The 127,734-nt window shown below is 39.5% G+C and overlaps 2 long non-coding RNA genes across 2 annotated transcripts; both read left to right on the top strand.

Annotated features, from left to right (window-relative positions):
• The first annotated feature begins 14,263 nt into the window (after window positions 1-14,263).
• LOC146439429 (uncharacterized) lies at window positions 14,264-120,674 on the top strand. Its single transcript, XR_014851251.1, has 4 exons — window positions 14,264-14,344; window positions 94,042-94,143; window positions 95,284-95,340; window positions 120,500-120,674. It is a non-coding gene; the product is annotated as an uncharacterized LOC146439429 (long non-coding RNA).
• LOC146439430 (uncharacterized) lies at window positions 62,530-64,968 on the top strand. Its single transcript, XR_014851250.1, has 2 exons — window positions 62,530-62,631; window positions 63,029-64,968. It is a non-coding gene; the product is annotated as an uncharacterized LOC146439430 (long non-coding RNA).
• Window positions 120,675-127,734: the final 7,060 nt, after the last annotated feature.

Genomic DNA, 127,734 nt, shown 5'->3' with positions numbered 1-127,734 from the left:
TCTAACTGACAGCTGAAGAAAAGCACACCTGATATTTAGAGATAAACATGTATCATTTTCAGTGTCATAAAAAGGTAGGCTAGACCTAACCTTCAGCCTGGATTCAGAATGTCATGATACAAAGGGAAATGCAGTTTCTTTTCAATGTATCTTGGTCATTATCACACTGGCTAAGTCAGGAGCTGTCTCTAAGTCTTAAAAATGGGAGCAAAAAGGCAATTTAATAGCATCCTAATTGCAAATATACCACAGTAGTCTTCATACTTCCCAACTAATCCTAAGCAGCCTGAAAAGACAGGCCACACAGAAAGCGTATCAGTGGGACTACTCTTATTCTTAAAATCATGGATCTTTTAAATTTGTTCATGAACTATGGTTCTTACTGTATAATTAGTGAAAGGTCTTGATTCTAATTGCGTAAAACCCCAGTAATGCACAAAGGTGGAGACAAAGAGATGAGCTACTTTTTTTTCCATTTTACAAAGGGTAAATTTAGGTGCAAGAAGATTGGGAATCCTGTCCAAAACTGGGCAGCAAAACTTTGGCCAAGCCCTGAACTCTTACATTTCATCTGGGTACATTAACCGGACAGCTGTTACTTTAGTTTCAATGAAAAAGCTAATTATTTACTAATTTGATGCAATGACAGTTGACTGAAGGATAATCTTCAAGTAATTTGAAAAGAGGATTTTTTTCTGCTGTCCACCTTAAAAAAAAGAGTAAATTCAACAACTAGAACTGGTTAAAAAGGTAAGCTAAAATCTAAACATAATAAGACACTGTTTTCAGCATTTCAAAAGAACCAAATACAACACATCAGCAGCTTCAAAATCCTTTTGAATAAGTGCACTCAGAAACAACTAACTAGCAAACAAAGCTATTATGAAGACAGTGTGGTCAGTGAACTTTTGGCATGTCAATTCTATAAAATGTAGGCCTGTAGAAATATTTCTCACATTTGGGTAAGTAGAAAAGAGCCAAATTTAGCAACAGATGCTCTGGATGGGATATGATGATTTGCCGCTTTTTACAAAGTTTGACAGGCAAGAATTTCTGTAAAAAGAGAAGTATATTTCTTATGTATTGTTGAAAGGATGTAATTTTTCTTGCATTTTGGAGGATTGAGAATAATGAAGTGATCAGAATCTCAGAGACTAGTGAGATAATTTTATCAGATTACTTTATATTTAGGTGAACTTCTATTCTTTTCAAGTAATACAGACACTGATCAAACAACATCGTGTATCATGGAATAGCTACTCTATATCCTACCATTTATCATAGTTTCTAGGTGATAAATCTAATTCTACTGATAGATCATCTTAGTCTAATAGAGAGGGTCAAGTATTACAACATCACAGAATATTCTGATTTCGAAGAGACACATTAGGATCATTGAAGTCCAACTACTGGCCCTGCACAGAAAAGCCCCAAGAATAACATAATGAGCATTACATAGAAATGAATGTCCTTTGAAAATAAAAAAGTGTTGGTTTGTTGTTTTATTTTTCAGCTGTTGATTTCATGTAAATATGCACATGAAGGTTTATAGGAGGCAAATGTACTTCAACCTCAATAATAAGAAAAGTTATAAGAAATAAGTAGGTAACTGTATCTCATCATCTTTGGTGAATGTCAAAGCAGAATCAGCATAGTTTCAGGAAACATACTGCTGGGGTGTTTCCCTCCCCACATCTTTCAAGAAGGGCTATTTTATACTTCCAATAGGAAATCTTTGTGCTTAATGTAGGATTGTAAAAATGCCAAATGAGAATATAAATTATTAAAAAGGATAAGGGCATCAAGGTGGATTGATTCTACTAATATGATAAAAATTGTTCTGCCAAAAAAATCTATTAAGAATTGTACTAACAAAGTTGATTTTTCTAGGTTTTGATTCAAGAAAGTGATTAAACACATGCTTAAAGTTAACTTTCCTGAACTGGAGGGCTTTAAGGATTAATATGGGCCTCTGGAAATGGGATACAGGATATTCTGAAGTATGCTAGACTCCCAACGAAAACAGGGTGGAAGTTATGAGCTGATATCCAACAGTCTCTCTTTTACCACCACAACCACTAAAAGAATCACAACAGCAAAAGCAAAGCCAGAGATGGATCTACACCTAGTTTCAGCTTATGACAAGTATAATCCTGCCTTTTTGGTTTTGCTCTTTAATAGTTCTCACTCTGCACAGAATTCAAAACAATGTTGCTTATACTGTCTGAATATATTAATTTTTTAAAATAAATTTTGTTTTAAGTTTGAATGGTTTCAGCACTTTTCTTTCATCTTCCCTTGTAATTGCATACTTTAGAGTTACATAAGCTGTTTGATTTCTGAACATCTTGTGAGGATTCCTAAAATAGGAAAGATATTGTGTACGCTTGTGTCATTAGAATATTGTTCAGCATACTATTTAATTAAGAATAGATGTGTTGCAAACTTTTCATGGCAATTACTTCAATAGAATCCCTTGTTTACTTTTCTCAAGTTTTTTCCCCACTTGAATTCCTATTATAAAATTTAGATAACATTTTATACGATGTCATGGTTCTCATGAAAACTTCACAGGGTTAAGACAAGATAAGAAAGATACAAAAAATAACATATTGATATAAAATCAAAATGCAAACTAGGGGCAACATACTTCAGATGCCAATAGTTAGAAATGTAGCAGTAAATGAGGGGGGTGGGGGGAAGAAGAGGAAAAGAAATTAAGATTAGACAGCAAATCAAAGCTGATAAAATATGTTTAAAAGGACAATGCTGTTCCACTCTGGTATCTATGGATATAACTAAAATCAGCTCAGTTTAATTTTGAAGGAGATAAACATTTACTTCAAATGACAAATGTAATTTTTTTCTTGAGATTTATTAAGAAAAAAAATAAAGGAGTACCCTTCCCAAATTATCCACTATGGGAACGCATTCAATGCATTTTTAAATTCAATTATAATTTACTCAAGTATCATTATTAGGTATTTAAACTGTGAACTGGTATGCTTAATTGAGTAAGCATGGTAAGTCACGCATTATTCATGTTACCTGATCGGATGAGCATGCAAGCAGGTATTATTAAAATAACAAATGGTCTAAAATCTACTTCTATAAGCTCAAGCCTGCAGTTTTAAAGTTCAGCAAACATGAATGTCCTAAATTTTAATTGCTAAACATTCCCAGAACATATACGCTGGAGCTGTATTAATTTAATTTTTTTACATGGGTGATTGAAGGATTGCTGAGTTGTTACAACAATATCCTGACAGGCTTTTTTTTTTCGTTGGTTTGTTTTTGTCTCTTGTATTTTGCATGATCACTGTATTAGGCACAAGCTCAAAGCTATTTATGGGTAAAAACACCAATGATGAAACAAGAACCAGAATACAGAAGATATAAACAACTTCTTAAATATTTTATGATACTTTGAAAAAACAGAAAGCAAATTCAATTGTTCAGACTAAGATACTGTATTTTGCTAAATCTGCAAATACATTAATTATAGAGAAATAACTCAAAAGTGAAAATTTGCTACAGCCTTTGAATCACCAACAATCTGAACTATGTCATTGATGCAAAATAAGTATGCATTTCTGTGGAATGTAAGAACTGAATGTGTGAAATGAATGAAAAATGTGGAAGAAAATATATGGCAAAGAAAATTTCCATGAAAAATGGTCATTTATGGCACATGTAATTTTTTAATCATTGGTCTTTTACATAGAGTTTTTTCCCTTTATTGTAAAACTGTTGAAGAGAGGAGAGAAATGCATAAAGCCTAGGAAATATAAATATTCCTAATCATCATTCAGTGCATCTAAATTTGACACCAGCTTTGACTTTGGTATTGCTGTTTTAAAGCTGATCTAATACTGTTGCCCTGGAAAAGAGCAGTCCTGTCTTTCCCCTTCTCTATCCCACCCAGAACTGATCATTTCTGCCCACTCCCTTACACCAGCTACAGTGACTTGTTCAGTCTTGGGGACATCAGGTCAATTCCCTCATATTGCTTAAAACTTGTGATATTCTTCCAGGGTTAACTTTAAATTGATTTACCTTGGCAATAGAAAAGAAGCAGTAGAAATGTGGTGAAAGCTGGACCATGCATCTCAGCATCGGGCTGTTTTTAGATCAGCTTAAATTCATCATGAAACTGATCTGCAGCAAGATGTCTGAAAAATATGATATGAACAGGCTTTGGTTTCCTCACTTCAATAAAAAATGCTGATGATGTGAAATTTCTCAGCCAACTCAGACTTGGGCTTTTATTCACTTTTGTTGCTTGTTTAATGACAAGAGACATATAGAACATTTTTTCACTATAGTTTCTGCTACATCTGTTGAACACAAGTTCCAGAATCATATTTACCTTCTCTTACTTCCTCAGCTATAGTCCCTGTTTTCAATCATTCACTTTACCATGGTGCTGCTCTTTATATCAGTGGTAGATATTACTGTCAAAACTTACACTGATACATATATTTTCCTATTTGTATCAGAACTCATAGTTCATTGCTGAATAGAAAAAGAGATTCTGCTGATCATGTTCCAAATAAAACCTCTTAAAATCTTCTCATATTCAGGCTCAGAAGTAGCTCTCCATCCTTACCCAAAATGTCTTTCCTAGACAGTCAGTAACACCATTTTCTTCAACATCACACATGCCTCAGATATAACTCAGGCTTCTCTGTAACTGTGCTGTAGTGCTGTGCTTAAACATCACAAACGTTTCCATTATAGAGTCTCAGAAATATGCCGTTTCTTTTTACCCTGTGAGATACCTGCTACATCTCAAAACTATTCTTGTTTTTAATATTTACTAATATTTACTTCTTCTTTTTTCTCCTCTAAGGTTGACAAAGGGATGGAGATTCATTGAAAATTCTGCTGCAAAGACTGGTTTTCTCTTTCTTGTCTTTGACAGACTCATCCATTCCTGTGCATCAACACATGGCCTCCCTGTTCTGCAACCCTACAGAGCAGTGTCCTGCTCTTCCCACTCAGGCTTTCTCCCATATCATTTCTCCCACTCATCTTTTTAGATCAGGTTTAAAATCTTGCCTCCGCTTCCTGTCACGTTAAGATTCTAGCATCTATCATCCACCTGTTAACATTTGGGAATATGCCTTTCCGAGTTTGTTTTTCACACAGTGAGAAGGCCATGGGTTCTCCCTGTGAACCTGTGCAAAGTTACCATATCATCTGCCTGTAAACATTTTCTTACAAGTCTCCTGGTGAAATTTTCTGCAAATCTCTTGAGAGCAGCCTGATTCTGTCAATGGCTGTCAATCCATCATACTAATAAAACTGGCTTTACTGTTTCTCAAACTTCTCTGTTTTTAACCCCTGTATTACAAGGGACTTGCTATATGTACCCTTAAATTTAAAGGCTTTGGAGATTGGGTTATTTTTTCCCCCTTTTTTATCTGGTACCGTACTTAGTAGAAATTTTAGCTGTGACAGAGGTTGTGGCTGCTACGGTAAGAATAACCAATTATTATAATAGATTAACAATTATTAATTTGAGCATATAAAAATAATATACCACAACCAAACTCTATGTCTTTTTATTATTACTCTAGCATTACATGTGCAACCAGACAAATGTGTTTTCTCAAATTAAAAATTGTTTTATCTATTTAAAAATCCTTTAATCCTCGCAATTAAAATATTACAGTGATACAAAAATGTTGGTAGAGTTTCTGTACTTGAAAACTGTGAACGATGGAAAATGCACTTTGGGATGAAAGTCACTGGATGGCACATAAAGAAGTGGCTTTCTTTCACTTCTCGGTACAGCCCTTAGTCAAAGAAAAGGACCATGAATGGCTCTGGAAGTTGCTGCTGGCATTATTATGGTGGGAATTCTAATAACATCTTATAGTTTTAAAGAAGAGGTCAACTTATCTAATTATCTGAGAACAAAAATGAAACTAATTGCAGATTTTAAGTGAATGTATGAATAGAGAAGCAACACTGTTTTCCGATTGGATTATTTTTTTCTTATACCTCACCCTAAACATGCTTCTTAAGTTGTGTAACCCTCTGTATGCATACAGACAGTAGGCTGATATTTTACATAGAAGCCCCTTGCTCAACACCCACCTTTAGGATAATCCAGAAGCAGCAGCAGCAGCAATCTAACAGGATGTTCCTTCATCAGTGATGCCATCAGAAAGAGCTGCTGTGTGACCTCAACATTTGAGAAAAATGCCCTCATGTATAAAGTAAATGATTAAATAATTTGTGTTTATCCTACTACAGTTCTACTGCTTCCCCAGTCCAGGTAAGAAATGTTGATGGCTCCTCACAGAAGGAAAGCCAGGTCTGGGGAAGATGTAGAGATCCCTTATTTTCATTAGCTTCACTTTAGCAGCTCACAGAGATCCAGAGTACAGAGAATGTCTCAGCTGGATCCATTACCACACGTATGTTATTCATAGGGTTAGACCTGATTATGCCTTCTGGGATCAAAATCTAGTAGTAATCCATGAGGACAGCCTTCAGTCAGAGAGAAATAACTTTTTAAAGGCCTTCTGCTTTTCCATGTCCTTTCAGCTGCTGGGGATGAAGACATACTGCTCCAGGGAACCCACTCTGAGCTCTCTCAGGGCTCCAGTCTCTTTGTGCTGGAGGGGTCAGGGATGGCCTGTGACAGCTTGGTGATGAATTGGTCAACACTTACGACTTTATATATTGAAGGGAAGCATGAAGGAATGAGTTAACTGATGTATTTGTGCCTGCAGAAATTTATGGGCATGTGGATATTCTGTGCCAGTACTTTTGAGCTGCTGGCAAATATCCTTGCCAAAAGTCATGGAGCTCAGATTTACACAGAGTATATTTGTCATTAGGGTTGGTATTCATCAAATGTAACCTTGGTATCTTGTATTACTAAATGTCTCGATGCGAGTTGTTTTAATATTTTCCAGAGATAACCCTGGAATTATCTTTAAAGCACTCAACATTCAATCCCCGTCTCCAGTTTTGCCTTTGCTCAACTCCCAGCTCTCTGTGTTGAGTGTGATTGGTGACATTTCTAAAGAAAGGCATCATAACTGAAAGTTGCCTCACTGTTGATGTCCATACTGTTACGGTTTGGAGGCGATGGATTTTTTTTTTTTTTACCATCTGAAATACCATCAAAGCTTTGGCTTCAGAGAAGATCTCACACCGCTATAACATGATGACTGCAACTTGAGGGGGTGGCCTCTACAAGCCGCTGGCATATGGGTTTTATGCATTAGGGTCTGTAAAGGAGATACCACTTGCAAAGATTTACAGTGTGCCAGGACTGTGTGCCAGATGGTAAAAGCCATATGAGTTGCAGAGTTCTTAAGAGATTTTTTTTTAGTTTGTTTTTGTTTATCATAGAGAATACGCTTCTGGGTTCATAAAGTTTCAGCATGTTCTGCTTACTGCGTCATGGAGAAAAATATTAACTCCATCCTGAATCCAGGCCACCAGGAGTATAAAAATAGTATTTAAAAAAGGAGGTAGGCAGGCCGTTTCCTGGGGCAGAAAAAATAGTTGGTTTAAAATACATTCTTGCTATTTTGATACTAAAATGAATAGATTGTTACTGCTGTTATTCTCTGAAATGACTTATTCAGATTAACCAGAGTTCTCCGAAACAAGAATATTGAAACACTCTGCTTATCCTGTTCACCAGGAAATGCAAAGCTTTTCTTGCTATGAAGAATTACTCACATTTGAGCATATGTTCACACAGTATCATGGCGGGGCTTCCCCTACCACAAAGACAAACAGTTGCTGTAAGACAGTAAGCCCCTGTGACTTGAGGCCACAGGCCAGACAAGCCAGTGTAACCCATGGGACACTGGGCTAGCAGGAGCCCCAAGTCCAGCCCACATGGGCGTGAAGGCACAGAGTGCATGGGCTGCAGTGGGGCTGCAAACCCACAGCATTTAGTACAGTAGATCTACCGCCATAAAAAGGACACAGCATCAAGGTATTTAACCGGATTGCCCATTTCTTTGAAGTCTGCCAACTACTCTGCTCGTGAAAATTCATCTAAACCCACCACTTCTTCACGTGAGAACTGCGGAGACACCAGACTGAGGGGAGCCTGAGGGCAGGAGGCCTCCGCGGGCTCACGCTCAGGCTGCTGGCGGGCGCTGAGCAGGTCTCGTCAGCGCTTCAGCCCTGCAAGATGGGAGCTCTCCCTCCCGGCCCGCCGCGGCTCCCCGGGTCGGTTCTGGGCTCGGGTTCGGGTACGGTTCTGGGTTCGGGCCCGGGCCGGTGCCGCCAGGTGGCGGAGCGGGCCCGGCGGGCAGCGCTAGGCGGGGGCAGTGCCCGGCCGCGGCCGCGTGTTGCTGTTATTGTCCCTAAATAGCTGACCTTGGAGAGCCGCGGCCCCGCTCTGAGCTCCGCGCTGCCGCCCGCCCCGCTTATCAGAGGTTTGTTTAGCTGGGTGGGAAGCCGGGCCCCGCCTGCTCCGCCCGCCAGCAACTTCGGGATTTTTCCACCAGGGTTTTTCTAGGCTCTTGGTAGCGAAGTGTCGTGAAGCACGGGGTATGCCGTGGTTTTAAAACTTGTGTCCCGCGGGGTGCGTTAGGGAGCGATCTGATCCGATCAGAGCTGGCTCCGAGCTGCACCCAGAATGCGGCAACTTTATGGGAAAATGAAGTAATCGTAGCTCCAGTATAAATTCCTGTGTTAAACCCCCCACTTCATGCTTTGAATCTGAGTCACTTCAGCTAGACTACAGCTACCATTGACATGCAGGCTGTGGATGCGATCCAGGAAAACAAGATATTTTGGGACCGGTGAAGGGCATCTCAAGTTTGTATTGCTTACCAGTAAAATTATTCATTTTTGTTGAAACCTGCAATTCCTGGCTGAACCATGCTGGGATAAATAGGGGTAAAACATGGATTGCCTGCCTATTGATAGTAAGCTGCGTGCTGCTTTGTGTGAGTGAGAGATCAGTGCTGCTTGCGGAGGCGTCCCAGTCTAATCCCTGCCGTAGACAAAATTGACAGCACAGCCACATGGTGTACATGGCAGATGAAACTGCATGAATGCTTTATGTTAGTAAATTTGAAGTGTAAATGGGTAGTGGGAATTCTGTTGTAACCACCAAAAATAATCCCCCTTGTGCCAAGTCTCCTCCATGTTTCCTGATACATCTCTGTTTTCATTTCCTTTTTGTCTACTGCAAAATGTTGATGCTTTTAGTCAGTCTCTCAGCCATTCCAGGGAAATTTTCTTTTGGTTAATTGGGCTAACATGGTCTTGTTTTCAGGCACCTGGACCTAAATTCAATGGATATGGGCGTCTATGCTCAGAATGCAGTGACCACCGTCATTATACCCTCAGTTATTTGGAGCCAGTTTGCTAACTTAAATGTGCCCTTTTACATACTTAAGTGATTGCTTTTTCCTTTTCCTGCTCCTTTTTTTCTGTAGTAGTTCAAATATATACTTTCAAACAACAAAAATCACAACACAAGCCAAAGTATAAAATGTTGAGAATCTCCTAGTCAGACCCAAGTTTGAAGCTGCTGATCCAAAGTGTTAAGCCAATTTTTGATGCAACTCTGCAAGGCAGTTCATATGTGGGACAGGCATTTATGTGAATGATTCATCACACAGAAGCCCTTTACAACCAAGCAAGCATATGCAATCTATATTTCCAGAAGGGAACAGATCCATAAACAGAGACAAGAAGTTTGTACAGAATAATTCTTACCAAACAGATCAGGTTGGGATTTTTTTTTTGTTCGGTAGAAAAAGACTTTGGAGCTGTTTTTCAGAAGTTTGTGCAGCTGTTAATTTAGTTGGGTAGAAGGAAGTTTTGGCTTTCAGTGTAAAGTAAATACTTTCAGGGATCAAAGAGCTGGAAAATGGGGGTGAGGGGAGTGTACATGTTGAGAGGTAACTATTCAACTCTAAGCAGGCTATTACACAAACAGGTATTGTATCTATATTTTTGTCTACCACACAACTAATACCCTGCCAGTGAAGGAAAATATATATTGACTTATGTTTTGGATAACATGAATAAAACGCATCCAGAAAGCAAACCTGAGAAGTTCTGGTTTTTATGGTCTCCTTTCTTCCTCATGACTCCAAGAGGTATGGTGTCTAGCTTTATATCTTGCCACACTTTTCTCCACTGACAGAAAAGCTTTGAGTCTCATTTGAAGGGATTTGGGTTAACCACTATCTAGAGGTCCAGAAATTTTCCATTCATGTGGAGGTGAGCCCTCAGTCCAAGTGTTCTTAATCTAGCTACTACACCAGGAGATTTGTCTTAAAAGAAGGTAGAAGGATCTATTGGGTGCTTTAGCTGTCTTCAGTTTTGAGAAGAGGATTTTGCGATCTAGGCACGAACATTCATTAAACAGAGCCACCTCCAAAACAACAACCAGAAGCAAGGGCCTAAGCCTGAAGACATCTTGCAAGGAGAGGGATGGAGGCCCCAAGGAGGCCTCTTACTGCTCTTTCCCAACAGTCTGACCAAAATGACACCACTGCACCAAAATACAGCTGGTCCTTAGGTACAGGCAGTCAAACCCCAGGGATGGAGCAGGGGACAGGTTGCAGAGCCCCTGAGTGCATTCAGGGCCCTGACAGACTTCAGCCATCATGAACACGAGAATCAAAATAACAGCTCTGAGATTTTTACACCATTCCTCAACATTTTCTTTATACACAGCAAAGAGGAGGAGATGTAACTTGTCTGTGTCACAGAAGAGGCAGAGAAAGCACAGCACTCTCATCAGGCCTGAAGGGCTGCACAGGAGGCTTTCAGCCTGAAATCTAATGGTTCAGTAACAATCAGGTTTCAAGGACCACCTCAGCTTCCTGCCTGAACTAAATACTTCCTCTGGTTCCCCATGCTTTTTGTCCTTACATTCACAGGTCCTTGAGATTTCCTGTTTTCCTTAGACAGTCCCTAGAGCACCCACCTTTTCTCCCCACAGAGTTTGCATTTGTCAGTCTCTGGTGCAGAAGTCACCAAGCTTCATTCTTGTGCTGCTCTGTGTTTATGCAGAGCCTCTCTTGAAATTATTTGGAGAGCCATTCATGCTCTACCCCTTCAGATCATCTGCCTTAAGGTTCCCCCTAAGGAGGATGCATTTAGGAAATCAGCCAATTACACTGATGATGGCTAACCAGAGGGGTGGGAGGGAAGAGGGCGAGGGTTTTAGGTATGGTAGTATTTAAATGATAATTATCTATTAGCATGTGTTTCCAAAATGGTTAAAAATTTAGATACATGTTTTTCACCAATTATTCAATTTCATAATTTGTACTAGTTCTTTAGATACAGTCTCCAGTTGATTTGGTTTTAAAATAATTTTCTTTCACTAAATAAAAGACGTAATTAAGAACATTTTAATTATGACTCTGATTCAGAAAACCAGACAAATTAAGTATGTCCTAAAGGGCTATGCCAAATGGGAACCAAAATTATTAGTGCTACTTGTAGTATAATTTTGGTCTGTATGTTTTTGTTACCTTTTTCTTAATTGTAAAAGATTCTTTCTCTGTTGGGGATTTGAGCAGTGAGAATATTTGATTCATCAGGTTAAGCTATGGGACAGTCTTTTAGCACTTCCATGGAAATTTTATTTTTCTTGTTTGCCTTAATTTAAACATCATCTCTGATTTGTCATGAGCAAGGAAAAAGGTCATTGACAAGGATGACAATAGTTAGTAGGTTCCACCTAGTGTTAACATGCCCAACCTGCTGGCAGCATAATATTCCTTTTAACAAATATGCCAGAGTTCTTATGTCCAGAACTGGAAGAGTTCAAGTACTCCTAAAATATGGAAGAGAGGGCACTGAAAGAATGTTATGGGTTAGTATGCAGAATTATTTTGAATAAGTGGGCTTTTGAAAGGGCAGCCTCAGAAAACATGCTGCTTCCTGAGAATGCAGTTTGTAGCTTTAATAACTGCTCTGAATGGTAAAGTGACAGAAAATGAATGGGGTTGAAATCCTTCATTCTGTTGCAGGACACATAAATGAGATAAAAATTACCTAGATTTCACAGAGATTAATAATCAGTCATGTAGGTAGCTACAGCTACTTGTTCCGGCACATAGCTTTGTTGACTGGCCAGAATATCAAAAACTTGTGGAGTTTATTGATTGTTTCTGGATTATCTGAAGAAATTGTTTGATAACAGTCCACAATTGTTTTGAAACAATTTCAGACACATTCACTAAAGCATGTTAGAACTGCTGCTTATCTTCCAGGATCAAATGGATAAACAAGGCTTTTGTACATACATTTGAAAAAGCTCTGGGGAAAATTAAGCAGAATTTTATTTGCAAATACAAACCCTGTCTCAAAGTCCACCATACCGGTAACTTTAATCAAAGGCATTCTAGACTTTATGATTTGTTACAGATATCATTTCTTTTGCACAGGAACTGAATAAATATGCTGGAGGAAATAGAATCTATAATATATGCCTCCCAGACATTCTGCATCCATCAGTAGGATATGCATAAGATCACAAAGAATGAAACAATTAGGACAAAGGTGTTGTCAAGAAGGTATATTACTAGGAGCATGGCATAGCTGTTTTTGGAGAAAGGGGCATAATGAAGAAATATATTGACCAGCTGTTACCAGACAAAAAGGTTTAGGAAGAGTAAAGTGTGCTGAAATTAAAACTGATGTCCATGCAGTTACTGGGAGGAAAATGATTATGCTTTTTATTGGCCTGAAGGGGTTGTAAATGAAAATGTTACAGTAGGATGTGAATCTTTTAATACAGATGAAGGGCTGAGAATGAACAAATGCCAATTCCCTTCCTAACAAGCTACCTTCAGCTGTAGGGCAAATATGGAATAAAACTTAGGTTTAAACATGTCGTGGGAACCATGTTGGATATATCTTACACGTGGCTCTCTTATTTGTGATCCATTACAATAAACAGTGATTAATAAATATATGTGCTATATATGTGTGTATATATAAAAACCCCTCCTGATTTATGAAGACTTTTAGTTATGAGCTTAAACAAAGTCTGTATTTAAGTCCCATTGGATTTAGAGCTGTGCTTGAATCCTTTCCTGATCTGGGACCTTAGGCAGTTACTTTCCTTTTCTGGGCATCATGACATTTCTTGAAACTCACATTTTGTAAGACAGAGTCAATGTGATATGCTACAAAAAAGTATTTTCTCATGAAGACTTTGTTATTGTTCCCATTTTCTTTCATCTCAAATAAAAATAACTCATGCTGAAAATGCAGTCTGTGTATACTGGCAATTAAAAACAAATCAGGAAATCTCTCTGCTATATTAAATCACACATGCCTAGTTATGATTTAACATGCTGGGGAATGAAACCAAATTCCACCCTGAAGTATCAAACACGGCTTTTGTAAACACTAGGTTTCTCATTCAGAATAACATTTTTCCCCTGTGCTTATACCATTAATGTATGCATCCCAAAATTCCTGTGGAGAATGAAATTATTGGGTTGCCTACTAGTAAATACATGTGGTTCCTGTTTAAAACAATGTTCCAGGTAACTGAAAATGTGAAATTTTGGAAAGCAGCCAGGTTTGCTTTTTCAAGCAGGCAAGTAAGCTATCTTGCAGTTGGCTATGCTTCTTCAGTAAAAAGGCAGCAAGAGGAGACATTAAAAATAGAGAAGAAACAAGAGAGAGAAAGAGCATGTGGAAACCTAACACAGCACACTAGGTGCAAGTTCTGCCTTTGTTTCCACTGAAGCAACCCTACTGAAATAACTACTGCTGGAAATAAATGTTGGTTTATCAAAATATTCAATAAACAAAAAATAACTGATGTCATACTACCTCAAAGTGGAGGAAATATGCCAAAGATACTGATGTAGGACATCCAGCCAAGCTTCTTGGTTGGTCTCATCAAAACAAGTTAATTCTCTTGTTTTTCACGGTTCTGTTTCAACTGCTGTCTCTGTCTAAGCAGTGAGACAGTATACTGAGTTTATGTAAAATATTTTCTATGAATAAGCACAGTCACGAGGTTGGGATCCAAAGCACATGTAGGCAGTTAGTGAAATCTTTTATGGAGAATTAATATTGAAAAGGATGGTGATGATTATTATTAATATTGACTTCTGAGGGAATATTGAAACAGGCCTAAATGTAGACAGAGAATTCGTATGGCTGCAATACAACATGGCAGTAGAAAAATGACATTGTAATTTGATGCTGCACACAGAGAAGCTATATCACAGGGGAAAGAGAGAGCTGCAGTATAGTGCCAGTGTAAACACTACCTGGAATTCCCTTTTTAGATTGCTGGCCAGGATGCATTGCCAACTAAGTGACACCCAAAGAGCAGCAAAATACCAGGGAAATGTTGAAGGTAAGACTGCAGCCTTGAGAACATGTTTTTTTGCTGAGAATGGCTGAACAGAAATGTAGTGTAAGTGCATAGATTTAAATGCCAAAGAAATCCAAGGATAACAATTAAAAAACTTATGGAACTTCTTAATCTGAGAATAAGAGCCTGGTATCAGGGGTACTTGGTGTGCTTGTTGACCTTGCATACATTTTTCTCTGCCTCCATCATTTAGACTAGCTGATAGATATGATCTAATCACAGTGAACTATCTCAGGACACTTGTAATTTGTTGTACTTACAATTAGCCTTGTAAAATTGTTAAAACTATAGGCTGTTGATGATATGGCTGCAGGCAGAGGGGAGTCCTAACAGGCACCATTGGAGCCTGTCTTGGTCAGGTAAGTTGCCAAGGCAGTTTGTAAGCTGGTGCACCTGAGAAGACCCTTGTTCTTTGGGTGTATCATTCAAGACAGACAGGGCCAGCTTGCTGCTCAGGCAGGGTTGGAAGTAGCCAGCAGAAGCAGAGCCAACAGCTTTGCCTATGCCAAAGGGCACAAGGGCTGTTTGTAAGAGGAGAGCTTGCTGCATAAACAGCAAATTCCTGCCTGCTCTTCCTTCTCCTCTTCTGCTCTGTGGCTGAGAAACAGGTGAGAGTTTGCCAAAAGACAAGCCGCACTAAATCCCTGTTTTATAGACACCTGAAAAACAGGTCCACTGCTCTATCGCAGTTTGACCCTCATACCCCAGGGTCTCTCCAAATTCCTTCAGCCCTACCATCTGCCCCAGTGCCCATTAGCTGCCTTTTAAGTCCTTTCACTCCACTGGTGTGCTGATCCACCTTAATCTTTTCCCATCACCAGCTTCCTTACAGTACATTCCCTGAGACAAGTCAGTTCTCCCTGTAGAGTAAGTGGCTTTGAGGGATTTAGTTTTACCGCCCAAAAGTGATAGCCACATGATTAGTCACATAAGGATGTTTTTTTACTGCCCCAAAGGGATGTCCTAATTTAGGATAGGCAAGTTGATATAGTTACTTTCACAGGATGAATGTGAGCCCCAGACTATGTCTGCATCAGGCAGCAGAACATCTCAGGGTAAGCAAGTCTGTGGACCAAAGCAGTTGGGAGTCCCTTATGTACATGCTCCATTCATTTGTGGAGTTTGTACTCAGCTAGATTTCTTCTGATACAGTCTGGAGTTTAAGTATACAGTAGCATTTAAAATGTCCCGGGTCTGCTTTATGCCTGCATCTCCTGGTCTAGCTCTGTGTGGAAGGAAACCTTCTTGTGCATTCTGAGCCAGCTCCACTTGGTAACCCAAACCACAGACAGTGGGGAAGATTTGAATTAAAACTCTCCTGTAGATACACTCTCAAATGATTTCCAAATATTCTTAAGAGCCACTTGTAGGAGACTTGGTTTTCAAAAGTCTTTGCAAAGAACAAATTAATTGTATCCATCGGTTTACTCTTATCTATCATTGTATTAATTCTTTCTAAGGATTTTAATAGGACAGACATGTTTACTATTACAGAAGCTGAATTGTTGTTATCATTTTATATTTATCTGTGGTGCTTTTCAATTCTCTATTCAATTATGTTCTCATCTGTTTTTCTTTGCACTGAAATAATACCATAAACAGAGCCCACAAAATTACTTGTAATATTGACTGTGTAAAACATCTCATCTCAATCTATAAAGTGAATGGAGGTTGTTTTCTGAGAGGAATTTTGAAAGATCTCTGCCAGATTTTCTGCCTTTCAAATGTTTGTACCAGTTGGAACAGTGAACATGTTGCTGAATAGACAGTGAGTAAAAACTTCCCATTCAATGATGCTAGGAGATCAGATACTGGATCAGACACCATGTCTGGGAGATTATCTTAGAGTCCTTTCTTGGTCTAAGTGTAATTGTCATGGCTCAGTGGAACAACAGGGAGCATAAGCAGAGGAAAACAGAGGATTTCCAGTGAATGTGTAAGAGGTAGAGGTGGGCATTGATAGGAGTCAATAGAGGAATGAGCCAGGGTCTGCTGCTGAGAAATGCACTGTTTCCATATCTGTTGTATGGGCTCAAACTAAGGAAGGAGAAGGGTCCTAGGAACTGTACTGTGAGAAAAGAAAGACTAAAACTCTGAAGAAAGGACTTCTCTTGAATCTTAGGTTCACACATTCTGATCAGCTTTGCAGCTTGTTGTTTTTCACCCTTTCTTTGACTCCTAGCGATCATGTTCAGGTAAACAATGCTGCTTCTCAGAAAGTTGAGAGTTCCCAGGATATCCCTTTTCAGCAGCTAGATGCTGGCAGTGCAGGGCCCTTCTGTGTGTGCACGAAGACTGCAGGTCTGTGAACTCTTGCCGGGGCAGCGAGTCGCCTCTCTGCCCTACTGCAGTGGGGTACCCTGGCTGTAGAACAGCTCAAAGGCATCTGGAGAAATGATAATTTCAGTATGAAGGAAGTTATAGTTGTTAACATGAGAGTAATACAGGAAAAAACCACCTTGTCCTTTCCATGTAGAGATGCCATGCAGTACAACAAAGGAGCATTGGCACTGAGTTAAATCTGAACTACTGAGCTCTAAGTGGATGTGCAGGAAAAGATAGCACACAATAGGCCAGAGAAAGAAACATAGTTAATTCAATAGCACCATCTTTCACATGCATTTGTCATGGGGACAGCTAATGAATTTTGATTTTTTTAGGTCTGATGCAGCCAAATTTTGAAGGAAGTCAGGATCATTCATACTTTCTCTCCATCAGCAGAAATATTCATCTGATAGGATATGATCTCTATTTGTCATCTGCAATGCATGATGGAATCCTTTTGAGCTGTGTTTTAAAAAATATTAATGAAAGCAAGAAGACAACTGGAAAAATGCAAAGAGAAAGTGCCAAAACAAATGAAGTAACTTTCTTTAGAAGAATTATGAAGCAAGGCTTCAAGTGCAATTTAGGACATCACATAGAGGAAATAAGATACAGGACAGAAGATAAGCTTTCTTCTGGAGCTTGAAATTAAATTGTGAATCAGCAAGGTACAGAAATATAATGTAAATATTTCAGACAGGAGGTGCTGCAACTAAGTCCCTGTGAATATTATATAGCTAATTACTTTTATGTTTTCTGGATGAACCTAATTTTAGGTCTTTTTTAATAGATTCACAAATAATCTTCTGGTAACAGTATTAGTGGTTTAAAGCTTCTTCCGTTATTAAAATTGGGAATCAATTGCTGCTTACCAAGCAAGTTTTGATTTCTGAAAGACATATCTTATTTATTTATAAAATTCTGTCTTAATTAAGATATAAGGTGGTATTTTTTTCTCAGATAAAAATGTCGGACAAGGAAAGGTAAGATATAGATGCCTTTTTTTTTTCTGCAGCATAAGCCTTTGATTTTTCTGAAATGTACTGGTCTGTGAGGATGCAGAATATCTCAGGTCAGAAAAGAGGCTGGAACTAAGATGAAGTTGGGGATTGATTGAAGCACATTGATAAAATGTAACCACTTCTGTGACACAGAGTTCAAATGATTTTATGTTACTGGTAGTATGAAACAAGAAATATACGCAAACTAAGAAGGGGATTGAGAATGCAAGCACACTAAGGTTTGCCAAAACCAAAGCGAGCTCACTGAATTAGTCTATTAATTTCTTAGCCTATGAAAAATATATCAGGCTTCATTCCAAAATACTCCATTGTCATTCTGAGAAAAACAACTCCCAACAACCTTGGAATGTCAAAAACAGTTTGAAATAGATCAGTTAGTATTCACATTTTGGAACAGTTCACAAAAATGTTGACAAGCACTATATTCTTCTAACAAGTTTCAGATTTGACGGATTTGGGTCTTTATGCAGAGTTTTAGGGTTATAGATTGAAGCCTTTTTGCCTTTTTTTTTTTTTTTTTTTTTAATCTATCCAAACTGGCTGTTGCCATTGCCCTTGCAGCTCTTACATTTCACAGGGAGAAGGGTACAAAATGCAAAACTGCAAATTGAGGAAAAATCAGACAAGATAGCTTCTGTAGGCTGCAGAGGAGGTATTCATGACCTGATAGCCTAAGCATCAGTCTGTTGTAGTAATTCATGTGTTATCAATGCTGAATAAAGGAATAGTCAAATGAAAACATGTGTGAATATTGAAATTCTTTATATTTTTTTCTATAGATATAACTTTAAGAAATTAAGAAATTTATGTAGAAAACCTTTGAAGGAAAATACAATACCGTGATGTTTTTACATTAAGTGAAATTGTGAAAGTTATGATTAGATAGGCAAAATAGCAACCCTTATTAAATAAGTGGGCTCTTGCATTCACATATACTTAAAAACATAATGTCAAACTGTCAGTAAACTTAAGTATTGCTGGAAGAAGTTGGTTCACCATGACTTTTGGCACGTTTTGTTCCTTGTCTGATACTTTCTTGAGTTGAGCACTCTTTTTCCTTTACCAGTTTTATGAAAAGTTTGTTAGCTTTTATAGCTCTTCCTTTCCTATCATAAATTAAAAGGCTTAGGGAGGAGTTGCTCCCTTGAGTTACTTCTAAGTTCCGAAAGTTTTAATGCTCAATAACTTTCTAAAGAATACGAGCTTTCTGAGAGACCTGCAACAGCTTCATCCTGTAACTTTGGGATTGCATTTACTGTTCCAAAGAGGAGTGGCCTTTCAATTTGGCACAGGGACTGTGTGGTCTGATCAGTGTTGTCAAGTGTTTGCTGCTCACAAGTTATTGGAATGAAGAGGTAGCCAAGAAAAGTTGCTATGGTAAAGGATTGTTTTGATTTAAAAAAATAATAGGGAGGAGGGCAGCACAGACCTACCACCAAGAATGACTCTGTTGTGATGATGTATTATGAATTGCAAGCATGTAAATACTGTGTTAGTAAAATGGCAGTTCTGAAGGCAGTGGTGATGTAGGGCTGAAAATAGATTAAGGTAGAAAGGAGTAAAAGGAGTTACCTTGGGAATTAATAAAGGTGTGATGGAAGATTTCATTTTTAGATCAGACCTATAATTAATTTTCAATTGGTAGTGACTAAGCTGTATTGTGTGAATGGTAATAGTCGAAAAGTAAGACCAAATTTTGGGAAAAAACCTAATGAAACTGTGTCAAATTATTACATAGGTTTTGAGACCCCCAGAATATTTTCTATGGCAATTTAATTTTTTTTTCAGGTATAATATATTGGCTTCATCCTAACATTTCAAATTTCTCACATGCTTAATGAAGCCATTGTCTTTGGGATGGCTGGTCCCCTCCCCTCCAGTCAAACCCATATAACAATGGTCAGATATGCAAACCATGTTGTCATCCCTTTTTAATTCGGTGATGCTTGTGAACCTTACTGGATTGGAGAGTGCTCCTTGTTTTGAAAATCTTTCCTCATGGGGTGGGGAATCAAGTTTGATAGAGTGACTGCTTGCCTGGAGGTCTGTGCAAACCTGCATTCATCCGATTTGCTGTCAGCAGCTTATAGTCATGCACATCCTTATCAGATGCTGTGCTACCAGGCAAGAAAATACATCGATGCTTTGTTATTTTCTTTCTTTTTTCCTTTTTTTTTTTTTATACAAAAAGGCTGTGCCAGCCCTCAACAGAGAGAGTGCGGAAGTGGGAGGAAGAGGTTTTTACTTTGGCTGACGCAGAGCAGGTGGTGCAGTGAGCATCACTGCCCAGGGGACACTACAAGGGATGGATGTGGTGAGACACTCATGTCACATAATGGAGTGTGGGAATGGGAAAGGAAGAGTCCAAGCAACAGGAGGTTGGGCGCTGGGGCACACAGGACTTAGGAAGGCAGATCCAGCTCCAGAATGGGCCAGAACCTGTGATGGATCTTCCACCTGTCAGCTGCAGGAGATGGGGGAACTGGAACAAGATTTTGGGCAGTGAACACAAGAGAAGTACTTTAACTGCCAAGAGTGTAATGTTTGTTGTAATCTCTGCTGTACGGCAGCTTAGACCAGTATCTACACAGCTGATTAAAACATAAATAAACTACCCGTAATACCCTGTTCTTACACAATGCTCTCCACCCATAGATTTTAAAGTTCTTTCCAAAGAAGGCTGACATTATTATTCATACTTTTTTGAGGGGGAAGCTGTGGTAGAAGACAAGGGAATGACTTCTCCATGGTTACCCAGCAAAGCAGTGATACCCCTGGGACAAGGACACAGTTCTCCCAAATGCCAGTCTGCAGCTATGCACATTAGAAACCCTGCCTTTCCGTATTTGCTGGTGTCCTATTCTTTATAAAGGATTTTCATGGTACTAAGAATGTGTCTCTTAGTATTTCAAGGTAAATAATAAAAAATCCTGCTAGTCTAATAACTAGCATAGGAAGATTTTATGCTTGAACATAAAATTAAACCAACCATCTTCACAGAACATGACCAATAAAGAGGAATCTATTTTGCCTTTTCCTTCTGTGTATCCATGTGACTCTCCAACAACATCTATAGGAGATCATTGGTAGCCTGTGATCTGTCCTTTCACCTTTGCAGATAATTTACTGTTTTGTTTTTTACCTAAATTGTTTGATGAGTGATACAGGATTGTTTCCTTCAGGAAATAATTAATGGTGATGTTGGAGGCACAAAAACTCAAACCTATCCTCTTTCAATGGAACAGCAAAACTTGTGACTAACAAGTAGGTTTCAGTCTTTATTTTTCCAGTGGGTTAAAACCACATCCACAAAGAATACTCTTTCTGAATGTGAAGTGATTCAAAATGCCTCTGTCTGTATCTACTGGCCATAAAGAAAAGTATAAGTATAGAGCCATGCACCAAGGCAACCAAAGATGAAAAAGCTATGGAAAATCTACAATTAAACATTCCTGGAGTCATCCTTCTAGCAGACATTATGTGCAACAAAAGGACAATTGATGTTAATAATTCACTCAGCTCTAGAAAGGAGTTACTATGTTTTCCTTGATTGAAATGATTGCTAAATGATGTTTGTCCAAGATTTTTTGTGCCCAGTGGGGAACCTTGAGCCTTGATCTGCCTAGAACCTCTAGTAAATCCATGACTGCCTTAACACATCATTAACAGAACAGTTTAATACATGCAGTATTAAAATGATCAGATCCTTTGAAAGTCAGCCAAACGACACAGAAACTCATTTCCAGAACTGAGTTCTACCTCTTTATAGTTACCCTCTGAGTTCTTTCCAGAAACTACGTGGTGAGAGAAAGTCCTGAATTTTTACCTTTTTTCCTGAAATCAGGAGCAAATTCCTCAGCTACTCTGCATGTCTTAATTTTAAACCGATACAGTCTGTTCTTTTTTCTCTAATCTAGATGGTTTTTTGGCATGTTTATGCACTTTGTCACACATGCAATCCAAGGTGTGGACAAAAATCTTCTTGTACTCTTGGGCTGTGCCTCCACTGTTCTGTTTGGAGCTTTCCTTGGGCTCAGCACTGATCACTTGTAGAAGAGAGTACAGGGCTAAAAACTGGGGGAGGCCTGGAGGAAGTATTCCCTAAGAGCCTCAGAAACATGAGCAGGCAGGGCATAGCCTACATTCCTGGGGCAGGGAAGAGTCACAGATGCTGTCAGTGATGAGTCTGGGGAGCAACCCCACCATTAGGTGTGGAAATGGAGTGAATGGATTATTGCTGCCCCTGGCCAGTGCTGGGCCAGGGCTGGTGCTTCTGGAGCCTTCTCTCCTTCAGCATCCCTGACTCCTCCAGTCTCTTTTGTAGTTTCTGTCAGCAGCTGTGCCAACATGCACGAAGCCAGGCAGGGATGGGGCTGAATGCAGCTGGTGCCAGCAGCTGAGTGGGAATAAATTATACCTGTGTGAGAAGCCTATGAGTTGCTGTCAGATCACTGGTTCTGTTTTCCTTGTCTGTCCTCATTTTGCAAGAATGGTAGGTGATGACCTGAACTGAAAAGCTATTAAGAATTTGGTTCTGTATGCTTTTTGGCCACACATTTAGAGAGAGAGAAAACTATTTACTGAGGAATTTCATCTGAAACCTGGAAAACTTCTTGCCAAAACACAAATGAAATGAGCACTCTATGTCACAGTCTTTAGAAAACACTGCATTTAATTTTATTTTAGAAGCAGCTGGTTATTGCTGGATGGTGACAAGGCAGAGGGTGGCAGTGGAGGGGTCACCCTTCCACAGAACCAAGTTCTGATCTAAAGGCAATCTTTAAAAATAAATAACAGGAGGATGCAGTCTGTATGAATTCAGAGATGACATAGCACACAGTTTACAGCTGCTTAAAAGAGGAGAATTCAGTGTGTGTGTGGGATGCTGGAGAGCTGCCCTGTGTTTGGATATGCAAAATAAAGATCTGTTTTGTAAAGGAGCCGAGCACCTGGAACTTTCTTCTGGCATTAGCCTACTAGTCAGATAAAACAGATAAATGCTAATCTAATCAATCTATTAAATAATTATTTTTAAATGAAATAGAGACTAAAAAAAAATCTTAGTAACAAAGCTCTCTCGTCAATACCTTTGCATAAGTAATGTGTGGGTACAGAATGCTAAATACAGGCTACACTGATATTTGTGTATATACAGAATATACACACACATATGCCTTCTCCCACCTATATCTATACTAGAAAAGACAGGATAGCTGATGAATGAGCCAAGAAAAACATTTATTTTGGACGATACCTTTTTAGAACTGACTTCTCTGCAGAATTCAGAAAATGTGTTTGAAATTAGAGAGGACTGTTTATAGAGGATATAAAAAAGTAGATGGGAGAAAAAATCACTTAGAGAAATGCTAGTCTCCTCCTCCACAAACTGCCCTTTGCTATGACCCTGACCTTTACTTCTGTTGGTTGAAAAGATCCTTAAATATTTGTTGTGATATTTTGGGAATAGACAGGTACAGATAGAGCTATATGCTGGCTACTCTGACTCATTCCTTCCCCACAGATGAAGGTGTAAGGAAAAATATATGTAAACATGCATATAGACACATTAGTTTTCATGCACTAAGGCATTCATGTTTAAATTAAAACAGTCCCTCAAAGTTATTAATTTTTATTAGTGCAACACTGAGCTCTGCAACATGAAATAAATAAGTAGTGATTTCAGTAATCATCATACTTGCATATTTTCTTACTGCGGAATTACTTAACTTTGACACTGTCTGTGCTCACGTGGACACACTCTTTGCTGAGCACGTTTGTTCTGTCACAATCCACAGTCATCCATGCTGTAGACGTCCTGTTTGTCTTCACCAAGTGTGGTATGTTTCACACATGAGATTGTGAGACATGCAACTGTGAAAACAGTTTCTACTTTTATTAATGCTAACTGTTACCATGCCTGCCACTGCCAAGTGCTCTGCAGCAATTACAGTGAGCTACTTAATATAGTGGCCAGTGGGAGAGGAGGAGACTCCTTCTCTCTTCGTGGCACAGTCAAATGCAGCAGCTGTTTTAGGGATAAAAACATGTACACAGCTGGCTTCTGGGCAGTTCCTTTTGTTCGCTAAAACACTCGCTGTAACTATATACATAAGCAAGGCATGAATTTCACATTCTTGGCATTATAGTTGAAGATCTCTTGTTGATTTTTTGGAGAGTGAGTTTCTGTCATGCACTCCAAGTTTTTATTATATGAACATCAAACAATGTATGTGTTGATTGTGTTCCTTAAGCTCACTGTTTCTGAAAGATGTTGGAATCGTTCCCTCTTTCCTTTGTGATAATCTCAGGATGTAACCAAAATTCTTTTGAAAAAGAAGGTAACTTGGAAAGGATATATTGACCTAGTCCAGTGCATACTGGCTGCTACCCCTTTGCGAATAAGGCTCCTTTCAGATGTGTTGCTGTTTGTGCACCTGAAACTGCTGCTTATCTGTGCAAAAGTAAGCCAGTCTGTTTAAATGAATGACGGAAAGCATAAAATCAATTGGATATCCTGTACAGAAAATTGGGGGATTTTTTTAGTGTTATCAAGTTTATGTCGTATCAGTAATTTGAAATTACTGGTGAACTAATAGCTCTTATTTAAGGAATAATGAGTCCTGCTCCATTCTGTGATAATTTTTGATACGATTATTTGGTTTACTGTACAGGCATGTTATACTTTGTTTAACTGTTTCTTTCCTTGAATTCAGGGTTAGGTTGCAGTATTTCATACCTGCTTTGCATGACCAGAAATGACCCATCACATGTATGACACGTGTGACACATGTGACAAAATAACCAAAAGCCCAGATCATACTTGCAATTTCATAACCTCTTAAGAAGTGATTGTAGCCTCCTCTGCTAATTCCTTGTGTTTCTGCAGTTAAAAAATCTTACTCATTATGACTAAAAGATAGGTTTTGTTAGCTAATTTAAAGCTGAAATGTGACTTGTCTTCCTCTTGACACAGAGGAATGTGCTATCTCTTAAAAATTAATTTATCTTGCTTCTTGGAATTGCTTTGCAGCTATGCTGCAGAGATAACACAACAGTGTCAAACATGCTTTCTGTCTTCAAAAGAAAACAAGCAAACAGCTGAGAGTGATTCCCCAAACCGTCATTCATTGTGCAGTGTTCGGAAAGTCACAAGTGGAGATGCTAATGTATCTCTCACGTCTAGGGCTGCCCTACATATGTAGGACAATTGACTTCCTTGCAATAGCAATTGGAAAACTGGAGCTTCTGCAGTTGTAGGCTTATTTGTAATCAGTTAGTGCAAACTCAGAATCTCAGAACCAGCCTGGTAGCACACAAATACAGCAAAAAAGTGGATTTATGATGCACGTTATCAGTTTTTGTCTTTTTTACATGGAAAACTCCCCCCTGTTTCTTCCATCTCTATATTCTCCTTGAGCCAAGCTGACCAGAATCAGCCTCCACTAGTATCTTAGAACACACACTCTCTCTCATGTGATAAGATCTTGGTCAGAGAGACTGACTATTGATTAATTGGTGCTCTTAAGGTCTCATTTTTAAAGGACAGATGTTGATATTTTGAACATTTTCCCCCCAGATTATGGTGTCTTATAAATGAAACTGACAATTTAAAAGTCTGAGGTTCAGTAATATAACATATACCACACTGAAAAATCCACATGCTATGATTTTACCAGGAGTGAAAACTTACTTTTACTCTAGAGAGTACAGAGACTTCTAACAGTTCAAATAATAGAGAAAAGAAGAGTGCTTTACTGGCATTTTTAGGTCATGTTTCAGTACATACTGAAATATTCTCTTTTATTCCAGAGTTGTTCCAGATTGAATTATTTTCATATTTCTTCCAGCAAATTCTCTAATGAAGTTTTGAACTCTCATTAGAATGATGATTTATTTTCTCCTTTCAGTTGTGTAAAGCTGCTGGAGCTGTGTGGCTATATTGGGAGCTAACTGGGTGGCAGATGTACAGGGGTATAATTAATACAAACCAAATGCACATCCGCTGTAAAAATTATATTTGCACTTAATCTAATATGCATTCATAGCACGAGTGAGGAGATAACTTCTTACTCTTTCACCTTCAGAGTTTATTCATAATTCAGGGAAAAGAAAACAGTGAATGTAGAACTCAGTAACATAAATGAAGAAGAATCTGCTTTCTTTTTTGCACGTAAAATGTTGGGGTTTTCTTCCAAAAAAAAAAGGTGGCCGGTATTATAAGTGCAGCTATGTGTGGCTGTAGCAGCTTTCCAAGTGAGTCATCAGCTGTGTTTGGATCCAGACTTTCAATTTCACTGCACAGACACCATTGACTTAAAGAAAAGGATTTCCTACATTAGCTGGCAGAAAGAGTAGGTTTTTATAGTCTAAGGATCATCTACTTGAGAAGAGCTAACACTGAGCTGCAACTTCAGGAATTGCTTCACGGCTGCCTTTGACAGAGCCTGTCCTGAGGTGCTTTGGCTGCTTTTTTCAAGGGAGAAATGGACAGATTGGTTTCACCTATCATTCTGCAAAGTAGCCTCTGGCTCTCCATTTGCTCCTTGATAATAAATGCTGCAAAGTGCATGGCATCACCACAGGGAGCTGAAATACCTCAAACGATTCGGGATCCCCTGTGTCAGGGCCAGTATCAAGTGCTAGCTGGACCTGAAACACAGAATAAAAGGATCTTTCCCCAGTCCATAGAATTGTGTATCTGGCTGTCATTGGGCATGCCATTAGATGCTTATCTGCATTTTTCAACACCTGTTAGTTTAAACAAGTCTGTATTTCAACATCTGCTTTGCCTGTGAAGAGAATGTAGGATAAACATAAACCAAGTCTAGCCATTACAGAAGGAATTTAGTACTTCTGTACAGATCCTGAAAAAGAGGAGAATTTGGTTACAGTTTCTTTTGACAGATATTGTAAAGAATGATCCTTATTTAATTAAAAATAATATCAAACCTATGTTTTGAAAAAGAAGCCTTTTTTTTTTCTCCCATTTATACTGATTTTTGTGTAAATGATTTTCTGTATGAAAAATCAAAATGGAACAAAAGATTGACATAAGCAAAGATGTCAGTATTTAAATATGAAGATGTCAGATGGCAAAAAACCTAAGCCACTTTCCGAACAACTTTATTGAGCTTGGAAATATTCTGTTCATCTCAGTGGAGTTTTAGTAATTCCATGTTAATTTTGTTCTTTTATTTTCCCCTGTAAGAAAGGGGAGGATTGAAGATCTGCACAATTTGTTGTGACTGATATCTCATTTTGGCTGTCAGTCAGCAGTGGGGTTTGTTCCCTCTGGAGGTCAGCTGTGAGGAGGCAGAATGCCCACGGGTACACCCTCATCCTGGGCAGAGCTTGGCTGTCATTTCCAAGCCTGGGGGCTCTCGGGTGTCTCCTGAGATAACTGTAATGAAATCTGCTCCCACATATTCAGTAGATGGACTCAAAAATGAACTGTAGCAGCTAGTTACAATATTTTTTGTTCATTGGTCCTAGCTATATTCCTTGCTGATAGCCAGTGTCAGTGCATGCTCTCCTGAAATGTACTATGCAAACATCAAATGATGCAGTTAAGTAGTCAAAAGGCAGGGTGTGCAAACAGAGTGATACCTTCTGTCAAATAGCATTAGCCCAGAGTTTTAGCCATTCCTTCATCGTTCTTAATCATACTTGGCTCTGATGGATTAGAGCTCTAAATGCACATTTCCTTTTGCATGGAAGTCTCATTGAGCTTTTTGTGAAACACGCTGATTAATCTCATTTAATTTATTCCTGTTCCCTTTGGGGACACACATCAGTGTCTGGGAGGGGAGAGTCCATCTGTGCCTATGGGGATCAATCGCATGGGTGCAATTAGTTTATAACAGTTCGTAGCCTCAGATCTGTTCTGTACAAGAGTGTTTTTCACAGCTGCCTCTGACTTGCTTATATGAATTCAGAGCCACAAAAGTTATTAAAAATTTCCTTGCAAAATACAAGTTTTAACTGCAGGACAGAAATAAATGTTCACATGTCAATTTCTGGGATATTCCTCCTGAAGGATTTGTGTGGTGACAAGAACAGTTTTTCTCAACTGCAAATGTAGTAAATTTTTTAATTTACAAGGCTTTTATAATCCTGGGCTAGGAACAAATTCATCAGAAAGCTAGATTTATTTTCAATTCTTATTATTACCATTTTACATATTGTAACTATGTTGATCTTTCTTTTCTTTTGAGAGGCTGAAAAAATAGCAAAAGCCCACTCTTCACTTCTCAGTAGTGTTTGAATGGATAGATACTTCAGGCTTTAACTGTGCTATTATTGCAATGTATCACAGACTATTTTTATTCAAAGTAAAACATTACTTACGCAAGCAGAATTTTCCCACACTGTCACAGCTTTAGAGGGTGATTTGATGAATTTAAAGGGACCATTTTGGGCTACTGGAATAGGTGAATATGTGGTCTGACAGTTTGATCATTTTGATGTCCATATATAAACAACTAAAATGATTAAGGGCACAAGTCCACCCTTAACCTTAAAATACAGACCTTTTTCATTCTCCATGCTGAAAAGTGTCAGATCTATGGTATCAACCCACACTGATTTATTTGATGCATGCTCTGCTCTGTGTTGTCAGCATACCCAACACCAAGGAAATTGCGATGTGTACCAGTCCTGTACATATTCTGTACAGTGCCCATTTACACCAGGTGCTGCAATCTTGCATCTTTACTCTCTTGCATTGAAATAGAGGTATTCCATGTAAGCTTGTTTTCAGGAAAAATTAAGCTATATGTCATACACAGATAAGACTTTTCCACATGGTTGTGAATGAAAGTGCTGTTCTGCTTCCTTGTCACAGAATTTAATTAACTTCCACATCTGAGTCCAGAGCACCAGTTTGGCCACTCACTGGGTTAGTCACTAGTTAAAAACCCACGCAGAGGCTTGCAACCCAAGGCAGGCTTGCCATAAGCCAGTATCTCTAGCATGCAGAGAGTCCAAGTCGTTTGAAGAAAAATGGGTTTTTTTTCAACAAAAAGATATGTTACTGAGGTGAAAACTCAAAGTTATACACACCATGCAGCAATTTTGCTATGAAAAAGTTCTTAGATGAGCATTGTGTGTTCTACATATGCCTACAAAGGGGTATGTTAATGGAAAATATATTAGCAATGCAAGGAAAATACCTGCAAACAAAATTAACTCGAAGAAAAACATTAGGAAAATAAAAAAACAGAATACATTAAAAGAATTGAAAGTGTCTCCTAGTGCTTCTTCCAAACAGTGAAATAAAATTATTAAGGAAAACACGGGAAGGGGGTTTTATTGTTATTATTACTTTTTCTTTGCTTTTATTTCAGTAAACTGTCAAACCCCCCCCACCCCCACATATATGGAAAACATCCGGCTGTAGCCTTGAGTTATGAGAGCTGCAGGAAGGCAGGCCAGGGGTGTGAATGTCAGTGATGATGAGAAATAAGAGGGAATAGGGCTGCTGTTGCTCCTTTAGAACCCCACTGAAGGGCTGCATGTCCCTGTGAGGGCATCTCCTCCACTGCTGCTCACCCAGACTGGAAATCATGGGGCTGAAAGGCTGAGGGAGAACCTTGATCTCTTTCGCAGCAGAGGTAGTTTTTCTGTGGCCTGTTTGTCTAACGAATTAGTTATTTGAATTACTCCACAATGGTCGGAAGTATCACTGCACTGGCAAAAATTTCTTTGACTTTGCTTTTGGTTCTCACTTGAACTGCTCTTCTTTTTTTGTCTCTAGAAGGCTTTATTGGGCTCATCATGCAAAGGCTGCAACAAAAGGCTGAGAATCATCAGTGAAAATGAATGGTTGGAAGCAAACTTTTCCGTGTATTTTGCCCCTGCCCAGCACTTCTGGGAGGTGAGGTGTACTTCACTCTCAGCCTGGAGTGACTTCCTCTATTTCCTGAGACTTCCTGAAAAAGTCCTGCATTTTAATTTTTGAGAAGTCTCAGATTTACCAGGGGTGTTCTGGTCTTGAGGTTTAAAATCTAAAATACTGGAAAATAACAAAAACACTGTTTTGACAAAAAACTCTGCCTTTCCTATTTTCTCCTAGCTATGTATTTTTAACTTTTATTTTACTGAAATCTCAATTATGAAACTTATTCTATCTAACAATAGTTTTAGCAAGTAGGTCACTCCTTTTTCACATCTTATTGCTTACTACCATATTCTAGGCAATTGTGTAGATATTTTTGTCTGTTCAACTGGACATAAATTATTTTGGAGGACATTCATGGTTGTTTTGGGGTGTGGACTGGAGCCAAAGCAGTATTGCTATGGAAAATCATTGAAACAGTGATGCCTCAAACTTGTAAGTCTCCATAGCAACTTAAAAAAATAATGACAGCTGTACCAAGAAATTTGCTAATATAAGACCTTAACACATTTGTCTAGACTCAGTTGTACTTCATACTCATTATAACCTGTAGAAGGATTGTAAGAAAATGAAACATAGCGAAATAAATAGGGAATATCTACTTTTCCTGGCATTTCACACTGCCTTCATTTAAGTTCTCTGACCTTGTCTATGGCAAATATAACCATAACAGTGAAATTTAAAAATATTTAATAACATAGATTAATTGCAACTTGTTTCTAATATATACAGCATTTCGTTTATTACGTGCTATATACACAGTGGAAATTTCTCAATAATTAGCATAAAACTAGATGTTCTGAAAATAAATAGGAAGACTCACATGCTGATAATGTTAAAATTATTGGCTGTAACAGACTATGTTGAAAAGACTGAATGAAAAATGCAGCAGTATGAGAGAGATTCTGTTTTAAAATGGCCTCACTCAAGTTCAAATTACAGGCAACAGATAAAAAAAGAGAAGGATTCTGTAGGATCAAAGCACAAGACAGTTTGCTAGTTTTGGTCTGCTAGAAATGCACAGACATACTAGAGAATAAAACAGTTGGCTGTGAAACCACTGAGCTACAATATGTAGCAAGAACAAATATTTTTATAGGTTAGCATCAGTTCGAAAGCTGTGATATAAGTTGCTGATTTTAAGGCAGTCTTTGATTTTTAAAAAAAATTATATATAACAATTTTCTATATAAACAAAAATTGCTTCTAATGGGGCAGAACTCTATGCAAGACCTCACAAAGTGAAGAGTTAATCACAGAACTGAAAAATAGATGAAACTGATTTTATCTTGATTACATTTTTATTGTGAGTTCTGCCAAGAATACATATTCTCAGGGGGTTGAAAAGGACAATTTAATAAAGCTGAAAATAATATTGAAACAATCAACTGGAGAAAATGTAAACAGAAACATGAGAAAGATAATTGTCCATTGTTGAATAACATTTTACTGGATGCCCAAATTGCACATTTCAGAATTATGTTGTTGCAGTGACTTAAGGAAAGAACAGTATGGGTCAAAGTAAAATGAAAAACATCCCTAGATCATAGTGAAACATGAAAAAAAAAGCTGGAACAATCATAATAACAACTCTCTTGGATTTTAGGAAGTATATAGTGGAAGCAAAATGTTAAAGACAAAATCTATGGCTAGCAGATCTAAGAATGAAAAGGCAGAAGAAGGAGTTCCCAGTTGTACTGGGAATCCTGATAATATTATTGCTCTGTAATGTATGATGATAGCAGAACTAACAAGAATTCATGAAAAGCAGAACCTCAGCCACTTGGAGTCTGCCTTTGGGGAAAGCCAGATGGCAGAGTCACATGACATGATGGTGCAGTCCTTTTAATTCTAACCAGTTACACAGCAGTTTATTTAAGACATTTTAAAATCAGCATGTCTGTTAACTTGCATCTGATAGTTTTAAAAGAACTTGCAGAAGACCCCCACAGGCATTTTATTTTGGTGTTTACAGTGCTGAAATATGGGAATTTTCAACTTGAGAAAAATTTGTTTTGTACCAATATTAAAAAATGAAAACAGGAATAACTCAGAAAATTAAGGGCCTATCAAAATGAGATTGCTTAAACAGAATTAATGTCCATCAACATTAGTTTCACAAAAATAATTTTTGTCAGACTAATTTGATCCCATCCTTTGGTGAGATTACAAGTTCTTTTCAATCAGGGCAGTATTGTTGCTGTAATAAACTTTTTGAAATACACGCACTCACTCACACCAAAAGAAATTTTGTTAAGAAAATGCAGGAATAGAAAATCAACCTAACATCTATGAATTTTATTAAAATTTAATAGATATATTTTTAAGTATAACTTCAAATGAGGAACCATAATGGTGAGGATTTGGTCCTCATGAGGTTCATTTCACTCACACATTATCTTTCTCAATGATACAAGAAAACATGACATTTTGTTCATGAAGTTTTCTTTTACCACTAAAACTAGTGGAGGATTAAATGATAAATAAGTCTGGTGAATGACAGAGCATTCTGACTTTCTTTACAAAATGGAACAAGTTATTTTTTTGGAAGCCTGTGCAGTGAGGAACAGTGTGAGACACACTTGTAGGATGGAAAAGACTCCATGCTGGGAAATAGGGACTGAAAGGGATTTGATTTTATGATGGATAATCAGATACACGTGGAGATCCTGCAGTGCACCATGGCCAAAGTGCTAAAATGATCATTGGAGTATAATGAGGAGAATATGAATAAAAGCAGAGAGAGCTTGCAGTATTCAGGCACAGATTTACTGTGAGGGAGAAGGGAAAGTGCTGCACAGACTGAACCTCTTGGCAAGGGAAGCTTGGGGCTTTGTGCCTCTGATGGAGGAGAAAGGGAGGCACTGCACAGCTCCTCCCATGTGCCACTGTGTTTCATCACTGCTCATCCTACCCTGTGTAAAAGGATTTTGGTCTTCTTTCTATTTTTTTTTAACATTATTATTTGGTTTTCTCTAGAAAGAAAGGTTTGATAGCAACTCTGGATGAGCTTAAAGGACTGGAAAATATGCTGACAATGAGGGACTGCAGTTCAAACTCTTGACTTACTAAAGAATAGAAAAATGGTACAAAAGCAACTCTAATTTCTCCAGAAAAGACTAGCAAAATCCATTGCCTGGAATTAGAGAAATTTAGTCTTGAAGTAATTTACCACAGAGAAGGGAGCTGACCACTGGAAAAACTTACTGTAGCCTGCAGTGGACTTTTTCTGAAGAGAAAATTTGAAACCATGATCAGTTTTTATTCTGGCTTAGCTGTCCTATTGATCTTGGTACAGAAATTCATTCTGGGGAGTCCTGTAGATGTGTGATGTAAAAAGTCACATTAAATAATCAACATATCCCATCTAATATTAATGTATTTCAGTCAAAAATATGAAATGGTCATGTTATTCTGTTGAGATTATCTGCGATAAGACCTTAGTGATGTTTTTAAAAAATGTGCTCTAATTTATAAGCTAAATATTAGGCATGTAAGACATGAAATCTTCATGTTCTCCACTGAGTGATAAAAGACTGGTTTTTCTTATTGACATAAAGAACAGAAGTTCACCTAGCTCACAAAATCTGGTCTTTTGTCTTCAGATAAGCGTGTTCAGAAATTTCTGTCCATGTAGCAAGAGGAAAGCACACAGCACTGCAGCTCTAGCAATTAACTCTGCAAGTCAGAAGGCCTGTCTTGCTGTGGGAATGGAGCCCACAGCTCCAGCCTGCCCGTGGGCCACCCTTGTCCCATGGTGTCATGGGGTCATGCAGGAGTTGTGTTGGGGATGGGCTTGGGGACAAGGGGAGGAGGTAACAGAGGGGCTGGAGTAAGAGCACAGATAGAGACTCCTGCCACTGCTATGATATTGGAAAATATTCCCCTTTATGCTTTCAAATGTCTTTATTTGTAAAGATCGCAAAGTTTTGGTTTTTTAATTTTTGGCCAGTTCTATTTAAAATTTTATAGTAACTCAAGCCATTTTGTTTCTCCTTTCTTGTTGCACCTGGTGGCAACAGTTTCACCTCATTCTACCCACTGGCATAATGTCACTTGCCTTTGAGTCATAGAGCTGATTCAGCCATCCATTCCTCTGCCACCCTGTCCTTCCTGCTTGAAGTGATTCAGAGCCAGGTGATGTGAACGCCACATCTGCTAAAAGAAAGAAAGGCTGAAGCGACTGGGGAAAAGCATGGAATGGGTTTCAGTGGGCTGGGGAATGGTGCTGTGTTCCTTGGGAGAGAGAACTGCTGCGGGTTGCCCCTAGAAAGACCAAACATCCCAAAAGACAAGCATTTTGCAGAGGTAAACAGGGAAGGGCAGGTTTCCTGTCTTCTTCAGCCAACTGATAGCATTCATGGTAACCCGAAGACCCAAATTCATTCCAAGGTTTCCTCAGAAAATATGCTGTATCTTTGTTTCATTATCCAGGTTTTAATACTTTTCCTTTTTTTTTTTTTTTTTTTGAGATTAGTACTCACTGGCCCTCAGAAATATCTGTAGAGTTCTCTTGGATTACCCTCTGCCTCAAACACATTTCTAAAAAGGTGCAGCCTCAGCATTACTTTGCTTATACGTGTGTTTGAGTGTGTGTATGTACTATCTACATCTGGAATGAGGGGCTGTATTAAAAATAAAATAATTATAAAAATAAAATGAAATGGCCTCACATGGAAAGCATTTGGAAAGGAAAATACCAGAGTAAAAATGGAAAAATAACTACGTGTTAGGCCAGCTGCAGGTTAGGAGCAGCTCTCTGGGAAGCCAGTGGGATTTGCTGGTGCCCTGCATGGGAAGGCAGAGACCAAGCAAGCACAGCTGTCCCGCAGTGCTCTGATGACCAGAACTTCAGCTATGCCTGCAGGAAGACTTTAACCTTGCTGGCCTCAGGAGTATTTCTCAGAAGCTAAAGACGTCAACTTTAGCAAGACTGTGCCCATAGATAGTAATGACCAAAAGGGAGATCCCTGGGGCAGGCTGCAGGAAGCTTTTGAAGGTACTTGTGCCAGCAGATATCTGGGGCATGGGGCATAAGAAAGGGAAGTTCCCCTACCAGTCAAATTCATATATTAAACCCTTCTCAATTCACTCCTGCACAAGGATGAAGAGACCTTATGCTGCAAACAAAGACATCATACACTGAGTTGTCAGCCACTAAATTGAGAAAGGATTTTAATACTTCGCTTCAAGAGATTTATTCACATGATTAAAGTTAGGCATGATTTTAGGAACCTCAGAAAATCAGCCACCTGATAAACTCCCTGCTTCAGGTTAAAATAAATTACATTAAAAAAGTGTGTTTCTTAAAAAACAACACAAGGAAGAGATATTATAGCAACAAAAGTTGGTCTTAAAAATTATTAAATTGTTTGGTCTTTCAATAATTGAAAAGGCTTCATTACCATGCAAACAAAAAACAGGTTGGCTATTCACCTTTTGGAAGATGGCATTTGCATTCCTATAATAGGAGAGAAGAACCTTAGAAAACTAATGAAGGAGCATAAAAATGCAAATTACTGCAGCTAATTGGCTGTGCCTTCTTACACCTTCTGAATTATTAATTTATGACCGAGTAAATCTGCCCCTTTTAAATAATATAATAAAGAACAACATTGTGTTCTATGCTGTTGAGTGGATAGTGTTTGTTCCCTTAATATTATGGTGAGTTGCTCTTGTTTGCACAAGGAAGATGCTTGCAGTGCTGTGTATAACTGCAGGTCCAGCATTCTTCTTATGCAGACTGGCACTGTTTTATTTCCTTTTCCTAATTCCTGACTGGGAAAAAACAAGACAAAAGACGATGCCATTATTACAATAATGCTAATTACATCTTTATTGCCACTGGCAGTAAAGTTTAATCATAAAGCAGTTTCAGAATTCTGCAGACACTTATTTACATGCCAGTATGTGAGTAATTCCATCTAGTTCAGTGTGGTAACTTAGAGTTGTTTGCTGCCCAGGGGGCTGAAGAAATCAAAATAAAATATTTGATAACAGGGTTGATATATGAGCATTTTCCCCATAATATTATTTCTTCTCCCATTTTAAATTTGGGAAGACTCTGAGGATCTGCTTATTTTACCTGGGATTTCCAGCCCTGTGGTAGAGCCCTTTGGCAAACATGAGCATAATTTTGCAAGTGCCAGATATTCTACGGCAGACCTGTACATTCACAGCATACACTTTTTCCCAGTAAGGCTCTCACATTCCTTGTGGACATTTGCTGAGACTGTGCAAGGCATGAGCAGTGTGTCCAGTACCTTCTGAACTTGCCTTGCACTGCTCAAATGCTCCACAGTTATCTGAAAAACCTTGGAGTCATGTGTTTAAGTAATTCTGTGGGACAAAGGCTTAGAAATTAAACTCAGCTTGTACAACTTTCCTTTTTCCTGATAGCTTCACGTATATCCCTGTAGCATGCTTGAATGAACAATTTTTCATTTAAAAAAGATATGTTGCAGCACTGGGCACTTTTGTGTAGGTGATGCCTGCAAGACCAAGATTGGAAGAATTTGGCCTGTGGGATGGATCTTTTCTTTAGAGGACACAGGCAGCAAACATAAGCAGCAGGTGGGAATGCCTCTCCTTCTGTCCTCCTGTAAAGCAGAATGGTTTTTATTACAAACATCAGCCTGTTGAGATGAAGTTGCTCGTTCTCCATTTTAGCCTCCAAATAATTTCTTCTTTAAAATGTAGCCAAAACAGGTTAAAAGTTCTGTTGCATTGATTATATGTCGCTTAGTGCATGCTGCTCCAAACCAAAAAGATAGCCACATCTCAAGAAACTCTTTTGTTTGTTCCAGCCACTGCTGTGGCTGGGGTGCCTAAACCAGCTGCCACAATGAGGCAGCTTGTGGAAAAAGCTTTGATCAAGTTTAAGTTATCTGGCCAGCTCAAGGCTTCAGTTTTGAAGACAACACAAGGGAATGGCAGTGAATCCAGGGAATTTCTTGTGTTGAAAGTAGGTAAACAAAAGCTGAAGAATATTAAATCTGATTTATTTTATCTTTTAGGACTTTTATAATTTGACTGTGCACAGGCTTTGCCTAGGTCTTCTTTTATAGCATCCAAATATCTCACTAGTTTCAGTACATTTCCCAGGTGGGAAAGGAACATTATCTTCAGTTTATAGAAGTGAAATCGAGAGATGCAGGTTGGGTAAAATAGCTCCCCAAGGCTGCCTATGAAAACTTGGGCTGGAATTTGGACTATCATCCCACTTGCTGCAAAAACTACTGAGCCATCTGTTTTGCAGTCTGAATTTTCAGAGCATTTTCTAAACAAAAGAAAAGAATACCAACCTTGCTCTAGGATGACAAAGAGACACTGTCTTAGGCACCAGAAACTTGGTGGCTGTAGCATACCAGTTTTTGTTGAGCAAATATCCATGTATATCAACCACTGAGAAAGTCTCTGTAAAGGACCTGTGGAATATTATAGTTCAGGATCAAGACCAAACCTACTGCCATTTGAAAGGGTCATATCAAGCATTAGGCCTATATTATGTATTCCTTAAAATATTAATGGAGTATATAATAGCTGTTAAACTGAAGCCAAAAGAAGAAGTGAAGAAGATACCCTGATATATTATCCAGAAGAGAAAGGAGGAAAAGACCCCAGGGAGAAGCCTTTCAGTAAGAGCCTCTAGGTGGTAATTAAAGGCACTTAGACACAAAAGAATTTCATCCAGATAGATGCATGGGGAATGCAGCATTTACCTAAAATTTGCTGACAGTGTCTCCTGCAGTAATTTCTGAGCACCTGGAATCTTCTTCTCTCTTAACTAGGAAGGAGAAGAGTAGCAGATGTTTTTATGCTCTAAGAGTTGTTGAACAAATAAATAGTACCAGAAAGAGATAATAAGTATCCATAGATCCACAGAGAAAAGGAAGAGTACAGGGACTAGTCATTTTCGTTTGTCAACAGGCCAGCAACTAAAGGGATTAGCCTGCAGCAAATTAGATTAAATATCAAGGAAAAACATGAATTAGTCATGAAGGGAATATTTTAGAATTAACACCATTGAGACTAAGGCTAAACTTCCTCAAGCATAGCTGGAGATGGTTTAAAGAAGTCAGTTTAAGTCTCCCATCACAAAAAGGATAGTGGATCTTACTGGGAATGGGCTGCTCTCATGTTCTAGCCATGGGCTGTGTTTTGAACCTCAAGTGAGGGTTTTCTTCTCCCTTCTGGAAAGTGACTGTCTGGTCGAGTAGCCCTCTCCCCTCCTTCACATTTTAGCCCATTAGCTGTTCGCTTCTTAAACAGCTTTCTCATTAGCATCTGAGGAAAAGCAGATGCCTGGAAATGTGCCGTTCTCCCTGCCTTGCTGGGGCGGAGGTGGAGATGTTCATTCACAAAGGCATGGCATTTTCTGCAAGACAGATGAGTAGCTGCAAACTGAGCCTCTTTAAAACCATGGTTTTGAAGGCAAAGCCGGAGTAATACTTCCTACCCCAGGAGGAAAGAAACGCGGCACAGTGACTGAGAAGTGCTACACTGACCATTCTTTTGGGAAGAGCCACGTCGCTCCTTCCCAGGCTCTGCTTCACACCTGAGATGACTCTCTGCTGGCAGAGTCACAGTATCACCTGGTCAGCTCCTCCCTGGCTGCACAACACCCCCCAGCTCCCCTTTATTGGACTGAGCAGAGAGAGTGCATTGCTCTCACCCTGCCGAGGGTCTGCCGGTGGGAAACAGGCGATGGGCGCCCAGCGTGTCCCAGGGCGGCAGAACCTCCATCACCCCGGGATTGCGGAGCGGTGCTGCACTTGCTGATCCCCGAGTGCCCTCTAGTGCTGACAGCACGGTGCGGCTGCCGCCCGCCGGGGGACAGGGACACCAACATGGCACCTCTTGGCATGGCCTCAGCCCGCTGGGATGGCAATGGCAGCAGGATAGCACCCGCGCCTTCACGTCTGCCTTGCGAGGCGGTTCATCCGGTACCCAGCCCTGCGCAAGAGGAGCCTCGCCTGGCCATGGGTACTCCTGCTTTTGCCATAGGGCATTCCTGTTGAACCTTAATTTTCCATGAAGCAGTTCAATATGGAAGATACAAAGTGATGGGCAACCCACACTTGCACTATTAATGACGAATAAACCTCAACCCTTTAAATTTATGGATATAGTTTTATATAAACCCATTAGAATCTGAAGAGCATATTCACTTAATGTGAACAGGGCAGCCTGCTCTTCATAAGGGTGTCACTGTGTTGCTCAGCAATTTGTGTACCTGGGGCTGTTTGACCTAAATGAAAATGATTTGGCTATATGTGATGCAAACAGACTAAAAAGGAAGAAGGAAAAGGATTTTAGTTCTTCTCTAGCCTCACCTCCTTTGTCTTGTATTTTAATGTCCCAGCTGGTGGGCATGTTAATTTTAAAATTACAAATGTGAGGCAACCTTATAATACTGGTAATTTCCAGGTGACTTTTGATGCCAAATCTCATCTTTTCAATATATAGGTTTCCTAAATTCTTAGCACAGCTAAGATGCAATTCTCTGCTTTACATTAAGTCTGCTGCTGGAAAAGTATTGACAAACCAGCAGGTCTATGATGGACTGCAGAGGAAAGAAACCCATGTGACATTGTGACATGCCACCTGTGGAACAGGCCACATCTGCTCTTAGCAAGTCATTCACTGGGGGTTTGGGTTTTCTTTTTGAAGAAGATACTGGTAACAATTCTGGCTGTTGTGGAGATAGACCTGGGATGTAAGTGAAGATCCTTTTGTGGTTTGACACATAGGAAGATGGGGTTATAAATAGGCTCAAGCAGCTCAAGAAACTAAGTGACATGCCTGTCTGTCTGTCCGTCCATTGATGGAGAGCTTAGATGGGGTCTTCAGAGAAGAGCCTCGGTGGCTCTTTTGAGAAAAGCTTTAAATTTCTTCTCAAAAGATATGCCAGCACTGAATGCACTGCTCTTTTAATGACTGAGGAAATTATTGACATCTTCAAGCACTTCTCTGGTAGGAATTTCCATCTTATGTCATCTTCAGAGTTAGTCAATCCACATAATTCCATTTGTCACTTTACTCACTGTTGTGAGTGAGGTCTTCTTCTGCAGTAGCCATCATTTACTACTTCAGATAGTAACTAAGGAACCAAGAAATGGTTATTTAGCAGGGCTGTGTCAGAGAGTTAAATCACTTGTGACTAAATGACATCATACACTGAGTTATTTGTCAGTGTATGTTTCCTTGAGAACTTGCTCCCATCTGTGTATTCAGTACCAAAGTCTACCTGAAAGATTTTTATGGTCTTGTTAGGAGGCACTTTCTGGGATTTGAACTAATATTAAAAAAAACCAAATAAATTGCTTTTGATATAGTTTTCAAACTCAACATCTTGCCACATATTTAATCTCTTTAGCTGCAGAAGATAATTTATTCAAGTACATAAGAGCCTCTTGGGGAAGAAGGCCATCAAACTGGTAATAGTAATGATGAACATTAACATGCTATTGTTGAATTGAAACAAATACTCTTTTTCCTGTATTTGAAATAGCTCACATTTGATAGCTATCTAATCTGTTACTTGGAATAACAGAGGGAAAGTACAGCTTCAGTAGCTATGCATGACAACACTTATCTTTGATGACAGAACTGTAGTTAGCCAAGTGATTTATTACGGGATGGGATTTTGGAAGAATGACTTGGATTAAATCATGTGAAATACTGAAGCAGCTTCTTAAGATATTTTTCTTTGGGTTGCTGTAGAATTTCTTGGAGAACTAAAAGGTTTTTAAGTGTCAAGAAGTCTACTGGCTTGTGAAATTTGTGGAAAAGTGACAGCTAGGTTGAAGTGACTCAGAATTCATTTCAGAGATTCCTATTGAACTGAATGTTAAATATACTTAAAATAAAAATTTTGATTTGCAATTGGTTATTTTAAAAACAAGGCTCAAAACACTTTTTTTACTTTGACCTTTTTTTCTCATATGCAGTATGATTTTTTTGGCATTGTTACTGACAATAAAGCTGAAGAAGAAAGCCAGGGAGAGCTCCAGACTAACTAATTTTATGTGGCAGAATAATGCCCTTTCCAATTGCTTTGCAAATGATCTTCTTGAAACAGTCTTGTTTATGGGAGATTCTGGAAAAACAGCAAAATCACAAAACCAGAAGCTTTGTTCAAGCATTTCTCTTTTATTGAGTGATAACTTCATTAACTGAAGTCAAGTGCTTCTGCATAAAGTATGTCAATCTGTACAGGGCTATAGGAAAGAAAGGCTGAGGTCACTAAATCATTTCTGGGGGCTTTGGGTATGTTCTGTTGATGGCAGTACTGTAAAAATGTTGGTAATTAATAATATTTCCAAAGGAAGAGATATAAATGGCTCTGTTATCTTTAGCACTTAGTGTCCTCAGATTTCTGCTCATAAAATTTTTGTTTATGAGTTGGCCTTAAAGCATGTAGAGACCAGACAAGCTTTCTCTAAAATTTCTAGAATGCTGTTGCAGACCTAGTTTTGTGGATGTTATTTGCTTGTTTTGGACATCTGGAGTGCCATGTAAAGTTTGTTTTCTTTCTCTGAAATGATGTGGTTCAGGACTTTAAAAATAAGTGGTATGCAAAGTTTTACTTCCAAATATAAAGATTTAAAAATGCTGAGCAGTTTCATTTCATTCCAGAGAGCTCAGTGCTTTAGAAAATTCAAATTATTTTTCAACCTAAATTTAGACACTTGCATTAAAAAACTCTGATGAGTGTTCCAAAGAAATAAGTTAATAGAAATTAATTATGACCCTAAGACGTTCCATTAAAAAAAAAAAAGTATTTTTTGTAATGAGAAATCTGGTAAAAGAAAAAACAAACATCCTATTGATAAAGGTACTTTAAAATGTGAAAATTATTAGAAACCAGTGGGAAGGTGACCTGGAATAATTTCTTGACAGAAATAGGTACAACAAAAAGCAAGATGGTAAGAGCAAACAGCCCAGACTCAGTGGCAAGGCTCAAGTGGCTTTTCCTAAGAAATCAGAAATTCTTAAAACATAATAGTTTTGCTCAACTGAATGAAATAAAGAGGACAGAAAAATGAGAATTTAGTAATGTGGGAAATTTGTGAAACACAAATAACCAGAGATACAGAAGACTAAATAAAGCTTTAGTCTTCAATAAAGTGAAACCAGAAAACCTGTGTGAAAACCTGTAAGTTTGCTGGACTGTAGCTAAGGAGAGTGAGTACTGCAGTATGGGGAAAGATTTGTATCAATCTTCACCATGTAAATTAATCGTGGATATATTTTTCTGACACCTTTATCAAGAACAAAAGTAAAGGATATTATAAGCTCAGGATGGAAAGACTGAAGTAATATTCAGATATTTTTAATCCAGATTGTGTTTCATGTGATAAATCTTAACTTCTCTATTAAAAAAAATCCCTGAATAAATCAACATAAATCTAGTAAAGAATGGGATGGCATTTCAATTGGATTTTCCTTTCAGAAATTCTTCATCCCTCATTAGAGGTATGACTGAGGAGAATAGGTTTTCATGGAAGAAGAGCTGAAGTGCTGCACCATCATGACTGAAAAGCAATAAAACCTCACTAAAGTGGGATTAAATGGTTAATTCTTGGTAAGGGCGAAGATTAATACTAAAGTGCCTCTGGCTCCCTCTCTGAATACATGTGTTTACATGCATATTTTTCTTGAAAAGAAGGTGAACATTGAGATGAAAAATATGCAGTAGACAAAGTGATCCAGGTTAGCTTGTATGAGAGATGACTGAGGAACTTGGAGGAACAAAAGCAAGCTAAACCACGGTAGAGTGGAAGCTGAAAAATATCCCTGAGTAATGCAAGGCAAAGAACATGGAAAGAATAATTGGAAAAAAATAGCCTCAGCTACTCTGGAAAGAGGAAGAACAAAGTGTTATTGCTATTCTAAGTGGAGGTCAGAGTGAAAACAAATATATTAGAAATCTAAAAAAAACCCCCAAAACAACCCAACAAGAAACAAAACAACAAAGCCCCAAAACCCTAGGATAAATGCATTCAACAAATTAAGAACAAATCCCAGTCACAGTTATGGGTGATATTTTACTGCTAGAGAAGTAAGTGAAAGAAAATATCCTGCTGACAACTTTAGTGTTAGGAATTCATTGGTTTTCATTTATTGTTATGCTTTAACCACAAGGATATTAAAGATGAAGACCAAGTTCATCATGCAGCTGCATTAAAACTGTGGTTGTTACGAATTTCACCCAGTGGACAACTGGTCCAGTCCAGCATTATTGTTCTTCTGGGAAAGCAAGCACTTACTGAAAGTGAGTTTTAAAAAAAAGGATCTTATGCAAACATGTCACAATTAGAAATGCTTAGTGAAGGTTTGTGATAAATATATTGAAATCTGTGGAAAAATTTATTAATCTGTCACTCAGTTTTCATGACAGGATGACATCTCCATTCATTATTTATCTATTTTTGAAATTAAATGCATGGGTTTAGTTGCCTTTACCGTATCACTGTTGTTTTATAAAACTGCTGTGTTTATAAATAATTGTGTAATTTAATATTTGTAAAGTGTGAGTTTTACAGAAGCACAGCACCCTGGTAGCTGTCACTAATATTACCTTATAAAGCAGATAATATAAAGTGCTTTAATTTATTTTTAATGTAATAACCATGAAGCTGTAGGTGTGGAGCTGAATGCAAAGTCAGTGAGTCATTTCTGTTCCCCAGTGAATTGTATCATCTCTGTTCAATACTGATCCCTAGCCAGGCTGTTGGCTTTGCTGCATGATATGTGGCACAGCAGACACAGCACGTAACAGAACTCTCAGTGAATCAGCTTCCACCAGGGGAGAAAGTGGGCACAGTTTTGGCCTTGATCTTGCCAATATCACTGCCTTGGCACGTAAATGTAGGCACTACCTGGTTTTCCTCTAAAGCAGCCTTCTGAACAGAAAAAGAAGCATAGCTACCAGAGAGTTTGAAAGAACAAAAATGGCTGTTGCATTTCAGCTTAAGCAAGAGAGAGCTCTCACCTTCCTCTCTGTCTTGGGGGTTGCAAGTATAAGGGATAGAAGTTAAAAAAGAGAAAATGTAAGCATATATTGCCATTCTCAGACTCTGGGAAAGCTGGTGGTGCTCTCTAGGGAACCAGTTTCCCTCGATCCCTTTCATCCCTGCAGGACAGCAGCATCTGGTGCTAGTCAGCAGAAAAATGATGCTGCTCTGCTTCTTCACTAGGTGAGACCATTGCTCTGGGGGAGGGGGCAAAGCTCAGCAGAAGAGGAACTTATTTATCTTAACATGCATTTCAGGCTGCAAGTTCACCAGCATAGTGGCATCCATTGGTTTGAGTTCCTGTAAAGTTTGTAAGAGCTCCCAGTGTGCGTTTTTTCGAACTGATTTTAATTAGTAGGAAGCTCATTGTGTGGGAGACCCAGCTCCTCATGAAGTTGAACAACGCCACTTGCAGAAGTCATGTTTTGCAAGAGGTGTTTTGCCTCTAAAAATTTCAGTTTTGCTTAATATAATATCTAGCACAGTACAAAGGTTTTTATTCTTTTTAGGATTTAAAGGATAGTCTGTGGGGTATAATATACTCTTAGCTACCAAAACAAACCACCTCACTGGTTCTGAGGAGAAGCTTGTAATAGCACCATTTGTTCAAATACTGAAATAAAAGCAAAGCAGTTAATCTACGGAGTACTGACAGACAAAAAGCAGTAGCAATAAAAGCCAATTGTCTGTTAGCTCCAGGTATATTTTTATGGAGTGTTTCAATCCTAGCCTAAAAGCATATATTAAGAAAAGTCTCTGCTATCTTCACAGATCAAGCAGCAACCAGAGCAGGCTGCAGTCTCATTTCTCTCTATACTTTCCTTCCCAGCCCATGCCTCCCTCAGCTGTCTGCCTCCATTTCAAGGAGCTTTTAATGTTTTCAGGTTGCTCCTACTGAAGCTCTTCTCAGTAGCTGACAGCCCACAGTTATAAGGTGATTTCCCGATATACCCACTTATATCTAGCGAAGCATGGAGTTAAGGATGAGGTTCCTGTAGTTCATATGTAGAAGGAAGGGCCAGCTCATTTTCACATGAGTTTGCCCTTTTTTCCGTGACAGAAAGCATATTTTTCACAAGATCAGTAGCATAATCGTAGCTTTCTTAAATTACTTAATGTGCTTTGTGTATGGCACACGTTAGACATTTCCTTGGTAGGCAGAGGACCTGCAGACATTCTGATATGCTCTTGTGTCTGGTTTTGCTCGGCAAAGCCTTTCTGTCTGGGCACTAACAAAATTGGGTTTTTTTAAGATGAGATGCCCCAAGTCATCTTCTATCCTCTCTAACTCCAGCCAGTGAGCTCTGGGTTTCTGTCAATGGAGCCCCCTCAGGTTTTCCAATAATTTGTTTATGCACCCACAGCAACAAAAGCCACAGACTTCAGTGACTTTAAGCTGCAACCCCTACCTTGAAATATCAGGGATTTGGTTTTTCTAGTATATTAATACTATTAATAATAAATAAATCATTTGCTATTGCCCTCCAGTAATGGATCATGACCAGCAAGACTGTGCACAGATGAAAGAAACCTTATTTTCTATTTCAAGTAAGCTTCATGAATCAGCTAACCCTTAGTAGACCAAAGATGGGAAATCTGTTTTCCCTTTAAAGGACTCTTTGTTTTAACCCACATTGATCAGCACTGTTGTGAACATACTGTATTTAGTTATTTTTATCTAACACGTGGCAGCAACTTGTGCATCACCACTGAAACCATCAATTGAGCTATTAAGAAGGAAGACACACTTAGTAATCCCTGCAGTTCTCATCGCAGCAGGGCTAAGTCTAACAGTGACGTTAGTACCATCAGCACTGAATTTCAGTGCTTTTTGTTAGATTGGCCTTGTTTCATTAGAATTCAGCATTCTTCTGACTTCTTACAAAATGTATACTTTGTACTTTGCACATTCTGTTGGCTGTCATGGGTGGACTGGTGTGGCTAGAAGACCAAGTGACAGTGTTCACAGAACAGAGGGAAAAATCAATTTAACTTTTAAATGTAAGCACTTACTGAGGCTAAGATCAAATAATGGAGGCAGGCTCTTCTGCCTAGCATGACAGGGGGATCTGAAAGCAGAATAAGATACAGAGGAAAAACATAGTAAGCAGCTGGAGTGAAATGCCATGTTTGTTAGGCAGAAAATCAATAATCTTTGATGGGCAAATCTTATACAAACCTATATTCTGAGCCTGCTATGTTTGGAAATTACAACAAAAGAAACAAAAGCTTATTACTTGGAAAAATCCAACCTTTGGTTCTGCATGTTTACCAAGCTGAAGGAGTGCCTGGAATCATTCTTTTGCAGAGGAAAAAGCAAGTGAGGAGGATTTTGCTGGTGAAGGCTGAATACATACCCCTCTGGGAACAGAAAACACATGGATTTGATCACACCTCTTTTTCTTGCTTCCAGATATCTGTGTTTGCCTGAAGAACGCTACTCTCCCTGGGATAGTTCAAAAAACCAACATGGTCATTAACTTTTCCAAAGATAGAAATGGGGAAGCAGCAGCTCAGGCAATGCAGTGGTTCATTATGTGACCCTGTGGAATCCCTGCTGCATCTCAGAAGGTCATTTCAGGAGATGCAGTCTGGTGGGACCAGTGGGAAGTAGACCCTAGGGAGCAGCTGGATTGTAGGAATGTGTTTTCCAACCTGCTTGCTCAGATTGCAGCACTGCCAATCCCAGATGTTCACAAATCACAAGAAAAGCTGAGAAAGGCCTGAGATTGTTAAAAAACTTAAAACTGAGATTTTAAAAGTAAAATAACTTTAGGGTGTGGTTTATTGCCTTCAGGTTTCTTAGCCTTTAGGGTGCACTTGAGTCATGTTTTTAAGTTTCTCTTTGCTACCACGAGGTCTAGAAAACTTACTTAAAGCCATAAGCCAAGATTCTCACCTAATCATTTGACTGTGGGAGCTGAAAAATACAAACTTATGAGAGGTTGGTGGGGCCATGCATATGGCAAATACCTGGGAAAGGCCTCTTGGAGAGGGAGGGGAGGCAGCCTGGGAAGGGGGTGCAGCAAAAAGGCCTGGGAAGTCAGTAGGGAGAAGTGTTGAGAGGACAGCAGGGGAAGAGGATCGGCTCCCGAGGAAAGTGAAGTTGAACATTTCAGATTCAAATCTGCAAAGGAGATGGGAAAGTGTTTCCTACAATAAACTCCATCAGTTAACCCCTATGAGTCCTGTTTACCAGGTGAATTTGCTTTCCTACAGAGACTGAGATTATTTGATTGATTTACAGAGACAATATGCCAACATGAGAATGTCAGCAGGTCAAGGGTGGTGATCCTGTCCCTCTACTCAGCCCTGGTGAGGCACATCTGAAGTGCTGTGTCCAGTTCTGGGCTCCTCAGGGCAAGAGAGACATGGAGCTCCTGGAGTGGCTCCAGCAGAGGGTGACAAAGGTGATTAAGGCACTGGAGCATCTCTCAAGGAAAGGCTGAGGCAGCTGGGCCTGTTCAGCCTTGAGAAGAGACACTGAGAGGGAACCTCATCAATGTCTGTGAGTGTCTGCAGGGAGGAGCCAAGAGGATGTTTCCAGGCTCTGCTCAGTGCTGCCAATCAATAGGACAGGAGGCAATGGGCAGAAATCTCCACCTGAATATGAGGAAGAATTTTTTTACTGTGCAGGCAACTGCGCATAGGGGCAGGCTACCCAGAGAGGTTGTAGAATCTCCGTCGCTGGACATATTCAAGAACCACCTGGACACAATCCTGTGCCATGTGCTCTAGGATGACCCTGTTTGAGCAGGGAGGTTGGTCCAGATGACCCACAGTGGTCCCTTCCAAACTTGCTCATTCCATGATTCTGCAGTTCTGTAATTGTTACTCAGAGAAGTGGGTGTATGGTCTGAGCTGAGGATGATGAGTGACAAGTCCAGAGTAAAACTAACTGATAAGAAGGTGACCTGGGGCAGCCCTAACTTAGCTTTTCACCACAGTAATACAGTAAAAATCTTTAGAGCCTGAAGAAAGACAAAGAGCTACTGGACTGAAAAGATGAATCAGTTTTAAGTTCATGAACATTTGCATTTCTCAGTCTTTTAAAATACCAAGTCAGGACAGAAGTGCATGAGGGTTTTGAGAGCTGTGAATTAGCCTCACTTTAGCTGTGGGATGCTTGCAAATGCAGTGCAGAAGTGTAGACAAGACTGCCTTGCAGTTCAAGCACAGGGTGGAGATTCCAGAAATTGCAGTCCTGTCAGCTCAGTCATGGCCAGCGTGGTGAGTATACTCAGCATGATCAGTGTTATAGGTGAATGTGGGGAGCTATGTATGCAGATCTTAATCACTCTTCAGTGTCCTTCACAGTGGAGCAAAGGAACGACACAAAACATTCCATGAGGTGTTTTCCTCACAATTCAGCAATGCCTGCCTCCTATCAGAAACCCCTCAGCTGAATGCAGAGATTGCATTTGCATTTCTACGTGCTTTGTGGACTATTTGCTCTACCCAGCATTCGGCATAAAACTTAGAGGACTGGTCTCTGACAGGCAGAAGAAATAAGTTCTTGCAAGTGGTGAATGTGAGCACAACCTTCTGTCTCCTCTTGCCATGCAGGTGGCACACTGGCTCTAGCTGGACACTTCAGATAGCTACGTCTGGGTGTGCAAACACCCTTATTCTCTGTCCAGAAGCATCCTTGGGTGGCTCATGGTATTCAAGCATGGAAGTTCTGTTCTGTCTGAGACATTGTTGAAGAAAATTACCCTAAAAAATAAAAAAATTCTAAAGGAAGCAAAGCTTTTCCCCTCCCCCCCAATACCTACTCCATTGGTTGATGTTTTTGTTATGCTTACTGCTGTACTGAGACAACTTGTTGCACTGAGAGCTAGTTGGTATTTTGGGTCGGCTAGCTCAGACATACCCATGTCTTCAAAGACTCTGCAATGATGCTGCATACTGAAAAAATTGTGCAGATTAGGCACTTTTGAAAGTCCCATTTGAAGGATCAGTTCAATATATTTTGTTAAGAAACTTGAAGTAAAATAGAACCATGAAATCAAAGCCAATCTAGCATTAATATTCTACAAAAGTAAAAGTGGAGCATTACAGACATCAAATCAAAATCAAGTCAACAAATTGACTGCGGCACTGGATCAGAATGAAACCAAATTGCCAGCTTGATGAAAACCCACAGTGTTTATGAACTGCGACGATCTAGTAAAGCACGTGTCTGTTTAGCTAGGAATTTCAAAAAGCACATTTTCCCAGAGCTGGACAGAAATGTAGCACTGAGCAGGGTTATTTTATGGTGAAACCACCATTTCAGAGCCAATTATCTAGCTTTCTTCATATCCTATTCCTCAGTAATGAGCGAATTCTACCCCCACCTCCCAAATGCCATCATATGTAGCACAGTCTCAGAAAAGGACTCTCCTGATAAGCAGAAGTTTTTCAGAAGTTATTTACTAGAAATTACAGATGACAATTTCATGTTTTTCAGGATCAAACAGAGCAGAGGCCCCAGAAAATGCGTTAAAGAGCAATTTTATGCAATGTTATATATAACTTCTAAGCTTCAGGAACTTTCCTTCCCTCCTCTTCTCATTTTCAGAGAAATTTGTGCACATCTGGAAACATGAAGCTACACTTTAGCACTAGGAACTTGAAGCATATAAAAAGACCTGGGTGTCTTCTACCTAACAAAATAGGAAAAGAAAAAATAGATCACTAAGACAAATATATGTATTGTTTTTTTCAAACTGTGCAGAACACCAGAGAGGAGGGTGACTAAAGAAGTGTAAGGAGAATTTGTGGCTAAGCAAGAGTAGCTGAAGGAGAATAACCTTTGGGTCAGTAATTTTCATTCTGATAAAGTTTCTTCAGACTTAGGAAAGTGTGAGGTTTTCTTTATTTCTTTAGCTAAGTGAAAACTCAAGATTAAAGTCAACCAGTAAAAGAGAATCCTGACTTTATGGATCTTTTGATGTGACAAATTTTACCAAATTTTTAATTTTCACCTTGAAGCTCTTAAGCTGACTTTACTATTGAATTTAAGTTAGAATGCACTGGAATGTTAAGAAATCTTAAATATAAAGCCAACTCCAGCTCAGAAATCCCACAATCTGGAATTGTTTTGAGGGCAAAAGGGCAAAATCTGATATAATTGCAAGTCTAGGATTGCATCCAACTCCAAAACACCATTTTTATATTTTAATAAAACTTGAAAAATAGAGTTGATCTCTTGCTCTGTAGAGCTTAGCTGAAAAAAAATCCAAACCAAAACACAAACCTGTGCCCACTGTCTTAATGTTACAAAGACGATGCTGTTGTTTCTTCTGCAAAAAGTTTTGCATGGCAAATTGCAGTTGCGTATAAAATGCTAGTTCAAAAATAGTTTTCCATAAGGGAACATACCTAAGTGTAAATACGGAGGAGCAAGTTAAATTGGAGCTTTCAGGTTAGCTTTTTTGGAATGAATTTCCTCTGTGGCAAGAGAGGCAGCTGAGATGAATGATAAAGTCACTGGGTAAAAGCTTTCTTCCCAGTCTGTGATCCCAGAGATCACCAACTAAAAAAATGGGATCATATTGTAAGCCCTCAGAGCCTTTCCCTAAAACGACAATTATTTTACATATTTTAATAAATGCATAACCACTATAATACACACCTCTAATGAATGCAAAGGCTAATTCCAGTGCTTTCTTCCTGTCACAAAATATTTGCTGCCTTTTTAATAGCAGAATTCAGCAGATATTTACATCAGTTGATGCTAATGGCCCATTCCACACTGGCTGCAGTGAAGAGCAGGACTGATTTTTGTTACTTTTAATACTTGTCTTTTTATCTTATTCAGCATAAGGAACAAAGGTGAGCTTTCTTTTTGATGAGAGAGTTGTGAGTTTCTCCCAGAATTAAACCTCAGGTCTGTTTGTCTCCTGCCTCCTTGTACCCTCATTTGTGTAGCTGTCACTCACTTCATCCTTCTGATCAGAGAAACAATGCTGCAAGAGTAACTCAGGCTTCAAAATATTTTCTTAAGTGAGTTCTATACTACAGTTTCACAAGCATTTCTTTAGTTTGGAAGAGGGGTGTCAATCAGCACCATTGCCACTTTATCAACTGCTCCTATTTCCAAAATCATTTCTATTGTTACAGTCTGATAAACTACCCAAAGAGTTCAAAAAATTGCTGGCTGCAGGGGCTAATTCAGCTCCTTTTTATGGTGTTTCAGTCTTTTCCCCTGCCATGATTACTGTCTTTTTTTTTTTTTCCTGATGATTTTAAAATGACCAGCTAATTATGTATTATCAAAGCTGCACATAACAGTGGAGTTTGTCTCGTGGTTGATGTATATAAAAACAAGCTGGGTGAGAGTCAGTCAGGGTACAGATGGCTATGCCGCTCCACCTGGTGCCTGTGTTAGCACTTATTCATGCCTTCCCTTTGTTCTTCTGGGCTCCTTTTGCTTTTTACTGCACAGCTAGAATAGGTACTCACTGCTGCATTATGTGTGCTTTAATGTTTTTTTATTATTACTGTGGGAGAACAAAAATGCTCATAAAGGTGTGTTTTCTTTCTGGGAAAATTTCTCAGTAATGCAGTAGCTTCTTTGTTGGAGAACTTGAACCTTGGAGAATGTGACAAAGATTACTAGATGCCTACTTAGTTTCGTAGCTGCTCAGGAAGTTATTTGGAAGAAATGAAAAATCCCTAAGCCTCCTTCCATGCTGGTATGAGTTCAACAGTCTGCAAATACCAACTTAGAAATTTACATGCTTATCCCTGGAGAAGTCTGTGCACATATGGTATTCTTTTTCAAATTATTTAATTAAAACTCAAAAAGCACATGAAATCTGGAATGCTCACTTCCAAAAACACCTACCACATTAACTCAAACTCCCCAGGCTGAAACATGGAGGGGTTTTCTAAAATGTAATTTACTTTTCCTTTTTGTATTCTTCCCCCCTCTCCCCCAATTCCCTCACCTTTAGCAACAGTGAGAGACCTAAATTCTCTTTGGCAATTTTCTCAATTGCACAAGTGAACCTGTGCAGAGATAAACCTCTGCAATACTGAAATATGGAGGTTGCTACCTTACATGTTAAATCTTCTTCTTTTTTTTTTCATATAGAGGTAAAAGTAAGGACTTTTGTTGTCTGCAGAGTCTTGTTCATGCTGTTAGGTAGAAATTCTAAACTTTCAGGTCTCGATGTGACCTGACAGCATTCTTTCTATATTTGTTTAGTATTTGGCAGTTGAGGAAATACACAGCAAGGGAAGACATAGATTACCCACTCTGGGGTAGGAGGTTGGGAATTGCCTACTATATTCAGCTGCCACTACTTGGAAAGAGATACTGCACTTGCCAAAGCATACTGCCTGTAATTATTAAGCCTGTCCATTTGATTTCTGCTTTGAACAAATTGGGAAAAAAAGACAAAATCAAAGCAAAAGTTCCAACTTTGAGATTGTAATTATTTTTCAAATCAAATGTGATTTCATTTCCCAAGATGCTTACCTTGGTACCTGAGGAGCCATGGGGAACAAACCCTGGATTCTCACTGGGCTGTTCTCAAAGGAGCATGTGGAGCTATTGCCAGCTCAGTAATGAACACCCACGGCCTTCTGTGAGAAAGTTGTTCAACCAGAGCCTCTCTCTCTCTACATCATGGGCTGGCAGGTTTCTGTATATCTACAGCCCTGCCTGTGGTATGCTCTACCTGGTGGACTACTTTTATAACTACCAAACCAACTCACAAAGAAATGGGTTCAATTTCTTCCGTTGCACATGTGGATTCAATAACTTCTGCCTTCTGCTGTCTTTCATGCATGGTCAGAAAGGATGAATGTTTTTCAGCTCCAGCACCTATAACTCAAGTGGGTTTTTTTAAAGAGAAAAAGTGGAGCCATGTAGCCACATCTGCTCTGTTGCCAAGGTTGCTCCTGATGTTCACATGGACATGCCCAGCCTTGCTTGTAGCAGATGATAATGTAACTGTGGTAGCCCACAGCCAAGGCTTTGGCCAAGCCAAGCCTTTGGCTTCCCGGGCACTTGCAGAGCTTGCTGCAGTGGCTGCCTGCCCAGCAGAGCTTCACATGGGGGCCTAAAGACTGCCTCCTTTATGGTACACACAAGCTTTTGTCACAAGCAGTAACAAAAGCTCTAACTACAATTGTAGGGTTTTAGCCATAAATACAAGAAAATGCAAGTCATTGAAATCTCGCATTTCTACAGGATTCCTTGTTTACCTCCCAAGGTGTCCCTCTGGAAAATATGCAGCTAATTGTAGCTTGTCAAATTACTGGGGAACTTTGGATTGCTTAGGCAATTAACAGAAGTTTCATTTTGATTACTTTGTGCAAGTTTTGTACAGAAACGATGCTCTGAAGAGTCGTTTTAGGGAGAACACTATTATATCAATGTAGGTGGCAATTTCTCTCTGATACAGTAACTTTTGGTTTCAGAGAGGAAAACTCCATGACTGCCTCTTCCAGCAGCGTGCTCTGATGAGTCTTCAAGTGTGGGACTCCTAAAACTGGGATGTGAGACCTAAATTATTATATTTAGTTATAAATAAGGCTAATTAGAGAGGCAAAGGAACCATTAAAAGCTGTAAATAGAGGGTTCTGCTACTTCTTTTCTGATTCTATGTGCCATAGCCAGACAGACCTATTTGGTTCTGGGAACCTGGCAGTGAAGAACGCTGTTCTACAACATTCACCTGAAAGTGACAGCCCAGAGAAAAATAGGTTTGAACTTGCATCAACAGTCCTTGGATTATTTTCATGTGAATGGCAAAATGAAATAATTTGTGATTGCAGATAATGCATGAAGCAATTACCAGAAATACGGTATTTTGGCCCAAGGAAATTCGTGTTCAGGCAATAATTTCAAATGTTTTAAATTCTACACTTCTCTAGTAGGTGACACAAAATCCTTTTTTGGTAATGATTATATCACTAAGTCTGTCCTTGCATGCCCTTCCTTGTTAGCTGTTCAAGCATTAAAAAGATTTATTAACCTTGTCTTAGTTTCAGTAGCCTCTCTTTTTCTACTTTTTTAGTTTGCAGTATTTGACATGCAAAGTGTTATGCTTTTTTAAACCAAGTACTCCAAGTAATAAACTACTGCATTTAAGAATAAATAGATGACTTTACCCTTCTCACTTGGACCTGGGAAAGCTTGTACAGTTACAGAAACCCCAACATTTCCATTCTTCATCAGCCTAGTCCAGTTAGTAAAAATGAAGCTGATAATATTAGATGTTCCAGAGGTATAAGCAAGATATTTCAAGATGAACAGCATAAAGCAATCAATTGTTTAATAATACTCTAAGAATAATGTGTGAATGTTTATTCTTAATCACTTTTAAACCTATCCAATGACTTTCTGAAAATTTGTTAGTATAAAGTAATAAAAAAACTCACAAAATCTTGAAAGAAATTCTAGTCCAAAGGGGTAGTATCTTCTTTCCTTTATAGTATGGAAAAAGGATGTATTGAATTACTTTCTCTAAAAATCCATTATTAGATATACCTACTGCATATCATCTTTTTCATTTCTCTCTCTAAATTTTTACAGTCTGTCTTCTTATGGATAGTCTTCCAGTTTCTTTATCATTTCAAAGTATATTTTCAGAACCCTTCCTATATCTACTTTTTAAAAAAATAACATGAGAAATACAATATTCCATATACAACACTGAAAGAAAATAGAATAAAAATGTCAGTATTTTTTTTCTTATTCTCTGTGCTCTCTGCATTTTGCATCCCTTCATAGCTTCTGGGTTACACAGGCGACTCTCAGGTCTTTTTTCTGAATACTGCTACTTAATTTATGTGCATAATATTTGAGGAAACTAGAATCAAAATGAAACAAGAACAGAAATTGAAATCAGAGGAAGAAATAAATGGAGCTGCAATAAATGACCAGAGAAAAAAATAAGAGATCAGCCAACAAAACCCAGGCTTTTCTATTATTAATACCTTCTGGAATAAAAATAAATTGGCTTTCAGGAGACATGCATCAAAACTTCTAGCTGGTGTAAATCTTTGAGCCATTGCCTCCATTGGGAGAGAGAAACCTGTGCAGGGATGTGCACTGGACACGACCATTTCAGCAGCTTTTCCATCTGGGCACAGCCTGAAGAATGACACATGTGCAGGAGAGAAGCAAGCTGCAGTTCCTCAGTTTGCAGGGAGAGGAAAGCCACGGGTGGCCTTTGCCTCAGCCAGTTTTTCTCATGGCTAGAGGTGGCAGCAGTCTCTAGCAGCTGGAGGGAAGATGCTGGTGGGAAGCCCGGGTGGCATGGGCTCTCCTCCACCACCGCAGGCAAGTCTGGAACACACCCAAGTGTGGTTCAGGTACAACTGCAATGTTTACACTCCAGGGGAATAAGTGACAATTCACAGGCCTGAGGTTGTGGAGGCCTGATCAGTGCTGAGAGACCAGCAGTGGTCTGGCTGTGGGCTCCTTGCCTCAGGGTCATGCCCGCAGCTGTGGCTTTGTGCATATTGGCATATGTCTGCACCACAGGGCATTCCTGAGGAGAGTGTAACTTTCCACACTGTCTGCGGTGCTTCCCTCCCTGGAACTAAGGGCAGCACCACACCCTGGGGTGAGCCTGGCAGCCCCTGCTTTGCGCAGTTCCATGTTGATGAACTGGGGAGCATGCTACGATCTGGAGTGCTCCTGCAGCTGGCCTTCACCAGGAAAGAATCTCTGGTTTGGGGTCCAAAATGGGGGGTCACTTATTTCAGTTTCAGTATCAGCCCCAGAGAGATGCAGTGAGCTCACGGAGCAGCTGACAGGGCCTGGCACTTTTTGCCTGGCCTTGGAAGGGCACTTCAGGCTGGTGGGGAACTCCAGGCCTTCTTTCCCAGTACCATTTGGGGCAAGGCTGGTATTGTGGGATCCCAGAGAAACTCATTTCCCTGAGGCAGGAAGGTACAACACGTGCCTACTGTGCCTGCAGCACATAGGAATAGAAATGTGGGAAATCACATGTAGAATCACAGAATATCCTGAGTTGGAAGGGACACAGGGAGGGGATTGTCCAAACTGGCTTGATGCTGTGACCACGCCCTGTGGAGCCTGTTCCAGGGCCCAACCATCCTCTGGGTGAAGAATCTAAACCTCCCCTGACACAACTTCAGGCCATTCCCTCGGGTCCTGTCACTGGTCACCACAGAAAAGAGATCAGTGCCTACCCTTCCACTTCCCATCATGAGGGAAGTGCAATGAGATTTCCCTTCAGTCTCCTCTTCTCCAAGCTGAACAAGACAAGGACCCTCAGCCGCTCCTCATAAAGCTTTCCCTCAAAGTCCTTCACCATCCATGTTGCCCTCTGGATGCTCTCTAATTGCCTAATGTCTTTCTTACATTGTGGCACCCAAAACTGCCCCCAGCACTGGAGGTGAGGCTGCCCCAGTGCAGAGCAGAGCAGGACAGTCCCCTCCCTTGCCCAGCTGGTGATGCTGTGTCTGATGACACCAGGACAGGATTTTCCCTCCTGGCTGCCAGGGCATTGCTGATTCATGTTCAAATTGCCGTTGACCAGGACCCCCAGGTCCCTTTCCATGAAGTTGCTCTCCAATCTGTTGTTCCCCAGTTTCTACCTCAAGGGTTGGCCTGTAAAACACTAAGAATGCTCCTCCTACCCCATATGGAACACTAGCATGAACATAACAACACATGCTACAATACAGCTGTCTGCCTCAAGCATGCATGGCATGCCTGGGTAGATGTTACTTCATGATGACCTGATACCATCTGTAAATTTTCTTTGGATAACAGGATCGAGGAGCCATTCTCTCTCCCAGCTGTGGATGAAGAGCTGAAAGTATGTGCACATACATATTGCTTATGTGCTGTGGATGTGTTAATGTGCTTTTTCCCCCTCCCAGGAATGATGTAGAATGAAAGGGTGGGGATGTGATCAGTCACTGGTGTTATTGTTAGTTTTACAATAATGATCTTTTGATATTTGCTCTTAAACTCTGTCACATATTTTTATTCCGTCTTCAACAGGTGTTAATCTCTTTGCAGAAACAACTGAGCATTTGGCTTTGCTCAGCTGTTTCTAATCACAGCCAAAGGCAGTCCTGAAGCAATCATAGTATTTTTCTTTTTAAATTGTTTATGCATATTTAAAAGGAAATAAGGCATTTCTGTGCAGCTCTGGCTAAATGTGTGTCTTCCCCTGTCTCCATAATACCTTCTTAGAATAATGCAGAGCCAGCTGGAGGCCAGTTGCCCAATTTTGCTCTTCCAATACACACTGAAATGTCCAGGGGACCGACACAAAGTAGGGGAAAAGCCAGCCACTGAGCTTGCCCTTCATTCTGATTTGCTGCAGGGACACAGTGCTCTGCAAGGTGGTTGGGATGAATGGGCAAAATTCCTGAAAGGTGGGATCATCTGGACAGTGGTGATAGTGTCATGCACAGAGCAGGCAGCATCATTGGCTTTAAAAACTGGAGGGTAACATTCAGCAAAACACCTCTAATATCCTTGGAAATTAATCACATGAAGAGCAAAGGATACATTGCATATCTGCCACAGAAACACTCTGCGTGCAGAAGCTCAGGTGATGTCTGTGCCTTGCTGAGCTCACAAGTGACTTCAAGGGTGCCACTGCCTGCTCTCCCTGACCATGGGGTCGTCAGAAAGAGCCTTCTGGGATGGTCTTTTGGGATTTGGCCAGAAGAAGAAATTTCATTATGCTGCACCACGTGTGTGTTGTCTGTATACTGAATGAGTTTTGGCCCTCGATGTACCTAACAACTGATGGTTTTTGTAAGTTCCATCAGACATTCAGGTCCATCATGGACTCACATACGAAATTTCTGTATTTGAGCACCATGCTCTTACAACAACAACAACAACAACAACAATGCTTGCTCTACTAGAGGGGTATTTGGCTATCTGTAAATCTCATATCACTTTACAAAGGAAATTCCAGAACATAAATCCAGGAAGTTCACAGTAAATGTCAAACCTGGAAGAAATCCAAACACATACTGCTATTAAAATGCGCATACCTGAGAAATGCTATTAATTTGGTTTGCAAAGCAGAGAATGCTGGTAAGCAGTCAGTAGGCATTCCCTTCTATTAATCAGGAAGCATCCCCATGGAAAGAACCTGGAACAAGGCTCCAGGAATGAAATGGTTTGTGGTCCTGTGGCAAACCAAATCCTCACTTCCCTCTCTCTGCAGTTGCTCTGTCCCTGCCATTTGAAATGCCTTCTTTGCTTTCCTTAATGTTGTAACCCAGAACCAGTCATGGTGGCTGCAGAGCCCTTTAGCTGTCCACAAGGAGCTTGGGAGAAGGAGGAAGTGACCAGGGTGCAGGAGATCTAGCACTGCTGGATCACTCTGCCCCGAGGCTTGGGGAAATTTCCCTGTTATTCCCCCTTACCAGTTGTCCTACGTATAAAACATAGCACCCAGGAAATCACAATGGTAAAATGTGTTGTATTTGTGTTACTTCTCAGTGTGACTGTAGTCCCTCAGGGTGGTTGCAGATGGACTGATTTACTGCAGCCCTGAAAACGTCCTAATGGCTACAACTATTTCTCCGTATCTTGGGTTTATTCTTTTTTATACCAAAAAGATATGGGTATAGTCAAAGCCCCTATGTTTTTTTTTTAATTTTTATTTGACATATTTTAAAATTATCTCTACAATCTTTGTGTTCTCTATTAAACTGTGTTACAGAACTACAGTATTGTTGAGCAAGTCTATTCTAATTTTTGTTATATTCTGTCACACAGGGAAAACCATTCTCCCGGGCTATCTGTTGTTTCATGTGAAGTGCAAGAAGGGGGCAGGGGGAGTAAGATATTCTCAGAAAGCTCTGAGAGGCAACTTCAGTGTCATGACAAAAAGCCTAATAAGTCTTGCAAGTAGAGCAGCAAATGTGGTGGGCTATACTAGAAGGGTTGCTCAAGAGTGAGGGCATCAGTGCATTCAGTATCAACACTGGAGGAGCCTGAGCTAATGCAGAACAAACTGGTAGTTCGCTGCAAAATGACAGGCTCTGCGTGGCAGTGCAGGAAGTACAGACCTTTGGGCAGGGCTTGTTTGCCCTTGACTGTGAAACCTGCCCTCGTGTACTCTCCCTGCATCCTCATTTACTCATGAGGATCCTACTTACTGAGTCATTAGGTAAGGTCTTGAAGGAGCAGGGAGAGAAAGAAAATTGTAAGCCTTTGACAAATGCAGGAAATAAAGAAACACAACTGAGAAAGCTTTAGAGAGCTAAACTGTATTTTCTCATTTTCTTCTTTAAGAAATAAATTGGCCAGTCTAATTATTTTGCTTTATCAGTTTGTAGGTATTGAATAAATAGGCAAGAAATGAAAATGTTTCTCTGCAATCAAGGCTTTTTCAGCAGTATTAAAACTAAAGTTGTTTCTGATCAAGTGCCAAAAGAAACATGTTAGTTACTCTATGCTGTCAAAAAGAGAATTTCCCAATTCTTATTTCTGCTCAGATGCTGTACTTGCATACACTACAGAAAGAAATGAAAATTGAATACGGTGGAGAACATATAGGGTTACTTTCTACAATAGGCAGACCATTGGACAAATCAATATCTAGTTTCTATTTGCTTTTTCCTCCTCCCCAGATCAAATAAAGCTATTAATTAGTGTTATTCGTGGTGCTGCTGCCCTTTGCAAAACATACTCATTAAAAATGCTTCTTGGTTCAAATGACGCTTCATAAATTGTTCTCAACTGCAGTTTACGAATGAGAGAGAGTTTGAAGAAAAAGTACATAATGTCCAAGAGGCAATCAGAAAATAATAAATAGAAAAAGATTTATCTGTAGAACACGTGTAGCACAGTATCATTATTATAATTCAAGCCTAAACAATACAGTGAAGAAAATCATTAAGTACCTAAGGATTACCTACAGCAGCTCTGGAGAGTTGCATACCTTATTAAAAAAAGCAGCATTATAAAGCCACACCAAATTCCCCAGCTCAGACTGAAGTTCATTATGGGCCTTTATGTACACACCCATCTGCGAGTTGAAAAGAGGCCTTACTCCACAGCCCTTTGTGCTGGAGAGTGCTGGTCATGCAACACCTCAGAAATGGGGCCAGGGGCAAATTCCCGAAACCTGTTTCTTTACCACTTGAGCAGCTGTCTCGGGATGGCTAGACACAATGAAGTGCTGTACATAATTATTTTATCCGTGGCTGAATGATGGCCAGCTTTGCTGGAAAGCCAACAGCTGTTTAATGGTCTATAGTCACATGCTGTACCAGTCTATCGAGGGAAGGGATAAATACATAATCCAGCTGATGTCTTAGGTCATAGTTGAATAACCAATTTGGAAGTGAGTCAGGGCAAAGAGTGCATCCTGATGGGTTAATTTTTTTCATAAAGCCATTAGCAGCACCAGGGATGCCCAGGTGATGTCCTTTACCCAGGTGGTGCCTGAGGAGTGCAGTCTCAGAGCAATACTGTGCTGAGCACTTGGCATAGGGCTGTTTAACAGCTGTGACACTCCTCTGAGTATCCTTTTGAGACCCAAACATATTTTATACACAATGTCTTGCACTGTATTTGTATTCTTAGCAAGGCTTCTTGTTCCATGTTTTCATAGTAAAATATGTGTTCCCCAAATCTGGTCAGTGCTACAGGATTTATTAAACATTTCCCAGTTGGTCTTCCCAGGTGGCAGAGACATCTGCAGCAACCAGAGCCCTGGAAAGGATGCAAGTGAATGACATCTACAGCCAACCACAGGCTGGTCCCTGTGTGGGACCCGAGAGGGGACAGGGGCTGAACTTCTTCCCCAGCTGCTCCTCCTCCCAGAGGCAGGATGGAGAGGATGAGTAGGGCTGCCTGTCAACCCGTGGCTGCCATGGCTCCAAGGCTGGATGCTGCCCCATTCTCTGGACAAGGGGCCAGTTGTGGGGGGACAGCCACTTGCACGCCCTGCAGCACAGTGTGTGGTTTAGTACTGCAGCAACCTTTTGGAGGCCTGTTTTGTCCTAATAATACTATTTTTTTCCTTTCCTAAATTCAGTTTTGTATCTATTAATATATAAAATCCTTGTCTTATAAACTGTAGCATAAATGAGACACAGGTAAAGCCACAGTCCTCTCTCCCCAAGAACTTGAACACCTTGTTCAAGTGCCAAATGCTGCCATCCTCCTCCTTCCCTTCTCCTGGTGTTGCATTTGGTTGTCAAAGCAAAGCATAGAAAGGCATCCAGGTTTTGAACCCTTTTAACAATGTGATGTATTCTACTAATAAAAGTTTACTATGTCAGTAGGGCCTAGAGGAAGGGAAAACCTGACTTCTGTCTCTTCTCTTTCATTGCTACCTGTCCTGTCTAAATTTCCTTCCAAAGTCCAGTGGTTTGGATCATACTCCTGTCCTTCTCTCCCAGAAGGTTCTGGCTTTGAAACTAATTTCTGGACCTGTATATGCATTTCATTTACAAGGTGCTATGATACATCCTACTACCAGTTTCTGATTCATACTGTCAAACAGGGTGAAGTCCTTAACATGACAGAGGAGTAGGGCAAAAATAGGCTGCTTGAAGCTTATTAATTAACCTTCAACAAATGAATATTTCAGAATCATAAACCCCCTACTGTTCACAGAGTAAGAATTATACACCCAGCAAGTAATGAAAAGTCACCTTCCAAAATTGCCATGGAACTGTAGTACCTTGTGATACAGAGATAGACTGTGTTTCTCAAATTATTTTTTAAATTGGAACTATGAAACTTTATATTGGAGCAACTTTGAGGGTAATATGAAACCTAGACTCATCTGTTCTCAGACATATCTTTGAAAAATATTGGCATCTTGATAATTTCTTGTATTGCTCACTAAGACTCTTATACTTAGTAAGAGTCTTAAGACTCTTAGATCAGAGTGCTATCAGTGTAAATAAATTGTCTTTCCATTGAGAGAAATGATTTAAAAATTATGATTGGTGTTCAGTGTGACAAACAGTGGGAAAAGACAATTTTCAGCATTGTCATTAAAGAAAAAAATCACAACATTAAACGAGTATATTATTCTCCAAGGAAAATTTTAGGACACATGGGACAAATAGCCCATATTTTGCAAAAGGAATGTTTGAGGTCTTTCAGTGTTTTACAGAAGTTGTCAAGAACACTTCAAAATAATTTAGCTTCTTTCTTATATTTTGTAGTGCAGGGTACTTTCTAGCTTTGTACTCCTGGCTTGGGATCCAGGTTGAGAGGAAATGTGAAAATACAGGTTGTATTTATCAGCAAACAAAATGAAGAGATTTGTCACCTGAGCAATGAATTACCTAAAAAGAATTGACTAAGGTGGTGAAGGACCTTGCAAGTGTGCATGCTGCTGTAGATCTTTTTGTCAATAGAGATATTGGGCTGCTTTTAATTGGATGCTGTATAGCTGTAAAGGTCTGTGAAGACAGATCTTGTGTTGAGATTGAACTACTTTACATTAGCGTAAAAATGGATGACTTTTGATCTCTTTCATGCAGCGTACAGAAGCATTTTTACAAAACCCAGAATCCAGTCACTGAATCACAGTAGCAAATAATTGGAAACGGAAATGCCCTGCTGGGTTATTGAGTTCTCTCCTCTTAAAATGCAAATATATTTCCTGTAATACATATTTTTTCTTGTGAAGTTCACTCTTGAATCATACTTCATGACCATTTCATCACTTTCCTGTGTATATCATCCCACAGATTCAACTATTAAGTGCCTCACTTATGTCTCATTAATCTTGGTTTTATCTCTTGACTGTATCCTTGTTATCATGTTCTCTAAGAATTAAGGAGAGCTGTGGGAAAATCTGTTTGCATGAAAGGACATTTAAATTTCTCCAAAACTGCAAATGTAACATTTTTGAGGTTCAAATATGTTTTGCTAACCTTTCATGTTTGTTCATCCTTTGAATTTTTTTCATTTCTGATCAGGACAAGTATCTGAAACAGCAAAATACATCAAGAAAATTATTCTTATGGTGTTTTGGGACAGAAAGAAAATTAGCGTCTCAGAAAACCTCCCTCTCTGTCTAGGTATGTTTTGAGAACCAGAAGGAAAATTAATTAATTTTGTGATCTTCTGAATACCCATGAAATTAACCCAAGTAGCATTTCATTTGGTGGGCTGTTTCCCATATGGTGGACATGAAATATGACCTATTCTTCAGAGCAAGCCTGAAAAATAGAAATAAGAAATATACATATTTTATCACAGACATTACGAGTATTCAAAATAAACTTTATCCTCTTAGTTTAGAGATCCTCATTTGACAGCATTCTTGGAGGATGATGATCTACTAATATCCCTGGATACAGTTAAGAGAATAAGCAAAATATTACTGGTGCACTTTCTTGGTAATTTAATGAAGTATTTTAAAGCTTTTTCTGTGTAAAGTAGCGGTAGCCCTAATAAGTCTGTTGTCTTACTTAGGTGAGAATGACTGTGCCATGGCTAAGGAAAGGAAGCCCCTGAAGTGCAGGCAGGCACAGAAGTCACCACGTGGAGCTGAGAGAAGGTTCAGATAGACCTTGCCATGGATACCTGGTCCGATGGCATCCAGGAAGATTTTGTGGCGGCTTACCAAGTCACGCAATTACTAAGAGTCAGCAGAAGCAAGTGTCTGCCCTGAAAGAGAATTGCCCATGGAGAGCAGAAGAGGACTCCTGCTGACTGCTTCATACACATTATGAAAAATATGACTTTATTTAGAAATCCCACAGCTCTTCTGTAGGCAAAGCAGCTATTCATTGCAGGTCTGAGTAGCGACTCCAAATTCAGGTCCTCTCTCTGAATTATTCATCAGTGCTAGCTTTATTCCTCCAGCTCCCTGTGAACATTTTGTGATCCTGGGACCAAATGATTTGATATGCCAAAGTCCTACCTAGCCCTCAGGGGTCTGCATTTCATCTCCTCTTGTCCTAAATGCAGCAGTTCACCAAAGAAGTGTTGGGACGCTAATTCTTGTCTTTTTGTCCAGCAACCCTTGATAGTGAATTGGATAAAATTTAATGGAGGTGATAATTGCTTTTTCCAGTCACTGTATTTTTCTTTTTAATTTCATTGTTGGCTAATGATCTGTCTATTCTTTCATCTCACATGTCTACAGGGCTGAAGAACAGTTCCTCAAATTGCTCCCAGGTGAATATATCAGCAAGTGGCTACTTCCTAGGCATTTTATGACACTCCACAACTAATTAAATCTATTTCAGGAGATGTAAATCAGGAAGGATTTTTCTTATCCAGCACTTTACAGCTGCATATGTGAAAACTTTCTACAAACAGGAAGGATATGCCTTTATCCCTTTGTGACCAATGAAGCTTCTTTTTTGATGATTTTTTGGCTTGTATCTCAAATATGTGCCTCTTAGACCAGATTGACATTGCTATTGTTGGCCTTGCTTACAGGGCCTGTCTTTATCCATGTTTTGGACGCTTCTGGCTCGTGGACAGTCTCTGCAAGCAACAAAGATGGTCATTATTATGTATAATTTACAGCTGGGAACACAGCTATTGCATGACACAGAAAATCTGTCAGACAGCTTGAAGTTCTGACTCAGGCGGTGCTTGACCATGACAGCTTTGGTTTTGGTCTGAGCCCTGTATAGACATAGAAAACATACAAAGCCATAATTGTTGAAGAGCAATACTTTTTGAAGTTATACAAAATGGACTTGCAAGTTTGAAGACAACAAAGTGTTCTCTGGTCCAGTAGTGGTTCTGACATTTTTCATGAAGAAAACTGCTTCTTAGGGGCCATTGCTTTCTTTTTTCAGCGTCGTCCTGTCTGACAGCAGGGAAATGGCAAACAGAAAACAGCACATGGCAGAAAGGTGTTCAGGTGTGTCCAACCAAACCACAGAAGTCCTGGAAAACCAGAGAAGGGGTTTTGGAGGACAAACAGGGACTTTACTTGCTTTTGCAGGATCGCTCTGGTGGTACTGCTTCATTTGAAAGGAAGGTGGAGTTCATATCTTGAAAAAGTATTCCTACCTTCCCCATTTCCTGTCTTCCCTGTCTTCTGATGGATGGGATGCCACGCTACTCATTCATCATTTAGGGTACCTCATTTAGGTAACATAACCCCATGTGGTTTTCACAGAATCTGTAAGGTTTATGTAAATGTTGAAAAGTCAAACTTCTCCAAAATGCTGTTAGCTCAGATGTCTTCCAGCCAATATTCAGCATTCATGTACAGATATGGTCCCTTTTATGTAATTGATCACTTCAAGTTCAGGCCTGTAAATGAAATGGGTGTTTTCATCAGATGATGATGGACGCTTTTGTATGTTTGCAGAAGCCCAGAGGAGGGTTGCTTTCTATTCCTGGTCAATCTTCTGATGATGAAGAAATTAAATGCAAATTATTACTTACATCTTTTCTGTGTTTATTTGTCTAGAAAACTAATTGTGGGAGAATTTACTTTGATAATGAACTCTGAACAAAATTTTCTGGTCATTTAAAAATAAGGAAATTTGGGATATGAGAGGCAGAGAGACCAGACAATGGCAGCCTGATTAGGGAACAGAAAGGGTTGATGTTAAAACAAGGAAAATTGCCTTTGCCCTCTAACTTAGCCAAGGGGAACCTTGTTCATCAGTATTGGCAATGTAGCAAGTCCATTATGCAAATAGCTTATATTGGTTTACTGCTGCTTTCTTCCAGTTCTTTCTGTTCTGACAAAAGCTCCTGGTATATAAGCACAAAGCTGAAAGTCCTGCAGTTATCAGAACTATATTTTGTTTTAAACTTTTTCTTGTGGGGCAGAGACATTGTCTTTCTTCTCAGATAAATTATGTTGTTTAGCATCCCCTTGGTTCTGACAGTACAAATGTTTGTGGAATCATACTGAATAGAGGATCAACAAGATGAGAAGTCATCAAGGGCAAAACCATGTTAGGACTTCTCCAGTGATCCCCAAATGAGGATGATTAATTTTTGCAGGATCACCCTTTGTATGGTCCTTCAGAAACTAATGGAGAAGAAGGGTTTTAATTATGAAAACATCCAGGAATACAATGAAGCAACAGATTAGGTGGAGATGACTGAGAAGAGTTGGTGACTTTTCTTCAGACGCTGCAGAAAGCAGAAGAGAGGATCTGGGGTTAATCATTAAATCCTAACCAGCAGGCTGTTAGGATTCCTCCCTAGGGAGAGAGGCAAGGATGGAGCAGCTGATTCCTGGGGTAAGAAAGAGAAAAAGCAGCAAAACAGAGACCTCAGGTGGGCAGCAAGCTGGATTCAGCTGGATCAGAGGCTAGCTTGCTCAGGTCCCTCAGGAAGAAAATTTGGGGAAAAGGAACTGAGGTGAGTTGTCTGTTGCTGACAGAACCAGTATGAAGAGCACAAATACAAACCCTCCCTGACAGCAAGGAAGGGTAGTGAGAGACCCAGTGGCTGAATCATGATCTTCTCACTTACCCAAGCCCAAGAAGGATTTGTACAGAATTGGAAATTAGGTTGACTTAAATTAGCATAGGTATAAAAAGTTGTTACAGACAAAATAAGAATTCTCTACTGTATGGTTTGAAGGTTACAAAGACCGCTTTGAAAATGAGCAAAAATAGGATGTGTCTAAACCACAGCAGCAGGAAAAAAGATTGTACTTGCCTCACCCTGTCTCTTGATTATTTTTTCTGTTGTTCTGGAGTATTTACTGAACTTATTTTTTACCTTCTCATATCCCTGCCCTTTTTTTAAAAAAGGAACATTTCCTGTCATATTGCTATATTAGTTTTGGAGCACTGGGACAGACTTTGGTTCAATGAAGAGGGAGAAAAGAATCCAGAAATGAGAAAAACAGTGAGAAAACCCCCAGAATTCTTAATTTAAAATACCAGTGAAAGCTGAGTTATTTAAATTAAGAACTGCTTGCAAAAGCAGGGGTCCCTTATAATGTACCCTCTATAGGGGCAAAATGTACAGTGTGCCCTTATAAAATTTCCAAATTCCCCAGTGCAAAGCAAGCATCTGACATGCAGATGTATTTGAAGACATATTTTAAAACTCTGTGCTGTAGCAAAAGCCTGTAGCAGACAAAGCTCCCCTTTAAATGTGCTCCTAATGTAAACACATGAGAGAAAGGATGGGAAAAGATGTGCTCCAAGAGACTTCTGTCTCAGCTGGAGCTGACCCCTAAGCAAATACTAGGGTTTCTTAACCCTATTGCCCAGCAATCTGTGTGAACAGTCCCATCACCTGGCCTGTAAAGGGAATTCAATTGAGTCTGAGTTTAATCTTCCCTAAAAGCAGGTTTTGGGACTTTCCACCTATTATCTATGACCTCCTTTGTAGTTTTCAACTACTCTCAGGTTATCTTACTTTTGCTCAACCTTCTATTGCATCCTTTTCTCTCTAGACTTGTCTTCATCCCTTCCCTGCTGTAATGACTGTCTCCGTGCCATGCCTGCTCATTTTTTGTCTTTGAATTGCTTGGATTGGTCTCGCCTAGATGCCTCTTTTCTTAGAATTATATATTTTATTCTTTCATCCTTCACCTTAGGTACAGCTTAGTGTTCTTTTTTTCTAAGTAGGTGCTTAGCAGGTAAAGTTCAGTAGTTAGAGTTCACACCCTGAGAAGAGAGAATTGATTCTTATCAGGTATGGCTATGCAATCAGCTTTTTAGTGAGAGAACTTCAGCTGGTTCCTTATATCCTTCATTGCTCAGTAATAGGGCAGGTTCTGACTTCATGCACATACTTGCAGTTGAAGTCTACATAGAGACTTGCATCCTAGACACTAATGATGCTTCAAAATCTTTCCTGCTACATCCATTACCAGATCATTTTTTTTCAGTGTTCTGGATGGAATGTGTATTCTATGTAATTTCAGTAATTTTTTGGTGTCTGTGTAAAACAATCTGTTAATGGTATTTATTTGAAGAATTGGGGGACTGAAAAAATATTTAAAATTATTGTCACATCAATGGCAATAGAAGTGAAGCAGAAGCTATGATCAAGAGTCCTTATCCTGGTTTTAAGCTGTTTTTTATTTTAACAAGAGAACGACAAAAAATTCCTGCAAGTGCAATCTGAGTGTTAAAATGGAAGCTCCCTCTCTTAAGCCTTCAGAGTTACTAATTATTTCCCTCTAGTAGTACATATTTAAACCCTATCATTTAATTCTCATTCACAGTTCTACCTGTGTGGGGAGGGGAAGAAAAAGCTCATCAGATGAGTCACACAACCTGAAAATGTAAGAGTGATTTGAGTTAGGGCAAAGGTTTCCCTGAAATGCACCCTGGACTGCTCCTTCAAAAACTTCATTGCTTGCTTGTTATTAGATGCCTGCAATTATGTGAATGTATGTGATATTTAAATAAGGCACAGATGGTTGTGGAGACCTGCATTCTGCTGTGCGTTCATTTACGCAAATGTGATGGTGATATCCTTATAGCAGCCTTTCAGTACCTGAAGAGGGCTTACAAGAAAGTCAGAGAGGGACATTTTACAAGGGCATGTAGTTATAGAACGAGGGGGAACAGCTTCCATCTGAAAAAGGGAAGGTTTAGATTAGATATTAGGAACAATTTCTTTACTGTGTGGGCGGTGAGGCCCTGGAACAGGTTGTCCAGAGAGGTTGTGGATGCCTCACCCCTGTCAGTGTTCAAGGCCAGGCTGGATGGGGCTCTGAGCAACCTGGTCTAGTGGAAGGTGTCCCTGCCCATGGCAGGGGGGTTAAAAATTTTTGATCATTAAGGTCCTTTTCAACCCAAACCATTCCATGACTCTCTGATGATTCTATTTGGGTAATTCTTGTCTGTGAGAGTAAAGCTGTCTCAACAGGAAACTAGAGGGGGAAAGGTGAACAAGGAAGTGCTACCCGATGACCCACTGGTGATCTGGTTGTTATTCTTGACTAAAGTCGGAAGATGAAAGAATAGCAATGAAACTTTTGTTTCCCTTCTTAGGGACTATATAGCATGAGGTTATGTGACTTCACACTTGTATTACAGTGACATGACTGTTGTTAAATCACCCTTGTTACATGGTTTCTTGTAACATTTACATTTATTTATTCCTCTGAAAATTTTTATTCAAGTTATGAAACCATGAAACTAATTTAAAAGATATTTTTAAAGGGAAAATTGATATAAATCATGAAGAAAAGTCAGTTTCTATTTCAATTCTTGAGCTTTTAATTTAATTTTATATATTACTTTTTTTTCTTTTTAAAAATATATTGGCATCTTGATCAGGATGTATTTCCCTTTTCTGTCTAAGCCTTTATCAATATTAGAGAAACAAATAATCTACAAATTGCTCCTATAACAATAAGAGTAGATTGCTCCATCTGAGGCAGGGCCCCAGTGCTCCATCTGATGAAAGAGCACAAGTTATATTATTATGCTCATTAAAGTAAGACAAATGCTGATTTTGAGCTCAATAAGAAATTATTGAGCACATTTTAAGAAGCAGTTGTTGCGCCTCGAGAGGCAAGAGGTGCAAAAGGCAGGCAGTATAGGTGAGTGAAATTGCAGAAACTCTGCATGGCAAAGAATGCTTCTACCCCAAAGCCTTGATACTCTCTACTAGGCCCCTTAGCACTCAGGCTGGCAAAAACCTGCCAAAATCTCAGGTTTCTTTGATGAAAAATCACGCCTTACAGCAATTTCACTTCTCTCCCTTAACTAGTCCTGCTCTAAAACTGTTAGTTGTCCTTAAATATATCCCCAGTGTATCTTGTTTCTCCCCCCTGGCCAGCAATCAGATGTATTTCCTTTGTACCTTACCTGCTCTAATGCATTCTACTTTTTGTGCCTGTCTCTCTTGTCTCCCCTCTGACTTCTCAGGTACTTCTTACTTTCCTCTGCCCCACTGCTGGAGAGACAGGGTGCTTTTGGCAGCACTTCTGGGCTGTCTCCTTGTGTAACACCCCATTTCCCAATGCCTCCAACCTCTAGCGTCTCTATTAACCTCTCCTGACAAGATTGGCTTCCTGTGCCTCTCTTTCATGAAATGCCTCTTATGGAAGAAAGGGATGGGAACATTTATTTCCCTCTGCTGTCAAGCCTGTTGCTGCCTCTGTGAGCCTTTGGAGATCAGAGAGGTGGAATCATCTCCCTCCTCTTTGAGGTGATCAGGTCCCCTTGATATTCTTTCTGTGTATGTGAGTGTTTTGAAAGCACTCAAGATCTAGCCCCACATTTTCCAAATATTTGGGATTAAGTTGTTTGCAATGTGATGCTGTATCCTCTGGAATGCACGTCTTCAAAAATGTGGCACATATTGTTTATGATAGAGAAAAAGTCTAATGAAAGGAGCTTCAGTCAGGTTTGTGTGCAATGGGGAATTGCTACCAGAGTCTTTGGAAGTCATCCTAGAGTGAGGATAATTTCCACATTTTTGTTAATTGTCTTTGCCTTTTCTACACACTTTGTTAATTTCTTACACGTGCTTTTTCCCCCCAGCATTGATTATTTCCTCTAAACTTGGTTAAATGACAATAATTCCATGGGCAATTTAACCACATTATTTTAGATGAAATTAGAATTTACTGTCTAGACTAATTCTGTGGTAAGAGAAAAAAAGAAATACTTGAGCATCCTGTTAGTAATGGGTAAACTAATTTCATCTCAGCTGCAGAAACATTTTGAGGAATCTTTTCTTCTTTCATGGCATTTACAACATGGAAAATCAGGCTGTAGGTTCACTTTCTTAAAATGAGTCCAGTGTAGTAACTCAGAGACTATCCAGTGTAGCTGAGAGAAGAACCTGATCCTTGTATTTCAGCTGAATTCTGACCTCACAAAGAAAAATGGAAATAAATGAGAAAAACAGACTCAATTAACTAGCAATCTGCATGACACTATTTCCATATATTGTGCTAATAGAGCAATTTATAAAAAATGTGGTAGTATATTAAGCATAACAATTTACAAAATCCTTTTAGAATAATAAGCTAGAATTGTTGGTAATGCATCTATATATTCAAATAGTGTTTATGTATAAAACAAATTGACTGTCTATTCTCGTTTACTCCATGTTATGTTAATGCACAGTATGGACATGTGCGAATAATGAAGTACTCAGATTTTTGTTTATCTACTGATTGTATTGATGGTCAACACACATTTTAGATGCATTACACTTTTTTATCAGAACAAGATTTCTCAGCTGGATGATTGCCAGGGTTTTTTGTTTATAAATTACTGAAAAATGATTTTCTGAAACCCTTTATCTTGTCACTGTGACGTAAACCTCAGCATATGAAATTAATACATGAGGAGTGCAGTAAGCCACTCTCAGTTAAGTGAAATGCTTCAAAATCCATTTGGAGTTTAGTTGTCCCTCCCCACATAACAATGAAGATTTAACAGGAGATGCTACAGAGAAGTTTTACATGGCTGACACTGTGTAAGGATTTAAGACAAATCCTTAACAGACAAAATAATGAAAAGGCTGCAAGATGTGCTGCTTTATCCCTGATCATGGAGGGATAAATCTTGCCGTGTAGTTGCTCAGCTCCTGGAGTCAGGCTCCTGTGAAGAATGGCTGCAGTGTCCCAGGTTGTTTGGAGAATGAGGATGACATGAATTCCTGAAGGCAATTGAGTTTGCATCCCAAGTGCAGGGGACTCCCCTTGGCTTAACACAGAGCCACTTGAAGAGCTGGGTCTGTCCTGCCAACCCTCTGCTGCCTCCTTCTCACTTAATTTCTCCTCCAGCACCTTGGTGCAGTGTGTGGTGCCCCTCAGCTAAGCAGATCAAGCTGAAATCTCTGGCTAAAATTGGCCAAATGGAACTGCGAAGTGCTGTGCATATCCAGCTGCTGATAAAGCCAGGATGAGGTGCTGGTGGGAACAGCTCCATCTGCTACTTTTAAAGCACCAGTGTACATGGAATTATCCCCCAGGGCTTGTATATAGGGTTTCTCCCTTGCTGAGCTCCAGGATGCCAAAACTCACCCCAAGCAAGGACTACCCCATGGCTTGGGTGAGTTAGGGTGAGTCAGGGGTTGAAAACAGGCTTGGACTTGTTTAAAGAAAAATGTATATGCAGTTGTGGGATTTTCTTTCATGTTGTTTTATCTGGCAAAGACACACGGCAGTGCAGAAGAGCAAAAGTAGGAATTGAGGTGGGTCAGTGTGCACATATGGAGATTATAAATATGATGATCTGCTCGGGGCGGGTTGAGGGGGGGCTGATGGTTTACTGCTTCCCATCTCTGACACATCAGGGTGGTGGAAACAAGTCTGAAGCTGCAAAAAGATCCTCAGGCAATGCCTTGCACCTCCCTGCAGGGAAACAGCGTGTCAAGACTCTCACTGCTTATGGGTGCAGTCTAACTTGCTCTTTAACATCCCCTCCTGGAGGGGAGAGCTCAGCTCTTCCCATTGTCTGCACATTCCGCTACCACAAAGCCAAATAGTTTAGTTAGAGCCCTGGGGCAAGGAGCAGAGATTCACTGCATGATTCTTAGTTGCCTTGTGGTGACTTACACACCTTTAAAGAACCCTAAATCTGCTTAAAACCGTGCTTACAACCAGATTTTTTTAATAATAGTGTAACACTGAAATACTATGCAAGTAGTTTTCATTCTCACACTATTTGAAAGAGGTCTATATCCAGCTCCACTGCTATAAAACACCTCAATTTTCAGCAGAAAATTTAATTTAATTCCTTTCAAAAGGTATTGTTCAGTTTGCTTTAAGGAAGTGGAAGATTAGATGACTAGTCCCTCAATATTCAGAAGACTGAAGACAAATATATTTGCATATTCCTTTAAAACACTGCTGAGAGTGAATGTTTCAAGATAACATTCTTAATAGAAGTTAGAATAATTAGTAAGCCAGTACATATGCCTGAAAGAAATCCTAGTAGACGGCGACATGAAATAATACACAAGGACATAAAATAGGAAATATTTTCAATACATAATATTTGATCCCTTAGTTTGCAAAACTTTGAAAAAACGTTTTTGAACACTGAGTAATAAGGAATCAATTAATTAATTCTGTGCATACAAACACATGGCACTCCTACAACATCTATTTTTGTGCCAAGAAAGTGTCCATATACTTTTAATACCAGTCTTTGCTCTTCCCCTGTCTGCAACCTTATTTTGTTTTGATTATTTTCTTCTCTTGCACTTCGGTTATTTAAGAGATTTCTGGGGTGTTAGCTTTCCTGCTGTCGCTGCCAGCTCCTGACAATGACTGATAAGTGGACATCCCTCCAGTCACTGCTTTCCTCGTGCTGAGTGGTGCATGATGGGGGAGCAGGAGTCAGAGCACAGGCACACTGTGCACACTGTGAAGTGGACTCCAGCCACAAGGCCTGACAAACAATGTGAAGATAAGATGGAGATGGAGTGGGATTTCCTTATTAACTAAATGCAAAATGCTATCTCAACATAACTTTAAAGAAAACTTAAATATATGGCTAAGACCAGAGTTTTCAAACAAAAAAACCCTAGGACTTGCCCTGTCTTTGACTGTCAAACCATCTACAGAAAAATCATTGTGCACATCACATGTTCAGTCAGTGTATTCATTTGAGAAAATATATTGTACTGATAGAGTTAAGAGTTTATTTTCTCTGTGGTGAGAGTTACAGAATGATCTGACTGTTATGAAAGCATCTGATACAGGAAGACACACTGCTCCTAATCACAGAGCTATTTAAGCCAGTTAATGGGCAAAGGTATCTAAAAGCCTAAAATGCTTGGGCTTTATAAACTGGGGAAATTATAATTATTAATCTGTGCGTCAGATCACTGTAAATTCTGAAAGTGTAATAAAGTTAATATCAAAGTACTTGTCTGAAACAAGTGGTGGCCATGGGGAGTTGTCTTAGCATGTCCACAGGTTACAGAAGAAGTAACATGAGGAGAATGCATCATTTCTCTATAATTGTTTGGGGGAAAGGATGGGCATAAAAATCTGAGTTCTTGGGCTTTGTGTGGAAATAGACATGGGCTGGCAAAATTCAAGAAAGAGAGTATTAACCAGGATTCTAGTATTAGATTTTAGGTCAATTGATTTGGTTCATAACCTCTGTAGGAAGCTGAGGTGCTTGTGACAAATCTCTTTGTGCTTGATGGTATTTAACAGAAGCCTTAATGGATACAGTTTTTGTACCTACAAACCAAACTGCAGATAAAGCTACATCTTTTCATGTAATCTAGAAAATGTATCAGCTGGTACCGGAATATCTGTTTTGTCATTTGTGTAGACAGCAGAGTATTGAGAAAGCGACACTCAGCCAAAAGCCAAAGTGCTTATTTCCTATGGATTGCCTAAACTGAAGGAAAAGCCATTTGTAATTTCTGGGTTGAACACAGCTTGTTCTTTCAGCTGGGAATAGATTTTGGTCTCAAATTATCCTCAAAACACTAGATGGAGAGGCAGATTCTTTCACTGGCATAGCACTACAGTAGTCAGGGCAGTCACATTTTCTGGCTAGTTAGCAGGACATCTGTGTCAGCTCAGAATTTCATACTTACTGTAAAAATATCCCAAGAATTTGTTGGCTCTTGCTACATGAACTATTTACTCTTGAAAGAAGCCTGGAAATCAGGCAACCACAAGATATTAACCATACCAAAAGTTAATAATTATTTCAAGTAGCTCAGGTGGAATTCCCCACTTTTAGTGGGGCAATGGAAATTTTTTATAATCTCTTTTAAGGAAAGAGCTTAATTAATTTTAATGGGTGAGATGGAGAGAACTGGTAAATAGTGTGGTGAAGTAGTAGTTTCCTTTAGCTAATGGTGAGGCAGGGATGCTTTGGAAAAGGGATTGCAGATTGATGGTCTATTTTGTTTTCCAGAGAAAGCGTTGTTTCTCCTGATTTTCTCCTGCTAAAATGATCATTTAATGGATATGGTGATAATTGCTTCTGGCTCTGTAACTAGTTTTAAAACGGGGCAAAGTATTTGTAGGAATTTTTGTCTTGTTGAGAGATATGAAGGACTGCTTTCTGCAGAGGCTAGTGTGCAGGGGGTGGGGTGGGTGACAATAAACACAATGGTGTAGGTGGAAGGAATACAAACTCTGTCATGAATCATGTAGCATGGTGTTTTCAGATCAGAGACACACCCTCCTCCACCCTGTATTTCCTTAAAAGAGGGAAACATTCACAGAGTGTGTATATCCCTAGTTTAGATATAATTAAAAAGAAAATGCAGAAAGTCTGCTCTCAGCTCTCAGAGGTTTCCTGAAATAATTCGGGGAATGCTTTGTTCTGAAGTACATCAAAAATAGAAATCTGAAACAGGAAAGTGTTGTGAACTTCTTATCAGATGCAGGGACCACGGGAAGAGCAGATAGGAAACTTCTGCCTGATCCTTCAACTCATTACAAGAGCCAATGGAATCCATCATATTCCTGTAAGCGGGTGCTGAAATAATGGCCAAACCAAAACAGGATGGGATTGAAGTGGAAGGGTGGTAAACCTTTGGAGCAAGCATACACACCCAGCTACAGACAGGAATTCTGTAACAGGTGATGAGAAAGAGAAGGACATAGGGCTGTGCAAGCTGAAGACAGAGGGGTCTAAATGAACATGATCTCCTAAAAACATAGGAATTTCAGCACAGAAAATGAGGAAATCACTACATGTATGCCCAAAGCCTCTCAACGGGTTGTTGGCACGTGACATCTCCTGGAAACCCTATATTTTTAAATCTGCTCCTTTTTCCTGAGGCTCCCTTTGTAGATCCCCTTCATTTGTTTCTGGGATGGGAGCTCCTCTGTGCTTCCCTGAGGACTCTCCTGCCAAGCTGTGCCAGGGGCTGGTGGTGGAGTTTCTTTGCAGGGCTAGTGGTGTGCTCTGTGCTGAGAAAGACAAGAGTGTTCCTGGTGCTGTGAGCTATGTGTGCAGTCCTGGGAGCTGTGATCACTCATCTCAGCTATATCTGGACAGTGTTGGCTCGTGTTTCCTATTAATGCAAAGTAATAAAAATATTATTATTACAAAAGTCAGGCTCAATGACAGCCTGAAATAATGAGGGAACATTCTTGGCTGCCTAACAAAGTCCTCTTCTGGATAGCATGAAAGTAATTTTATTTTTGTTACTGTTTTATTTTGAACACAAAATATGCCTGGAAGTAAAGTGAATGTATTGTTTTGCAGTGCCTCAGTAACACATTAGCTCAGAAATTCTTTTTCATTTCTAGAAGAAAAATCTCAGTCCAGGATTTGAGAAAAAAACCCTGAGAGCAACAACAGCAGCAGAACCACTCTGAAACCCCACACAGTCACCTTTGGGATTTCTGTGGTGCTTTTGTTGAGTAGTGAGCACCTTGAGTTTAACTGACAACCATCAGCCATTTCCCATCCTTTCCCTCAGCTATGCATGTTCAGTGTGATTCACAGAGAAAAGTTTCAGCCTTTTTTGGTTTTTTTTCCTTCTTTTTTCCCCCACACTAAACAAAATCAACCCCAGAATCAGGTGTTGGGCTGGTGCTTCTGTGGCTGGAGGGGGAGCAGGCACTGCTAGTGGAGACCTTCCACAGAAAGTCCTGTCTGTATATGCTGCTGCTGAGGGTGGTTTGCTGGGGCCACATTAAATGCAGAGGATAGCTGAATTATTGTCAGATATGGGGCTCTGAAGTAGAAATAACTCCATTGACTTCAATCCCATTTTGGCCAAGCTGCTCTGCAGAAAGAGGTACAAGGTGCAGGGTGAGACTGACTACAGAAGGGTGGCAGGGTGGCAACAAGCTTTTTTATCAAAGGTTATGGTTGGGGTACTTAACTGCTCTTGGTCTTCCTAATGCTTGCCTGAATTAACTCTGTGCAGAGCTAAGCCCAAGATGATGCCTCATGCCGCTGCCTCGACTAAGCCAATTTTTCTTTTAGGAGTGCCTAGCCTGTCTTGACAAAAAGTCACCTTTTGCTTAACAATTTAAAAAATGAAGAAAAAAAATAGAGAGGAAAGGAGGCCCAGTTTGGTTCTACTTTATTTCAAACACCTGTAACAGGATTTTGTCAGAAACTAAATCCATCTGAGGAGGCATTGTCCTTACAATTGCATCTGAAAGTAAGTACTTGCTTCAGGCTGCAAATGGAGACCTGAGACTGAGGTTCCTGTTCAAGTGAACATGCCAAAACACAGACCTGATCTGTATGAATGGGAAGGGTGCAAAATGATTATTAACCAATTCTCCTATGTGCTGAACTCAGCCAGACTTGTAAACTAACTTGTTCTACCTTGGGAAAGAAGAGAAAGGAGTTAAAACAATGCGGAGTGGAGAAAAGACAGAGGCAAACTTCTCTTTCTATGGCAAATCTCTCAATGTCCCATCCCCTTAGCAGGGTCTCAAACACCCAGCCATGGAGTTACAAGTCCCAGTCTTCCTCTTTGTCCAGTAGTATTCATGCAAGATAATTGCTCAATCCTGTAGTACAGGTAACCCATTCTTCCTCTGTCTTCTCCACAGGATTCAGTGTACATTTATCTTCTCAAGGCAATTTTTTTGAGAATGGAAAGCTGTGGAAGTTATTGAGTGAACTCAAATCATACTTTTCAGATAATTAACACAATAAAAATGAACATTACTAAGCACTGGATTTCTACATTATTTCTGCTTGCTCTTGGATGCTGAAGTTTTGTGCAGAATTCAGAGTAAGTCTAAGGCAAATGTTGGGAGATAAAGATGTGAAATGAAGCCAAATCACAATATAGTTCTGACAAGTGTAAGAGGCTAAATTAATTTGTTTGTTTCCCATTTTTCAGGAGCATTTTGAGCATTAGTGCTTCAGATATCACAAATTCTTGTGATCTGTCTAAGTGTGTCAGGTGTGGCTGGAGGGCCATTCCCATGCACTGGCTCAGAAAAAAGGATGACAAATCTTAGATACATGAATCCAACACAACGACTAAAATAAGCAGTGATTATCTTTTATTTCATTTGTATTTTTTGCAATAAAAAAATAAAGAGAACAATTGCAAACACATGTTTCTGGAGCTATTGTTCACCTGCAGCAATGAAGCCTTTATGTTCACACAAGTCTGATCTCAGGGTGCAGAGCTGACCACTTGGTGCTGTGCAGAGCTGTTTGAAGGTTTAGCTCAAGAGATGGCTTTCCCAAGTACAAAAAAAGAAACCATCAACATTCACGTTGTCAGTGCAAAAATTCAAACCTGTTCACCAGTGTACTTGAGTAATTATTGAGCATCTTACCGTCACAAAAATAATGTAAAGTTTGTCAGTGTGTTTGCTTAGAGAGGATTTTGTGCCTAAGATCTCTAAACAGGACTTAAAAAATTGGAAAGCTCATCTCCAGAATGGATTGGGGAGCATAGGAGGAACTATAGTAACAAGAAAAAAAGAAAACAAGAGAATGAAATTTACATCTCAGAATTTATTTTAAATTACAGCATAAAAGCTTGGGAATTGTACACTCAAACAAATCTGCCACAGGACCTAATTAGCATCTGCAGAAGGAAAGAAAAATAAATCAATTTCTTAGATAATACAGTCAACACATTATAATTAATGCATTTAAATATGTGCATTTCTTAAGGGCAGGTACTATGTTAGCAAGTAGGGTTTTAGTAATTTTTGCAAAAGAAGCTGCATCTCATTATATAATCTTTTAGACCCATGTTATTCTTTCATAAAGGAGCCAGTTATCTTGTTTATAGATTCTTGAGAGAGCAGAGCTGGAAGCATTAAGTATTAATGCAAATGCCTGGAAGTACATCACTGGAAATTCAATCTCCTTCTTTTCCTTTTCATATTATTTCCTTTATCTAAAACTGTTTTTGTTGCATTCAGAATGTTACATATGTCTGTGAAAAAACAAGCCAGTTTTTCATTTACAGACTTCTTACTCAGGCAAAACTCCTGACTTAGAATTTTTCTCTCATAACATGTAAATTTCAATAATAAAGATAAGAAATAAAGATAAGAAATCAAATAATTAGTATAGAACCAAATGAACTCTTAAAATATTAAGGAAGAGAAAGGGGCCCTTATGTTACAGTGTTAAATTTGTATTTAGTATCTTCTGGCAGTTTACAGAACAAAACAGAAAATGATTAGCTCTGTTCTCAAATAATTAAATATGGTTTTTCAGTTACTTTAAGCACAGGCAGAGTTAAAATCAAAGGAAGAGGCTTTTACCCACCTCTCTCAGTGTCCAGAGTCTGAATTATATTAGATACACTGATGACAACTTAAAATTGCATCTGAAATGTTGCAAGTAGATAATGCAGGAGTGGTGAAAGCTGTTTATACAGAACCGACAGTTTGCAAGTTTACACCAGAGTGATTTTTATACACTCACAGTCTTTGGATCAAGTTCATGAAACGTTCATGCCCTTGAGTGATTGCTGCGAAACCTTCTTTGCCCTGTGCTGGCCATGGCCACCCTGTCTGTTGCCCATCAATCCAATCTGCCAGACAGTATTGCTGGGGAACACTGAAAACACGGAAGTGTCCACATGTAGGGACAAGCTGGACATCACATCCCCCTGGCACAGGGCTAGGGCACAACTCTGCAATTGCTCCAGATTTCCCCAGACACTGTGACAGGTCCTGGCAGAGAAGCTTACATGTGGGACTTGCAGGGGACTGCATAAGGGGTATTCTGTGTAAAATGAGAACACTCTGCTTTCTGACCCAGTGTATGGCAACTTGGAACTTACATTTAATGCATTAGAATTAATTTAAATCAACACTCACTTTGCTGTTCATCTCCAGAGATCTATGTAACCCTGACGATGCACACTGGGGCACTCAGGGTTTCTCAGAGAGGACCTGGAGATTCCTTTCCTTCTTCAGGTTATTTTGAAGTATTCCTCATCACAGGTACAACTGTAGAGACTGAAAATTTTCATGTCCTGATTCACACTTGCACCACAGTGCAACCTTGTACAAAGTAAAAGAAAAACCAAAATACTTTGTGAACCAGAGGTTCAAGTTTCTCTTACCTAACTTTAGATGTCCATAAAGTCATCTGAGTCATGCTGTGATCACTTTATAATCAATGGAAAAATAGAGGAGCTCCAGGATGGAGATTTATTCTGTCCTCATGTAGAAGTGAAAAACTGGACAAATGAAACACACTGTAAAGAACCTATTTTCTTTCATTGACTATAAAGAGAGAGATTTGGCTAAGATGTAGATATTTTTGCTTTAACTGCGTAAAGTTAAAGGAGGGCAATGCCACCCCAAGTGACTTCAGTGGGCATTGGATCAGGCCTGCTATGAGGGGTAAGGATGTGCATTTGAAACCAGTATCATGTTCAGATTTGCCCTTTAAATACAATACCACTGGGTAGCTTTAATGCTCAGCAGCCTTTTGGAAGGAGGGCAATAAAACTGTGACTGCTTCATTGATGATACTGCAGAGCACACTTGGCTTAACCTAAAGGTCAGGAGGACAGAATGTAATTCACTGGTTCCTACTTTGCTGTCTGTGGGTTAAAAGGTTTCAGGGAGGGAGGAATTATGCATAGTATAATTTGTAATGTCCAATAACCCTCCTAAAAACATAGAGTCCAAACGAAAATTTTTGATAAAGATTAAAAGGTGTTTTACTCAAATTATTTGGTGAATCCTCATGTTCAGATCAAAGTCCTGTTATAAGTAAGTTCTTGGACTGTTTGAGAGCAAGCACAAATTAGAAATGTTTAAAACATCAGTAATTTGCTTGTGGGCAGGAGAGATCATATTTGCAGGATCAGGTTTTTAATTTGGAAAAATAATATTATAATGAAGGAAAAAAATAAAGCATTTCTACTGATAACATTACATTTTCTGGTTCATTGGGATGTAAATTTCATTTTACTTACTCAACAACTTCACAGGGCACAATGGTTTTATGAGGTAGCCATCATAGATCAGAACTTCTCTAGATAAATACATAAATGAGAGTTTATCTTATTTACAGTACAGCAATTTTCATCCTGTATATAATAGGATTTTCTTGCATTCTCTGTCTGTAATTGCCTTTTCTCTTTTATAGTATGTAATCAATTACTTTTTATAGTCAGGTACTTCCATTTAAGTGAATTGAAGTTTTATCATCATATGACAAGTGTTCATTAGAATTTACTTTCCTACAGGTGAGAGTAATTTCTGGCCTTCCCCAAGAGAGCCTGAAAGCTGATGTTTATTGATTTAGGTGTTTCTCTGAATTTAGCCCTGCTTGCATACATCCAAATATTTTTAATCAACCTCCTCCTTTATTCCCACAAGCAGTAGTCTTTTACTCTTGGCAGCTGAGTCAGCCCTGGATCCTCTGTTGTGTGGCAGTGACATGCACCAGGCTTCAAACATGATTTATTTTAAATATAGTGCTGATAGAATACCAGTTTGTTGTTGATGGACTAAAAATTCCCCTGCCAGTCTGGAACTGTATTATGGTCTAAATGTGATCTAATACTTCAGCTGTGTGAGTGGATGTACACATATATATGTACCCACAGCGCTCCTGAGGGTATGGAAAAATGTCTTCTCAAAGACCATATTGGTTGGGATCTATAATCTATCTATCTATCTATCTATCTATCATCTATCTATCTATCTATCATCTATCTATCTAATCTATCATCTATCTATCTATCTATCTATCTATCTCTATCTATCATCTATCATTTAATCTATCTATCATCTATCTATGTTATAGAGCTTTCTGTGAGGATTTATTTGTTGGAAGATGTTGGAAGATGTTGGAAGTTCATACTCTTTTCTGTTATCCCATTTTTCTCCAAAGTGAGACCGGAAGGATGTTTTCCAGCTATGACTTCTTCTCTACCTGAAGTGAAGCTTTTTCATAGCATCTGTCAGAGCTGAGAACACAAGGATTTATGGACAGGATGAGGAGGAAAGGGGAGTCAAAAGGGTTGCAGCTCACCCACCAGCCTTTCAACAGTGCATGTCCCTGGACATGTGCCAGGGTTGCTTTTGCCCAGTCTGCTTGCTCATATTATGGTTTTGTCTTCCCATAAATTATGCCTGTCTTATAAATTAGTATAATCTTCCATGTCAAGGCTCCTGCAGGGGGTCTGGAGACCATCCAGTAGCCTTTATGTAGCTCTGGTTGCTAGGACTTTGCATTTTAAGTTAGTTGTTGCAGTAAGTTACTGCTTCAAACTATGAAAGACTGTTTTTTTGTGATTATCTTTGGAATATTCAATGGGAATGAAGAAGTGAGTGCTTTTTTCAGTGATCTTCATAAATTTTAGGAAGTCTGTTCCTGAGAGTGAGGAGCTGTTTAGTTATAAACAGAGAGCTTATTTCCTCATCATAGAAAAATGGATAAAACCTGTGTGGAAGTTATAGACTGAGATATAAGTGCTGATAATCGTCTCTTGTTTTGTCAGAAAAACAAGGTCCTAACCTGACATTTCTCTTCAATACTGAAGAATGAGGATATCTATTTCCTCTAGTCCTGTCCTGTTGCAGTCTTGCTCAAATGTTCCTTTGCATGCAAAAAGAGAAATGTGAAGATAGGGTGTGATCATAACACTCCCTTCTGGCCTTAGAAAGCAGTGAACCTGCTTAGCCACGGTGATAAATCAACAGGGCATACCTGCTCTGCTCCCTTGGGAGTTTCCATAATGTACAGTGCTGGGCAGTGAGAGCCACAGGCACTTTGCCTATACCAAAGAAATCCTGCCATGCTGCACCAACCTGTGCTGTCAGAGGCAGGCACAGAGACACGTGAAAATGCTAACAAAACATCCACAGGAAGTCCCAGCTGGGAGCACTACTGTATGAGAGGACATAGCTCATGTTTACATTGGAAGGGAAAGGATCTTGATTATTTAAGAGTTCCCTTTAATCAAATCCAACTTAAATTGTACCTACATAATCTACTGCATTCATCCATCTTTTTCTGGAGAGTGGGAGTCGAAGACAGATCTCTTTGAAGGTTTACAAACCAAGTTGGACATGGGATCTATTTTTATGTTGAGAAAGCTACATGGTTTCTTTTTAAAACCAGTATTGGCCAAAACCCAAAGTTTTTGAAAAGGTAGGAAGGCAATGGGCTCTTTCCAGGCTTTGAAACAAACTATGCTCTGTGGGAGCTTCTTTTAGAAGACCCCATCTGAAATTTATACTTCCAGTCAAAACGCAGTAATTACCTAAATACAGAGCTGGAGACCTCTATATTTGGGCAGCATAATGGCCAGCTCCTTCTCCTGTTCTTGGACTCTCACGCAGTATTGGTAACTTTCCCCAGAATTGTTAATTTTTTATATTTTTTGGCCAAATGATTTTGAATAAGCTTCTCTGGTTTGTGGAAATTCATAAATTTGCATGCAGCAAGTCTGAAATTCAGTAGTTTCTTTTAGCCTCGCTTGTGATCTAATTCAGAGGGTGGAAGTTCCTTTTCCTAATCAGGTGTCAAGATTCAATGAACAGAACTGCTGATAAAGCAAATAATTGCAGGTTATTCAAGCAGAGTGAAAACTGCTTGAGCTATTCAGTGAAAGAGACAGCTTGCCTAGGGAACTGCAGATATAGATTTCCTTTATAAATCTTTCCCTCGCTTCGTTGTAAATGGAAATATTTTTTATAATCCTTACAGGTTTCAATTGTAAGTGCCCGAGCTTGACCGTTGTGCCCATCTCATTGATCTCAACAGCTGCTTCCCAGTTGGAGAACCCATTGCACAGGCTGGGTCATGCCCCATTGACCTTTCTCAGTGAGGTGCACAGAGCTGAAGTGTGTGTGTGTGTGTGAGATAAACTCCTGTGCCATTTAGATATTTTAGGAATATTTTGGTACATGCACTTAAAAATACCTGCCCTTGAGATAGAGAAAATACTTGAGATAGAGAAAATTCACAGTCCATCTTGGTGCCTACCTACCCGATTTTAGATCCTGTTTTATTTTATCACTGTCACACTATTGCAGTAAATAAAAATCATTTACTATGATTGTTTATAACCATTTACTAAAGTTATATGAGAGGATTAGATGCTCTGACATTTATTTATCTTGTTTCATGTTAATGTGCCAGATCTCTGGTCACTGGAAATAGGAAGCTGCTGTGTATTCTCTGTACAATGAAACACATCTGCTACATATGTGGCTTTAAATCCACAATCTTTAATGTCACATCCTTATCCAAGCCTTTCACTTTATTGTGCAGTTTATAAAGGGTCTCTCAAGACACTGCTGTGCCTTTTCCATTGATTTCATTGTAATAGAAGCAATGGGCCATTGGTGAGCCAGCAAGACTTTTGACAGTGTTATTTGCTAGAGGATGTATTTGAAACGCATTTAAAACAATCTTAGGTGGTTTCTTTATGACCAATACAACTGGCAAAACTCAGAATGAATCAAATAATTATGAAAATTAGATTTTACTTGGAAATAAAATATTTGCAAACCTCTTGAAAATGCTCAGCTGCATGTGGAGCTCTGTCTGCTGCCAGGTGAGAGTGGTGAGAAAGGAACTTGTCCAGGAGAAATGTGGCAGGATCTCATTCCCATTTTTCCAGCAGCCAGCCCTTGGCTCTGCTTTTGCAAAACCTGTAAATTAACACAGGTGCAAACTCTTGCTCCAAATAGTGTTATTAAATATATTGGTTACTGGGATCACTAACTTCTGCTGTAAAGTACAGAAAAAAAATGCAGCCTGGTTGCAATTTATCTTGTGCCTCTTCAGAGAACGAAGGAAAACAGTGATCCTTATAATGACCCTTTCCTTAGCCTCCTCAATCACAACTGAAAATGAAAACATTTCAACTAAGTCTTAACAGTGCCAGGGATTCATCACCTTCTTTTGATTCCCTTTGTCATTCCCTCTCTGCCCTCTCTGGGAGACACTTGTGGGCAGGAGCAGAGCTGTGAGGAGCAGGACTGCATACCCGCCTTCTTTATCACCAGGGTATTGCAGTCTCTATTTTGTATGGCTCACTGGCACGTTACAGATGATCACATCTGGGATCACACAACCCCATGAGCTCCGGAAGACTTTACCTATAGCTTGTCTGTGGTTATTTAACATCTCTGTGCCTGTGCCAATTAAACCTCCCAGGTGGGACCCCAGGCTCTTTATCAAGAGCACATGAGAGACTTTGCTATTAGGTAAATATATACATCCATGACCACCAAGAGACAGGATGAAATATGAAAGCACAGGAGAGAGAGCAGAACGAGTAGACATGCAGTCAGGTTTACTGCCAGATTTGGGTGACTTATGGCTCTCCTGGTGTCTGTGAGCTTCTGGAAAAGGTCAGAAGGTTCCTCCTATTTAGAAACATGAAACCAACACTCAGGAAAGAGCTCCTCATAAAGACTGTGGTACAGACAGCAAGGGAAGTAGGTATTTCAGTGAGGATGTGGGAGATAGTGGGGATGGTTGTAGCTGCTAACAGTAAAATTGTTCCATGGTGAGAAAGGGGCCAGCAACTATTGTGTATGTCTTATTTCAAGGCATGGACTGAGCAATGCAATGGGTGCAATACTGAGGGTGAGCCTTGAAGCCAAACAAATAATCAGATGCTTCTGAAAGGCAACGTATGTCTAAAACTGAGGTGGGGGGAATTCCTCTTATAGAGATAAAAGTGGTTCAAGAAATGCGAGTATAAAACTATAGCTTTGCCACAGGTTTTTCAGCAGTGCCTCTTTATTATTTTTGGTTTGGTGGCACCAGAAACAAGCTCTGACCTAAAGGAATTCAGAAGATAGTGAAAACGCATCAATAATTTTGATTATTGTAGCAATATATACAAATTCTGAATACAAAATAATCTCTATTGTATGCCTCAATGTGCTGTGCTAAGAGTAAATATGGTTTGTGGGAAATTCTCCTGGATCTGAGAAAATATTTTAGGTGATGTGACACTGAATGCATTTCTTGCAACAGGCTAAGCTCACAGTTAGCTGGGAAGAGAGTTTAAGTTTTGATATTTGGATATGAGATATTCTTTCTGAAAACACACCTGTGTAAACTTTATACAATTGCTAGTACTATGACATATTTGTTTTTGTACATCAACAACATTTAAAAAATTAAACTGACAAACCCCCAAGTTTTTGGGAGGTTTTTCATCACTCCTAAGTGCAAATGATTATTGCTTGGTTTTGCATGCTCTTCTGTCCATATACAGATGTTTTGAATACTCTCATAAACAAACAAAAAAAATTCTAGGCAATCTCTTTATAAATTTCATGCAAACACTAGGCACAATATTGTTTTCATTATCTGGCTGCTATTCACGTTCTAATTTTTTTCTTGAAGAAGTGGGATTGGAAGAAGGAGGAAAAGGATCTGGTTGAATGTCCCATCATCTCTATACCAGTTTAGGAAGGGACATTTTTTTGCAGGCTAGGAAGAGAGCATATAGCATAGTAATGTAATGGTAACAGAGAGAGTAATAGAAATAACAGTAATAGCACTGCCACCCCAGCTGGAGTCCTGCCCTACCTGTATTTGTTGTACAAAATAGCAGAGCAATTTTATCCTGGGGCACACAATCTTCTGATCAGAAACTTTTGGAAAAGAAAGGGGAGATGATAATTACAGAGCTTTGGCACATCATCTCTGACATACTCAGTTGTTAGCTGGACTTGTAGAAAGGGTGTAACTTTTTGGATTTACTCCCTGTGGAACTGTAAGCTTTAATTAACTAAAACCCCATGATGTTCTGGGGGACTTTTCATTATTTGGCTCATTTTAAGGGTAAATTTGATACCTACATGAGTAAAAGCATTATGGTAATAGTTTAAGTGAATGAAAGAGCAAAAAAGGAGAAAATTAAATTACATTTTCTATATAAAAAATCAAGAAAAAGAAAATGTAATTTAACTCAGTTAAATCAAAGATAATACAACATAAAGTACTGTACTTCCTAAAAGTAATTCATTTAAGCAGTGTAAAAAACCCCAAAATAAGCACCAATGTGAACTTCTAAAAACATGATCCTAAGCACTTAACGAATGGAAACCCTCATAAAACCATCAGAACTCTCCTTTTTAAAATCTCTTTACGGTTTATTAGTGGGATTCGTTTAGAAATAAAAAAAATACAGGGAACAAAACTCTACTGATATTAAGAAATGTCTAACTAGTTAAGCACATACTTATCTTTCAGCACACAGGACAGCCATTCATATTTGGTAAAGCACTTCGGCATGCGTTTACTTTCACATGTGTGATATATCAGCTATATCTGTCATATGGGGATATATTTCGAGCTCAAATTTAAAAAATGCATTGAAAGTTAATCATGTGCTTAATGTTTTGCGGAAGTGAGGCCAGTTCACAGAGAAGCTTTGTCTGCTGTAATATTAAAATGCTTTTGTTGGATACAAGAAGAAAGGAAAGATATTGGAAAAACCCTCTCACTTGTTAAGAGCTTTTGGAAAGCTTTTGAAAGGGTGGAGTGGAATAGCCACTTGCTGTTTAGATGATATAAACATGGACATGGGGATACATAAATCCTGAAGATTCAAGGTACGGTGAGATGTATTTCAGGAGGATTTCCTTTGCATTAAAGCCACGAATGTTAACACTAACCTTTATTATTTTCTATCCTAAATGAAACTTCCACATCAGCGCTTAAGTAAAATGGAAACACTGTGGCTGAAAATAACTGTCAGTGGACATAAAATACCTGAATATGCAGATACATAATTGTATTTCCAGTAAAGCCAATTATCTTTCAAAATTTAATACATTTAGGCAGACTGTTTGGATACTTCTGTAGATTTAAAATGTAACAGGGTAAGCATGTAGCACCAGAAATTTCTGTTTCACAGTATCTTAAAAATTGCCTAGAACTATTGTGTCATTTGAAAACCCAGACTTTCTAAAAATCACCTTACAGTGACTACAGTTAGGTAAAAATATATATTTGTATTTTTTTATACACTCTTCAGGGACAGAGGATCACTAAAAACTTTTTATCGCAAAAAAATATAACTTACATTTTTGAAACAATTTTTCAAACTTACTTTGCTTTTAAAAATATTTCCTACAGCATTGTCTCACTAAAATTTTTCATATGTTCCATGGTGGTTTACTAAAACAGATAATAACATTCTTCCTATGTGGTGCATTAACTACTGTTACTTAACCAGTTAAATAAAAATTAAGGAAAATTAAAAAAATAATCTAATTGTGTGAATCAAACTAGAAGTTTGCCTAATCATCAATCATCATCATGATGTTCATGATCACAATAATCATGGTAAGTACGCTTGCCTGATATCTCTAAATATGCAAGCAATATTAATGTTGAATGTTATAATGGTTTATATCACTGGTTTTAAGGAATGTGAGACAATCTAAATCTGGTTCAGCATTAGAGATTTGATCACCTGCAGGGACAATGTGCAGCCTGTCCCCTAATACACCAGGTGTGTATTCAACTGTTGCAGTTTCTATGGTCATAACATAAAAATTTTCATCTTCTTTAGGCACACTGGAGATGGCAGAGGGCTATGAGGAGAGTACCTTAGAATCATAGAATCATTTAGGTTGGAAAAAGCCTTTAAGATCATCAAGTCTAACCACGAACCCAGCACTGCCAAGTCTACCACTAAACCATGTCCCTAAGGCTCACATCTACATGTCTTTTAAATGCCTCCAGGGATGATGAGTCAGCTACTTCCCTGGGCAGGCTGTTCCAGGGTTTAACAACCCTTTCTGTGAAGAAATGTTCATAATATCCAATCTAAACCTCCCTAACACAACTTAAGGCAGGTCTGCTGTCTCAGGCAGTGGCCTGTGTGCAACTTCTGCCCTTGCACTGTGCAGCAGCTTCAGCTCAGAGAGCTTTCAGGTCTTTCAGCAGACATGCCTCAACAATACTTAATATACATTTAGGGAGGTGCACAGAGAGGATTTTCTACTTGTTTTCGGATGGACTGGGATGACATCTGAGAGGTTGAAAAACGCCAGTGTGTGATACCATGTGAGCTGGCTGCATAAGGCTTTCTGCAGTGCCAGACTCCAATGACTTCTCATAGAAAGTGCTGTGCTGCAAGCACACACATTTCTCTCTAAATGGACACGGCACTCCCTTCCTGTGTTCATAAAAAGGCTTCCAAAAGACAATTAACAGATTCTTTCCTGTGCTGTGGTGTTCCCAAGAACATTCCCAGCTACTACTCTGCTGGGACGTGTAGTCCTGCAGGAAGGTAAAGGCAGAAGTTTTCCATGCCCAACATCACACAGCAGAGTAGTTTGCTGTGGAATTAAATTATTCAGCCTATTTAATTCAGTGAACTTTAAAAGACGGATAAGAAAATAATTTAACTGAACTTTCTCAGGTTTTTTTTCATGTGTTTATCCACAGCTACAGATTTTTTTGACCTTTTCCAATTTTGCATGCAAATGCTTTTGTTCACAGGTTGTGAGTAGCCACCTGCTGTTTAGACTATTGCCTTTTAACATGACACCTGCCTAAATGCAAAAACCTAAATGAAGACAATCACAAGTGGCTAAAGATCCATGCCAGTGTTATGCAGAAGACACATCCTGTAAGGATCAGATTATGTGTTCTCAGACCATAGGGGAGGAAGAAGGCATGGGAACTGTCTTCATGATATGTATACCTGTGGAAGGAAGTGCCCAGATTCCAGTTTCTAAATAGCATTGTTGGAAGTCATGCTTTGTACTCAACTCAGTCAGACAAACTCAAGGCAAGCCAAGTGCAAAGTGTTTATCCTAGATGACTTCTAGATCTACTGGCAAAGTTGGCCTCTTCTAAGGGAAGCAGTGGGTGTTAGCAGGACTGAAACGTCATCCCTTCTTTATCTGAAACATCCTGTTCCTGTTGCCTTGGCAGCAGATGCTGGGTGTGTGTCTGCATCCCAGCAGATCTCATCTTTTTTGTGTCTAGCATGCAAATAAGTCAGGCAAAGGGGGGCCATGTCTGATGGCAGCTTCGAAATAGTTATTGGCTGGGATGGGGTGAATGAAGTAGAGGAAGATTAAAGCCTCCAGAAAACACATTCTGATATTGAGGTCTACCCTTCTGCAGAACACTTTCCATAGCAAACTGCAAGAGCTTAAATTCTTTGGTCATTTACAACTAAATTTAACAAAAAAATTGTGTGCACATTTCTAGGATTTAGACTGTCGTGTCTGTGAACAAGATTAACTAGCTGGCGTCAAATAATAATTTTAAAGAATTGTTGAAATTAAAATGAATTAATCTTAAAAACATAATCTAGACTACCTGAGAGCAGCAAAGTAATATTACACTGAGGACTGGTGTTTTGCAGCCTGTTACAGGAGATTTCTGGGGGTTTTTGAGCCTGGGATGCTCCCTTGCCTGATGCCCAAGTAGTGGCCTGGTGGCAGAGGCAAGCTTTCCTGGGGATGAGCTCCATGGCCTGTCCAGGACTATCTGTGCCTGGATGTTGCACACCTTCATCTGCACTGCTTGTCAATCTAGTCTTGAATCTAACTTCAGGGTGAACCTTGTAGATAATCCTTGGAGTCCATCTCATTCCTGGTAAAATGGCAATATTTTTGTTTAGAATAACATGGGTGTCCTTCAAGCAGTCTGATAAGAGAAAAAAAAAAGGCTTTCAATTAGGCTCCTGCAGCAAGTGGAAAGACAGAACAGATTGGGAGGACAGGACAGAAATGGGAAGGATTGTGGGCATAGATATCCCAAACCAAGGTTTACTTAACACCTAGCTACCCTCTGGCTTCCCTGCGAGGTGGAAATTGACCTTAGGAACTGTGTTTTTTGGCATCGTTCTCACTGAGCAACAACTAGATCAATTCAGTTCCATACAAACAATTTACTCCTAAGCTGGGGACACACTTGCCAAGATTTAGCCTGATGTGAATAAAAATGGCCACATTATAAAACACTCAAATAGGCAGGTCTAATGGGAAAGCTGAAAGACCCTATGACCATTCAGTGCAACTGCCCAGCTGGGTGCCACTCTCTTAAACAGTGAGAGAAAACAGGCCTTAGGAAAAAAAGTATCTTTATAAAAAAAAGTTAATTATAAAGGCACAGGATGTAACGTAAGTGCCTTTGGAACACAGAAAGTCAGATTTTATTTTCTTTTCATGGGTTTTAAGAAAGGCACCCCAGAGATGGAATTGAACAGAACTCTCCGGAGGTCAAAATAAACAGCACAACTATTATACTGAGACCTAGATTATACACTTGAACTGCTTATGAGTTTCAAGGAAGGTAAGCTCAATTGTGTGTTATTGTAAAAATGTTCAGCTTCCGATCGAGGAGAGTACTAAGATATCAGTCAGCTGCAGCTTTCAAAGTAGCACACTTACAATTGAAATAAGGGTTCCTTTGTTTTACTTTGGTAATTAAACTAAAGATTTATGCATTCCCTCCCTGATCAGTGACAGCCACATTTTTAACATAAATGCAAATGTAAATGTTCTATGGCTTTCCCCTGAAAAAAAATTCTATTGGAACACAAAATTTATGTAGCAAATCTTACTGTAAAATAGTATCTGAAAAATAAAGTGTTTAAATTCTATTTGAAAAAAATTATTTCCAAAATGTGAACTTCTATTGGATTATCACTGGTATAAATTCAATTTACATTCTACAATAATTAATTTGGCAACCTTACGTATAGTTTTTAGTTATTTTATATGGAGCCTTAGCAGCAAATGTTAAAAATATGAAAAGGTTTCAGCTATAAACCAACTTTTCATAGACTAATAAATTATTAAGACTGATTCATCTGTGCAGATCATACTTTCTTTTCTTGGCTTCCACCCAAATGAATATTTTTGAAGGCATGAGCAGAAATCTTTTAATCTGGTTTTAATCTGGCTAAGGAGAAAATCAAATATGTCACTGTACACCTGTCAGCAAAGAAAAAAATCCACAAACCAGCAAATAATGTTTGAACAAAATCCCTAGTCGACCACTTTGCAACAGGTAACTTGTCTGATATCATATAGATATCTCACTGTGTGTTTCTTGGAAAAATGAAATAAGCATGGCTAAAAAAGAAACTGTTTGGGTCACTGTAAATTTTGAAATGCCTTGCAAGAAAAGTTCTACTAGGAAGGTACTACCAACTCTTTGTAGACCTCAAAGAGTTATCTGAGCATGGAAAATGTAATTTTGGGTGGCCTTAATGAGTAAATTAATAGACAGGAGAAAAAAATGCTACTAATTGTGGTTTAGATGTTCAAAGGTGTAATAACCAACAGCTATTCACTAAAAAAATCACTGAAGCAACAAGAGGCAATATTTTATTAGACTTGATTTAGGTTAGCAGTGAGTGAAGTTGTAGAAGAAATGACATTACAGAAAATAACTGTGGAACATGAACTAATCCCATCTGAGACACAAATAGGACAGCTAAGACTAATAAATTGAAAAGCTTAACTTTGATAAAATGTGGCAGATAATTTTCATGAGACTGGACTGGAGAATAGAGGAGCCTGAGTGTAGAGGAGGCTCACAAAGCCGCTTGCATCATTTGGAGTTTGTATCAGAAGTGACATGGAAAGATTTTTGAAAAGAAGCACTGGATGAAAACAGATAAATAACTACCATAAGGATATTGAGCCTAGGCAGTCAGACAGAGAGTCTCTAAGAAACAGAAAAATTTTGTGGTGGGGGAAGAAAGCTGCGTGTTATAAGTGAAAAATTGTAGTGCTGAGGTGAGAATTGCTAAGTCAAGCTGACTCATAACTCAGAAAGAACACTCAAAAAAGAAAGGCATGAAGGTCTTCAGCTGCATATTTTAAAAAAGAATAGTGAAAGAGAAGGTGAAGATGATAGAGGTTCAGAATAGGCAGGTATTACTCAAAACTCAAATAAATCCTGCAACTTCTTTTCAGTAGATGAAACAAGGCTGCATATGAAGATAAAGACAAGACTGATAGCAGGAATACATCTGGCAATGGCTCCTAGAGGCAGAAATAAAACTGCAAGAGGATCCTGTAGTCAGCTAGGGATAAATGCTTTCCCAGGATTTTGGCAGAACATTTGCTGGAATTCGCGAGTCCAACTGTATATTTCTTCAAGAAAATTATCAAAATGTTTTAATATCATAAATCTGGATACTAGCAAAGGTAATACTTCTATTTAAGAAGAGGGGAAAGAAGGCAAGGTGTTGGTAAACCAATTTTTGTGTGCATGGCTGAGACCTTTTGTGGAAATGTTTACTCTTGCTGATGCCTTTCAGCTCTTCTGGGTAGAGTCAGGTAATTCAACTTTGCTGTCTGCTGAGGGCATGAAGGGACTCAAGTGTACTATCGCCTTCCAATAAACAAACACTCTAAAAGATAAAATTTTAATAGTACTTTAATAAATGTTGAGGACTTTTGTGGCAATCAATAGTAGTTTAACAAAAATGTATTGTAGTACAGGTGACTGAAAGAGAAGCCAGGATATCTATAGGGAATAGGAAAGAAGTTTGGCTAAGTTTCTCAAAGCGGGGAGAAAATTCTCGGGAGACTCAATAAATACAGAAAGTTATTGGTCTGAAAACTAGGATATGAACAAAAAAGCTTTCACTTTCCCAAAGGAGATCAAAGAGGGTTAATTCCTATGAGCTTCTTTGACCCCTCCATTTGTATATATTTCTCATGTAGGAATTGAATTTTACATGAATGATGAGATCATCCAAAGTTAAGCTAATACTGGTAATAAAAGGATCCCACAAGACCTAAAACTTTATGTTTTGGGACAGAAGGAAATCTCTGATTTGGGAGCAAGGAAGAAGACTTCCTGTTTGCAGACATGGGTAATTTCAAGGGGCCCCTTGCACTGTTTTCTACAGCAAATAGCCCCGACTCCCCTTGAGCAGAAGACACTGCAGTGGGAGGGTTGTGTGGTGGCCTGGAGTGCCCATAAGCGATATTGGTTTGCTCCTGGCTCTGTGCCTGCTCTGCACACCATTTGTCACTGCCTCAGATCAAACCCAACAGTCAGGAGGCAAGAAAAATTAGGTCACTCTACCCAAGGAATAAGTATGGGACATTTGGATTCTGGACTCCTCTTGTGATTTCTGGAGAAATTATTTTATTTCTTAGTATCTTCATGCTGTCTGTACAAGAAAAGGGGCAATAATATCTACTTTGTCTCCTGTAGATAGATTTTAAACTTTCAGACACAAGAACTTCTATTTTTCTGTGTAAAGAGCACCTGGAAAAAAGAAATGTTGTTATCTCAGCTGGAGCCTCTTCGTGTTACTGTAATACAAATAAATCTTACATGCATATTTGCCTTTAGACATCCAGGAAAAGAAGGCCTCTTTCTGTGAGAGACCTCCTGCTGTTTATACAGGAAAATTCACCAGAGTCTAGAGGTTGTTTATGCTAATTATCAGTTGCTACATCACTTTCTTTTCCTCAGAGAAACTCAGAAGGATGAGGAAAAATCACAAATACCCAAAGTAAGGTATTTAGATAAGACCAACGTCTGACATTTCTTGTCTGTGGAGTAAAGATGTAATTTTCTAAATGATATCTCAACCATACAGAGGCTTTAGGTTGTACCACCAGCTACTTTTATACAATCCTCAATATAATGCCTTTTTTTCTCATGTATTTTCCTTTCCCTGTTCAGTTTTTTTAAGTGCATTCATCCAAACCATCACATGAACAGCTCTTCTCTCCCTTTTCACGTTGAGTGAGAGGCAGCAGAACAAACCTGCTGAGGAACATCAAGGTGAGAACCTAAGAGGAAGAGACTTTTCCTGAATATTTCCTGACCCTAAAGATTCTGAGGGCCACATCCTACTACCCTCTGCCTGAATAACATAATTTTCTTCAGGACACAACCAGTGGAGCTGCAGTCCAGCAGAGAGCAGTAGGGATTTAGGAACTTGCCCATATATGATAAAAGGAGTTCTGCTGTTGTGCTAGGAAGGGGAGGCTGAGGTTGAAGAGAGGCTTGATGTGTAACTGGACAGTATTAATGGAGACATGAACACTGCAGAATTCATAACCCATATGCCATCCCTCATAGCAGCCACCATCACTATCTGGGTTGTAATGGAGGTTTTTGATATATTGTGCTTCACGGAAAAGAGGTTGACACAATTTTTATATTAAAATGGTGATTGATAATCTTTTAGAAAAAAAAATCAAACATTGGTGACAATAAAACCTGTATTAATTCCTGCCAAATTTTTCTGTTTCACATTGCTAATAATGTTAGCCAATGGTTATCTTGAACTTTGAAACCATGAGTTCTTTGGCTTATCATATTTTCAAAGAACAACACATCCTTAAATTTTTAACACCTAACTAGATAAGGAAATCCTTTTTCATTGTTATATGGTATGGAGATAATTTAAAATGATGTGTGTATTTGTTATTTTACTGTAATTATTTAACAGAAGCTAAATATATTTATTTTTATCCTCTACTTGAGGTTTTGAGATTTTGGTCATAAATGGCCCAGTTTGATGGTGACGATGGCACAAAAATGTCCTTTGTGAGATTTTGCATTTTTTTCTTATAAAAAAACCCTGTGGTGCAGAAGTAACTAAACTTGTAGAACGGAGAAAGAAATTTGGTGAAAATTGTATGAAATCTACTTGGCAGAGTTAAAATGCAGTAGCAATCTGGTCCCCCTTTAGGGAAAAGATCAGGGAGAAGAGAAACATTAAACGGCTTAGCTCACTATAAGCTTTGATGAAAGTAAAATTTCTGGGCCAACCTGACATAACCAAGCCCCCCTTTCCATTTAAAACTAGGGATGACTTTAAAGAAGTATTTTCTCCCAGGGAAAAAAATAATCCTTAAGATTTCTCATAGACTCTTATGTTGAATGTGTTTCTGATTTTACCCACTTTGCCCACAGGCCATCGGCTCCCTCAGCATTTCCACTGAGCAGATTAAAATGTGGAGGGGTAGGAAGGTAAGAAAAAAATCAATTCACTAAATACTTACAAAACCCCTTGACTTTTAATAGGAAAAAGTCATAAAGAACAGAAATTCCACTGCATGTTCCTTTTGAAATCCTCTTTCACACCTTCCTGTCAGATGAGGAGACTCACTGCCAGCTATAATCTGATGCTCCCCAGATGACCAGGCTGAAGCATAAACTGTGGGCAAAACTCAGAACTGGGAGAAAACCTCCATCCTTTTGACAGGGACCTTCTTAAAGCAGGCTCACTCTCCCATTAGGTTGGAGTCAAGCCCTAATCGATGGCTCTCCTTTGGCCCAAAGTGCTGCAAAAACTCCTAGCCTTTTGCCTGGTAGGTCTTCTCCTCTTGAGCATCGACTGATATCCTACTGAAACTCTGCAATCCACCCAAGCTCTGAGTGCCCAGGCTTTTGCACAGGGTGTCTGGCAGCGAGTGAGGTGGATCAGGGTGAGAAGGTGGGTGTGGTACCCTCCTGCTGCCCAGCTGCAGATGGAGAGCCAGTTGAGGCAAATTAGATGATGTGTTTGTTCATTCTCTGCATGTTTTCGTAATGCTTTCTTGGTTTTGTAAGCATTACAGATGGCATGTCCTAAGAGTTTAATTTCACTCCAATATATTGCTCAGCAGAATATGACTTTTAGTGAGAAGCTGGTTGCCTGTTTTTAAGCAGGCTTTTGTAGGAAGTTCCTTGGGAAGCCCACCTGGTTCCATTTCAGCCCCACACACCCATTAATACTTATGCACTTTCAAATGCCACACAGATTTCAGTATCAGCCTGTTAAAAGCTACTTTTTAGTCTAGAAGTACTTGCTGAAGAGTGAAGATGAATTCCAGCTGCTGTAGTCAGTTTTGGGTGTATATAACTGCATAGCCTGAAGAGTTAATAGTTGGGGGATGACAATCATCTTCTTGGGAAAAATAGTTGGGAACGTATGAAAATACAGGAGAATTGCAGCCTGCATCACTGTTATCTGTTATTGCCAGGGTCCCTACTGGATCCTTTGGACTACTTTTGTGCTTGGTGGCAGCTATTTCAGATGCCTTGGGATATCAGCTATCTTTACACGTACTCACAGACACACACTCACTCGCTGGTAGCTGCCTACTGCTGAAGGTAGATGGGAAGAGACAGCAGGCAGTATTTTTAGAGTTTCTAAGTTTCTCTCTGGCTAAGATTAATTCACACTTTTTATCTTCCTTTCCTTCTGGCTCTGTTCAAAGTTTGCCACATTTCCGTAGCACTCAGATTGTCCTTGGGATTTTTTTTTATTGTTATAACAATTTTAGTTTCTAGGACTCTGGTACTCAAGGTAAAGCTGGAGATGGCAGCTAATCATTTGATTGATAATACCACCATTAAATTAACCTTTTTTTTTTTTTTCAACCCAATAAGTTTTTCTTAAACTCCCATCCAAACATCTCTAAGATGGAAAAAGGTGCTGTAATGTAACAGAGACATTAAAAAGGTGCTGTAATTTAACAGAGACATTAAAATCACCAAAAGAGTGTCAAAGAGCTAAGCAAGGGAGTCTGCTTATCTACTGAAGGAATTTAATAACTCAGAAATCTACACAACTGGCATTGGTTCTAGCTGTAATTAAATTGCATTCCAAAATACAAATAATTCCTGTTCATGCCTCAGTTTTCTCTGAAGCGGACAGGGGAGTGGTCACTGAGCACTCAGATGTACAAGCTCCAACATTTCTTGTAGAGATGAAAGAATTCTCCCTTGGCTGCTGGCTCGACTTCTCTGCCAGAGCTACTGACCCAGTGCAGTGGCCAAAGAGCATCCCATGGACCTGACCCTCTGCCATGGGAGTTTGCTGCTCCCTGCATCAGGTTAGACCATTATTTAGGTTTATACTGAATTCCACAAACTATGTGGAATCCTCTGTGGACAGTAATTTTAATTATTATTTTTTTAAATGGAGGAGCAAAAAATGTACACAAGAAGTCAGAACAAGGTCCTGATTTCGTTGAATTGAATGTGCATTGATTTGTTGGAATCCTCAGTGGTATAGCTGAGGATTAGCTGTGTAGCTATATAATGGTGTATACAGTGGTTGTGTTTAAGGTCTTTCAGCTGCCCTAGCGAAGGTCCAGAGCGACACAGGGTGCCAAAGAATAAGCTCACAAACAGTTACAAGGTTATGTTTCATGTCTTGTTCAGCTATCTAATAAAATGGAAAAAGGGTTTCCACACACTTAGAAGACAAAAAGCCTTATAAAAATTAGTACCTCTGAGGACTAAAAGGACTGTATGAACTTCACTAGTGCATTAGTGGAAGTAGCAAAGACGATTCCTCTAAACATCTTCGAGCCAGGGTTACTTTAAATAAAGAGTAACATTGTGTGTGGCAGAGGGGAAATAGTGGTCTATCAAAAGATAATGAAGCTTTAATCTGACAGCAAGAAAGAAATGTGAGGATGACAAGCTGATGTGGCAAAGCAATGTGGTGAACACATATGAACAAAATGACACTGGATTTGTTTGGACAGGATGTTAAGAATTAAAAATAACTGAGGGTTATGATAGTACAGCAAGGTATTTGTTAAAAATTGAAATGGAATGAGTAGTGCCATGCTGCATTTACCTGGAAGTTTATTTGGAAGCTAACCTCTTAACCAACGTATGAGGTGAGAGATTTGCAATCTCTCTTGACATCACTTTTGATGCAAAAGTAAAGGTTGTATTGAAGACCTGCCTCTCTAAAATTCTCCTTAACCCATCAAGAGTTCTCCCTGTGGAGCACACATATCTGTCTTTGGTCCATGGTTGTACAGCAGCCCTTGGCAGTGGTGTTGTACTCTCTATGTTAGGGGCAGTGGCCAAAAACTGCTTTTGCACAGCCTTGTTGTGAATGTTCTTGACTGCCACTGGCTAAAAGACATTCGCTCTTTCTCGCTGAGTTTCATTCCCAGGAGAAACCACCTCATAGCATAAGAGTGAGTGCCTGCAAGTGGTAGAAGAGAAGAGAAAAAGAGAAATGCACTCAGAAAAACATACAGTTGCGTGGTGAGACAAAACAGTGTCCCAGCCTGAGCCCTGGCTTTTACCCTGTGCTGGGCTCCTGCTGCGGAACTCTGCAAAGGAACAGGAGATCTGCCCAGACACATTCTAGCCTAATAGCTGTTATTTGGGAATGGAAGAAAAATATTTGGCTGTCAGCTGTAACTAGAAAATTCTAATCAGTAATCAAATTGCTGCCACCTCCTTGCCCCCAAAGTTAAGCAAGCATTAATAATTAGCTGTAATACAAGGGTGTAATTCATTACAATGACTGATTATTTGTAAATGTCCGTAACATTTTGCTATTGCAATTAGTCATTCTTGCTTTACTTATCTGAATTCTTACATGACAACCATGAAATTGTAAAACACAATTATTGACAACATTGATACTTGGCTTAAGCTACTATGTTTTTGAGGGCAGGTTTTAGAAAGATCATAATTTATTGAGTACAATGTTAGCAGCTTACCACTCAAGTAAAAAAAAATACACCCTCAAAACAAAAATATAAATATAGATATTATTTTTTCCTTTCAGGAAGAATTATGAATTGTAGTCCTTCAGGAAACAACAAAGTTTTTTCTTTGAAAGAAAAACAAACAGACTGTTTTGTCTGCATGCAATTCAGACATCAACTCAATGGTGACCAAAACACTCCCTTGCATGTTGAACTGATTAATTCTTTGCCAGGAGGGATCATGAGAAATCTGGATTTAAAAGGCTTTTTAAAACTTCATTTTTCTACAAAGCCTGCTGCAGTTGGTTTAGTCAGTGAGAAACCTGATATTTATTCTCTAGTAAATACTGGAGAAGAAGAAAAGCTGTACATTTCATTACAATATGTGATCCACTCTGATTTGTTCCTCCTGCTCGTGTTTTCTATCTTAAGTATATTTGTTCTCCTCAGATACAAGACAGGTAGCAAAGAACAGGCTTCATGATATAGAGTGGTTGGGCACAAGAGAATGCCTGGGATGTGAAAACCTGCTGAGCTGAGTGCAGGTCTGCTCCTTCAGGTGTCTCAGACCCTGTGCTTGTCTCTCTGAGGAACTGAGAAAATAAAACAAAAACATAGTATGAGTTCTTAAAATAAAACTGATGAGTATATTAAGAACTTGCTCCCTTGGCCAAGTAATTAGGATTTGTAGGTATTTCTCACATAATTCCCATACTGAGCTAATTTCTTCTGGGGAAAATTTCACAAGAACCTAAGCAAACCAAAGTACTAGTACAAATCCAGCTTTTAAATTTGACTTGTAATTGTACACAGAATCCGAAATGCCTAAGGATGATAATGTTGTTAAAAGCAATTGTGCATTGCAAAAAGCATCTAATTGGAAAATAAGAAGTTAATACCCGTTAACTTTTAATGTTATTTAATGCTCCTTATTTTTGCATTAATGGTGTAAGGACACCATTAATGTGGTGCAGATGCCTGTGAGGGGCTGTGTGACTGGTGGGTACCTGCTGGGATGGTTTGCCTTGCTCTCTCGTCTGTGCTGCTGCAGAGACAGGGTCTGACACCTCCTTGGTCCTTTCTGTGACATCCCATGCACCAGGGTTGGACTGAAGCATATTGTAAGGATATCTAAACTATCATGAAATTGCCTGTGCCAGCTTGGACAGAAGCCCCCTGCTCTCTCTCCTCACACCACTTCTCACCAAACCTCAAGTACACCACAGATGTCTTAGAGGGAAGGTGGCCTCATGTCTATCTGTTATTGGGATTTTTCTGTCTGCTGCTTGTAGCAACACTTCTCTCTTCTGGGTAACTTATGGAAAATCTTGTGCAAAACAAGGTAAGGAATGCCTGGAATACTTTGTGGAGTAAACAGTTGCACTGAATTTCTAATACTTGCAAGGACATTCAGAGTGCAGCCTAGACACCTGAATTCTCCTTGAATATTGAGTATCATGAAGCTACAAATTAGGGTAGTTTAAGCATGTGGTTTTCACGTGAAGAAGGAAAACTCAGATGAATTCTTATTGGAATTTTTTATCCATCTTTAGTTACAAAACTAATAAATCAAAAGCAGACTAAGCTAAAAAAAAAAAAAAAAAGAAAAAATGTGTCCCCTCAAATGAACATAACATCTGAGCCCCAGTGCACGACTGTAACACCTATGCTTTAGTTAGGCCTGTATTTTAAGTTTCACATTTCATTTTTAGGTCAACATTTTCTCACCACATTGGACTCCTAACTATTACCTAGAACTTTTGCAAAAACACACAGAGTACATGCAAAAGTGAAAAATAATGAGTCTGCTCCCAGATGCATTTTATCAGCTTGTTTTTCCTGACACATTGGATGTGATGCACAGCCAGCTTCCCTAAGAGTGGGCTGAGAGTTCCCACACTTGACAGTGCTTTCACAACTCTTGGGCAAAGTCCTAGCATTACTAAACTCAGTTCCTTGTTTATCCCCATAAAGCCAAGATTTTACCTTCAGAATATGTTATTTCAGTTCATTTGCAAAACAAAAGTTTTCCTGATGAAACATGTACAAATTTAAGGCTCATTGTAAAGGAAACCTCTATTTACAGATCTTATTGCTTCATTATGGTAATAAAAGTGCAGAGTCCTTAAACACTGTTCATTTTCTCTGTCACAATCATAAAAAGGGCAAAGAGAATTTGCACATACTTATTGCAGACTAGATTTTGCGTAGGCTTAAGGACCTTCTGAAGTGGCTGATTGCAGAAAATTACCTTGCATTGTATGAGCAGAAGTTGATTAAGTTTAAAACAAATAGAATCATTTAAGGAGGGCAGAGTTTGTGAAATTGAAGGAAGTGGTTAGCAAAGTCAACTGGACTGAAGTGTTAAGGGGTTTGAATGTGGAGGAGGCTTGAGGTCTCCTCTAATCAAAATTAAAAAGCCTAGAAAGAATTTGCCAAACAAGCAGAAGGAGACTACTGTAAGAAAAGATTCCCAAAGCTATTTGAGTCAACAACTGCCTCTGAATGATGGTAGGAGTGAGCACCCAGCAAACAAAAAGTTATTACAGGGGCACATCAGCAAAGAAGCCAGTTCACACAGATGAGAAAGCACTGGACAAAATAAAAATCACGAAATATGAGGATGAAATAAGCCTTCTAAAAAAAAAAGTTAAAACATTGAGAAAATGATTTAGTTTTTAAGTGATGGGCTTGAAAAAATATAGGTGGAATACATTCAATATGGGACAAAGGCTCAAGTTGGCTGAAAGTAGCTCAAATTCAAAGGTATGTTTTTATCCAGAAAGAGAAGGAAAATGGCTCCTAGGAATCAGGAGTGGCAGCAGAAGGCATTAAAAGAGAGAAGGAAATCAGCTGGGAGTAAGATTTTTTTCCAAAATTCTGAAATATCTCTGAAGTAGCACATCTGCACCTTCAGGCATGGAGGGAGCAGAGCATGTGTCCCTGAGCTCTCTGGGATGTCCTAATCGAGCAGCTGGAACCTCAGCCTTGGAACCTTCAAACTCAGACCCTTTCCCAGACCCTGTAGCATCAAGGAGGAGCCACCTGTGGAGCTGCTCTGTACTTCTGTTTGCAGCAGCAGCAGAGACCCCTGGTCCTGGAACCAGGTGGAGAGTGAGAGGTGGAGTTTTTGCACTCCCCAGCCCCAGGTGAGGGTGAGGCTCTCACCGCAGGGCACTGCTTTCTGCTCAGAGATCAGAGGCCAAGGGCTGAGTGAAGGATGATGGAGCCAAGGCTGAGGGAAAAGATGCAATACAAAGACTGGGCACACACCACAGGCAGGAGCAAAGAATTTGGCACAGGAGAGTCTTAGAGGACAGTCCTGGAGTGTCTTCTGCTCTACCAACATATTCTGATTTCTCGGTGTAAGAGCAGAAGTAGAAAACAAATATAGGATTTGAAATTTGCCAGTAAAAGCCAGTTTGTTAGTCTCACTCAGTAAAAATTAAGAAAGAAGCAGTGCTGAATTTCCTGTGTTTTAACTATGTACATTTAAGGTGTAGCCCACCCAGTTTTGTGAGTATAAAAATATGGCAGCATAATTTTCTTTTTTTCTTTAATTTTCTTCTCTGCACAACCAGACTTCAATTCTGAAAAGGCTTTTAGCTGTTTTAAGACTGCATGTCTGATGGCAAAATATTTAGCCATGCAATCTCCCTGTAACTGTGAAAGAGTGACTTCCTTCAATAATAGTGTAGTGTTTGCTCTAGGTCAATGTTCGTCATCTCAAAGCCCATCTGCCATGTTTCCTTTGCCTTCTGCTCTCCTTATCAGTAAAAATTATGCTGTTTGTTTTTCTTCATCAAAAGAGGCCAGGACACAACAATTAAGGGGAGGAAACAATTTTGGGCATGGGCAATATAATCATGCATGTCTTTGTCAACTAACATTGTTTCAAAAAAACGTTTTTCAAAGTGGCTCCTTGGTGATCTTTGCTCACCCCAGCTGCTACAGGTTTTCATTCCTTGTCAGCATCACAGAATATGCATGTCATGAGGAGGAATTTGAAGGAGATAAGAAGCATCTTTCTGGCTTGATTCAGGGAGTGTGTGCAAAGGGATCAGTGAGGGAAATTTGCCTGAAGCTTTACATATACACCAGCAAGAAAGAGAGAAATATGCATTCAAGACTGGCAAAACTGGAGCAGGAGAGCCAGAAATTATGTGACAGGAGACATGATAGATGTAACTATTATGGTAATGCTGCTTTGGTCTGCTACAAGAAAATTTAAAGCTGTACATATTTTTGTAACCCATTTGCTTTACCTCAACTTTTTCAGCTGCGCCTTGATGTAGGGCAGGATGTTCTGCATAGTGATACTGAGAAATTCTGTTTGCCTACAGCTTTCCAAAGCTGCTTGCAGATAATTTCTTAATCCATTACCAGGATGCATATTTGACACATTCACTTGCATTAATTAAGCAGATGAAGGAATAGACAGGTCATTTTTCAACAACCCTTCAGGACTTGTTGAAGAATCTGAAGGAACAGTTCTGTATTTTTTTCCTTAGGAAATAATAGAAAATGAACATTGCATAGATTATTTGCATATTTAGCTAGTTGTCCATTTAAAAACATTTACTCACAACTTTTTTTTCTTCTTATTCCTGCTGATCAAAACATCAGCTGTTCACTGGTAAAAAAATGCCCTTTTGAAGGGGGAATGTCCCTATTAAAAGCAAATACATTTATTGTTATTATGAATTTATAATTAATGTATTATTTGCATTTTCTAATATTTTACAAACAATTTATCAAAATTATTTTCTAACATCCTGACCGAAACTCTGCATTTCTGGAAACTGGTTTATTTAGAAATGAAGCCTTCCCTACTTGCACATTCTGAAAATAGTTTTATTATATTATGCAGTGTTTTCCAAAGTGTACAATGCAAATGATTGTCACACAACTGTGTGATAACCTCAAAATCATGACAGTGTAGCACAAATCTGATGCCCATATTAAAATGGATTTCAAGACAAGTGTGGTTAAGGTAGCACAGCTAATTTCCTGTGGTGCTCAGGACTCCTTTGATAATGCCTCTATTTAGAGTGCTACCTACTTCCAGGAGGGCTCCAGGAGGTACAAGGCTTTCTACATGCTTTCCTTTCAGTTGTTCCCAAAGAAAATCTTTGTTTTGAAAAACACCTCCCTCTTGTTTTTATCAGTAACATTTGCTATTTAAAACTGTTTATCAAACCGTGCAGCAAAATACTCTTCTTGTATATGCAAATAAATCTGGAGCATTACATGATTCTCAAATACAACACTGGCTCTGCCTTGAGGAAATATAAGGTACCTAAGCTCACAATGAACCATGAAGAAAACAAACCTTGCTCTACCTGTTGAACTTTCTTAGGAGTTTAATTTGAGAACACATTCATGTTATGATAACTGGAGCAGAATTTCCAGCAGATATCTGCTACAAACACTATAATCTCTCTTTTTTTTGTGCTCTAAAAGATTTTTGATGGTGTCTTTTTTTCACTGTAGATGCTTTCAAAGAAGGAAAAATCCCCCTGAACTTAGGAATCACAGACTCTCATAGGGCAATATGTGCTAAGGAGGAGATTTTTATTAGGTGTAGACAGATTCTCAGATTCATGCTATGGGGCACGATCAAATTTTGATCCTCTCCAGCTCAGCAATGTTTTTTAGTTAGGCCTCTTGCTTTTATAGATAATTTACTAATATGGGACACTATATTAAAATGTTTTTAGCACTTGGACCTTTTCAGTATTTTCCAGGGGCTTGCCTCCAGATTGATGAACACATTTTCAAATCTAAAGACCTCAAAGGATTTGTTTGAAGAAACCCCTAACTATTACTTTTCCCTATTTTTTTTTTTAATTAACAGAAAGGGTTTGCAAACAAATCAAGTAAACTCAGTTACTCATCTTGGCCTTGTTCTTTCTGGAGATTTTTCCCATATGTGAGCCGGTAGAACCAGGCAAATATTTTGAAATTTGGTCGCCATACCCTCTGTGAAGGTAAGTGGTTCTCTGCAGGGCCTTGCCAGGGGCTGGGGTAGCTCCCTTTTCATGGAGGCACAGTAGGATATATCGAGCAACCACTGCAGGAATGCTGTAGCATGTGCTCTGCATCTCACAGTCTCATTCTATTCTGTTCCTAGCGGACATTTTATTGGATGGGATCGAAGCGGCAGATGTAGGAGGACACTTTGGTTCGCACTGTTTGGAGTCATTTTGGCTGTTCACAGCTGGCCCGCATTTGGGGGCTCGCAGCTGCGGCGATGTGAGCAGAGGCCTGGGCGGTGTGCAGGCCGCAGGGAGCACAGCCTCCCCCGCAGCTGCGAGCCGCGGCGCGATCCGCACCCTGCTCCGCGCAGGAAGCAGCGCTTCCTTCTCTCCGTGCGCTCCAGATGGGCTCTGCTGGCTGCAGGAGGATACGAGACCCCAGCCCTGCTTCCTCTCCGCTCCCCCCTCGCCGTGCCTGCAGGGAGCATCAGGCGGGAGAGCAGGGTGATCCGCACCGCTCGGGGAGCCAGCCGGCCCGGAGGCACGGGCGATGCTCGGGAGAGCCCCGGAGCTGTGCAGGAGAAAGCTCCAGGCACAGCTCCTGCGGCTCCTCAGCGCCTCTGCAGAGCAAATCCTTCATGTCTTCATCCCTGCTCCCTCGTGCTCACGCCACGGCCAGAGACAAACAGCCTAGCCATTATTGTGTTACCCAATGCAGGAAAAAAACACCCCGGCTAATCTTGTTTTGTGTCAAGGGAAAATGAAGTTGTTTTTGTTTTTTTAAAACCCAAATGAAATCATGGTGCTTTATGGATATTTGTGTCATCCTAGGAGAATGATTCCATTAAGATTAAAACAAAGGCTTCTTTTTGCTAATAACCTTTGAAATGAAATTTGTTTTCTCTAGAGTCTTTCTTTTAAATAGGAGTCTTTCTCTTAACTCCAGGGAAGAAAAACTGGTATTGTTTTTCATAATTAATGAACAGAAATCTGTATTACAGTAAATATGTGGCTATGTTTCTCACAATGAACAATGACTAATGTTACTAACCCGAGAGATACTCTCTTTAAAGTTAATCAACTTTTTGTCTTTAAAGGCTTAAGAAAAGATTGTTATTTAAAGCTAGACTTATTATCCTAAATAGCTAGGTAGCATCAATGTGTGGAATTCAATAGATTCCTAGATAAAAATGGTAAATCGTTTTTTTAATTGGCAGTGCATAAAATAATTCCTATATGCAACAAATGTGATTGTAGATGAAATTAAAAATCACAGCAGAAGTTTTGAAACTTGCTTACTAAATAGGTTATAGCCACAAAGATGTAAATAATATAGGAGCTGCATAGCTTTTAATCATCTCTCCCTTTGCTGTTGTCAGTGCAGATGTTTGCAGTGGGAACAACCACTCCTTATGGGACTCAGTACTACAGACTACTTCCTGGAAATCTTGGCACGGGGTGGTTTAGAGGGAAGTTTGCAGATTTTGGTTTTGTGCTGGCAAGTGGGAGAGAAAGAGAAAACAAATTGTGTAGTAAGTGAAACAAAAGCACAGACAACTTACACATCCCTTGCCAGCTTTTAGGGGAATGAAAGCACTTGAGATTTTGCAGTGTCTTAGTGGAATAATTAGAACTACATAATATTTGGCATGTTTAATCCCAAGAAAATCTTGGGAAGATTAAAAGGGTGATGTTAAATCCCCTGTAAAGGAAGGAAGAGCCTGGCCAGGCTTTGAGAGGATGCACACAGAGGAAGGTCCGTGGTCTGTGCTGGATGTGCTGCCTCACTGCTAACAAATGCACGCAGATGTGAGAAATACAGCATGAATGAAAGCTAAAAGAAGATCCATCTGGCAGAAAAAAATAAGGGAAATAAAGTGATTCATTTATTTACTTTTCCAGCTTCCTACAGGTCTGGTGATGCAGGCTTCTCGGCTTCCACTTTTGTCAAACTGATTTTATCACCTGGAGCTGTACAGTGTCAGATAAGGACAGTGTATTGGCATTTATAGGGGAAGTTGTTTGCAGTGTCACACCTGTCTGGTCCTGCTGCCAAGGGGTCAGTGGCTGTTTAATGACAGCAACTCTCATTTTGAAAAGCTGTATGACAAGTGTGATGCCAGGCCAGTTTCTGATAGCTTTGTCGTATGCTGTGGGACTGTTCACAAACTCTGCTCCTGTCTTTGTGTACTACACACCGTGAATAGCAGCAAAAACTGGACAGCAGGAAAATAGTCAGATCCATGGTTGCAACAGTGTGAGTGACCCCAGTGTCTTTAATCCCTGAGCTCAAAGATAGGGATAGAAGGACTGCTGGCAACGACCTGCAGCTCAGGAACAAACACACGTAAGGAGGATTACATTCAAGATTAGACAGGCATTTTTGTTGCCTTTGATCTTGGTTTCATAGATGACAGCAGGTTGCTAAAACCTTCAAGGCTAAAGAGAACAGAGAGGATATTTCATAAAAGGTGGGAGTTACACCAGGTGAAATGCAGAAGGGATGAGTGAGGTTACCACTGGTGGGTTTCAGCTGGCCGGCACTGACCAGCACGGTGAGTCACATGTGGCAAGGGCTGTGCTGAAACACTGCTCAGATTTCAGCATCCCTCCTTTCTCATGACTGGATGAAACTGAATACTGTCTTTCTAGAAAATCACCCTGACCATGAATTACAGATAGGTGTAACTTCAGCAGGACATGGAGGGAAAAAGCTCTGCTCTTTTCTTTTGTCCAGAGTATGTACCTCAATTTATAGAAAATCTGTCTCTCTTACATCAACTGTTGTCATCAGCAGTTGCACAGGTATGAAGCTGAAACACATGAGGTGCTGATGACAAACTGAGCCCTGTATCTGCAGTCATGGACCAGGCTCTCATCAGGCAGACTCAGACCAAAATCTGTGATCTGAGTCAGACAGAGCAAGGATAAGATACCCTTCTTACTATCCTCATATCACTGTGGGGGCAAATACCTTTCTCCGTCTCTTAACTTAGAAACGTTCTTTGGACTGTTAGCTTTTACAAATTCATATTTTCCAATAAAGGAACTAGCCAGAAAATTCCTGGCCAGTTCCACTCACAGTGTCAAGTCCTGTTTGCCAACATTTAGCAGAGACTAGAAAATGTTTACTTTAGTCTTAGCAGACTTAGCAAGACTTAAATGAGGCATCAGAGGAGACAGAGGAAATGCTCTGATGCCAATTACCAGCTATCATCTTGGCTTGCAGGGCAATGGTCTTCTCCTCACTTCCTTCTTTCTTTTGATGAAGGAAGCATTCCTATGTTTTACCTACCAATATTCATTTTTGCATCCCTAGGAGACATTACAATGACTGTCTTGACCTGTTTCATGCCAAAACCCAACAGGACCACTGGAAATACAGACCATGCTTTTCAGTTTAACCAAAGAGAGTATTAGCTGCTTTTCCCTGTGTCCTAGGTTAGGCCATAAGATATGAACAATGTCTTTCATGCCCCCACAGAAGACAGTAAACTTCATTTCCCTCCATTTCTGCTCACTGCACTGCTGGATGCAAACCTTTTCCCATCGAACTGCCCTGCATTGCCCTGCATTGCCCTGACAGCCTGTTTCCCTCAGCACAAAAGCTTTTCTGAAAGCTCAGTGCTTCACTCTGTCAGTGATCAGAACAAGGAAGCATCTTTTGGCTCTTGCTATCTGTTTGGGCTGGTGTCTTCCCTGTGACATGTGTTGAACATGTGCTGGGTGAGTATTTTCCCTTCTAACATAAGTCACATTGCTGGTACTGCCGCACGAGCAGCATCCGACTGGCTGGGAGCAAGGCAGGAAATGCTGAATGCATTTGAAAGATCACTGACAGCCAGGCAGCTCAAGGACATGACATATAAACTTTTCAGAAAACACTTTAAGGGGCAGATATTCACTTAACCCCATCTGGAGCACGTAGCAAGCTGTTTGCCTTTGTTTGTTCTTCTGGACAATTGTAGTGACGACAGCACCGGATACTATTTTTATGGAGAATACCACGTGGTGAGCACCTGCATCAGTAATGCTCTCAGTCCACAGCATTTTGTCTTACATGCCCTTTGTAGTCTCAGTTTCTGTGCTGAGTTGCACAGTTTTTCCCTTTTAAAAATGCAGAATTGGTATTTTTTAAACAGAGTCGTCAGGACAGGTGAGAGCCAGCCAAAATATATAAAAAAATTGGAGTGCTAAGAGCAAGTGGAGTCTTGAAAAATGTCAGATGAAAATTACTCTGATCCTGACAAATTCATTATGTTGTTTTCATGCAATAGCAAGCACATAGGAAAGAATGGGGAACAAAGCTATGATGAGCATAGAAAATATTCGTTGTTTGCCATGAGAGAGGTTAAAATGTGCTAACCAATTATCAGGTACACAGAGAGGGTATTGTGCCAGATGCACAGATTGATGGGTTATAAAATGATTTGAAAACTGAAGGTCATATAGATGGCATACTGCAAATTAGGCATTTAAGCAGATGGTATGGGTATTCACTAGTCCACCTGGCTGGAAGAGGGAATTTTCCAATGCTGTACAAAAATGTCAGCAGATAAATAATAAAACCCAGTTCAGATAAGTGGGCTTAACTGTGCTAATTACTTACTTGTCATTTTCTGCATTTCTGATCTTGGTCATTTTTCACTTGAAACAGTTTGTTTTTCTGTATCATAAACAGCAGCTTAGTCCCAGGCAATACATGATACCAAAGTACAGGGTGGGGGAAATTTAGAGTGAAATTTCATGTCCAATTAATATGGTACCTACCTTTAAAATTTTTCCTCTGGGAGTGCAAAAGTAATTAATTAGAAGGAAATGAAATTTAGATAGCCACTCTTGTAGCTTGTCACTGACATAAGTAGCAGACAGTGGGACGTGGAAAAGTGAACAGGAAGGGAAAAATAAGCTCTGTGAGAAGGTCAGGATGAGCAAGAGACAAAGTAATGAGATAGAAAATGTGAGTCTCTAACTGTAAGCCCTCACGAAACTCCCTGTGTAGAGACACGATACGGTTGGCTTAGCTTGAGGGCAGCATCATGCCAACTATCTGGAAAGTGGAAATAAATGTAATTTTGGTTTTGAGGCAGAGCTAGTAAATTTCTGGCACCTGGTCCTCCCAATAGACCCTGTTGGACCCACTGCTTGTCCATGTCACATATGACTCTAGCTGAGAGAAAGCCACCTTCCTTCTACCATCAGTTCTTGAAGCAGATATGGCTGTAATAGAGAGGGAGGGAAGTTTCATTAGCATCACTAAGCAGTGGGCCGTGCCCTTTCTGGGATGTGATTCATTGGCATTAAAATTCAATGGCAAAGAGCCACACTTACACAGGAGAGATGCTAGATGGATTGGAATGGTTTATATTCTCCTGTTGTTTTGTTTTCAGTGGATATTTTTTTTCGATATCAAGCAAGAGGCTCAAGAGGAAGTGAATGCTGAAGAGAGAGTACAGTGTCAGACAGCTATGAACCCACCAAGCAACACATTACTGAAGCAAAAACAGAGCCTCTTTCTCTGCTCCTTGAATAGTCTTAGTCAAATCCTGATAGTGGAAAGGTCAGAATAATTAGATGGAAGCACTCAGCTTCCCATTCAGTGGTGAGAGAAGGGAGCTTTGAGAGTGTTGCTTTGTGCTAAGAGAGGATGCATCGCAATGAGTTCTTCTTCAACACAGTGCAAAATAAATCTCAGCTTCAGAAGTACATGTCATGGCCTCAGGATATCTTTTATTTGTTGAAAGAATATGCAGCTGTGTTAGAGATGAAGGCATTACCTAGAAGCTGAGGGGTCCTGCTGCAGAAAGGACATGACAGTCCACAGCATTATGTGACAGAGATGTTTTCCACCACGCCTTTCTGCTCAAGAGAGAGGCATCATTGCAATGTTTGCTTTCTTTTTTTCCCCAGCTTACATAGTATTACTTCAAGAAGCATTCTCAGAACAGCAGTACAGAAGTATTCTCAGAACACTGAGCGGGCAGTGGCTTTGTTTTGAGGATAAGCATTAACTTTCACCAGAAAAAAAAAATAAAGGCTGTATTTTAAGGATTGTGCTGAATATTGAAGGAACAGTCAGAACCTTACTTTTTTTAAAGAAAAGTTCTCATGCAAAAATGCATTGACATAAATGAACTTAATTGATTAACCACTTGCCAGACAGTATAATGAACTTTTTTCTAGTCAGCAACCTGATTGAATGTGCAACAGCCCTACCTGCAGGTTGATGGAATTCACATGATGCTGAGATGTTCATTGATAGCTATCAGGGTAAAATTTGTCCTCTGCCTTCCCACCATGGTGGGATCTTAGAAGAAAAAGAAAAAAGGTTGGTTGTGCTAAGCAGGGTAACAATTTAGCTGGTCCAGTACCATTTTCCTAGAGGAATGACAGTGGATGCCTTGGGGAGAGCATGGAGCAAGGGCCAGGCAGTACTTCCCAGAGCTCTCTCCAGCTCCCAGCAGCTGGTGGTCCAGGTGTCCTGAATTAGGAAGAGTGTCCTTGCATGTAATGTCCCTTATTGGGTGCTCTGCACAGCACCACATAAGGGAATGGGGGAAAATTGCCTCTTTTGGCAGCAGCTTGCCTGCAGGTAAGTGGGAGAAGGCAGGAGCAGAAGGAGCATCTTCTCTCAACCACAGAGCCTGAAGGAAGCTAAACCTTTGCTGACACATCCATGCTCAAAACCTGCATGCTCTGACCTTCTCCAAAGCCTGTGGGCTTCGTGGAATGCCATGGACTTCCTGAATGGCAAAGACAAGACCTTCCTGTCAGCCCTAGAGGACACTCGTGGGGGTGGGTGCGTCCAGAAGCATGGGAGGAAATGTGCCCATGCATGGCTGCCTGCCACATACTTGGCTCTTGGGACAAGTCTTCGCCCCAAAACTGCAGCTCAGCCCTGCATCCACAGGTTCTGTGCTTATCAGGCACCACAGAGCTTTTCCTCAGTAAAAAACTGCATTAAATGTGTCTTTGAGCTTTGCGCTTATTTTTAAAAGGAATATCTGCCACCAAGTGGAAAATGTTATCACTTCACCAATATTTATAGATTATTACCAGTAATAATCTTAGCATTAATCTTGCTTGTTACTCTGAAAGAGCTCAAAACAAGCAGACAGAAAGAAAAATGTGGTGCTGAAACAGAGCATCAGTTGTCTTGCTGGTTCCTTTTCAGCACGGATTAGAGACCTTGCTGAGGCACAGTCTGCTGCGTGCTTAAACACAGAGAAATGACAGAGGGGCTCTGGTGTGGAGACAGCCTTTCATTCTTCGGCTCTACAGCTGGGCCTCTTGACATCAAAGATAATTCTCCTGAAATACAGGAACAGCAGAAATTCACACTCAAATTAGAAACTTCTGGAGCATTGGTTTCTAATTCTTGTACCAAGCATCATCTGTTGCTTCCGACTAACCCCAGCTACAGCAACAATTAATGTGTTTAGTTGCAGAAATGTTAGGAGTGCCGTGATGTGTCAGTGACTGATGAGAACCACTGTTTTGTTTTTAGCTTCTCCATCCATTATACTTTCTAGATGACCTTCAGCAGGGACCAGTGCTCTGAGAAACCAAACACAGTATATTCCCCTGGTCTGTGGATGTGTTGTCAGTTGTTCCTGGCTGCTCATGGCCAGAACCTCAAATGGCTAAAAGTCAGTTCTTACATTTCTAGCTCTGCTCCAGTCTATCACCACACTTCCAGGCACAGCAGAGGTGACATAAGGGAAAGAAACTTGGCACAGTGGCAAAGAAAGGATAGAATAGAAGAGCAAGAAAAACTATAAGAGAAAGAGAAGCTAAAATCAGCAATGTTTGGGTCTGATTCTTCAAACAGGCCAGTACTCCACTGTGTTTACTGGGATGCCCAGGTACTGAAAGAGGTGGTCCCAGTACTCCAGCCCAAATTTAACAACAGGCACCAGGTGGAGAAGGTGGACGTGGGGAAAGTCTGATGTTGACAGAGGCCTGAAACATAACAAAACATGATGCCAAAAGAAGTCCATGAAATGCTGATTGAGCCTGTATTTAAAAAGCCACACGTGGGTAAAGGCAGCTGTTGGCATCTTGATCAGATGGACACAACCAGAACGACCAGCTCCCATCATCCCAGCCTATTGCAGAACTCCAAAATTAAACTGGGGTCCTGAGTAGTCACCCAGTGCCTCCCCTAAGAGGGTTGGGCAGACTTCCTGGGAGGCTCTTCCATGAGTGAGTAGCAATTTTTTCAAAGCTTCTGCTCTTAAACAAACACAGGATGTTAAAACAAGTTTTATTTGCTACTAGTGAGGCAGGAATGAGCAAGATGCAGTGACATTTTCTTTTGCCAATGGTTGGACCAGCAGCTCCACAAAATTACTTTTTTCCACTTGGTAAGCCAGGCAAAATGTGTAGGTACTTAATTATCTTTTAAAAATGTCTGGATAAGATATATTTTATTCAGCTATGGGAACTCTAAGATAGGTAAGAGGTCCCTGCGCATAGTAAAATGCCATAAAATGCAGAAAAATTGGCCAGCTAGCAGGGAATGCTTACAAGATGGTTTTGCATAAAACAGCATCACTTTTTGTGTTTGCTTGCAGACAATACAGGCTGTGAACTGATGTGCTCAAGGCTGTATACCAAGTATTTTCTGGGAGGAGGGGATGGATTTTTAAAGTAAATGTTTTATTTAGTTAGGTATTCTAATCTGATCATCTCTCTAGCACGGAAGGCAGTAAAACACTTTTTTAGTTAGAGGCTATATAGGGGTGCTGTTGACTCTGGTTCATTTAGACATTTCTGGCTTGCTCCAAGGAGAAAGTTCACACTTGCCAACTTACATGAGTATGAAGCAACCTTTGATTCAAGCTATACACTCACCCTGGAGTAGCAGTGGCCCTAAGCACAAATGGTTGGGCTTTTGAATGATAAATCCTATGCAATGGAGGAGGCAGAAGATAGGCAAAATGATAATACTGGAAATACTTTATCTCAACTATAGAAATCCGGCTGTGGCTACTGATGTTCAATTCAGTATCAATTGAAATTGGGATGTAGGAAAAATTATATGCACTGTAAATAGATATAAATTTTTATTCTGTATATATACTGGTTTACATAAATGTATTTATTCATAGTTCATGTATTTGTGTGTCCTCATGAAATATTGAAACTTCACATCTCTGTGACAGGTGCAAAAGCATAAAGTTATGTCTCTACCTATGCAGTCATCACACTTGTTGGCACAAACACCTTTTGGTGCTCTTGTGGACCATTTGTCTGCTAATGAAAACTCAGTCCACCTTGGGCTTTCATCAGGTTTGCATAGAAGTCTGTAAGGTTACCAACTGTAGGAAAGATTCCAAGTAAACTATTTATACTTTTTTACCCCAGCATATCATGTTAGCAAACCCAATCTCACAGCCTTCAGGAGAAACAGAGTTCCTGATCTTTTACCCAAAACGCTTGCACTTTCCTCCCTCAAGGGAGCACACAGCCTCCCAGCTTTTCCATACCTTCCTCCCCTCTGCTGGTCCCCAAACAGAGCCAGGCCAGCTTCAGTTTCTGTGCCAGGATCTCCTTTCCCTGTGCCAGAAGTCAGCTGGAGCTGACCCCTCTCTGCCTTGCTGCTGTGAGCTCTCTGTCCTTCCGATCTTGGATTCTAAGTGTGTCCCTGCGTGAAACAGAGTTTTGCAAACACCTTCCCAGCCTGTCAGTCTCAACAGTGGCATGCTCTCAGTCTGCTGCTCCTTGTGGGAGGAGTGTTTCATTGCCCACCCTGGCAGCAGGCAGGGGTCTGACGGCCTGTGCAGAGCTGCTTTGCTGCTGTGAAACTTTCCCCAAGATGCTGCTTTGCCTTGCCATGTCCCCTTATTTCTCTGGCCTTTCTAGGGTTCCTCAGGGCTGCCCACACATGAAGCTTTAATTGCTTTGCTGCCCCCCTGCAACCTGAGCACTTGCTGTGGGACAGTTTTGTTCTGGGTCATCCTTTTTCACAAGCGCCAGCCAATCTTAAATCAGAGTATTAACATCTTTAAGGATATCTCTAAAATCTTTAGCGATAAGAAAAGCTGGAACCAAATGAAAAAGGAGAAAAATGCAGTTTGACTTAAACTCAGCCAACAGGTGCCTTATTGTGTTGTGTAGCTAATCCAGACAAAGCATATCCCGGCTGCCAGATGTCAGCCCTGGTCTCCACTGCCCACAGCAGCAATCCCAGCCCCAGGCAACATTCTCAGACAGCTGGAGTTTGCAGTGACACCCTTTTTTGGACGGTCTTACATGAGGTTTATACACATATCCTGAGGATTCCTGGCTCTATCTGGAACTCTACATTAATTGGCTGTTTAATAGTAGTAATTTCCTCCTCTCCTAGCCCTGGCTAGGGGATACCATGAGAGTTCCACCTGGATGCAATTCTGAAGCATTAAAGATAATTTTTTTTTATTTTTAATATGTTCTACTTTGTGAATGATGTAAGCTGTTGTGTCCATAATGAAGTTACTAGTAACATTTATTCAGGTTTATGCCAGTAACAGGCTTTATGTTCGAGGAAGCCCATGAGTCTCTAGTACACTATTAGCTCTACTTGGAGAGCACACATGGCATGTGACTAACATGTGACAGGTCTCATCAGAAGTTGCTTTGCTGGACAATTTGAACTTAGAGGTCACATCACACCACTCCATCATGCTTCTGGCTACCTTCTCAGCTACTTCTTAGCATCAAGATCTGGTTCCTCCACACCTTCAGGGGCTTTAGCTGCTGTTGCCTTCCACAGCTGTCCTACCTCCCATTCCCTCTCTCCCTGATTATTTCAGCCTCTTTGTACCTTTCCAACAGCTGCCTATTGGCTTTCAGCAATCCTATATTCATCCTGGATATAGGATATATCCTCCAAGGCACTACTCACCTATTAGTCTAATTCTTACCAATGGCAAACAGTTGTGGGATTAATTTTACATAAATAGCTAAATAAATTTGGCTGAACAATCCCATTACTGTAGTGATAACTTATGATCCATTGCTTTAATTCCCTGGATGTTATAATTGTGACATATTCAATGCAAAATTTCTAGGGACATAATTATGGTTGATCTGCCTTGGTAGCTCCCTAAAACTCTATGGGGTGCTATATGATAAGCCTAAAAGGACCCATTAAATTAGGTCTTGAAGCTGGGAATATAGGAGTATTTTTAAAAGTTCAAGATGTATATTGTCCTCACCACAAATCTCAGCATTATCAAAGTCAAAAAATCCAGATTTCAGATTATTAAAAGGATATCAAAATAGTCTGTATTATGGGAGAGGATGCTTGAAACACCCATAAACATTTAACTCAGTCTGACCATAGGAACAACCATAGGAATGTCATTAAGAATGATGGTAGGAAAGAGAAACTGGGAAGAGCTGAAGAAATAAGAAGGGAAGGATGGAGAAGTAGAAACTGTTGAAACTATTCCAGTGTATCTGGTATCTAAACTCACAAATTTAGTTTAGCAGATCCAAATAATCTGAGATGGTTTGAATAACTTTGGATAGCTTATTTTAGTTTGTGAGGTGACTGGGATGTTATTTATTTTATTCCAAGTGGTCTTGTAGTAGTCATACTTTCTTCAGGGTGTCAGGGATGAAAATGAAGTCTTCCATTTGTCACAGAACAGGTGACATGTTAAAAAGGGAGTTTTGTTCAGTATACAAGTAACATTAAAAATGAGAACAATTTGAGTGAGTAAAATATGGGGGTTACAAGGTAGATTTATCTGCTTCAGAAAATATTTCAACATAAAATTAAGTTGAGGTAAACTGATTTCAAGGATTTGAATTCAGCTCATCAGTCACACACTTCTTTAAAATATTGCAAACCAATATTTCATTACTTGCAGCAGAATAATTTGATGTTTCAAAAGGCCTTTTAAAATTACCTGTGACATATTTAGTACGAGTTATTCATTGAGTGCATGGGTAGACATTGTTTACAACTTATTTTCTGCCAAATTTTGCTTTCTCTAAATGTTTAAAAACTTTGGGGAGCTTTATATTGTGTATAACAATGTGCAGTGGGCAATACATGCTTAAATGTGTTAAAAATAACATATTTTTTCTTACTACATTTATGCAGAACTATAGGTCAGTTTACTTAACAAAAGTCAGAAAATGCTTTTAAATATGATATAATAATTCCTGTGTTCTCATGAGTAACCCAGAATTGCTATCTACATAGTATTGGGAATTATGCACATCTCTAGGAAAGAAGAAAGTGTTTCCATGTCAGCTGCATTTGAATAGTGATGGCAGCCTGATATCAGTCATTATATCCCCATGGTCTTGCTTAATTTGAGGTAGTTAGAACCAGGCATTGTCTCAAAGGCACTGCATTTCTATCTTCCTTGGGATCAGTGTCTTTTAAAATAAAAACCCTAAAATTGTCTTTATGGGTATTTGTTGTATTGTGTCTCATTATTTTAGCATTTATATTGGGGAGCTGAGCCCTCATGAATGTAGAAACATCCAGTACATATACTGGAGAGGGTGTTCTGAAAATCTTTGTGTGACCCATGGGGCTGTAAGGTGTTTGCCAGAGGTAGAGGTTTGAACAAGGTCCCTTATGCCAACAAGGAGTGTGAAGCCTTCAGAAAATCCATCCTAGCTTGTGGGGTATTTTGGGGACCTTTATGGTCATTTCTGTTTTTGAAATCCAGCAGAGCAGATTCTAACATTGCTGAGAAAACCCTAACGAAGCAGCTGGGTGATTTATTTCTCATTGTTACAGGTTGGCAGCTGGGTGACTTGGAGGCCATCTCAGCCTGGCTGGAGGAAAAAAAATAGTGACTTTCAGTTAATAATACAATGATAAGGGATTTTCTCTACATTTCTACAAAATACTTCCCGCTTTCCTCTTCAAAAAAGGAAGCCAAGAAACTGAGTTCTGATGTGGTTTAAAATGTGGGAGTACATGATGATCAAAATGGGACTATAAATATAGATATAAGTCGCAATGAATTTGTTGTCATTGGCTTTTTAAAAAGCTTCAGTAACAAAGAGAGGACTTGCCTTTGTTTTACTGTTAATTTTAATCTTGCTGTCTTCTCCCAGTGATCAGTTGATGTCTGAGTTTTGTGTATCCATCCAAATGCCAAATCTGTGCATGACAGAGATAAAGAGTATTCATGTCACAGATTTTGATAACATCTCTGTATTCTTGCCAGTATGAATTCAGATAAGTATTCAGTATAGGAATAATTCATTTAATGTATCATTATTCTTGGTGAAGAGGATTCTGATATGCTTTTTTTGCACTGAACTAATATTACTTAAAGAATACCCTCTTAGGACAAAAAATTTTACAAAATTGTGTGGAAGAAATTTTCTATGTGTCTCATACAAAATATTACTCTTTACATGTGCCAGCACAATGTTTACACTTTTTGCAACAATATGAGATTGGTAACTCATGTTCAACTTTTGGTCATCTATAGGACTCAGAGTTCCTTTCCTGAAAATTTGATGCCAAGTGGATATTTATACTGAACATTTTTTTTTTTCAGTTTGCGAAGGTCTTTTTTAATTCTTACCCCACTTTCTAAGTTACTGTGTCATATGAAAATGTAGTAATAATATCTTCTGCACTGTTTCCAGGCCATTAATAAAGAGTAGTGTGAGTTCAGGATTTATCTGTGGTGAAATGCTGCTGGACATTGCCTTGCTTTTTGATTATGAACCTTTCTCTGCATATCTGAGCAATTTTCCTTCCCATATTTTAGTAGTTTCATGTGGATCAAGTTTCTCTAGCTTCCTTGAGACAATGTCAAGAACCTTACAGAAATGAAGACATTTGACATCTTTTCCTCTGTCTGCAAAGCCTGTTCCCTGTCAAAGAGGGAAATTTTATGGGTTCAGATTGATTTGTGCTTGACAGAACAACCAGGCATCTTACTTGCTTCTTTGGAGTCTTAGTTTTTATAAATAGTTTGTCTAATTTTCTAGCATTTCCTGGGAACTGATGGTAACTGAAGTCTCAATTCTCTTCTTTTCTACAGCTTTTGAAATAGGTGGCTTGTTTGATCTTTTTCAGTTTTCCAGACCAAGCTTTCATGAAGACAATCACCAGTGATTCTGACACTGACTCATCATATTTAAGCAGATAAGGTGAATTCCACTAGGCCAAGCAATTTGAAAAAAAAAAAAACCAAAAAAAACCCCAAACTAAAATGCTTAGTATCTTGTCTCTCCCTTAAGTAACCTAGATATTTTTTCCTCATGTCTGATAGCTTTTCTTATCATCTGAAATGTAATGAAGACTGAATCAAAGGAATACACTAAGCATTTCAGTAATGTAACGTCCTCTGTTCTTTTTTTCAAACTTTTTCTCTCTCTCTCTCTCAGTTTCTCCCTTTTTAAGCTGCAAATGGACTTCTGGATTTTTTTTGCCATCCGTAGGACTTGTTTTGAGTCATATCTCATTTCACACAAAGATCTCTCTGACTGTAGTATTTCTAAGTAGTCAAACTTTATTTCCACTTCTGGTATACCTCTCTCAGAGATCCTTGAGGTTTATCAAACTGCATTCCTGGTACATTTCCTAACCGTTTCCTGTCCGACAGACTAGAATATTCCACAATTTTGCTTTTATTATCTCCTTAGGGGTCAACATTTCTGAATTCCTTTTCCCTGTTTCCCATGGGATCTTATTTATTAGGTCTTCAAGTTTCTCTTTGCAGTTGAATATCTTGTCTTTGCTTTTTGCCACTTGTGGAGATTCGTTAACCCTCATTTCCTCAGCTCACTCCTATTTTTATCTTCCATTCTGACATTTTCAAATAACTGTTCCCTAAAGGCTAGACTCAGATTCAGACCTACTTCCCTCCTGGTTGCTTGCACAATTTTCTGAATCCAAAAAATCATCGAACTTCTTCTTCAGGAAGTTTCTGCTGCCTGCTCTACTCTTTCTCAAGAGATCCTTGGGGCTTTCAAGTTTCCTCTTACTGTGAAGACCTCTACCTTGGGGGCTTTCTGCTAATTTCTCACAGAAGTGTCTTCCACTTGATCCCCCTCTTTTGATGGCTGATATTTGTCAGGATAACACTTTTGCTCTTTTTCCTCTTTATTATCAAGATGCTTCTCTACAGATCTTTTTACATTCTGCCACTCAGCAGCACCTCATCCCTGCCTTTTCCTGAGTGACTAAGATGGTAAACATTCCAGCCATGTGAGTATTCCCACCAGGTCCTTATTCTAGTTGACTCATAATTTTATCCTTGTTTAAGGACATCCAGCTCTGCCAGATAGCTCCTCATGCTTTTTGTATTAATACACAGGCATCTGAGATGTTCAGAAATGCACTCTGTTCTCTGCCTTTTTTGTTCTTCCTACGATGTTGTTTTCCTCTGTTCTGTTACTCTTGTCCCTCGTCCAAGTCAGCCCTACTTACACTCACTTCTCTCACTTGTTCCCAGCTATCAAGCTTTTGTCCCAAGATGCTTTTTTTCTTTGGAGACAGATCCCTTTTCTTCTCAGACATTCTTCTGAGACCCTCTTGACAAAGTTAGCTGTGCATGAAATTATTCTGAGGATGTCTCTGTCTATGTACTCATTACAAAACAAAGAAAATGTTATTAACCTTTTGATATGAAATGGAGGTTTTGGCAATGATGCCGAAAGTATGTTTTTGTATTGTATCACTTCCCACTGCTGCTTACAGTTCCTCTTGTATCGTTATTATTTCAGATATTTCCTTGGAATGTTTTAGTATCTTGGAGTGAAGACCTGGTCTGATTGCATATCTGGAAGAGAGAGATAACTACTGCTAACTGTTCTTCAGAGTATATATCATCACAACAGATCACTGCCTCACCTGCTCACAGAGCTGTTTCCCTAGGCTTACTTTGCTATAATGCATAATGATTTTATTATCTTTATCCATTTTCTTCTCTTCATAGCTCTTCGCACTCCCACCTTGTGCCTTGAAATTTTTCTGAGACAATTTTGATATCTCCTATGCTGGTATCATTTCATACCTACCTAGGACAGTTAAATGTTTTGGTTTTTTTCTGCAATTTGGGCTCGTGTAGAGTCATGGGGAAGAGATCTCTGCATTTTTTAGTATGAAATACAATATTTTTCTGTATTTCTTTACTTTTTCTATTTTCTTTTATCTTTTCTGATTCCAGCAGAGGATAAGTGATCCTTATCATGCATAGACACAATGAATATATTTTCAAATTTCTAGTTTTATTGTATGAAATGCTGTTGGATCAGAAGTCTTTGTAATAAGACACAGTTTTATTATTACAAAGTATGTTTTTATTTGGCTTGAAGACTTTCTGGTGGTCTACAAAATTAAAAATAATCTATCCAATATTTTAACTCACTGCAATCTAAAAATAATTTTGTTTGTTTGTTTTTTTGTTTTCTTTTGAAACAAGCAGCTCTTTCTAAAGCTGAGAATAGCTCCAGGGAATACAATACTGGGGAAAGATATTCAAAAGGTCACTTGAAACTTGACGTAGGTATTATACAGGCATATAGTAAGAGAAAATTTACTAAAGAGGGGGAAAACATCCTGTTGTTACTCCAGAGAGTGTATTACATTGTTATGCAGAAAGAAATGTGGGGTTTTTTCCATCTAACCTAGGAGAGTATGTGAATAATCATTTAAATCAAGCACTGACATCTGCATGTGCTTTACTTGGCTTGCTTTTAATCAACAAACTGTCAGCCTATGATATTACTGTAAGTACACAGTTCAAGTGCCAAGAAATTACAGGCCATTTTAAGTCCTGGGTCTGTGTTGGTTAGTGAGTTAATACAAGTGCACCTAAGATGTGTATGCCTCGTGCCCAAACAGATACAAAGAATGCTTATTTTGGCTGGTGGAAGTACATCCTGGAATGTGTTTTTCAACTTAGTACAGCTTGTTAAAAAAAAAAAAAAAAGGAAAAGTAGAAAAAATAGAAAAAAAAAGAGACAAGAAATTTCTAAATGGCAGTTTGTCTGGTTTAGGAGTTATTAATCCACCAAGAATTTAAAAGTTAAATAGTTCTTGGTGTATGATGGGGAAATATGTAAAATAAATACAGGAACAAAAGCCAGGGGAAAAAAGAGAGCAATCAGGAGGGGAGATTTACTGCAGTGTAAGTGTTGCATTAACCTGTGTTTGCTCTCACTTGCCATGAACTCACTGAAGCTGCTCTTCCTTTGATGTGACCACAGCAGCTCAGCTGACCCTTTCAGCAGCAGCTCTGCAAGGCAAGGTCTGCTCCAGGCCCTGGGACTTGCTTCAGAAAGGAAGGCAGAGGCCACTTGGCATGATGGAGTTTGGTTCATGGACTGTAGCATGATGGGAAAAATTCCTATTCACCAGAAAGTCGTGAATGTGAAACCCTGCCATATCCATCCTTTTCCTTTCCTATAGCTTTTTCCTGCTTTTGTCCCTCATTTTCTCATTCTTTCTGTCCCAGAACAGGGAGTTAGCAAGGCTTGGGAGAGTAACCCTCAACACTGCTTCTCCAGTCTTTTTTAACTGAAGAAAACAAGACTGGAGGGAAAGAGAAGTTGGTGTCAGCCTCATTTGTTACTGATCATCAGAGATGCCACAGACTTCAAAGAGAGCCTGGCAGTCCTTGTGTTAGCAGTGCACTTGGAGAAAACTCCACTGCTAAGATGACTGTGAGCAACAGGGCAAATCTTCAAGGAAAAACTGCCTTAATTTGGAGCTAGATCTCTTCAGACATTTGATCAGCTGAGCAGAGTGTGACAAGTAGCATTGAAAGGCCAGTTTGATACCATGACCTTTAGTAACTCTTGCACCCACAGAAGAAGCTGTCAGTTGAGAAACAGAGGACAAATAAACGTGCTGCCTTGCCATGCTCTTCCTTCAGGTTCTACAAAAGTCATACTCAACAAGAAACCTGTTTCTGAGCAAAATTTGAGGATGTGAATATGATGCTATATAATTAGGCACATGTATGCAAATGATATGTATAAGTTGAAGAAAATGATAAAAGAGATGCAGCCAAATTTCCCATTTAAAGAAGAAACACAAAAGTATCTTAAAATCCTACTTCCTGTAATCCCAGTGCATGGTTGAACAGATGCATTTTCTTTCTCAGTTGTCTGGCTTCTGAGACATCAGATACTATCTGCTGTTAGATGCAGGATGCTGGCTTGGGTATGGCAGTTCTTGTGTTCCCAAGGCATTGCTCTGCTGGGGTTGCCACTGTTCATCTGCATTCAAAGATGGATTTAAACTGAACTGATAAAGAAAGAAAACTTGTATAAAGCATACAGTAACTCATTCTGTTAAAGATTTGGCATGGCATTCAAGGGAAACCAATTATGATTTATGTCAATACAGCACAGATAATTTCCCATTGATTGACTGCCAGATCCTTCATAAAATAATGAGTTAGGCCTGATGCCAGTGATTCTTGAGCACCATAAGGCCAGTGCTTCTATTTTATATGCCTTTGACAAGGCTTCTCTCAAAAATTTGAGAGTTAAGTGAGTTTATAAGTTCTCTTCAAATATGCAAACTCAAACAAACATAAGCTGTGATTTCCTTTCGTTTTAGTGGGGTTTTGAGATGCAAGCTCTTATCTAGACATTTGGCTACGGGTCTGGCAAAAGGGAGTTTTCATTCATTGCTTAAAAACCAAACAAACAAAGGGAGTTGCTCTGTTTGCTAAGGATTCTCCTTAGGAGATTAGTGCATGCCCAGATTCAAAGTAGTTCTCAGAGAACAGTAACTCATGTTCAAGCCTGAGGTTATCTGGAAACAAATGGTATGTCTTGAGGACTAACCAGTGTGGGGAAAATCCTTTGTGCTTATTTGGAAGAGTAATTTACAAATTTTCTATTACTGCAGGCCTGACCAATGCCAGTCACTGTGGAGTGTGTGTGTGTTCATTATTCAAGAGACACAGAACTGAATTTTCCTACCCTAAGGATGAGGAGATAGGGCCTGGCCATGTCTGGACTGCTTGTTTTGTGGGATGGATGAGAACTGAATCTTTGTTTTCAAAGGTGTGAGGGGAGCAAAGGCAGCAACAGGTGCTTCTGGAGAGGGCACATACCCTCTGTCTCAGGGGAATTTGCCATCCCAAGCACACAGCTTCTCCCTGGAAAGTATCTGCAGCTATTCTGTTTTTCTGCTCCCTTGCCATAAACAATCAAGTCATAGACATCTGATATGAGCAATGAATTCCTTTTTGTGCTGGTTTTGGCTACAGCAGAGTTAAATTTCTTCTTAGTAGCTGGTATTGCTGTGTTTTGGATTTGTGCTGAAGGCAGTGTTGATAAGAGGGATGTTTTAGTTACTGCTGAGCAGCACTTGGAGCCAAGGCCTTTTCTGCTTCCCACACCATGTTGGCAGTGAGTGGGCTGGGGGTGCACAGGGAGATGGGAGGGACACAGCCAGGACAGCTGACCCCAGCTGACCTGAGGGATATCCCATACAATATGATGTCATGCTCACTATATAAAGCTGTGGGAAGAAGGAGGATGGCAGGGACATTCAGAGTGATGGCCTTTTTTTCCCCAAGTAACCATTTCCCATGACAAAACCTGATTTCCCTGGAGATGGCTGAACACCTGCCTGCCCATGGGAAGTACTGAATGAATCCCCTGTTTGCTTGAGTGTGCAGTTTCTGCTTTACTTATTAAACTGTCTCAGTCCACAGGTTTTGTTGCTATTACCCTTCCAGTTCTCTCCCCAGTCCAAGGTGGAAGGAGTGAGTGGCTGTGTGGTACTTAGCTTTCAGCTGGGGCTAAATCCATACACTTTCCTATTCCTGACAGTCTTCTGTCTTACGATACTCCCTGTCTTGCCTGTGTCCAGCTACATCCACATATGTTTCCATGAATGCTGCATATATAACTATTTAGGGAACTCTGAAAACTTGAAATTATTGCTTTCCAGGCAGAAAATTCTAAAAAAAAACCTCTTAAAAACCAGACTCCATCTCCCCTTGAGAGTGAAGAGCAAACCAGTTTGGTGAGGTTCACCTGCAGGCTCACATCCTCCAGGGAATTTGAGTAGGAACACAAAGGAAATAAAACCTAGGTATGGTGAAGAAGAAATTAATTTTAAAGGAGAAAGCAAAAATATATCAGCTGGAGGAGACATAATTTATAGAAACTAAAGAAGTCTTACCAAGCCTGGATTTTTTTAGGGCATGGGTAAAGTGAACCAACTAAATTAATAAATATATGAAAGGTAATGGGCATGTGAAGTGTTTTAAATGTTCATGTAAAGTTCTAATTCTTGTTCTAATGGGTGTGTGTTTTTGGTTAATAAATACTGCATTCTTTTCAATGGAAGAAGTTTCTTGTGTGCACTTAAATCAAAAGTAGTATCCCAAATGGAAATCTATTTAGAATGACAATTATATCCATGGTTAATTATAGATGGGAAGGCAGAAGAGCTGCAGACCCAGACACTATTTAATAATAGGTGAGTTACAGATCTTTTTTTCTGTGAGAGGAAGACTTTGAAATAAACTCCACTTTTAGTGCCACAAGCCTAAAAGCACTGCTCACCTTGTGACTGTGGGAGAGCTGAATGAGAGTTTCCATAAAATACAGACCCTTCCAGCTTGCCTTTCCTTACACACACAGAGGCCAGAGCCAAACAGGCTCCACAGGTGTGCCAGCTCCCAGCCAGACTTTCACATGCTACTTGTCCCAGCTGCCCTTCCTGCCAACCCTGGCAGGAATGGTGAGAACTGGCTGTGTTAACTTCAGCAAGAACAAGGCTTAGTCCTGAGGAAGCTTTAATGTTTGCCAGAATTTTAGCCATTAACAGCTCGAATCCTTGTGAAACTGCCTGCCCTCTACTTCAGATGGTACAGCATGAGTCTGTAAATTCACACACAATTCGTAGGGGTAGCAATTTCTTCTTTGCTACATAAAACAGTGAGGAAGGGTCAGACAGACTAGGAAAGTGTGTAATTCCCCATCTTCTGGGTGCAAAGATTTCTGATAGATCACTCTTACTCATCATTTTGTAATTGCTCAGTGTCATTCAAGCAAACACACAAGGTGCTCCCTTTGCATGATAATTTTTCTGGTGAGAACTGAGGCATATCAGTTTTTTTACTTCATTGAGGTCTCCACAGAGGTTATGACATTTAATGTTCAGCTTTAGCTGCTCACTGCTATGTGGGGTAGAACCAAATGTGGCCCTGCAAAATAGTCTCTCTTCATAGCACTTCAGCAGATGTACATAACAATCTGTTGCTCCAAGTTGCCCATGCATGAACAGTAAGAAAAAAAAGAAAATTCAGTTCCACCAGACTTGTTCCCATATTCAGACTGCAACAATTCTCTAGAATAATAAATTTTCTCTTCTGTCCCCAGTCCTGATCAAGAATCCTATGGGAACACCCTGAGCAGGATGATAAGCTTTATGCATGCCTTTCTGGCCAGCACATTCAGTTTCTGCTGGAAGAAGAGGCAGGCTGGCTTCCTTCAGTGAATGGTCTAAACAAAGATTTGCTTTATTAAGTCACCCAGTGTCTTAACTGTGGAACTGCTTCTTCAAGGGTTTCAGCCTGTGCCATTTGGTGCAGTCTGCAAGGAGGGAGGAGGTTTCTGAAGTACCCTCAGCTTTTCCCATAGATGATTCTGTGGTTTAAATCCAATATGTTTGACCTGGTAACCACTGTGTGCTGTTGAAGATGTTCCTTCCCTAGCAGATACCTGGTGGGGTGCAGAACAAAGTGTTCTGTTTCACAGAACAAAGTGAAATATTTCATCTGGGCTCAAATGCAGCCTGACCAATGCAATGCCCAACATGCAGCAGAACAGTGCTTGGAGCAGAATAGGCTGAAACATCTAATGTCAGGTACAGAGATGTCACAGCTGGCCAGGAGAGAGGTCTTCTTTAGAGAGACATTTCTACACAAGGGCAAACTCAAAAAGCGTGTCCAAGCAGCCCCACATTTGTGCAAATTTAAGTCTGCAGACCATCAAAATAAACTGAAGCTGACTGAACTCGGCTCTAACTCTGGCTGTGGTGTGTTTGGCTCAAAAATTCAGCAAACAAGAGCCAGCTAACACAGCTCCTCCTCTCTTTCTCAGGTACAGGAGAGGATCAGGCTCAGTTACCTCACTGACATAATGTGGGATATAGGATTTCTGGGAATTGGCACTAAAAAGCAGTGAACATATGCCTGTTTTCCCTTTTAAAATTTTAAATGGTTCATAGAAAAATATTTCTGGTTTGATTTTTTTTAAGCATTGTATGTTTAGCAATTGCCTAATTTTCATCAAGTGTACTGCCTAGGTGTTCTGGGAGTGCTTAGGCAGCCTAGTTTGGAAGCCAAGCAGGTTGTGTGTAAGCCAATTTTCTCCTCTTGCATTAGAGTGACCGTCTAGCTCAATTTTCCATTGCCAATTCATATAGCAAGATTTACAATTCACTAAATGGATGACCAGCCAGCTCATTAAATAGTAGTTATTCCATAATTTTGTTCAGACTGACAACAAAATCCACGTAAGGGATCCAAGTGATGGCACCCCTGTAAGAAAACATCTGTACCACCACAAATTCTTTGTTTGGATGAATTAAGGAGTATTTGAAAGTCAAGCATTTAGATTTCTCTATTATTTTTGAAAATTAAAGCAGAAAATATTAAAATACCTTGAAACTATAGTCATTCACAGGTTCTACAACATCAAAAATATAGCAAATTCGTTTGTCTGAATGGGAATCAGTCCATAAGTGTATGATCTTACTTTTTTCCTTGCAATAAGGCGCAATTTTAAAAATTGAGCTTGATTTTTGTATCATCTGTATTCTTAAAAACATTGAATAAATCATTGTCTAACATATCATGTTTTAAGTCAGTTGCAAATGAAACAATTAATATTAACTGCATGTGCCACCCTAGACTTTGTTCTGTTTTCTAGTATCACCAGGATGTTCAATAGTCTTACCCATTCTCTTTTGCTTGTAATTT

The sequence above is a fragment of the Lichenostomus cassidix genome, chromosome 3 (genome assembly GCF_008360975.1).
Source record: "Lichenostomus cassidix isolate B80296 chromosome 3, HeHo_3.0, whole genome shotgun sequence".
Classification (NCBI taxonomy): Eukaryota; Metazoa; Chordata; class Aves; order Passeriformes; family Meliphagidae; genus Lichenostomus; species Lichenostomus cassidix.
This window is presented reverse-complemented; position numbering and strand designations above follow the sequence as displayed.